Source organism: Pseudophryne corroboree, chromosome 1 (genome assembly GCF_028390025.1).
Source record: "Pseudophryne corroboree isolate aPseCor3 chromosome 1, aPseCor3.hap2, whole genome shotgun sequence".
NCBI lineage: Eukaryota > Metazoa > Chordata > Amphibia > Anura > Myobatrachidae > Pseudophryne > Pseudophryne corroboree.
In genome coordinates, this window is record NC_086444.1 from 559,402,305 (window position 1) to 559,546,483 (window position 144,179).

The window sequence follows — 144,179 nt, forward strand, 5'->3', positions numbered from 1 at the left end:
TCTGGTGCAGTTTTACATTTTGAATTCAAATATGTGATTAGAATTTTTACATCAGGTATAGTGTGTTTGTGACAGTTACTTTTCTTTTTTCAGATTTTAGTGTTCTTTATAGCCCGGCATACACACGCAGACGAACAGAAGCCTAAACAATGGCCTAAACGTGAATCTTATTCCAGGACAGAAAAAAAACAACGTGTTAAATACCCCTTTAGTGGATCCTGAAAAAGTTTATTTACCTCCACTGCATCTTAAACTAGGACTGATTGTAAAAGCAATTGATGAAAACTCTGCTGCATTTGAAATCTTATTTTCCAAAAGTATGTGATGCAAAACTGAAAAAAAAGGATTTTTGTATAGGGCCACAAATAAGATCAGTAATGGATGATGAAAATTTTCACGAACTGTTAAATCCACTCGAAGAAACAGCCTGGTTGTCATTCAGAAATATCTGTTCTTGTTTTCTTGGAAATTATAAAGTAGAAAATGATTAGGCTATAGAGAGTGATCTAATGAATTCATACAAAGCTATGGGGTGCAACATGTCTTTAAAACTTTACTTCTTGACTCCCACCTAGACTTCTTCCTATAAAATCTGTCAGTTATGAGCATGGTGAGCATTTCCATCAGCAGATTTCTACGATGAAAATGATATACCAAGGCAAATGGAGTTCTGGTATGCTGGCTGACTATTGCTGGACCATGAAGAGACATCCCAAAGGCAAAATATGCCCAAAAATCATCATCTACAACTTGTTAGGTCAGTCAGAATGAGGTGTATATTTATCACTTTTGCAAGTACTAATTTTATAAAGCTTTAAACGTATATAACACTAAAAAATTCTGCCTAATGGAAAGAATCTGAATGCATATTCGAATTCAGCATGAAAAATGCATTTAGATTCAGTTTATTTAGTTCTTGTGAAAAAAAAGCTTATTTTTGTAGACCAGTGTAATTTGTATTCTTATATTTCATTGCTGGAGGTGCATTATTCCCAAACTAACATAAGCAATCATTTTTTTGACAAAGAAACAGTTCAGTAGTTAATTTCCATTATAATAACTAGTGGCATAGCATACCCAAGTATCTAAGGGACCACACAACCCGCAAAGCTGCACAAAATATGGTTTGTCTATTTGAAACTTTATTTTAACTGTGGTCAAGAAGGAACAATAATGTATGTATTTTTGAACTTCAACATTTCAATACACTATGAACCTCGGATGACTCTTCACCTGTATCCTATAGTGCTCTAGCTTCCTGACCCATAATTGTTAAGTTTTAAGTAATCTTAATTGCAACTTGGACTGCTATTGCCCAAAATTTGAAATCTACCAGTAGTTAAAAAATCTGCTCTAAGGTCCAATTTAATTTTCAACTTGGGATGGCCTACTCCCCGATTATAAAATGGTTCCCCTGGCATGAAACCTTACAGATGGAGAAGCTGTCCCCTGGTCTCATTCTACACATTTAGACCTCTCCATCATTCAGTTTAACCTCATCTCTGAGTTAACAGACATCAGCTTTTCTTTTCCAGCACTATGCACAAGTACACTGTGGCAGGGACACTGAGTCTCATCGTAATTTTAACTATAACATACCTGGTCAAAAAGTTCCAGTACTGGTCAGGCAAAGCCTTTAACCAGGTCTGGAGAGTAACCCGCACCGAGATTTATGTATTATGTTGTGAATCTGTTGGAGTGCCTATAATTAATTCTCATTAAACCCTACTGTAGGGATTCATATGCATGCATGCAAGGTTCAAAGGCTCATAAAGGTGCTACCAACTGGTTTGAACAAGAATATGGAGTCAAATCCCCATAGGAGGGGGAAAAGAAAAAGAAACCAGATACATTTAAGGTGCACTCATCCAACTACTGAATCATTAATACAATTATTATTATGACACACATATATCCCCAATAATAGTATCAAGTAGGGGCTTGAATGCTCAGTGATCTTAATTACTATAGAGGTTTATTTAATTGTGTATTTATACGGGACTCAATTGTCCTTTATTGAAAATAGAGCGAAATATTAAAATTCATAAAATAAAGAATAAATAGAGGGTGACAGAAAGTAAACTAATGTGAATAAAGATTTAAAAACAAAGCTAATGTGTGTCTCCCTTCATATATTTTATTGTGTTTATTACAGTTGTGCACTTGCACACATATATTTGCGCAGCACTGTAACAGTGCTATACTTATATGAGACCTGCAGTTTTTGTATTCATTTGAGCCTGCTATGCTGTGATAGAGGGAGATATGCTGTCTCGCTAGAAAGTTGCAAACTGTTACATAAATTGTAACCAGATTATATTTAAGTAAGAATATGCAACACAAGATCTCCACTCCTGCCCCTTAGGCTGTGAATATGGTTACTTGTTTCTGATATTATGAATTAAGGAGTGAAACAAGGTTGCTGAATATGTAACCTTTGCCTGAAACTCTGAGATGTCATATGGTGCAGGAAATGCTGATATATTATTGTGTTAGAGGGGACTAATAGGGATAATTCCACTGACCTTTATTCACAGCTAACTATTGCAATTAAAGTGCTCTCTGACCTCAGTTACTATTGTTACTGATGCTCAGATACATGTACAAGGTAAATGGATTAAACTATATCCCATGTGATGTTAATACCATAGTGTTCCACACTGTTCATGTGAGATGGTATAACGTATGTATTTAAGCAGCAGTCATTACTGATGCTCTGCAAGAATTAAATTATGTCCATGCTGGGCATGTTAATAACATTTAAGTATTAGAGGTCATAATCAGATATGTTATAGATTATACATGTCCCAGAGGGTCATGCCCCAATTTGTCAGCAGACTGCAGTGTACATACAATGACGTTAAATATCCACTAAATACAGGGACAATCCAGTGCCTGGCATTGACACCTGTGGTCACACTTATTTATTATTAATATCAGCTCTCCCACAGCACTCAAATTAACAGTGTATGAATATATTTTCAAACTGATCTCTAACCCCTAAGATCTCTATTATCTATTAATAGTGTCAGCTATCCCACAGTATATAAAAGGAGCTTCAGGTATATAAATGTATTAGCAGACTCCTCTCTACTATATGCAGGTTTGGCTTCTATTGCCACACTATAGGTCTCATAGGTATACTATATATCATTAGCACAACATTAAACATGAATACTGAAACGGGAGCACATAGCTAAAGCTTAATTCATAATATCAGAAACAAGTAACCATATTCACAGCCTAAGGGGCAGGAGTGGAGATCTTGTGTTGCATATTCTTACTTAAATATAATCTGGTTACAATTTATGTAACAGTTTGCAACTTTCTAGCGAGACAGCATATCTCCCTCTATCACAGCATAGCAGGCTCAAATGAATACAAAAACTGCAGGTCTCATATAAGTATAGCACTGTTACAGTGCTGCGCAAATATATGTGTGCAAGTGCACAACTGTAATAAACACAATAAAATATATGAAGGGAGACACGCATTAGCTTTGTTTTTAAATCTTTATTCACATTAGTTTACTTTCTGTCACCCTCTATTTATTCTTTATTTTATGAATTTTAATATTTCGCTCTATTTTCAATAAAGGACAATTGAGTCCCGTATAAATACACAATTAAATAAACCTCTATAGTAATTAAGATCACTGAGCATTCAAGCCCCTACTTGATACTATTATTGGGGATATATGTGTGTCATAATAATAATTGTATTAATGATTCAGTAGTTGGATGAGTGCACCTTAAATGTATCTGGTTTCTTTTTCTTTTCCCCCTCCTATGGGGATTTGACTCTATAACATACCTGGTGTATACAGTATTTACATAGAGAACTGTAATTTTCCTTGCCTGGTACTCCTTACTCTTTTCTTTATCCCCTTCCACCTTGTTGTAAAACTTTAAAATAAATATTTATTGATATAAGCTTTTTTTTCTCATTCAAGCTACATTTAAAAATATATACTACAGGTTGAGTATCCCATATCCAAATATTCCGAAATAGGGACTTTTTTGAGTGAGAGTGATATAGTGAAACCTTTGTTTTTTGATGGCTCAATGTGTACAAACTTTGTTTAATACACAAAGTTATTAAAAATATTGTATTAAATGACCTTCAGGCTGTGTGTATAAGGTGTATATGAAACATAAATGAATTGTGTGAATGTACACACAAAGTTATGAAAAATATTGGCTAAAATTACCTTCAGGCTGTGTGTATACGGTGGGTCTGGGACTGAGGGTCGACAGCACAAAGGTCGACACACCTTATGTCGACGTCAATTGGTCGACACACCTTATGTCGACATGGACAAAAGGTCGACAGGAACAAGGTCGACATGAGTTTTTTATGTTTTTTTGGTGTCGTTTTCTTCGTAGTGTGACCGGGAACCCCAATTAGTGCACCGCTTCGCTCGCCATGCTTCGGGCATGGTGCCTTCGCTCCGCTGCCGCTTCGCTCGGCACACTTTACAGTTCCAATCGTAGTCCACGTGGATCGTTAAGTATGAAAAGGTTCAAAAAAAAAGAAAAAAATCGTGAAAAACTCATGTCGACCTTTTTCCATGTCGACCTTGTTCCTGTCGACCTTTTGTCCATGTCGACCTTTTGTCCATGTCGACTTAAGGTGTGTCGACCAATTGGCGTCGACCTAAGGTGTGTCGACCTTTGTGCTGTCGACCTGGAGTCCGGATACCGTATACGGTGTATATGTAACATAAATGCATTCTGTGCTTAGACTTAGGTCCCATCACCATGATATCTCATTATGGTATGCAATTATTCCAAAATACGGAAAAATCCCATATCCAAAATACCTCTGGTCCCAAGCATTTTGGATAAGGGATACTCAACCTGTACTAGCATTTGCCCACGGCTTTGCTCACAAGGATGTCTGTTATTGCTTAGCAGTACTAATTTTACAAAGACAGTAGTGCCATATAATATTGTGATGTATATTTTATATTGTATACATTGATCACAACATTTCTTCGGAAACAAACAATATTTGCAATTTTTCCTTCAGGGATTAACACAAAAAGAAGCTTGGGGCTATTAACTCGTGAGCAAGTCACGTAAAGTTGCTGATGGGAGAAGCAGCTGGTCCTGAGATCTACATCTGCAGCCCCGGGCATTTGCCCCGAGTGTCAATCGTCTGTTTTTTCCTTTACTGCTCCTCTCCCATCGACATCATACATACCTCAGTTTCTTTCTAGGTCACAACATGATGCCAAAACGGACAGACAAAAATTCTGAAATTGATTTTATATATATATATATATATATATAGATGAAGCTAACTTTTTGTTCAGCACTAACATTGCATTCCAGTGCAGCTGTTAAAAAAACAAGTATAACTGCCCCACTCCATAAAAGACAGGTGATGATCCTCCCGCATCTTTCTTCACTTTGTCTGCTACAGGCTAAAAAGTGGAGCATACAGTCGTCTGTGTTGCTACTGGCACTGCCAGTGTGTGTTGATACAATCCACTCACTGCATTTCTGTAAATCATGTTTACCAGGCTGTCAATAACCATGTTCTGCTAAAGAAACATCTCCAGCCTAGCATGGCAACCTGCTGCAAATTAGTGAAATAGAGCATAGTAGTCTTGTTTAGTTATGAATAAACACTACAGTTATTACATGTATAGTATGTTGGCTTTTAAATGCATTAACATCATTTTCATCTCTATGTAATTGTGTATTTTTATGAGGGAAAGATCAGTCAGCTGTCTTGTGTGAAGGTGCAACAATGACTGGGCTGGAGCAGAGCTGATGCTGGGTGTGTTATTACCAGAACAATGTCTGACTGAGGTGAATCTGGACAGTAAAAACTAGAGCATTTTATCTTTATTGGTCATGGAACATGGCCACCATAGGGAAATACATTATTGTCTCTGATTGATAGTCAGACATAGACAAATATAAAACACAGCTTTCACAAGTGTTTATGTATACATAAATTATATTTATAATTTAATACTAGGCAGTATATAGTAAAATATTCTTGTTTCTCTGCTCATAGCATATTTTTTCCCTGAAGACTTTTATTACGCCAATAAACTATGTAAGAAAAAAAAGCCAATCAGTTATAGGAAACATAAGGATGTACAGTAAGCAAGAACATGGGACTAGTGTTGTGGAATAGCAGAGATCCAGACTCCACAAGCCACTTGGCATTATTGAGATACATGGAAATTATAATTGTGGGTATTTATAGTAAGTATAAGCAAGTAAATCAAAACACATAATTATACAGTAAATCTTTGCAAAAGTGCAAAGTTACCTAAATTGTATTTTTTTATTTTTAGTTAATATTTTAATTATGTACATAAAAGATGTACATGAATACAAAGTAAAAAGCCACACAGCACTGGGGGAAAACAGGATTTTGGTACCGTATATACTTGAGTATAAGCCGACTTTTTCAGTACGTTTTTTTGTGCTGAAAAAGCCCCCTCGGCTTATACCCGAGTCAGTGGAAGGAGGGACACGGAGGGCACAGCGCGCGGCTCTCCTGTGTCCCTCCTGCGTCTCGTGTGTGTGTGTTAAATGAACTGCCCGTTCGTGAGCTCTGATTGGCTCACGAACCGGCACTTCATTTAATACACACACGCCGCCGGAGACGCAGGAGGGACAAAGGAGAGCCGCGCGCTGTGCCCTCCGTGTCCCTCCTTCAGAAGACAACGCGGGAGCGATGGAGGGTAAGTACCCTTCCTGGCACTGTGGGGCATATCTGGCAGCATGAGGGCACATCTGGCAGCATGAGGGCACATCTGGCACTGTGGGGCATATCTGGCAGCATGAGGGCACATCTGGCACTGGGGCATATCTGGCAGCATGAGGGCATATCTGGCACTGTGGGGCATATCTGGCAGCATGAGGGCATATCTGGCACTGTGGGGCATATCTGGCAGCATGAGGGCACATCTGGCAGCATGAGGGCATATCTGGCACATCTGGCACTGTGGGGCATATCTGGCAGCATGAGGGCATATCTGGCACTGTGGGGCATATCTGGCAGCATGAGGGCATATCTGGCACTGTGGGGCATATCTGGCAGCATGAGGGCATATCTGGCAGTATGAGGGCATATCTGGCACTGAGGGCTGTGTACGGCTAGACCTGCATTTCCCATCCTAGGCTTATACTCGAGTCAATGAGTTTTCCCAGGTTTTTGTAGTAAAATTAGGTGCCTCGGCTTATATTCGGGTCGACTTATACTCGAGTATATACGGTACTTACCGATAAATCCCTTTCTCAGGGGACACTGGAGTGCAGTACCATGGGGTGTAGATGGGGTGATCAGGTGAGCCGGCACTTTAAATTTTCAATGTGTGTGACTAGCTCCTCCCCCTCTATACCCCTCCCCAGACCAGTTAAAAAACTGTGCCTGAGGAGAGACGGCAATCCGAACAACAGAGGAGGAGGTAAGCAAAACAGCCAAGAGAATCCGTAAAACAGGAACCTCAAAAATACACAGATACACAGAACCAGACCAAAAAAACAATAATCAAAATAACAGTAACACAAGGAAACCTTGAAACCAGATCCCAAGAATACCCAGCCACCCGGAACTACAGGGGCAACCAGGGTTATAACCACACCGCCGGAATAGAGCAGTGCAGGGTGGGTGTCCAGCGTCCCTTATGGACTCAGAGAAAGGGATTTATCGGTAAGTACCAAAAATCCTGTTTTCTCCATCATCCATAGGGGATACTGGAGTGCAGTACCATGGGGACGTCCTAGAGCCTCCCAGGCAGGAGAGCGCTGAGAATTCTGGAAAACTGCACAGTCCAGGCATGACTCAAGGTCACCACCAAGAGACTGTGGAGTGTGACAAAAGGATGTCAGGCAACGCAAGATGCAGGATGACCCAGAGGCAACCGATACAGAGACCCAAGACAACTGGGATAAATATATTGTATGGGATACATATATATCGTACGAACAGCCCTGCCAGCGAACAAGACAGCATGTCGAGTCTGGCCAGGCAGATACTGAACCCAAGGTGGAGCCATCATGGTTACGCAAATACCAAAACCACAATCCGGCCCTTAAATACCCATTGACTGCAGGGGCTAACCAGACAGATTGCATCACTGTAATATCAATTGAGATCCGAAGGACTAAGGCGAAATGTTGAAGGCCAACAACGCCCTGATCAAGCAGCTGAATATCCGGTAGAAAGCGCCATAGAGAAGAGCAACAAACGAGTCTTTACTTTAAAGAAGTACAGTCAGAGACCTGCTGTGCACCTCAGGCAACATCTGCCATCCGATAGGATAGAAATGCATGCGGCCATAGATGCAGCTGAGTAGGTTATGTAAAATGAGGGATCTATCATGCTGAGCTATCAGAGTTCCCCGCATTCCATCACCACACCTTGAACAGCCAATCTGTGAAATGTAGGTGCCAGAACAAGCCCGAACGCAGAGGTAATATACCAGGGTCACTCGCGAGAAGGACCAGCAGATCTGGAGACCAAGACCTGCGAGGCTAGTCGTATATTGTTTACACTGCATGAGGAAAAAAAAGAAAGTGAGCAGAAAATCAGTTAACACCCAAGCGAACTGGAAAAACCACAGCGCAGACAAGGTCGCCCTCACTGGAGTAGAGAAAAAAATTAGGAGGACCTTAGCAAATTTTGTATAGAAAACCCCTTCCCACTAAGATAAGAGTTGTCTACTGCAAGGACTATGGTTGAGAAGACGTCCTGTGGATAAAAAACCAAAGGTGGCATAGCACAATATGGTGACTCCTTACTTTTATAAGTATGCTACAGTAGAAGAGTAGAGCATAATCCGTGTATTCTTAATCCTAAGAGTATGCAACAGTAGGAGTGCAGTTCTGATCTGACTGAAGGAACTCATTCTCAAAGGGAGAGACGATGTGACCCAGCGCTTTTAAGTAGTCCTGGGTTCGGTACCTCAATAGGCAGTGCAGAATTCTAAGGGAATACCTGCACTGGTCAGAAGAGATAAATTGGGTTATACAACCAGAACATGGTAAAAATCCGCAACTAAGGAAATGTGACCTGCTTGTAGGAAAAATCCAGTCCCTGTGAAAAGGGGATCCAAAAGGTAAATGGCAAGGGCTTTACGGGAAGTCCTATTGAAGGTCATCCAACACTTCCAGAAGGAAAAAACACTGGATGAGCCGAGGACTCAGCAAGAGAACCCTTACTCTCAAGGAGAGTATCCCATGGAGCCTACACGTTCAGACTTAGGGGTATATGCAATTGCGGTCGAATTCCCGAAATTGTCGAATTTCGGGACTTTTTCGACCCCAAAAAAAAATCGCCAATGCAATTCAGTACTTTCCGTCCAAAAAACGGACTTTCAAAATTCGACTTTTTGAAATTCGACTTTTGTCAAATTCGACTTTTCTGCAATGATACAAGTGCTGCAATTCGACCAAAGTATATTCAATTGAAGTTTGGAAATTCGACAACAGTGCTTTAAGACAGTAAATTCGACTTTTTCAATCCGCCACACTTTGGTGGGTGAAACTAATAAAAAAAATTTAAAACATGTTTTTTTTATTGATAATAGCATATCTATTTATATTAGAAGGGATTAGGTACTTGGTTTGTCTTTTTTGGAGGCACAAGTATTATTTATATATTTTTTAAAATAATATATATATATTTTTTTTAGATGGAATGGTAAAATTCAGAAAAAAAATGGCGTGGGGTCCCCCCTCCAAAGCCTAACCAGCCTCGGGCTCTTCGAGCTGGTCCTGGTTCTAAAAATGCGGGGGAAAAATGGACAGGGGATCCCCCGTATTTTTAAAACCAGCACCGGGCTTTGCGCCTGGTGCTGGTGCAAAAAATACGGGGGACAAAAAGAGTAGGGGTCCCCCGTATTTTTTACACCAGCATCGGGCTCCACTAGCTGGACAGATAATGCCACAGCCGGGGGTCACTTTTATACAGCGCCCTGCGGCCGTGGCATTAAATATCCAACTAGTCACCCCTGGCCGGGGTACCCTGGGGGAGTGGGGACCCCTTCAATCAAGGGGTCCCCCCCCAGCCACCCAAGGGCCAGGGGTGAAGCCCGAGGCTGTCCCCCTCATCCAAGGGCTGCGGATGGGAGGCTGATAGCCTTGTCAAAATTGAAAGAATATTGTTTTTTCCAGTAGTACTACAAGTCCCAGCAAGCCCGCCCCGCAAGCTGGTACTTGGAGAACCACAAGTACCAGCATGCGGGAGAAAAACGGGCCCGCTGGTACCTGTAGTACTACTGGGGAAAAATACCCAAATAAAAACAGGAGACACACACCGTGACAAGTACAACTTTATTACACACTGCCGACACACACATACTTACCTATGTTGACACGCCGACTGCCACAGTCTCCGACGATCCGAGGGTACCTGTGAAAAAAATTATACTCACCTGCCAGTGTCCAGAGATAAATCCACGTCCAGAGATAAAATCCTCGTACTTGGCCAAAAAAAAAACACGAACACCCGTACCATGCCGGACTGAAAGGGGTCCCATGTTGACACATGAGACCCCTTTCCACGAATGCAGACACCCCCATGACAGCTGCCACCGCTACCCGTAAAGTTCCCACCATTGAAAGTAATGGAGAGGCTTTGCGATGCGCTGTCTGAGGTCACACGCGCACAGCCAATCAGGTGAGCACCACGGAAGTAGCGCTTCCTGATTGGCTGAAGGGACCTCAGTGACAGGAGTCACGTGATGTCCCGGCATTCGGGGAAAGGGGTCCCATGTGTCAACTTGGGACCCCTTTCAGTCCGGTGGTACGCGTGTTCGTGTTTTTTTTTTTTGCCAAGTACGAGGATTATCTCTGGACGTGGATTTATCTCTGGACACTGGCAGGTGAGTATAATTTTTTTCACAGGTACCCTCGGATCGGCGGAGACTGTGGCAGTCGGCGTGTCAACATAGGTAAGTATGTGTGTGTCGGCAGTGTGTAATAAAGTTGTACTTGTCACGCTGTGTGTCTCCTGTTTTTATTTGGGTATTTTTTCCCCAGTAGTACAACAGGTACCAGCGGGCCCGTTTTTCTCCCGCATGCTGGTACTTGTGGTTCTCCAAGTACCAGCTTGCGGGGGAGGCTTGCTGGGACTTGTAGTACTATTGGAAAAAACAATATTCTGTCATTTTACTCAAGGCTATCAGCCTCCCATCCACAGCCCTTGGATGGGGGGGGACAGCCTCGGGCTTCACCCCTGGCCCTTGGGTGGCTGGGGGGGGGGACCCCTTGATTGAAGGGGTCCCCACTCCCCCAGGGTACCCCGCCCAGGGGTGACTAGTTGGATATTTAATGCCACGGCCGCAGGGCGCTGTATAAAAGTGACCCCCGTCTGTGGCATTATCTGTCCAGCTAGTGGAGCCCGATGCTGGTGTAAAAAATACGGGGGACCCCTACTCTTTTTGTCCCCCGTATTTTTTGCACCAGCACCAGGCGCAGAGCCCGGTGCTGGTTTTAAAAATACGGGGGATCCCCTGTCAATTTTCCCCCCGCATTTTTAGAACCAGGACCAGCTCGAAGAGCCCGAGGCTGGTTATGCTTTGGAGGGGGGACCCCACGCCATTTTTTTCCGGGCTTTTCCCGTTTTTTTAAATCGCGGCAAAATCCGGCAAATCGGCCGTTTTTCGCCCGCGGAACTGTCGAATCCGTTTTTCATTGAATATGGTGAATTCCGGAAGCCACCAGCCGGAATTCACCTGTCGAATTGTGTCGAATTAAAAAACGGCGATAATTTGCCGCGATTCGCCGCTAATTGCATATACCCCTAAAATGGAAACAGAAGCATTATTCAAATCTTTCTCTAGATTATGCCTAGAGTAATAGGCCATCCAGCTAAGGGACGATGCCAATAAGTTGAGTTCACTCCCTGAGCCGCGGGGCGTCAAGGGGAAAACATATTAAAAGCTGAAAGATGAATAGAGGACTAAAAACCGAGTTACTGAAGAAGAATCTGTCAGTAGGGAACAAGGAGGAAAAATCTAAAGACATTTAGGAAAATCCCCCTTCACCAGGTCCAAACTAGGATATAAACACTGAGGTCCAGAGGAGACTGTGACTGTAATACAGGACCCTATATCACGTGGTGTTACTAATGTTTTTTAAAAATGTTTTATTTTTTAACTGTAAACAATCGGTATGTTAGCTGAAAGCTTGACGTCCGAATTAGTGCCTTGAGGCCCAGGACTCTTTACTGTAACCTACCGGAATGATGATGCTGAGAGAAGCCAGGTATCTGAAAACTGAGTATCCTTGACTGTAAGCAATTGAGATATATACCCTATAAATGTGGAGTCCTTAATCCCAATCATGAAAAAGAGTGAGATGGGAGGTAATGTTATTTGCAGGAAAAAAACGACCGTGCCCACAACCTGATAGATATATACGTACAAACACATCTGCACATAAATATACTTATCCAGATGTTTGAAAAAGGGTGGTCCAGACAAACTTCCTTGCTGGACAGGAGACGGAATACTACCATGGCGTAGATTTCCATCCATAAATAGGGGAGAAGACTGGAAATCGGTAAATCGATAGCAGAGAGTTGTCAGACGTTTTTGTCAACATCCTCCATTCTCCCTATCCTGTAGGAATAGGAGGTATGCAGATACATACAGTATACACTGACTTATACAGGCATGTAATGTATATATTCAAAATAATTGGAAGACAATGGCAGGATATAAAATGACACAAAGTGTAAATTTCTCCCTTCCAGATACTCCTCAACCTTACCAGCAAACCTGCTTATGGGAATAAAAATAAAATAAATAAACTGCACTTCACAGCTTTCCGAGCTTCCGTTAGTGGGCGGCTCCGTTGTAAGGAGACGCTTGAAAAACTTGATGTGCTTAAGTGGAAAACTGCCGCCTTACACCTGTCAGTGATAGGTTGAGCTCCGGGAGTGTATCAGGAAGCTATAACCGCCTCTCAGGCGTCTATTTGTGCTGTGCAGAATCACAATTTTGCGAAAAAGTGGAACAAAAAGTGGAACATACCTTTAACTATCTTCTATACAAATTCCTGTCTAATCAGGTTCTGATGAGCTTCAATTACTTCCCTGTTCATTGTAGCTAAACTCAGCTGGACAGAGAAAACCGATTTGACCGTAGTCAAATGGACACTCCAACAGATGCCGGTATTGTAGGAATCTGTTGGAAATAAAGGTCATTATAGACAGTACCGACTGGAATACATCTTAGTGAATGTTCCCAGGTATTGCGCATGTTTGCAATAAGAATGATAGAATTTTATAAAACTCAAATCTGTGACTACATGTAGTCTGTATAGACGCATAGGATTTAAATGACATAGGGGATCATTCCGAGTTGATCGCTCGCTAGCAGTTTTTAGCAGCCGTGCAAACGCATTGTCGCCGCCCACCGGGGAGTGTATTTTCGCTTTTCAGAAGTGCGAATGCCTGTGCAGCAGAGCGCCTGAAAAAACATTTTGTGGAAAAACAAGACCAGCCCTGGACTTATTCTTCGTGTGCGTTGGAGGGTTGGCTTTTGACGTCACACACCCGCCTAGCCACGCCTGCATTTTTTTCTAACACTCCCAGAAAACGGTCAGTTGACACCCAGAAACGCCCCCTTCCTGTCAATCTTCTTGCGTTGTGCCGTGCGACTGAAAATTTCGCTAGAACCTGTGCAAAACCACAAAGGACTTTGTACCCGTACTTTGGGGGTCATTCCGAGTTGTTCGCTCGGTAAATTTTTTCGCATCGCAGCGATTTTCCGCTTAGTGCGCATGCGCAATGTCCGCACTGCGCCAAGTAAATTTGCTATGCAGTTAGGAATTTTACTCACGGTTTTTTCTTCGTTCTGGTGATCGTAATGTGATTGACAGGAAGTGGGTGTTTCTGGGCGGAAACTGGCCGTTTTATGGGTGTGTGCGAAAAAACGCTACCGTTTCTGGGAAAAACGCAGGACTGGCTGGAGAAACGGAGGAGTGTCTGGGCGAACGCTGGGTGTGTTTATGACGTCAAACCAGGAACGACAAGCACTGAACTGATCGCAGATGCCGAGTAAGTCTCGAGCTACTCAGAAACTGCACAGAGATGTCTTTTCGCTATATTGCGAATCTTTCGTTCGCAATTTTAAGAAGCTAAGATTCACTCCCAGTAGGCGGCGGCTTAGCGTGTGTAAAGCTGCTAAAAGCAGCTTGCGAGCGAACAACTCGGAATGAGGGCCTTTGCACGTGCGCATTGCGGTGCATACGCATGCGCAGAAATGCAGATGTTTAGCCTGATCGCTGCGAACAACTGCAGCTAGCGATCAACTCGGAATGACCCCCATAGTTCCACCGGTGGAAGTGTTTTACCAGGTTAATGCGTAGAATGGACAGAGTAACTTCTTCCATCACCTGTCCAAAATCCATTCAATAAATGCATTATACATACATACATCTCTCCGATAGAGGTGTATCAGATATTAAACTGATAAGAACATATACTAGACAAGAAAAACAAAAAGATTTTTCCCACGCACTCTGTGGGCTATTAGTAACAAGAACTGTATACTATATAATCATAGAAAATTTAGAGCTCTTCGTTACATATATTTTGCAAAAAATATGATAAGCCTTCAGGCCAGTTCACGGTGGCTCTATTGCTGGAGGTCCTTAATACTAAGCATAAGTCCAGGGCGTGGACCCCACAAAGTCGGCTCAGGCCCAACCACCCCAGGGCCCAGGTATACAGTTCTTGTTACTAATAGCTATCTATCTACATATCTACATCTATCCTTAGAATATACACTGCTCAAAAAAATAAAGGGAACACTAAAATAACACATCCTAGATCTGAATGAATGAAATATTCTTATTAAATACTTTGTTCTTTACATAGTTGAATGTGCTGACAACAAAATCACACAAAAATTATCAATGGAAATCAAATTTATTAAACCCATGGAGGTCTGGATTTGGAGTCACCCTCAAAACTAAAGTGGAAAAACACACTACATGCTGATCCAACTTTGATGGAATGTCCTTAAAACAAGTCAAAATGAGGCTCAGTAGTGTGTGTGGCCTCCACGTGCCTGTATGACCTCCCTACAACCCACACAAGTGGCTCAGGTAGTGCAGCTCATCCAGGATGGCACATCAATGCGAGCTGTGGCAAGAAGGTTTGCTGTGTCTGTCAGCGTAGTGTCCAGAGCATGGAGGCGCTACCAGGAGATAGGCCAGTACATCAGGAGACGTTGAGGAGGCCAACAACCCAGCAGCAGGACCGCTACCTCCGCCTTTGTGCAAGGAGGAACAGGAGGAGCACTGCCAGAGCCCTGCAAAATTACCTCCAGCAAGCCACAAATGTGCATGTGTCTACTCAAACGATCAGAAACAGACTCCATGAGGGTGGTATGAGAGCCCGACGTCCACAGGTGGGGGTTGTGCTTACAGCCAAACACCGTGCAGGACGTTTGGCATTTGCCAGAGAACACCAAGATTGGCAAATTCACAACTGGCGCCCTGTGCTCTTCACAGATGAAAGCAGGTTCTCACTAAGCACATGTGACAGAGTCTGGAGACGCCAAGGAGAACGTTCTGCTGCCTGCAACATCCTCCAGCATGACCATTTGGCAGTGGGTCAGTAATGGTGTGGGGTGGCATTTCTTTGGGGGACCGCACAGCCCTCCATGTGCTCGCCAGAGGTAGCCTTACTGCCATTAGGTACAGAGATGAGATCCTCAGACCCCTTGTGAGACCATATGCTGGTGCGGTTGGCCCTGGGTTCCTCCTAATGCAAGACAATGCTACACCTCATGTGGCTGGAGTGTGTCAGCAGTTCCTGCAAGATGAAGGCATTGATGCTATGGACTGGCCCGCCCATTCCCCAGACCTGAATCCAATTGAGCACATCTGGGACATCATGTCTCACTCCATCCACCAACGCTACGTTGCACCACAGACTGTCCAGGAGTTGGCGGATGCTTTAGTCCAGGTCTGAGAGGAGATCCCTCAGGAGACCATCCGCCACCTCATCAGGAGCATGCCCAGGCATTGTAGGGAGGTCATTCAGGCACGTGGAGGCCACACACACTACTGAGCCTCATTTTGACTTGTTTTAAGGACATTACATCAAAGTTGGATCAGCCTGTAGTGTGTTTTTCCACTTTAATTTTGAGGGGGACTCCAAATCCAGACCTCCATGGGTTAATAAATTTGATTTCCATTGATAATTTTTGTGTGATTTTGTTGTCAACACATTCAACTACGTAAAGAACAAAGTATTTAATAAGAATATTTAATTCATTCAGATCTAGGATGTGTTATTTTAGTGTTCCCTTTATTTTTTTGAGCAGTGTATATATCGGGGTGCCAGCTTCTTTAATGCAGCCCACAGTGTGGTAGCGAATGGTGCCATGGGACAGTTCACACATTTAATACATTTACTAATAAATTTATTACAGATGTAATTGATCCTGTCCCAACATGGGCAGGAAGTGAGAACCCAGGTCCCCAATCCTGACCTTATCTGGCCATGAAGTGATATTGTCCAGATCTGGACAGGAACCCAGGTCTCACATACTTAAATTCCTAGACAGTCAGATATAATGTGTAAAGTTCATGTGCCGCCGAAGCGCGCACACGTTGTCTGTGGAGGGGCTAGATTAGTGTCTTCTTTATTGAGCCTAGCTCCGCCCCCACCTGCATGGCGCCGAAATTTTAAAATGCTTTTGTGTAAATGGCGCGTCGTGAATGCTGTACTGCATGGCACCCCATTCCCGAGCACCATGCTGGAGGCCAGAATAATAGTTATCCACAAAGAGGGTAGAGACCCTCGAGATTGCGCTAGCTATCGGCCGATATCCCTTTTGAATCTGGACATTAAGCTCTATGCCAAAATTTTAGCTACCCATCTCAACGGTGTGCTCCCTGGCCTGATCCATTATGATCTGGTCGGTTTTATTCCTGGCCGTCAGGCCAGAGATAACACTAGAAGAGCGATAGACCTAATACAACGACTGAACTGCAGACACACCCCGTCTATTGTCCTTTCACTGGACGCTGAAAAGGCATTCGACCGCATATCGTGGCCCTTCTTGTTTCAGACCCTACAGGCGTTTGGGATATCGGCAGAATTATTGACGGGGGTCTCTGCTCTCTACTCCTCCCCTATAGCTAAGGTCCTCACTAACGGAGTGCTGTCCGCTCCCTTCCCATTATCCAACGGTACGAGGCAGGGTTGCCCTCTCTCCCCCCTAGTGTTTGCCATGGTCATAGAACCCCTGGCTGCTGTAATAAGGAACTTTGGTAGAATCCGGGGAGTGAGGGTGGGCTCGCAGGAGTTTAAGATCTCACTTTCTGCAGACAATGTACTGCTGTCCCTCACTCAGCCACGGTCTTCGCTCCCCGCCTTGTATCAGATTATAGAGGACTATGGTTCCCTATCGAGATATAAAATTTATTTTGTTAAATCTGAAGCTATGTTATTACATATTTCAGGAGATCTTAAACGTGATCTACAGTCCTCCTATGACCTTCGCTGGCAAACCAATAAGATCAAGTACTTAGGAGTCTATATCACATCTCACTATAGCTCCCTATATTCTGAAAACTTCCCACGCATGTTCGCTAAGATTAAATGTGACCTGGCGAGATGGAAGTCCCATATCATATCCTGGCTGGGTAGGATAGTTGCCCTCAAAATTACAGTCATGCCGCAACTTCTCTACATCTTTCAAACTTTACCTGTCAAGGTCCCAGAGAGGGTTCTTAGGGATGCCCAGACCTCATTTGTGAAGTTTGTATGGAACGATAAACCTCCAAGAATAGCTTTTGCAGTTCTTCGACTCCCTCGTTCTGCAGGTGGCCAGGGATTCCCGGACGTCAGGTTTTATTACCTGGCTAGCCACCTGAACCAAATAGTGGCTTCCATTGTACCCCGTGGCTCTATTGCCTGGGTGGACATGGCGGCTCTCTCCTTGGGGATCCGTTCATTGGCTTCGCCTTGGGGCTGGGAAAACCGTACCAGCTCACTCTGACGGACTCTTCTCCTTCTCTCAAATTCCATCTATCTATCTGGCATAACTCCCTCACGAAATATAAACTGTCCTCCCCCTGCGGGATAATCCTGCTTTTCCCACTGGGGTTTCAACCCTTCGCTTCACCCCTTGGGCTAGTGCGAGAGTTCATGTGGTACATGATCACTGGATGACGATAACCGATATCAAATGTAAGTTTTCCACTCTCTCCCCTCCCTTCTTTGAATATTTCCAGATCCGACACTTCCTATTCTCCCTATCTCAACCCGAAGTTCAGCGGGATCTTACCCCCTTTGAATCCCTTTGCACCACAAAACCTATATGTAGAGGTCTAATTTCGCGAATATACTCGGTTAGTTGGGGCTTCCTCGGGCCCGCAGACTCGCCATGAACGGGAGTGGGAGAGGGACCTGGGCCCCCCCGCCGGATGATGCCTGTTGGGAGGAGGCACGAGAGGGCATAGCTAAAAGCTCTATCTCAACTCGACTTAAGGAAACATCCTATAAACTGTATTACCGGTGGTATTACACCCCGGATAAATTGTCTAGGATGTTCCCTTCTGCCACCCCGGAGTGCTGGTGAGGATGTGGACATCGGGGAACCCTCCTCCATATTTGGTGGACCTGCCCCCGTATAGCTCACTTCTGGAATAAGGTGCTTGACTTATTAAAGTCCCTCTCTGGCCTTCCCCTCGCGTTGGACCCTTGGGTATTTTTTTTGGCGCGGCCGTACCCGGATCTTGACCCGCTTCTGAATAAGCTGTTTTCCCATATAGTGGTGGCAGCTAAATCCCGAAGTCTCCCGATGCCCCTACTGTTTCTGCGCTAAATAATTACATTTGGTTTGTCGCTAACATGGGAAGGATCACTTATTATCTGCATGACTGTCCACACAAATTTGAACTCGTATGGAGTCCCTGGTTGCTTAAGATGTCCCCCCCCTACTTGATACCCTAACTGCCCCCCTGTTCAGACCTTCTGAAACTGTTCGCCACGTTGCACCTGGCTCCTCCCTCCGGACACTTACCTACCGTTTCTAGCAGTCTCTCAGTGAATAGGTAGTAACTTTCTTACATGTACATTTGTACACTGTTATATTTATACACTGCATATTGATATGTTTGGTATAACTTTCAACTTATGGCTTAGTTCGGCCTGGTTTGGCTCGATTGTGTTTGCCCTTTTCTCCTTCTCCTCCCCTCCCCGTTTCCTCCTCTCCCTCTTCTGCTGCTCCCCTTCATTTTCTTCCCTGTCTGTCTGTCTGTCGTCGTCCCCTCCTGCTGTGTCTTCCCCCCCCCCACCACTTCTTATGTGTTGAATTTATTCTTGAAAAATCTTTAGGAGAACTTTTTGTACTATGTTGTACGCCTTATTGTATTTTGCGCACTTGATTGTTTCTCCTATTATAAATAAAGAGTTAAAAAAAAAAAAAGGCGCGTCGTGCTGTTTTAACTTAATGTTGGCTATCAGCCGTGTGTGCCGCATCTGTGCGCTGGTGCACCCAGAGGAGGGTACAATGCGCTGGAAACAGCCGCTCCGCCTGAGGTGGAGACCCTGGAGTGCATCCGCCATGCTCCCGTCCCGGCACTGGTTTATGCCAGTACCAGCCTTCCATATGCCTTGTATATCCTGTGCTGAGTGCGGGAGTGTGCTCTTTTAAATGGTTACACCTGCCTCCCTACTGTGATCGCCAGTGAAGACGGGATCAAAATCCGCTGTACTATTGCTCCTGCACTTAGTGTGTGGAAGGGACAGCTCCCGGAGTGCAGCATCAGTTTTGCTATGTAGCGGCGCGCAGTCCTCATAGATGCTGCGGATCTCTGACAAGGTGCAGTGCTGCCACAGTCTTCTGGCCGCTAGTAGTGAGAAAGAGAAACAGAAGCCTCTGTAGCGCCTTTTCTCCTCCTGTGTGCATACCAGGAGCTATTTGTACAGCCGCCATTTAACCCAGGCACCCCGCTAACCGGGACCCGGGCTATACATTACCATATGTAGCCTTCCGCCATGCTGCCGGTGGCGGCGGGCTGCTTGGGGCGTCATGTCAGCAGTAAACTGCTGGATGCAAGACACCCGGGAACGGATGTCCTTGCAGCTGGGAACTCTGGCTCCAAACCCTGCAGGGTGGGACAGAGTACCCCCGGCAGCTCCCATGTAGCAGGCTGGCAGGGGCAAACTGACAGACTGTTGCAGAGTTGTAAAAGTTATAAATTAAAATAAAAGAATATAAATATATCTCTGGAGCTCCAGAGGAAGTGACCGGCTCTCCCGGGCACATTTCTAAAACTGGTCTGGGGAGGGGTATAGAGGGGGAGGAGCCAGTCTCACACATTGAAAATTTAAAGTGTCGGCTCGCCTGATCACCCCATCTATACCCCATGTTACTGCACTCCAGCGTCCCCTATGGATGATAGAGAAATATACTGTACAACTTGCATGTCAGTAGTGTATATGCTTCCATCAGTAGTATAGCGAATTGCAAAACTGATGGGACAAGTAATGTTACATGGCATAAACTCAAACAATAAATATATAACCTTAGATTTCTTTTTATTCTTTTTTTTCTTTTTTTAGAAACGACTCAAGACTCCAGGTTTTCCCTCACTGACAGCTAAACCCATGTTCCTTGTAACAGCAATAGGAAGACAGCCTCGCTCACCATGCTGCACCATACCTCCAAAGCTATTACATTTTTTAAAGAATCAGTAAAGAAAGTAACTTGAAATTGTATTTTCACATTAAATTACATTAGCAGTACGATACAACAGGATTGGGGTATTTTCGAATATAAGATCCCTTCAATTGGGTTCTTCTTAATAAAACATAAAGGTGTCTCTTATTCTGGAGACAATAATTAACCAGTGGGATCTAAGGTCACTAATATCCCTTTTACTCTGGGCCTCTGACACAGTGTATTACCTGGGGTGACAGGTCTCAGTGTGAAAGGGCTTGACCCAGGTTGTGTGTCCCAGGTCCATGGGACAGGTTATTTCCTGGACAGACCCGGGTAAGCTGCAGTGCGAAAGATTGGACCCAGGTCCCACTAAAAGGAGCTGATTGGTGACACTGGCAGACTGCAGTCACCACCCATTTTTCATGACCTCATTTTTGTGTGGCAAAAAAAATGTCCAGTTCTCATGCCTCACACATTCTTCAGTGTGAAAAGGGTTGACTCTGGGATAACCCGGGTCCAGGGTGCAGTGCACAGACCTTTAACACGGGTTGACACCAAATTCAGTAGATGGGTCGAAGTTGGGGCTTCAGTGTGAATAGGGGGTATAAATTTGAAGTCACAGAAACTCAATGAAATAAAAACGAAAGGTTTGTGCCAGTTACGTGATAACCATTGGCCAATGCAATAGAATACTTTTGTCACAGTCAGAATAGCCTCAATCAAAGCTTATAAATAAGTAAAGTTTCAGTATAATGTCATGAGAGACTCCTCTATATGAAATTTGTGATGGAAAATATTCAAAGTTATATTGATAAATCCAAATCTTATTAGCCCAATGACACTTATTTTTTTTTTTAAACTTGTCCACTAGTGTAACTGAATGACCTCATCCCACTCATCCACTGGCCACATTCCATTCGGCTGTACATTGGATGGGGAATGTTTCCAGTCCCAGACTTTAAGAGGAACATCCCAATTCTTGCCATAATTGGCTTCCACATAATCTAGAGTCTCACATGGTACATGAACCTTTAGTCCTAAAAACTCTGTCCAGCAAAGTGTAAATTTCGGGAACAGATATCTGAAATGATATAATGAACAATGGATTACGTTCTCTCAATTTATATTTAGAGGACAATATACCAAACAAGCCTTCCTCTTCTGTAAAGTATGTAAAGAAGTGTAAATGTATTTATATTAATATACAGTAGAACATGTATCACTTATTGGGTTGTCTTCCTGCTGTAGACTTGTACTTCATGGGGAGAACTAAATTAAGTCTTCAAGCTGAAATGGAGTTTACAGATTGTATATGACTTACTATACAGTAAGATGAAGTTTTCTCTGTATCAATTACTGCTAAATATGGTCTCTTCTACAGGATAAAAGGCCAGATTTATTAAGTGATGGCTTTTGCATTTAATATTATTGCTGATAATCGGCAGCTTGCAAAAACCACCGTTTAGTAAATCTAGATCAAGTATCCCTTGATAAACCATAATCCCACAACCTCCAGGCTTGCATGGGTTAAACACACTAATGATTTCTAGTCAGATGCATATAGTAACTATGTACAGAGGGTTTGTGTACAAAGTGTGGTTTCCATCTATGAGGGGGTATTCAATTGGTGCCGGTTTTTCCGACAGTTGGAAAATTTTCACTGTTTTTAGGTCGAATATGGCCTATTCAATGAAAGTGACGTTTTCTCGACTGTTGAAAAAACCAGCACTGTCAAAAAACACGTGGATCGGCAAGTTAGTCGCTGATCCACATAGTTTTGTCAAAAACGCGTCTGTTTTCGACACTTTACCGCTGATGCAGATTTGACTTGTTATCAAGTCTAATCTGCATTGTCGGAATGCTGTCCGGAAACGGCTGGCATTGTATAGTGCAGTCTCGGATCCTCTCCGTCGGAGAGGATCCAACTTCAATTGAATACACCCCTATAAGTAAGCTCTTGCCCCTGTGCATAAGAAGCATATCCAGTCTTCCCAAATAAATACTTTTGTGTTCCTGTATAAACTGTTAGCCGCTTAGATAATAAGTATGCTGTGGCAAGCTGTGTGTGATAGGTGAGGAGAGAGCAGAATGCTTTTTTGCAAAGGTACTTTTACCAGTATTATCAACATTAAATATATCATTAAAAAACTACCTCATTATCTTCTTTTCAACTACAAAGCCGTATATTCTATATACACCATAGCAAGATTGTTTTTTGCTAAAGAGAAATTAAAAACATATATATATATATATATATATATATATTCATACTTAAATTTCTTGCCACTTTTGGCTTGTGTGCCCCCATTCCACATATAATCCTCTTCTTCATAGAAGAAAAATATGTCAAGCTTCACATCTTCTCTTCCAAGAAATGAAAGTTCCAAACTATCTTCCACCTGAAAGCCAAACAAAAAGTAACACAATAACTGTCAGGATCCATCACAGATCTGATCCCAAACTAGGGTATTATTCGAATTGTATGTTGGATCAATGTATATTGTTTATGGAAAATGTAATTTTTAAAACTGAACAGGGACATTTCAGACTTCCTATCTCTCTTCTGCTAGGATTGGAAAAAGTTAATGTTTATTATAGACCACAGTGGGGTCTATAATAAAGCTGGCCCTATCTTTCCCACCATCCCACTGAGGAGAAAAGACGTTCATAGGAGGTGTCAAACTCTTTTGAAAAGGAGCTGTTAGAACTCTCTCAAGGAGGCATCTGGTCAGAGAATCTTTCCTGACTAAAGGGGGGTACACACGTAGAGATGTGTGCTGAGCAATCTATCACAGACCGCTCAGCACATATCTCTCCCCCCCGCTCAGGACTCGGCGTGAGAGGGTTAGTTAAGTTGTAAAGAAAGACAATGTAGTGAAGTTTTTTTTTTTACTATTGCCAAGTGTACAGTTTTGCAGTGCAGATTCTGAATCCCAGGTATTATTGTAACCAGCAAAGACAATCATCTCTCCATCCAACATAAACAGGGTGTCACATGATTCTTCTGTGATAAGCAAAACCCCTTCATTTATTTCCACACAGTAACAGAATGTTGTTGTTACATTATGCATTTACGGCCTAATGAAGCAGGTTTAGGTTGCAAGATTTTATTCGGTTAGCCAAATAAAGTTTGCTTTAGGTTTTTGGATAGACAATTCATGTGAGATAAAAAGAAGACTATTCTTGAATTTGGTGATGGGACACTGAAAGACTGGATCCAAACTCAAACTAGTTTTCCTTTGGAAATTCTAATAGGCATCTTTAAAACATAATTTTTTTACTTTCTATTATGAAAACAAATTAACATTAGAAACAAATCTTACACCGAATTTACAAATAATACTACTGAATTTGTAAGCAAAACAAATGGTGAAAGAAATAGTTTTTCTACAAATCTTAAAATAAAACCGACTGTAAAATCTGATTATTAGGCAAAAAAGAGCTTTAGAAACTGCAAACTTTTTGAATTCCTTCACCTGGTCAAATCAGCGCGATAATAGCCACGCTGTACGGCAGCCCGGTTTCACACAAAAGTGTTCACTGCCCAATAGGGTAGTGAGTACTTTTGTGCGCATCTGACAATCGTCCGGGTGCAAGGTGCGAGATGGGGTGCAGTTGCCGGCATATTAAATACAGCAGCAACGGCAATTCACACCCTTTGCTGGCAATTTAATTCTCCTCTAGGTCTCTATAACTAATAATTCATTAGTTTAATTCATAGGTAACAATGTACCCTGCTAGCTGCTAACAAGTAAATAATAACATAGAAAGTTACAAATTATACTGACAAAAAAAAAAGATTTAATATATAATTAAATACATTATTATTTTAAGAAACCTGAAGCTTTAACCCTGCAGTCTACTGTAAGTTGTACTTTATATTCTCTTTTCCCTTTGCCAATTTTATTGCTGCAACAAATACCTGTAAAATATATGTACATTTGTTTATATATTTACCAACTATTTAGAGATCTGGAAAGAAAACATCTCAGTACAATGGTTTCACCTATTTGTAGCAACATTGTACGAGTACTGCTTCTCAACTCTATGGATATTAAGACAATAACATCTTCCTCTATACATGTTGGCAAACATTACATCTAAAACATATATAAATGTAACAGTGCTTAATTCAAATCCTTTTTCCGACAGAGATGCCAGTATCAGTGACAAAACATAGAAGCTGACATTACAACTATTACGTGACACTGCCATCTACTGGGAAACTTTAAGATAACCCTTGTGTAACAGCATCAACCATTTTTGCAGGGAAATAAGGATCTTCTTGAATAGAAATTAATGACTTGCCATCCATGTCACATTTATAGCAAACTGTACTTAATATTTATTTATTTCGGGAGTCACTGAAGTCTCGCAAATTTCATTCTTTCATAACTTAACCATTTCAGAGATCCCTTTGTGTGAAAACTGTGATGTACTGCATGTAACACAGAAAACCAGCTAGTAGTGTGTTTACCATGCAGGTCTAATTAAATGCCAAGATGCAGCCTTTTTGTATTTTAATAATTTCTTCAGGAAGCAGGTAGTCTCTCTCTCATGTGATTTCAAACTAAGAAATATTTATTTCAAGTCAATTAATTTATTCAAATTATGCTAATGGCATAGCAAAATTTATATCAAAGCGCTATAAGTGGAAGGGGAAGGGGAGGGGAGGGGGGAGGGGGAGATACCAGTATGTTTACAGCTCTTTTTTGAGTTGATAAGATGAGTGTCCGGATTTTTTAATGAGTGAATTTGGATTCCATATAATTGCCTTGTGGGATATCCTCAGCAGGTAGTAATGGGCTAAACTGTCCCTATCTGTACCTTGCTGTGTTGGTAATTTCTAGTTTCCGTGGCTGGTTTCCAAACTTCTGCCTCACAGTCTTCACGGCCGAGTTGCGGGTTTTTGCAGCACTTCCGGTCGCGGCAATGACGTACTTCCGGTCACACGGTCCAACGCGTTTCATGCCTCAGCACTTAGTCATGGATAAGGTGGATTGCATGAGATGCTCTATTTATTGGATTAGATCTAAAAAACTTTATTTATAAAACATTTAAAAAACGGAAATCCTTTGTTTATAAAACAGGAAGTGATGTCATATTTTGGTGGGAACCTCATGCTTTTTTCTTTTACTGGTATCATTGGGGGATTAATGTGTAAATAAGTTATGTGAAGTTAATATATGTTAAAATATTATAAAAATATATTTTAAAAAGAGGTTATCTTTATTTATATAGGATATCTTTATAAGAATCTGAGTACTTTACTCTAAAAAAGTTTTTAAATTTATATCTATATTGAGACCATTCGGTTGCAAGGTTTTTAAATGGTATATCCATTTTGTTTCATTCTTTAACAATTCTGCTACATTATTTCCACCTCTCCAATTTTTTTGAACTTTTTGTATACCCATAAATGAGAGGTTGGAAGCATCTTTGCTGTGATGTTCCAGATAATGTTGGGATACACTATGAGTCGTTAGTCCTTTCTTTATATTGTATAAGTGTTCTGAGATGCGAATGCTTAATTTTCTTTTTGTTTGGCCTACATATTGGTAGCCACATGGGCATTCAATCAGGTAAATCACTCCCTCGGAATGACAGGTTATTTGACTTTGAAGATCATATTCCTTATTCGTTATATTTGATTTAAATTTGGTTATCGGTTTCATTCCTTTCTTTTTTGTAATTTTGCAAGCATTGCACTGTAAACAATGGAAATAACCTTTTGATCCAGTTCGTGTTTTTTCTTCAGTTGGGGTCAAAACTTCTTGTTAGATCTTGTCTTAAATTTTTTGCTTTTCTATAAATTATTTTTGTTTTTTTCGGAAGAATTTTATTCAATTGGTCATCCAGGTTCAAAATGTGCCAATGTTTTTTCAGCATTTTTTCTATTAAATAGTGGTCACTGCTATATTGGGTTATAAATGACAATTGATGCTCTGATTTTATTTCTTTTTGTTTATATTGGAGCATTGTTTCTCTATTCATATCTTCTACTTTCATTATCTCTTGTTCCAATGTCTTTTCGTTATAACCCTTTTCTTTGAATTTTCTTTTTATTTCCTGTGCTTGTTTCTGAAAAATCCTTTTATCTGAGCAGTTTCTTCGTATTCGTCTGAATTGTCCTCCTGGGATATTCTGTAGCCATAAGTGATGATGATTACTTCTCGTGTCAAGGGCGGTGTTCCCGCTAACCTTTTTTATGTGTGTACATGTTTGTATGTTGTTATTCTGAATAGAAATTTCCAGATCTAGATATACTATACGTTCTTTACTGAAAGTTGAAATAAACTCCAACCCATATTCATTTCGGTTCATATATTCAAAGAAGTCCTTCAGTTGCGTATCTGATCCTTCCCATATGAAAAAAAGATCATCTATGTACCTATACCATTGTTTTAGATTTTTTGCATATGGGTTGTTATGCCATATTTTTTCTTCTTCCCAGCTTGCAACAAAAAGGTTTGCATAGCATGGTGCAAAAGATGTGCCCATAGCGGTGCCCTTGCTTTGGTTGTAGAAGTTCCCTTTATACCAAAAATAATTATGGTTAAGAATAAACTCTATTCCATCCATTATAAAGTTCGTTTGATCCGTTGGGATATCTGTCATTGTTGTTAGGAACTTTCTTGTTGCTGCACAGCCTTGCTCGTGATTAATGCATGTATATAAGGATCTTACGTCACTTGTACATAAGATGAACTCTTGTTTCCACTCGACTTCTTTTATCTTCGATAGTACATCCATGGTGTCCTTTAGGAAGCTTTTTTGCTTGCTTACAAGATCTTGTAAAAATGTATCGATGTATTTTGAAAAATTAGCCGTTAACGAATTAATGCCAGAAATGATTGGCCTTCCCGGAGGTTTGTTTTCACATTTGTGCAACTTTGGTAGCTGGTATATGGTCGGAATCTTTGGATACTTATTGTACAGAAAGTCAAATTCTTTTTGGTTTATGATTCCAATGTCTCTACCCTCCTCTAGTATCTCTAGCAGTTCTTTCTGAAATTTCTTAGTTGGATCCTCAGCCAATTTTTTGTACGTTTGTTCATCTGATAGGATATTTGACATCTCCTCCTCGTATTGTTCTTTATCCATTATTACTAGCCCTCCTCCTTTATCTGCCGGCTTAATTATTCGTGAGGAATCCTCTTTCAATTGTTTTAGAGCTTCTTTCTCTCCTTTAGTTAGATTATATCGTATCTTTCTTGTATCCGGTAGCTTCTCTATTTCTTCTTCCAAGAGTCTCTGAAAAGTATGTATATGGGCCCCTTTTATATGTGCTGGATAGAACGTTGACTTTGGTTTCAGTCCAGTATGTTTATATCCATTTTTCTCTTCCACCAACTCGTCACTATTTGCTGTTGAGAAAAATTTCTTTATGCACAGTTTTCTTATATATTTCTGAGTGTCCATATACAGATCGAATTTGTTCAATTTGGCATGGGGTGCAAATTTCAATCCTTTCCTTAGTAAAGATATTTGGTCTTCTGTTGATTTCTTTTTGCTCAGATTGTAAATGCCAGCTTCCTTGATATTTTCAATTCTTTCATTTTTCAAAACTTTTTTCTTCTTTCTCCCACCCCGGACACCCCTTCTCCTGGCGATTGTTCGTCCCTCTTTTTCTTTTTCGGTACCTCTGTCCAATCCGGTGGGTCTTCTTCTTCCCACATCTCGTCTAAAAAATCAGTGTCATACTCTTCCTCATTTTCAGTATCCAGTGTTCTTTTTCTCTGGATTCCTCTCAATCTTTCCGTTTTTTTGCTATTTTCTATTTTCTCCATTAGGGCTTGATGGTCGTTTTTTTCTTCCATCTCTGCTGCCTTTACTCCATTTCTAAAGGACTCTCTTATCATTTTGTAGGGGTTCCCTTTATTATATTCAAAAAATTTTGGATTGTATAATGGATATCTTTTATTACCCACTGTTGACGGTTTTTCCTTAATTAGTGGTTCTCGTTTATCATTGTTTCTGTTCCCATTATTTTGCCATTTATTGCTTTGCCATCTGTTGTTTCTTGCGGGATTTGCCTGACTGGATGTTCTAGGATTTCCAACATTCCTTCGTTCAGTTTTACTGATCGTTTTGTTTTCTTCCAGATCTCTATAGAACTTTCGTTGTTTTTGCTGAATAATTTCATCCTCTATTTTTTCCATTTTTTTAGATAGAGGATGAAATTATTCAGCAAAAACAACGAAAGTTCTATAGAGATCTGGAAGAAAACAAAACGATCAGTAAAACTGAACGAAGGAATGTTGGAAATCCTAGAACATCCAGTCAGGCAAATCCCGCAAGAAACAACAGATGGCAAAACAATAAATGGCAAAATAATGGGAACAGAAACAATGATAAACGAGAACCACTAATTAAGGAAAAACCGTCAACAGTGGGTAATAAAAGATATCCATTATACAATCCAAAAAATTTTGAATATAATAAAGGGAACCCCTACAAAATGATGAGAGTCCTTTAGAAATGGAGTAAAGGCAGCAGAGATGGAAGAAAAAAACGACCATCAAGCCCTAATGGAGAAAATAGAAAATAGCAAAAAAACGGAAAGATTGAGAGGAATCCAGAGAAAAAGAACACTGGATACTGAAAATGAGGAAGAGTATGACACTGATTTTTTAGACGAGATGTGGGAAGAACAAGAAGACCCACCGGATTGGACAGAGGTACCGAAAAAGAAAAAGAGGGACGAACAATCGCCAGGAGAAGGGGTGTCCGGGGTGGGAGAAAGAAGAAAAAAGTTTTGAAAAATGAAAGAATTGAAAATATCAAGGAAGCTGGCATTTACAATCTGAGCAAAAAGAAATTAACAGAAGACCAAATATCTTTACTAAGGAAAGGATTGAAATTTGCACCCCATGCCAAATTGAACAAATTCGATCTGTATATGGACACTCAGAAATATATAAGAAAACTGTGCATAAAGAAATTTTTCTCAACAGCAAATAGTGACGAGTTGGTGGAAGAGAAAAATGGATATAAACATACTGGACTGAAACCAAAGTCAACGTTCTATCCAGCACATATAAAAGGGGCCCATATACATACTTTTCAGAGACTCTTGGAAGAAGAAATAGAGAAGCTACCGGATACAAGAAAGATACGATATAATCTAACTAAAGGAGAGAAAGAAGCTCTAAAACAATTGAAAGAGGATTCCTCACGAATAATTAAGCCGGCAGATAAAGGAGGAGGGCTAGTAATAATGGATAAAGAACAATACGAGGAGATGTCAAATATCCTATCAGATGAACAAACGTACAAAAAATTGGCTGAGGATCCAACTAAGAAATTTCAGAAAGAACTGCTAGAGATACTAGAGGAGGGTAGAGACATTGGAATCATAAACCAAAAAGAATTTGACTTTCTGTACAATAAGTATCCAAAGATTCCGACAATATACCAGCTACCAAAGTTGCACAAATGTGAAAACAAACCTCCGGGAAGGCCAATAATTTCTGGCATTAATTCGTTAACGGCTAATTTTTCAAAATACATCGATACATTTTTACAAGATCTTGTAAGCAAGCAAAAAAGCTTCCTAAAGGACATCATGGATGTACTATCGAAGATAAAAGAAGTCGAGTGGAAACAAGAGTTCATCTTATGTACAAGTGACGTAAGATCCTTATATACATGCATTAATCACGAGCAAGGCTGTGCAGCAACAAGAAAGTTCCTAACAACAATGACAGATATCCCAACGGATCAAACGAACTTTATAATGGATGGAATAGAGTTTATTCTTAACCATAATTATTTTTGGTATAAAGGGAACTTCTACAACCAAAGCAAGGGCACCGCTATGGGCACATCTTTTGCACCATGCTATGCAAACCTTTTTGTTGCAAGCTGGGAAGAAGAAAAAATATGGCATAACAACCCATATGCAAAAAATCTAAAACAATGGTATAGGTACATAGATGATCTTTTTTTCATATGGGAAGGATCAGATACGCAACTGAAGGACTTCTTTGAATATATGAACCGAAATGAATATGGGTTGGAGTTTATTTCAACTTTCAGTAAAGAACGTATAGTATATCTAGATCTGGAAATTTCTATTCAGAATAACAACATACAAACATGTACACACATAAAAAAGGTTAGCGGGAACACCGCCCTTGACACGAGAAGTAATCATCATCACTTATGGCTACAGAATATCCCAGGAGGACAATTCAGACGAATACGAAGAAACTGCTCAGATAAAAGGATTTTTCAGAAACAAGCACAGGAAATAAAAAGAAAATTTAAAGAAAAGGGTTATAACGAAAAGACATTGGAACAAGAGATAATGAAAGTAGAAGATATGAATAGAGAAACAATGCTCCAATATAAACAAAAAGAAATAAAATCAGAGCATCAATTGTCATTTATAACCCAATATAGCAGTGACCACTATTTAATAGAAAAAATGCTGAAAAAACATTGGCACATTTTGAACCTGGATGACCAATTGAATAAAATTCTTCCGAAAAAACCAAAAATAATTTATAGAAAAGCAAAAAATTTAAGACAAGATCTAACAAGAAGTTTTGTCCCAACTGAAGAAAAAACACGAACTGGATCAAAAGGTTATTTCCATTGTTTACAGTGCAATGCTTGCAAAATTACAAAAAAGAAAGGAATGAAACCGATAACCAAATTTAAATCAAATATAACGAATAAGGAATATGATCTTCAAAGTCAAATAACCTGTCATTCCGAGGGAGTGATTTACCTGATTGAATGCCCATGTGGCTACCAATATGTAGGCCAAACAAAAAGAAAATTAAGCATTCGCATCTCAGAACACTTATACAATATAAAGAAAGGACTAACGACTCATAGTGTATCCCAACATTATCTGGAACATCACAGCAAAGATGCTTCCAACCTCTCATTTATGGGTATACAAAAAGTTCAAAAAAATTGGAGAGGTGGAAATAATGTAGCAGAATTGTTAAAGAATGAAACAAAATGGATATACCATTTAAAAACCTTGCAACCGAATGGTCTCAATATAGATATAAATTTAAAAACTTTTTTAGAGTAAAGTACTCAGATTCTTATAAAGATATCCTATATAAATAAAGATAACCTCTTTTTAAAATATATTTTTATAATATTTTAACATATATTAACTTCACATAACTTATTTACACATTAATCCCCCAATGATACCAGTAAAAGAAAAAAGCATGAGGTTCCCACCAAAATATGACATCACTTCCTGTTTTATAAACAAAGGATTTCCGTTTTTTAAATGTTTTATAAATAAAGTTTTTTAGATCTAATCCAATAAATAGAGCATCTCATGCAATCCACCTTATCCATGACTAAGTGCTGAGGCATGAAACGCGTTGGACCGTGTGACCGGAAGTACGTCATTGCCGCGACCGGAAGTGCTGCAAAAACCCGCAACTCGGCCGTGAAGACTGTGAGGCAGAAGTTTGGAAACCAGCCACGGGAACTAGAAATTACCAACACAGCAAGGTACAGATAGGGACAGTTTAGCCCATTACTACCTGCTGAGGATATCCCACAAGGCAATTATATGGAATCCAAATTCACTCATTAAAAAATCCGGACACTCATCAACTCAAAAAAGAGCTGTAAACATACTGGTATCTCCCCCTCCCCCCTCCCCTTCCCCTTCCACTTATAGCGCTTTGATATAACTTGTATTGTTTAATTTGGAATCAAAATCAAAGCAGCTTACATATACAGGCGCAGATCTGGGATTTTTTAAACCCCATAGCAAAATTTATGGTAAACGTCAGCTGCCAAAGGCAGTAATGTACTATATGCATCAGAAAACACACACAGTGGTCTTGCATAATGCACACACTGCTACAAAAAGCTGTTCGCAGCAGCTTTGTAATTGCAGTCCCTAGTATACCACCTTCTCCCTGCATTTGCGATGCGATCGCTTCTCAGATGGTCGCGATGTTCATCTCCGACGACAGGCTGAATAAGCCTAAGCTTTCTCAGCCTTGCCGTCACAGAGTGGCTTCCGAGGCCAAGGTAACTGCGTCTCACGACATAGTCCTTGGCCTCGCCACTCCCAGAAAACAGGGGCGGCGCCCCAATTTTCCCTAATGCCAGCCACCCCCGTCTCTCCCCACGAATGCCTCTGCCTGTCAATCAGGCCAAGGCGTTTGCATATCCGCGCCGCAATCACAGGACTCGTTCTGCACATGTGCAGAATGGGTCTTGTTCAGGACTCAAACATCTGGGATATGCGGTAAGGATCGCATCAGCAATCCTTACTGAATTAGCCCCTTAGATCCTAGCCATGAGCATAACAAACTAAAATGTGGATCAGTATAAATTGGAGGGTTCTGCGCACTGAGTGTCTTTATTCTATAGCTAGCCGGGGTGTGCTGCTCGTTCTGATGGGTGTTCCAACCCACCTATATGTAAATGGAGAAGCTTAGTGGATATACCACAATAGAACTGCGCTCAACCCCTAAGGTGTGTGTGTTTAGCTAACGAATGCACATCAGATGTAATAAAGGATAATGTATGAACAGACCCAAATTCGAGTTTGCACTTGGATATAGAAATCACAAAAATAACAATATGATGCGAATTAATTGTTGTGAGCCACTGTATTTATTGTATACTGGCCAATCTAAAGGTGTGCGGTTAATGCCCAGGGTGGGCGATATTGTCTCTTATAAAGTTCATGCAGGTTATAATACAGACTGCGGCGTCCCGCACATCTGCTGTTGAAAAGTCTTTAGGAAAAAAATAATAATAATAATAAATGCTGGTGTTGGTAACAAATCTTTAAAACCTTCACGATGCCCTGAGCTTACGGTGGTGGCATAAGTGGGGTAAAAAGGGGTCTCCAGACTGGTTCCCCTCTCTACCCCTGCTGCCCGTGGTGCGTCCTTGTTCAGACACTCCCCGGGTGCAGGTCGGTCAGAGAGGTGGACCTGTCTAGCGGCGGGGAAAGGATTCAGATGCCGCTCTGCAGAGCGGCTAGCGGCGCCTCTCCCACCGCTTACAGAGAACTCACCCGTCGCCCGCTCCAGCCGCACTCCATCACCGGCTTCCTTCGCTGTCTGGTATCCTAGCAGCGCTGCTGGCTTCCGGGTTGGTCCGGTCACGTGACCGGGTCTTTTCGACGTGGGAAAGAGTCTTCCTGATGAAGTTTTTGAATCTGTAGTGGTTCTTTCTTTGTAGTTCCTCCAACGCATTTCAACCTTTCGGTCTTCCTCTGGGAGTCTCCAGAGTGACCGGACCAACCCGGAAGCCAGCAGCGCTGCTAGGATACCAGACAGCGGAGGAAGCTGGTGACGGAGCGCGGCGTGCGGCTGGAGCGGGCGACAGGTGCGTTCTCTGTAAGCGGTGGGAGAGGCGCAGCTAGCCGCTCTGCAGAGCGGCATCTGAATCCTTTCCCCGCCGCTAGACAGGTCCAGTCTTTAGGAAAAAAATAATAATAATAAATGCTGGTGTTGGTAAAAAATCTTTAAAACCTTCACGATGCTCAGGGCATCGTGAAGGTTTTAAAGATTATTTACCAACACCAGCATTTATTATTATTATTTTTTTCCTAAAGACTTTTCAACAGCAGATGTGCAGGACGCCGCAGTCTGTATTATAACCTGCATGAACTTTATAAGAGACAATATCGCCCACCCTGGGCATTAACCGCACACCTTTAGATTGGCCAGTATACAATAAATACAGTGGCTCACAACAATTAATTTGCATCATATTGTTATTTTTGTGATTTCTATATCCAAGTGCAAACTCAAATTTGGGTCTGTTCATACATTATCCTTTATTACATCTGATGTGCATTCGTTAGCTAAACACACACACCTTAGGGGTTGAGCGCAGTTCTATTGTGGTATACCCACTAAGCTTCTCCATAAAATGTGGATCAGATGCAGTCAGTAAGATTAGATTAACGCACACATAACAATGAATGAGAACAAGGAGAAAATCTTAAGGGGTGTACTGACGGGAGAGATATGTGCTTAGCGATCTTAACACAGACCACTCAGCACAGCGCGATGTGCTAAGCGAGGGGACGGATGGACGGGGGGCCGCTCACTTCACACAGCGCTGAAGTGAGCGACCCGCTAGATTGAGCCTACATGCAGCTCAATCTAGCACCGGCGATAGCGATGCACGGGGCCGCGCATCGCTATCGCTGGGGGGCATACACACGACAGATCCATGCTTAAAATCTAAGCAATCTAGTCAGATTGCTTAGATTTTAAACACGGATCTCTCTGTGTGTACCCCCCTCTCTCTAAACAGCCCAGCACATATTATGACAAGAACATACTTGGAAAGAAAATGGTAGTATTTTCTTAGCTAATATGTTAAATAGAATGAGTCTATTTTATTTTTGGTATAGTTTTAAATATTGCTCTCATGAAAAAAATCTTACAGAAAAGGAAGTTACACAAGTATAAAGAACCTATATACTAAATATGTAGGAAAATCATTTTTACAGAAACGGAGACTTCTAGCAAATACAATACTGACCTTGCCAAATTTGTGCTTGAGTGGGAGCCCAGCCTTCTGAAATGCTGGGATTAGTTCAGGCTTGTAGTTCTGTATAAATATCCCCAAGTCCACATCTTTACTGTATGGAATAATGTTACACTGTCTATACCATCCTGAAAAATAAAAGCACAGTGTACTAAAAAAAAAAAAATAAGAGAAAAATGCTAGCTTAAATGAAATATAATACTGCTAAAATTTTTATAATGTTTAGATCCATCTTGATTCTATACATTAGTTGTGTCTGAGGCAGTTATAAAAGAAGTGATAAAGTAACAATATATACCTAAACAAGTACCACTGCTGATCCAGAAACTCACACCCAAAGCATCCAAAGTGGAAGCTGCCAACTCTAATAGTGCTTTCGATCTCTTTCGGAATTCAATCCCTTCAAGCGAAATGTCATCAGGATAGAGCTTGAGGGAAACAAAGAATTTAATGAAAAGAAACCTGGAAATGGTCCTATTTGTTTAAATTTAGCATCTGGCACATGAAAAGCCTCTGTATTATTTACATATATACATGAGGGGGAAAGAAAGTCTTCTATTCCTTTTTGATTTCCTGTTGAGCACAGTGGAACCCATATTATAATGCACCAAAGGGACACATATTAAGTAAACACTATAAGATATATTGATACTTTTTTGGCTAAAAACGTATATACTTTCAAATATCTTTGAGCATAAAAAAATGTACAGGTATATTTCTGAAAGTTAGAAGACCACTGTTGTATAATTTAGCATTTACTGATCAATGGTATGGAAGCTTCTAAAATCTGCTCCAAACCATGTACTGGAGTTTGACACCTCCACTAGAATGGTATTCATGTGACCGACGGTCACATGACCACCACCGACATCCCACCTCCTCACCATCCCGATGGTCGGCATGCCAACAGACCAACAGGGACTATTTCCACACGTGGGTGTCCACGACACCCATAGAGTGGGAATAGAACCCGTGCAGGTCGCCACCGAGCGCGCAAGGGGCTTGCTGCACTCGCCTCTCCCCGCCGGGATCCCGGCGTTGGTATGCTGACCGGCGGTCTCCTGACCGCCGGTCAGACATACTGCACCCCTCCACTAGTCTTGGCCAATACATTCATAGAATGAAAAGGATATTCTAGGATGTCACTTCAATGAGTAGACTCAACAGGAACCAATCACAACGCATTGTAAGATGTTAATAGAAGCAGCTCTATAAAACTTCGTTTACATTGAAGAATATCATATTGGCTAAAGTCCAACTAAACAGTTATAATTTAACAATGATCACAAAAGAAACCTGAAATTACATCCCAATCACAACCTACACTTGGAAGAGCTAGCTCACATTTTATGCAATATAATGGGCTTGCACTATTAAAAAAGTAGAATCTTGAAAAGGTGTATTTAATCCTTAAATTGTCCTTTATCCCCCTTCGTAACGGTCCTAAAATAAATATATTTCATAATGCTACTTAAGAAAAAAAAAAGTTATAAAGCTAACCAAAACAATTTTAAAAGTGTTGCAGAGGCCTAAACATTATACATTGAGCTATTGGCTTGCAGCCTCCAGAGTTAAAATAAGAATTTACTTACCGATAATTCTATTTCTCGGAGTCCGTAGTGGATGCTGGGGTTCCTGAAAGGACCATGGGGAATAGCGGCTCCGCAGGAGACAGGGCACAAAAAAGTAAAGCTTTACTAGGTCAGGTGGTGTGCACTGGCTCCTCCCCCTATGACCCTCCTCCAGACTCCAGTTAGGTACTGTGCCCGGACGAGCATACACAATAAGGGAGGCATTTTGAATCCCGGGTAAGACTCATACCAGCCACACCAATCACACCGTACAACTTGTGATCTAAACCCAGTTAACAGTATGACAACAGAAAGGGCCTCTTAAAGATGGCTCCTTAACAATAACCCGAATTAGTTAACAATAACTATGTACAAGTATTGCAGATAATCCGCACTTGGGATGGGCGCCCAGCATCCACTACGGACTCCGAGAAATAGAATTATCGGTAAGTAAATTCTTATTTTCTCTATCGTCCTAAGTGGATGCTGGGGTTCCTGAAAGGACCATGGGGATTATACCAAAGCTCCCAAACGGGCGGGAGAGTGCGGATGACTCTGCAGCACCGAATGAGAGAACTCCAGGTCCTCCTTTGCCAGGGTATCAAATTTGTAAAATTTTACAAACGTGTTCTCCCCCGACCACGTAGCTGCTCGGCAGAGTTGTAATGCCGAGACCCCTCGGGCAGCCGCCCAAGATGAGCCCACCTTCCTTGTGGAGTGGGCTTTTACAGTTTTAGGCTGTGGCAGGCCTGCCACAGAATGTGCAAGTTGAATTGTGTTACAAATCCAACGAGCAATCGACTGCTTAGAAGCAGGTGCGCCCAACTTGTTGGGTGCATACAATATAAACAGCGAGTCAGATTTTCTGACTCCAGCCGTCCTTGCAATGTATATTTTTAAGGCTCTGACAACGTCCAACAACTTGGAGTCCTCCAAGTCGCTAGTGGCCGCAGGCACCACAATAGGTTGGTTCAGATGAAATGCTGATACCACTTTAGGGAGAAAATGCGGACGAGTCCGCAGTTCTGCCCTATCCGAATGGAAGATTAGATAAGGACTTTTATAAGATAAAGCCGCCAATTCAGATACTCTCCTGGCAGAGGCCAGGGCTAGTAACATAGTCACTTTCAATGTGAGATATTTCAAATCCACCTTTTTCAATGGTTCAAACCAATGGGATTTGAGGAAATCTAAAACTACATTTAGATCCCACGGTGCCACCGGAGGCACCACAGGAGGCTGTATATGCAGTACTCCCTTGACAAAAGTCTGGACCTCAGGGACAGAGGCCAATTCTTTTTGGAAGAATATTGACAGGGCCGAAATTTGAACCTTAATGGATCCCAATTTGAGACCCATAGATAATCCTGATTGCAGGAAATGTAGGAAACGACCCAGTTGGAATTCCTCCGTCGGAACCCTCCGATCCTCGCACCACGCTACATATTTTCGCCAAATGCGGTGATAATGTTTCACGGTGACTTCCTTCCGTGCCTTAATCAAGGTAGGAATGACTTCTTCTGGAATGCCTTTCCCTTTTAGGATCTGGCGTTCAACCGCCATGCCGTCAAACGCAGCCGCGGTAAGTCTTGAAAAAGACAGGGACCCTGCTGTAGCAGGTCCCTTCTCAGAGGTAGAGGCCACGGTTCGTCCGTGAGCATCTCTTGAAGTTCCGGATACCAAGTCCTTCTCGGCCAATCCGGAACCACTAGTATTGTTCTTACTCTTCTTTGCCGTATGATCTTCAATACCTTTGGTATGAGCGGCAGAGGAGGAAACACATACACTGACTGGTACACCCAAGGAGTTACCAGTGCGTCCACAGCTATTGCCTGTGGATCTCTTGACCTGGCGCAATATTTGTCCAGTTTCTTGTTGAGGCGAGACGCCATCATGTCTACAATTGGTCTTTCCCAACGGTCTATTAACATGTTGAAGACTTCTGGATGTAGACCCCACTCTCCCGGATGAAGATCGTGTCTGCTGAGGAAGTCTGCTTCCCAGTTGTCCACGCCCGGGATGAACACTGCTGACAGTGCTATCACGTGATTCTCCGCCCAGCGAAGAATCTTGGCAGCTTCTGCCATTGCACTCCTGCTTCTTGTGCCGCCCTGCCTGTTTACATGGGCGACCGCCGTGATGTTGTCCGACTGAATCAACACCGGCTTTCCTTGCAGGAGAAGTTCCGCCTGGCTTAGAGCATTGTAGATTGCTCTTAGTTCCAGAATGTTTATGTGAAGAGACTTTTCCAGACTCGTCCATACTCCCTGGAAGTTTCTTCCTTGTGTGACTGCTCCCCAGCCTCTCAGGCTGGCGTCCGTGGTCACCAGGATCCAATCCTGAATGCCGAATCTGCGGCCTTCTAATAGGTGAGCCTTCTGCAACCACCACAGAAGTGACACCCTTGTCTTTGGTGACAGGGTTATTCGCAGGTGCATCTGCAGATGCGACCCTGACCATTTGTCCAACAGATCCCTTTGGAATATTCTTGCATGGAATCTGCCGAATGGAATTGCTTCGTAAGAAGCCACCATTTTTCCCAGGACTCTTGTGCATTGATGTACTGACACTTTTCCTGGTTTTAGGAGGTTCCTGACCAGATCGGATAACTCCTTGGCTTTTTCCTCTGGAAGGAAAACCTTTTTCTGAACCGTGTCCAGAATCATTCCTAGGAACAGCAGACGAGTTGTCGGGATTAAATGGGATTTTGGAATATTCAGAATCCACCCGTGTTGTCTTAGCACCTCTTGAGATAGTGCTAAAGCTGTCTCCAGCTGTTCTCTGGACCTTGCCCTTATTAGGAGATCGTCCAAGTATGGGATAACTAATACGCCTTTTCTTCGAAGAAGAATCATCATCTCGGCCATTACCTTGGTAAAGACCCGAGGCGCCGTGGACAATCCGAACGGCAGCGTCTGAAACTGATAGTGACAGTTTTGAACAATGAACCTGAGGTACCCTTGGTGTGCGGGGTAAATCGGAACGTGTAGATACGCATCCTTGATGTCCAAGGATACCATAAAGTCCCCTTCTTCCAGGTTCGCTATCACTGCTCTGAGTGACTCCATCTTGAACTTGAACTTTTTTATGTAGAGGTTCAAGGACTTCAGATTTAGAATAGGCCTTACCGAGCCATCCGGCTTCGGTACCACAAATAGAGTGGAATAATACCCCTTTCCTTGTTGTAATAGGGGTACTTTGACTATCACCTGCTGAGCGTACAGCTTGTGAATGGCTTCCAACACCCTCTCCCTTTCGGAAGAGACGGTTGGTAAGGCAGACTTCAGGAAACGATGAGGAGGATCCGTCTCTAATTCCAACCTGTACCCCTGAGATATTATCTGCAGGATCCAGGGGTCTACCTGCGAGTGAGCCCACTGCGCGCTGTAATTTTTGAGACGGCCCCCCACTGTCCCCGAGTCCGCTTGAGAGGCCCCAGCGTCATGCTGAGGTTTTTGCAGGAGCCGGGGAGGGCTTCTGTTCCTGGGAAGGAGCTGCCTGTTGGTGTCTCTTCCCTCTTCCTCTGCCTCGTGGCAGGTACGACAAGCCCTTTGCTCTCTTATTTTTGTAGGAGCGAAAAGGCTGCGGTTGAAAGGTCGGTGCCTTTCTCTGTTGGGGAGTGACTTGAGGTAAAAAAGTGGATTTCCCGGCAGTAGCCGTGGCCACCAAGTCTGATAGACCAACTCCAAATAACTCCTCCCCTTTATACGGCAAAACCTCCATGTGACGTTTTGAATCCGCATCGCCTGTCCACTGTCGTGTCCATAAGGCTCTTCTGGCTGAAATGGACATAGCACTCACCCGAGATGCCAGTGTGCAAATATCCCTCTGTGCATCACGCATATAGATAAATGCATCCTTTATTTGTTCTAACGACAGTAAAACATTGTCCCTATCTAGGGTATCAATATTTTCAATCAGGGATTCTGACCAAACTACTCCAGCACTGCACATCCAGGCAGTTGCTATAGCTGGTCGTAGTATAACACCTGCATGTGTGTATATATTCTTTTGAATAACTTCCATCTTTCTATCTGATGGATCCTTAAGTGCGGCCGTCTCAGGAGAGGGTAACGCCACTTGTTTGGATAAGCGTGTGAGCGCCTTGTCCACCTTAGGGGGTGTTTCCCAGCGCGCCCTAACCTCTGGCGGGAAAGGGTATAATGCCAATAACTTTTTTGAAATTATCAACTTTTTATCAGGAGCAACCCACGCTTCATCACACACGTCATTTAATTCTTCTGATTCAGGAAAAACTGTTTGTAGTTTTTTCACACCATACATAATACCCTGTTTTACGGTATCTGTAGTATCAGCTAAATGTAACGTCTCCTTCATTGCCAAAATCATATAACGTGTGGCCCTACTGGAAAATACGTTTGAATTTCTACCGTCGTCACTGGAATCAGTGCCCGTGTCTGGGTCTGTGTCGACCGACTGAGGCAAAGGGCGTTTTACAGCCCCTGACGGTGTTTGAGGCGCCTGGACAGGCATTAATTGATTGTCCGGCCGCCTCATGTCCTCAACTGACTGTTTAAGGGAAGATAAACCATCACGTAATTCCACAAATAAAGGCATCCATTCTGGTGTCGACCCCCTGGGGGGTGACATCTGCATATTTGGCAATTGCTCCGCCTCCACACCAATATCGTCCTCATACATGTCGACACCACGTACCGACACACACCGCAAACTCACAGGGAATGCTCTAATGAAGACAGGACCCACTAGCCCTTTTGGGGAGACAGAGGGAGAGTCTGCCAGCACACACCACAAAGCGCTATATATACAAGGGATATCCTTATATTAAGTGCTCCCTTATAGCTGCTTTAATATATATATATATATATAGCCATTAATGTGCCCCCCCTCTCTGTTTTACCCTGTTTCTGTAGTGCAGTGCAGGGGAGAGACCTGGGAGCCGTTCTGACCAGCGGAGCTGTGACAGAAAATGGCGCCGTGTGCTGAGGAGATAGGCCCCGCCCCTTTTTCGGCGGGTTCTTCTCCCGCTATTTTTCCAGTCAGGCAGGGGTTAAATATCTCCATATAGCCCCTATGGGCTATATGTGAGGTATTTTTAGCCTTGTATAAGGTTTATATTTGCCTCTCAGAGCGCCCCCCCCCAGCGCTCTGCACCCTCAGTGACTGCCCAGTGAAGTGTGCTGAGAGGAAAATGGCGCACAGCTGCAGTGCTGTGCGCTACCTTATGAAGACTGAGGAGTCTTCAGCCGCCGGTTTCCGGACCTCTTCACGCTTCAGCATCTGCAAGGGGGTCGGCGGCGCGGCTCCGGGACCGGACTCCACGGCTGGGCCTGTGTTCGATCCCTCTGGAGCTAATGGTGTCCAGTAGCCAAGCAGCAAATCCACTCTGCATGCAGGTGAGTTTACTACTTTCCCCCTAAGTCCCACGTTGCAGTGATCCTGTTGCCAGCAGGACTCACTGTAAAGAAAAAAACCTAAACTAAACTTTCTCTAAGCAGCTCTTTAGGAGAGCCACCTAGATTGCACCCTTCTCGTTCGGGCACAAAATCTAACTGGAGTCTGGAGGAGGGTCATAGGGGGAGGAGCCAGTGCACACCACCTGACCTAGTAAAGCTTTACTTTTTTGTGCCCTGTCTCCTGCGGAGCCGCTATTCCCCATGGTCCTTTCAGGAACCCCAGCATCCACTTAGGACGATAGAGAAAAATAGTCAGTGGAGATGAATGGAATTGAAGAGATGAAGGTTTTGAGTCACATTAAAGGCTGCTTATACAATGACAACAAGCTGCATGATAGTAGCATATTATTACACTTCACTTTCAACAAATCACTGTAAGAAATGGAATGCTACACAGAACAGTGCATACTACATGAATTATTCATATATTAATGTTTGTTCACATAATGCAATGATAGGTTTACCAAATATCCTAACTACAAGAAAGCAAAGAGAACTAACCTGGAAAAAGGTCCGAGCCTCTTTGTATCTGCACTCAAGAAACTTTGAGTGTAACATCTCCGCTAAAAATTGTGAAGGATCTTTTGGGATCTGTACTTTCAATCCATCAGCTGTAATATGGATCAGGTCAGCTCTAAAACAAATCCAAAACTGCATTTGATGTATAAGTATCCCAATATATTATATATAAGTATTCCAGGGCAGCCATGATTAATGTCAGACCATGGTACAAAGGTGAAAAGAGGAGGGTGAATGGGGTTGAAATGGTCACATCATTTTGGGGATGTGGCTGCCACCAATAGGCGGCATTAATGTGTCAGCCCTAACTATAATCATCTGGATCAGCAGAAACCAATCCCAGCAGTTTTCCTGGGGGTGGGGCGAATCAGCAGTGACGCTGGTGGCAGCTCCAATCCAGCAACCCCATATCATCCACCAGCCCCTAGAGAGAGGGGAGTGCCCTGTGCCAGGGGTGTGTGGCTACGTCATACACATCTCTCACCAAGACCCTGCGCATGGCTATGCCTCTGTAGATTTATTTTCCAAGATGGTCACGCTAACTTTGTTGAACATATAGCACATTTTTAATACTAGACATTAGTGTGGAATCTGAAGACCACATTTATACTACTGCATTATCATAATGGTTATTGTTACTGCATTATTAGTGCCTATTTAATCCAGATCCTGAAATATAAAGAAATGGCTACTATTGTACAGGTAATGTTTTCTGTGGCAATCATAAAAATATAAGTAGTTATGGTAGACTTACCGTCGATAACTCTATTTCTCTGAAATCCACAGGATAACATTTGGATATAAGGTAGCGTCAGCGGAATTGCACCAATCGATCAAAGCTTTCGGCCTCCCAGAATACAACAAGCCAGTCTCCTAAAGCCCCGGCTCAGGAAATTCAGTTATTTTCCAAAGCTCAAGGCAGGACCATCATAGTGAGCCCTAATCAGGCAAGAAGAACACATACACACACTTCCACACAAGAGGGAAGAGGTTAGTAAGTGTAAAGATCCTCAAATCAGGTGCGTCAGGGTGGGATCCTTGTGGATACTGTGGACTTCGGAGAAATAGAGTTATCGGCGGTAAGTCTACCGTAACCACTTATTTCTCCTGCAGGGTCCACAGATTATCCGCAGGATAACATTGGGATGTCCCAAAGCAATATTAGTGGAGGGGACGCTCCTGACTGGACAGGAAAATCCTTCGCCCGAATGCAGCATCCCGAGAGGCAAAGGTATCAAAGGCATAGGGGTATATGCAATTAGCGGCGAATCGCGGCAATTTTTCGCCCGTTTTTTAATTCAACACAATTCGACCGTCTAATTTCGGCAAGTGGGTGCCGAAATTGACCATATTCAATAAAAAACGGATTCGACAGTCCCGCTGACGAAAAACGGCCGATTTGACGGATTTTGTTCCGATTTTTAAAAAACGGGTAAAAACGGGAAAAAACACGAAAAAAATTGCGTGGGGTCCCCCCTCCAAAGCATAACCAGCCTCGGGCTCTTCGAGCTGGTCCTGGTTCTAAAAATCCGGGGGAAAAATGGACAGGGGATCTCCCATATTTTTAAAACCAGCACCGGGCTCTGCGCCTGGTGCTGGTGCAAAAAATACGGGGGACAAAAAGAGTAGGGGTCCCCCGTATTTTTTACACCAGCATCGGGCTCCACTAGCTGGACAGATAATGCCACAGCCGGGGGTCACTTTTATATAGCGCCCTGCGGCATTAAATATCCAACTAGTCACCCCTGGCTGGGGTACCCTGGGGGAGTGGGGACCCCTTCAATCAAGGGGTCCCAGCCACCCAAGGGCCAGGGGTGAAGCCCGAGGCTGTCCCCCCCCCATCCAAGGGCTGCGGATGGGGGGCTGATAGCCTTGAGAAAATGACAAGAATATTGTTTTTTCCTGTAGTACTACAAGTCTCAGCAAGCCTCCCCCGCAAGCTGGTAATAAAAACAGGAGACACACACCTTGAGAGTAAAACTTTTTTTCACACCTGCCGACACACACATACTTACCTATGTTGACCCGCCGACTGCCACGTCTCCTGATCAGACGATCCGGGGTACCTGTGAATAAAATTATACTCACCTCAATCCAGTGTCCAGATATAAATCCTCGTACTTGGCAAAACAAATAAACGAACACCCGGACCAGCGGACTGAAAGGGGTCCCATGTTTTCACATGGGACCCCTTTCCCCAAATGCCGGGACCCCACGTGACTCCTGTCACAGAGGTCCCTTCAGCCAATCAGGAAGCGCTACTTCGTTGCACTCACCTGATTGGCTGTATGCGCGTGAGCTCAGACAGCGCATCGCAAAGCCTCTCCATTACTTTCAATGGTGGGAACTTTGCCGTCAGCGGTGGGGTTACCCGCGGTCAGCCGCTGACCGCGGGTGACCTCACCGCTGACGCAAAGTTCCCACCATTGAGTATAATGGAGAGGCTTTGCCATGCGCTGTCTGACAGCTCAGACGTGCAGCCAATCAGCAGAGTGCCAGGACGTTGCGCTCGCTGATTGGCTTAAGAGACCTTTCTGTGACAGCAGTCACGGGGGGGGGGGGGGGGGGGGGAGGTCTCTGCATTCGGGGAAAGGGGTTCCATGTGTAAACATGGGTCCCCTTTCAGTCCGGCTTGGTCAGGTGTTCGTTTATTTGTTTTGCCAAGTACGAGGATTTATATCTGGACACTGGATTGAGGTGAGTATAATTTTATTCACAGGTACCCCGGATCGTCGGATCAGGAGACGTGGCAGTCGGTGGGTCAACATAGGTAAGTATGTGTGTGTCGGCAGGTGTGAAATAAAGTTTTACTCTCAAGGTGTGTGTCTCCTGTTTTTATTTGGGTATTTTTTTTCCAGTAGTACTACAGGTACCAGCGGGCCCGTTTTTCTCCCGCATGCTGGTACTTGTGGTTCTCTAAGTACCAGCTTGCGGGGGAGGCTTGCTGGGACTTATAGTACTACAGGAAAAACCAATATTCTTGTCATTTTCTCAAGGCTATCAGACCCCATCCGCAGCCCTTGGATGGGGGGGGGGGGGGACAGCCTCGGGCTTCACCCCTGGCCCTTGGGTGGCTGGGGGGGGGGACCCCTTGATTGAAGGGGTCCCCACTCCCCCAGGGTACCCCGGCCAGGGGTGACTAGTGGGATATTTCATGCCGCCGCCGCAGGGCGCTGTATAAAAGTGACCCCCGGCTGTGGCATTATCTGTCCAGCTAGTGGAGCCCGATGCTGGTGTAAAAAATACGGGGGACCCCTACTCTTTTTGTCCCCCGTATTTTTTGCACCAGCACCAGGCGCAGAGCCCGGTGCTGGTTTTAAAAATACGGGGGATCCCCTGTCCATTTTCCCCCCGGATTTTTAGAACCAGGACCGGCTCGAAGAGCCCGAGGCTGGTTATGCTTTGGAGGGGGGACCCCACGCCATTTTTTTCCGGGATTTTACCATTCCATCTAAAAAAAATAAAAATATTTTTAAAAATATATAAATAATACTTGTGCCTCCCAAAAAGACAAACCAAGTACCTAATCCCTTCTAATATAAATAGATATGCTATTACCAATAAAAAAAAAAACCCCAAAAAAACATGTTTTACATTTTTTTTATTAGATTCACCCACCAAAGTGTGGCGGATTGAAAATGACAAATTTACTGTCTAAAAGCACTGTTGTCGAATTTCCAAACTTCAATTGAATATACTTTTGTCGAATTGCCGCATTTGTACCATTGCAGAAAAGTCGAATTTGACAAATGTCGAATTTCAAAAAGTCAAATTTTGAAAGTCCGTTTTTTGGACGGAAAGTACTGAATTGCATTGTCGATTTTTTTTTTTTTGGCGAAAAAGTCCAGTTTTTCGACAATTTCGGGAATTCGACCGCAATTGCATATACCCCATAATGTCTTATGAATGTGTTAATGGAAACCCATGTGGCTGCCTTACATATCTTTCAGCTGAGGCACCATGTTGTGCTGCCCATGAAGGACCTACCTTACGAGTAGAGCGAGCAGAAACATTGGGGGTCATTCCGAGTTGATCGCTCGCTAGCAGTTTTTAGCAGACGTGCAAACGCTATGCCGCCGCCCACTGGGAGTGTATTTTAGCTTAGCAGAAGTGCGAACGGTTGTATCGCAGAGCGCCTGCAAAAAAATTTTGTGTAGTTTCAGAGTAGCTCAAAACCTACTCAGTGCTTGCGATCACTTCAGACTATTCAGTTCCGGATTTGACGTCACACACCCGCCCAGCCACGCCTGCGTTTTCCCTGGCACGCCTGCGTTTTCCCTGGCACGCCTGCATTTTTCCGAACACTGCCTGAAAACGATCAGTTGCCACCCAGAAATGCCCACTTCATGTCAATCACTCTGCGGCAACCAGTACGACTGAAATGCATCGCTAGACCCTGTGCAAAACTGCATCGTTCGTTGCGCCCGTACGTCACTCGTGCGCATTGCGCCGCATGCGCAGAACTGCCGTTTTTTTGCCTGATCGTTGCGCTGCCAACAAATGCAGCTAGCGATCAACTCGGAATAACCACCATTAGCTGGAATTGCGAGATCAGCTTGAGAGTATGCTTCTGAAATAGTCATCCGAAGCCACCTCGCCAGTGTCTGCTTGTCAGCAGGCCATCTTCTCTTGTGAAATCCGTAGAGAACGAAGAGAGTGTCTGTCTTTCTGATGGCACTGGTACGATTCACGTAGATCCTTAACGCATGGACTACATTCAATGATGCATCTCCCTCAGAGAAGTCCGGTCCCTGAAAAGCCAGAACAACAATCTCTTTATTAAGGTGTAATTTAGAGATCACCATAGGAAGTTAACCAGATCTACAGATGGAGCCTCCGTTTTCTTTGCCTGCCTAGTCGCAGGCATGCACTCCCAGCGTGACTAGGCGATCTGTCCGCCTAGTCACGCCGGGAGTGCACAGAGACGCTCACATTCAGAGCGTCTCTGTCCGGGCGCACGGATGGAGACAGTCTCCATACAAGTTAAAGGGGCGCATCTCAGTCAGGGCGTGTGCGCCGGTACAGACGGAGACGCTCACAGTGACTACGTGCGCCCAGGCGGGTGCGCCTAGTCACAGAAGAAGGCAAGATAACGGAGGCTCCATCTGTAGTTCGGAGAACTGCTCTATCGGGATGAAATATCAGAAAAGGAGGGCGACATGATAACGCCCCTAAATCTGAGACTCTTCTAGCTGAGGCAATTGCCAGTAGAAAGAAAACTTTTGCCGTCAACCATTTCAAATCCACTTTATTCAGTGGTTCAAATGGGGCAACTTGAAATGCCCTAAGGACTATTTGAAGATCCCAAGGGGCTGTCGGGGGAACGAAAGAAGGCTGAATGTGAAGCATTTCTTGAAAAAAGGTGCGAACATCCTGTAGGTTAGCAATTTTCCTTTTGGAACAACACAGTTAGTGCCGGCACTTGTACTTTTAAGGAATACACACGTAGACCTTTATCCATTGTTGCTTGAAGGAATGCTAGAACTCTTGAAACTCTGAAAGACCTTGGGTCATAATTTCTGGCAGCGCACCACTGAATATAAGCCGAGGATGGTTTCCTTGCCCTAAGCATTGTTTAAATTACGTATTGTGAAAATCCTTTTGCTTTCAGGATGGATGTCTCAAAAGCCACTCCGTCAAAGACAGCCAATCCAGGTGTTTGTAATGACAAGGACCCTGAGACAATAGATCTGGACATTGAGGCAGTAGAAATGGAATATCCCCGGACAGCCTCTGCAGATCTGTGTACCAATGTCTTCTTGGCCATGCCGGAGCTATTAGTAACATGGCGCCCTTTCCTTGTTTGATTTTCCAAATCACCCTGGGCAACAGGTAATTGGCCAGATGAAACACCCATCTCACTGACAGAGCATCCACGCAGATTGCTTTGGGATCCTTTGTCCTTGACCAGTATGCAGGAACTATGTTGTTCTGATGAGAAGTCATGAGGTTTACGGCAGGCCCCACTTGTCTACCAGAATCTGGAAGACTTCTGGGTGTAAGGCCCATTTGATAACATGAATGGCAAGTTGACTGAGAAAATCCACTTCCCAGTTTTGGACTCCCGGAACGAACACTGTGGACAAGGCAGGATGATGAAGTTCTGCCCACCTTAACGTGCGGCATACTTCCTGCATTGCCTTTTGGCTGCGAGTCCCTCCCTGATTATTGAGGTATGCTACTGCCGTCGCATTGTCCCAGCGAATCTGAACTGGTTTTCCTTGAAGTATGTAGTTTACCTGAGTGAATGCCATACATATGTCCCGAAGTTCCAATATATTTATTGGCAGGCAACTTCCTTTCTTGGTCCACTGCCCCTGGAAGCAACACTTTTCTGACACGGTTACCCAGCCCTGAAGATTGGCGTCCGTTGTCAGAATTTCCCACTCTCAGATCCAAAAGGGTCGCCCTTTGTCCAGATGGGATGTCTGCAGCCACCATGCTAATGACCTCCGTACTTCCTGAGGAAGGACCAAAGTCTGGGTTTTTATCGTCTGATACAGTCCATTCCATCAGAAAAGCATCAGACGTGGAAGGGGCCTTGAGTGGAATTAAGCATATTCCCCCATGTCGAATGTTGATTCCATAGATCCTATCACTCGCATTGCTGCATGAATGGATACTCTTCGACTGTGTAGTAGCTCCTGAATCCTTGTCTGTATTATGGATATTTTGTTCAGAGGTAGATAAACTCTGAAGCCTGGAATCCAATACAGCCCCCAGGTACGTCATGTGTTGTGACGGAACCAGGGAAGACTTCACTCAATTTAAGAGCCTACTTGAAAACCATCTCTTTTCCTATCCGTTACATCATTGACATATGTTGAAGGCAGAGGTAATGCAGATTTACGCACTATCCCTCATACGCATCTACTTTGGGAGCAACCTCCCTATTCAAACAATCCCCAGCCTGCAGAGAATACTTCTTACTGGGTGTGACCCAAGCCTCTTGCCTGATTTCCGTCTGCCGCTCTGACTCCGGAAATTCAGTCCTGACTGTTTTGGGACGTGTAAACACAGGTGCCTTGAATTTTAACAAAAGGCTCTGCTATCTCCTCTAAGGATAGAATGGCTTTCATAGCATTAACTAGCTCAGATATACCTACCAAGCTGGAACCTGCGTCCTCATCTCTGTATGCAGACCCAGAATGTGAGGATCATCTCCGAAGTGTCCCCTTCCAAAACATGTGTAGACTGTGAAGATGTTACATGTCTGTGTGATTTAATTACCACAGGCCTTTCAGCCTGTTTTTGTTGAAAGGCTGCAGTTTCCTGAACTGGATGTGTCATAATCCAGGGGGAATGTTGCATGTAAGTGTTAATGGGGAAACCTATACCTGGTACTGGAGCTGGCACTATTCGCTCAGCTATATTAGATAATGTTTGTGCAAATGATGCCCATGAAGGTTCTGCCTGAACCTGAGCCTGCCTTGGCATGTTAAGGAGGCTTTGATGGAAGCTACAACACTTTGTACATAACCCATTTTGAACCAGATCTTCAGAGGTTAACCCTGCTTTGCATGACAACCATGATATCAAAGTAGGTACAGCTGTGGAGAGTGTATCCTCCTTACCCATGCCTCTCTTTGACATGATAAACAAATCACACAGCTGACTGGTGTTAACAAGACAATTTGTGACTGAAATCACTTTAATGCTTGCTAAAGTGATATACAATCCGCCCCCTCCCTGCTTTGCACCAGCATTGAGGATTAGATATATGAGAAAGCAAAAATGACAGAAACACAGTATAAGTCAGCAGCCACACTAGCAATCAGTTACATTGTTATACATTAGTATACATTGGTAATATGAGCACATATTCAACTACAGATACATTTCAGGTATGTAGAAAAAAAAACATATTACTGCATTACCTTATATAGGACTTTTAATGTATTCAGTCGCAAAGTTGAAAGAAACAGCAGTAAACGTTTACAAGACTCATATGCAACAGGCACTTATACAACTACTCATACCCCAATAGTAGGCAGAGACTCAATGCTGTATCACCTGCCTCAGGAGAGCGGGATACAGGGAGACTTAACCCCACTTCCAGGATCAATCAATACGCTAGCAAATGCTGAGTGGATCCAGATGCTAATAGTGAACACAGACGCCCAAGTGAACACATCAGTTGTAGTGAACAGACGCACCAGTGAACACAGCCGCCTAAGCTGCGACTGGGTTAGTTAGTAACTAGCGTCTCAGACGAAAGCAGGAAATCAGTTCATGACAGAAGATTCAGAGGAAACTGGTCATGAACCGGGAGGAGGGGCGACCAGGGGAGCGTCTTACTCCCCAATGCTGACATCAACCCCAGGGATCGCGGTCTCATACTAACCCCTGGAGCCTATGATCCCTGAGGCCTAGCGCTGGTGCACCCGAGGTGGCACCCGCGTCAGCGACTATTCTGTAGTCTCCATCCCGAAAACAGTGCTGCCGTGTCTCTCGTCTCCCTTGCTAAGCGGAACCAACGCCTTACCTCCTCCCCGTGTTCCGGCCACAGCCTGGTAACGTCTGCTGGACTTGCTAGTACATACTACACAGACGCCCGCCGAACGCCGAAACAGCACTGTACAAGTGGGTAAGCGTTGTCGCGACCCGGCGGGGAGCTGTTGGAGCGACTCTTTCTAAGGTATGTATAAGACGCTTTTTAGAAAGATCGCTCAAAAAGAATAAGACTATAAAAATAAAATACTAAAAAGCTTATGGCTGCTAAAAACCAGCAGCCCACTGACCATGGTCCGGCTCCTGCAGCACCAAACAAAAAACTGAATTGCCTGAGCCAGGAGGCAGGGATATAGGAGACTGGCCCGTTGCATTCTGGGAGGCCGAAAGCTTTGATCGACTGGTGCCATTCCGCTGACGCTACCTTATATCCCAATGTTATCCTGTGGATAATCTGTGGACCCTGCAGGAGAAATATAGAATATATATTTTATATATATATATATATATATATATATATATATATATATATATATATATATATATATATATATATATATATATATATATATATATATATATATAAATGCGAAAGCCCTCACTCACTCACTAATTCTCTTACTTCCCGATATGTTAGGAAGATAAAATGTAACATAGGTATTCTCCATGTGGGAGATAGGAAAACTATGTAATTAGAATTTTAATAAACCTCCTCTAAGGGTATGAACGGGGGTTGATAGAATGACGTCATTACCAATGCTTGGCTTGCGTAGCGTGAACGATAACGCCCAAACAGACCAAAATTTGGATTGCATCTCCAGTGGGTAGAATTTAATAAACTACAAAAATGGTCCTGTGACTTTTTACCGTCTCTCTCACTCACTGACTGACTGACTGACTCATCACTAGTTCTCTTACTTCCCGATATGATAGGAAGATGAAATTTAACATAGGTATTCATAGGTCACTTTTTACCGTATCTGCTACGGGTGCTCCTCGGGTAATGCCAATAACCATGGATTAATATTTACTTACATTAAGACGTCTCAAATTTACAGCTCTATAGATTTACCAGATTTTTAACACTCAATTATATTTACAACCGTGAAAATCAGAAACTCGAGTGCGAAGAACGGGTAGAACAGCTAGTCTGGCTATAAAAACTGGTTCACACCATAAATTAAAATTAATATAGAATGTTTCTTTAATTTAAAGCATGTTTTGGTTATCATTTACATAATATTCTTACAGTGTGGGGTATATGTATTAAATGGCATTATGGGAGAGAAGTGGCGCTGATGTGCGGGGCAATGTATGAACGGTCAGTGCGGGTATAATACATATACCCCTGTATTTCATTTGATAATGGAAGCAGCAAAGCAAGGAAAAAATAGGTGGGATTTTATTTATCATCATTCCCTATGGTTAACTAAGAAAAATACAGGTTGAGAATCCCTTATCCATAATTCAAAATAACACATTTTTGGTTCCCCTACTGAGATAATGACACAAATATATATGTATTAGATTATTTATCTATATAATATATCTATAGATACACATAATATATATGTCATTATCTCAGTAGGGGACCCAAAAATGTGGTATTTTGAATTTTGAATGAGGGATATGCAACCTGTATTGGCATTTAATATTGTCCTTGGTTAATTTGTAGTTCTACATAGTTACGCCCCATCATCACATTCTGTGATCTGTCAGTCTGTGTGTTTGCGTTACTGGCAGCCATACTCTGCACCTTCCAGGGAGAATTTGAAAATTAAATAATGATTTGTTGAAGAACAGCTAAAAAAAAAAAAATCACATGCATTTTTTAACAATTATTCAACTCGTTAATAAAAAGAAATAAAAAGAAAACTTCTCTCTGGGATTGTGACTTTAACCTTACACATGTTGCAAAATTAAAAATATATATTTTAGAGAATAAATTCAATACTCTTAATTCCTAACTGTATAAAAGACAAGCATTTTTAAAAAGTTAACTAGTTTATACACAGCCAAATACATACAGAATATTGAATCTGTAACATGGATATTACCTATTGTAGGCTCCAGAATGACGACCAAATTGAAGTTTCCGAAAAGCTACAAACTTTCTATCCATATTTCTCTTTAGCAGTAAAGGACCGTGCCAGAGATAGTTGCCACTCCTTTCATAAAACACTACTAAATGAATTGTGTGAGCAGCCATTTTGAATAAATAATGAAGAGGTATTTCTGTGCTTGAAAGGTCATCCATTCCTTCCAGACGGGGATCTTTCCCTTCATATTTCTGCCACTGAAATCCCATTTTCTCTACAGCTCGAAAAACATTCCCCTGAAAGTAGCACAGAGATATATAAAATACAGATTTTTTTTTGTTTTTAAGTGCAATTGTCATAGATGACAGTGTCAATGGAACAACTTCAAACAACAAAATGAGATTTTACTCACCGGTAAATCTATTTCTCGTAGTCCGTAGTGGATGCTGGGACTCCGTAAGGACCATGGGGATCAGCGGCTCCGCAGGAGACTGGGCACAACTAAAGAAAGCTTTAGGACTACCTGGTGTGCACTGGCTCCTCCCACCAAGACCCCCCTCCAGACCTCAGTTAGGATACTGTGCCCGGAAGAGCTGACACAATAAGGTAGGATTTTGAATCCCAGGTAAGACTCATACCAGCCACACCAATCACACCGCATAACTCGTGATACTATACCCAGTTAACAGTATGAAATATAACTGAGCCTCTCAACAGATGGCTCAACAATAACCCTTTAGTTAGGCAATAACTATAAACAAGTATTGCAGACAATCCGCACTTGGGATGGGCGCCCAGCAACCACTACGGACTACGAGAAATAGATTTACCGGTGAGTAAAATCTTATTTTCTCTGACGTCCTAAGTGGATGCTGGGACTCCGTAAGGACCATGGGGATTATAACAAAGCTCCCAAACGGGCGGGAGAGTGCGGATGACTCTGCAGCACCGAATGAGCAAACTCTAGGTCCTCCTCAGCCAGGGTATCAAACTTGTAGACTCTTACAAAAATGTTTTAACCCGACCAAGTAACAGCTCGGCAAAGTTGTAAAGCCGAGACCCCTCGGGCAGCCGCCCAAGAAGAGCCCACTTTTCTCGTGGAATGGGCTTTTACAGAATTAGGGTGCGGCAGTCCAGCCGCAGAATGTGCAAGTTGAATCGTGCTACAGATCCAGCGAGCAATCGTCTGCTTAGAAGCAGGAGCACCCAGCTTGTTGGGTGCATACAGGAGAAATAGCGAGTCAGTTTTCCTGACTCCAGCTGTCCTGGAAACATATACTTTTCAGGGCCCTGACTACATCCAGTAACTTGGAATCCTCCAAGTCCCAAGTAGCCGCAGGCACCACAATAGGTTGGTTCACATTAAAACAAATATACCACCTTAGGAAGGAATTGGGAACGAGTCCTCAATTCCGCCTTATCCATATAAAATACAGATAAGGGCTTTTGTATGACAAAGCCGCCAATTCCGATACACGCCTGGCCGACGCCAAGGCCCACAGAATGACCACTTTCCACGTGAGGTATTATAGCTCCACGGATTTAAGTGGCTCAACCCAATGCGACTTCAGGAAATCCAACACCACGTTGAGATCCCACGGTGCCGCTGGAGGCACAAACGGGGGCTGACTATGCAGCACTCCCTTAACAAAAGTCTGAACTTCAGGCAGTGAAGCCAGTTCAATTTTTGGAAGAAAATCGATAGAGCCGAAATCTGGACCTTAATGGAACCCAATTTTAGGCCCATAGTCACCTCTGACTGTAGGAAGTGCAAAAATCGACCTAGCTGAAATTTCTCCTTTGGGGCTTTCCTGGCCTCACAGTACGCAACATATTTCCGCCATATGCGGTGATAATGGTTTGCGTTCACTTCTTTCCTAGCTTCAAATAGCGTAGGGATAACTTCCTCCGGAATTCCCTTTTCCTTCAGGATCCGGCGTTCAACCGCCATGCCGTCAACGCAGCCGCGGTACGTCTTGGAACAGACAGGCCCCCTGCTGCAGCAGGTCCTGTCTGAGCGGCAGAGGCCATGGGTCCTCTGAGATCATTTCTTGGAGTTCTGGTTACCAAGCTCTTCTTGGCCAGCCCGGAAAAATTTGTATAGTTCTTACTCCTCTCCTTCTTATTATTCTCATTACCCTGGGTAAGAGAGGCAGAGAAGGGAACACATACACCGACTGGTACACCCACGGTGTTACCAGAGCGTCCACAGCTATCGCCTGAGGGTCCTTGACCTGGCGCAATATCTTTGTAACTTTTAGTTGAGGCGGGACGCCATCATGTCCACCTGTGGCCTTTCCCAACGGTGTACAATCATTTGGAAGACTTCTGGATGAAGTCCCCACTCTCCCGGGTGGAGGTTTCTTAGTTGTCCACTCCGGGAATGAACACTGCTGACAGTGCTAACACATGATTTTCCGCCCATCGGAGAATCCTTGTGGCTTCTGCCATCGCCATCCTGCTTCTTGTGCCGCCCTGTCGGTTTACATGAGCGACCGCCGTGATGTTGTCTGACTGGATCAGCACCGGCCGGTGTTGAAGCAGGGGTCTAGCCTGACTTAGGGCATTGTAAATGGCCCTCAGTTCCAGAATATTTATGTGTAGGGAAGTCTCCTGACTTTTCCATAGCCTTGGAACTTCCTTCCCTGTGTGACTGCCCCCCAGCCTCAAAGGCTGGCATCCGTGGTCACCAGGACCCAGTCCTGTATGCCGAATCTGTGGCCCCCTAGAAGATGAGCACTCTGCAGCCACCACAACAGCGACACCCTGACCCTTGGAGACAGGGTTATCCGCCGATGCATCTGAAGATGCGACCCGGACCACTTGTCCAACAGATCCCACTGGAAAATCCTTGCATGGGACCTGGCGAATGGAATTTCTTCGTAAGAAGCTACCATCTTTCCCAGGGCTCGCGTGCATTGATGCACCGACACCTGTATACATAATAGGAGGTCTCTGTCTAGAGACAACAACTCCTTGGACTTCTCCTCCGGGAGAAACCCTTTTTATCCTGTTCTGTGTCCAGAACCATACCCAGGAACAGTAGACGCGTCGTAGGAACCAGCTGCGACTTTGGAATATTCAGAATCCAGCCGTGCTGTTGTGGCACTTCCCGAGATAGTGCTACTCCGACGAACAACTGCTCCCTGGACCTCGCCTTTATAAGGAGATCGTCCAAGTACGGGATAATTATTTCGGCCATTACCTTGGTAAATACCTCGGTGCCGGGGACAGACCAACGGCAACGTCTGGAATTGGTAATGACAATCCTGTACCACAATATTGAGGTACTCCTGGTGAAGAGGGTAAATAGGGACATGCAGGTAATCATCCTTGATGTCCAGTGATACCATGAAATTCTCCAGGCTTGCAATAATCGCCCTGAGCGATTCCATTTTGAACTTGAACCTTCGTATATAAGTGTTCAAGGCTTTCAATTTTAGAATGGGTCTCACCGAACCGTCTGGTTTCGGTACCACAACATTTTGGAATAGTAACCCCGGCCTTGTTGAAGGAGGGGTACCTTGCTTTCACCTGCTGGAAGTACCGCTTGTGAATTGCCGCCAGTACTACCTTTCTCCGAGGGCAGCCGGCAAGGCTGATGTGAGGTAACGGCGAGGGGGAGTCGCCTCGAACTCCAGCCTGTATCCCTGTGATACTATTTGCAGAACCTAGAGATCCACCTGTGGGCAAGCTCACTGGTCCCTGAAGTTCCCGAGACGCGCCCCTACCGCACCTGTCTCCGCCTGTGGAGCCCCAGCGTCATGCGGTGGACTCAGAGGAAGCGGGGGAAGATTTTTGATCCTGGGAACTGGCTGCTGGTGCAGCTTTTTTCCTTCTTCCCTTGTCTCTGTGCAGAAAGGAAGCGCCTGTGACCCGTTTGCTTTTCTGAAGCCGAAAGGACTGTACCTGAAAATACGGTGCTTTCTTAGGCTGTGAGGAAACCTGAGGTAAAAAAATTTCTTCCCAGCTGTTGCTGTGGATACGAGGTCCCAGAGACCATCCCCAAACAATTCCTCACCCTTATAAGGCAGAATCTCCATGTGCCTTTTACAGGCAGCATCACCTGTCCACTGCCGGGTTTCTAATACCCTCCTGGCAGAATGGACATTGCATTAATTCTGGATGCCAGCCGGCAAATATCCCTCTGTGCATCCTTTATATATAAGACAACGTCTTAAATATGCTCAATGTTAGCAAAATATTATCCCTGTCTTAGAGTATTAATATTATCTGACAGGGTATCAGACCACGCTGCAGCAGCCCTATTTATGCTGAGGCAATTGCAGGTCTCAGTATATAACCTGAGTGTGTAAATACAGACTTCAGGATCGCCTCCTGCTTTTTATCAGCAGGTTCCTTCAAGGTGGCCGTATCCTAAGATGGCAGTGCCACCTTTTAACAAACGTGTGAGCGCCTTATCCACCCTAAGGGATATCTCCCAACGTGACCTATCCTCTGGCGGGAAAGGGTACGCCATCAGTAACTTTTTAGAAATTACCAGTTTCTTATCGGGGGAAACCACGCTTCTTTACACACTTCATTCATTCATCTGATGGGGGAACAAAACACTGGCTGCTTTTTCTCCCCAAAAATAAAACCCCTTTTATGTGGTACTTGGGTTCATGTCAGAAAATGCGTAACACATTTTTCATTGCCGAGATCATGTAACGGATGTTCCTAGTGGACTGTGTATATGTCTCAACCTCGTCGCCACTGGAGTCAGACTCCGTGTCAACATCTGTGTCTGCCATCTGAGGTAACGGGCGTTTTTTGAGCCCCTGATGGCCTTTGAGACGCTTGGGCAGGCGCGGGCTGAGAAGCCGGCTGTCCCAGAGCTGTTACGTCATCCAGTTGACACTGTCGGTTAATACCTTCCACTTATCAATCCACTCTGGTGTCGGCCCCACTGGGGGCGACATCCCATTTATCGGCCTCTGCTCCGCCTCCACGTAACCTTCCTCATCCAACATGTCGACACAGCCGTACCGACACACCGCACACACACAGGGAATGCTCTGACTGAGGACAGGACCCCACAAAGTCCTTTGGGGAGACAGAGAGAGAGTATGCCAGCACACACCAGAGCGCTATATAATGCAGGGATTAACACTATAACTGAGTGATTTTTCCCCAAATAGCTGCTTGTATACATATATTGCGCCTAAATTTAGTGCCCCCCCTCTCTTTTTAACCCTTTGAGCCTGAAAACTACAGGGGAGAGCCTGGGGAGCTGTCTTCCAGCTGCACTGTGAAGAGAAAATGGCGCCAGTGTGCTGAGGGAGAAGCCCCGCCCCTTTTTCAACTGACTTTCTCCCGCTTTTTCTGGAATACTGGCAGGGGTAATTTTACATCTATATAGCCTCTAGGACTATATATGATGTAGATTTGCCAGCCAAGGTGTCATATATTGCCCTCAGGGCGCCCCCCCCCAGCGCCCTGCACCCATCAGTGACCGGAGTGTGAGGTGTACATGAGGAGCAATGGCGTACAGCTGCAGTGCTGTGCGCTACCTTGGTGAAGACCGAAGTCTTCTGCCGCAGATTTTCCGGACTCTTCATGCTTATGGCTCTGTAAGGGGGACGGCGGCGCGGCTCCGGGAACGAACACCAAGGTCGGGTCCTGCGGTCGATCCCTCTGGAGCTAATGGTGTCCAGTAGCCTAAGAAGCCCAAACTACCACCTGTTAGGTAGGTTCGCTTCTTCTCCCCTTAGTCCCTTGCTGCAGTGAGTCTGTTGCCAGCAGATCTCACTGTGAAATAAAAAAAAAACCTAAATATACTTTCTTTCTAGGAGCTCAGGAGAGCCCCTAGTGTGCATCCAGCTCAGCCGGGCACAAGAATCTAACTGAGGTCTGGAGGGGGGTCTTGGTGGGAGGAGCCAGTGCACACCAGGTAGTCCTAAAGCTTTCTTTAGTTGTGCCCAGTCTCCTGCGGAGCCGCTGATCCCCATGGTCCTTACGGAGTCCCAGCATCCACTTAGGACGTCAGGGAAATACTAATGTAAAATGGTAATGTAAACTTCAGACTGTCGACATTCAATATGTCCACAATGACATGATGTCAATATGAAATGTGGACATAGGAGGTTATTCAGGTTTGTTAGTAAACCAAAAAAAATCACACTAATGGGCAAAACCATGTGCACTGCAGGAGGGACAGATGCAGAGAGAGTTAGATTTGGGTGAGTTATATTGTTTATGTGCATGGCAAACCTACTTTATTTTTACACTGCAATTTAGATTTCAGATTGAACACACCCCACCCAAACCTAAATCTCTCTGCACGTTACATCGGCACCAATTCGTCATGTTTGTGGGGATTCGGTATGAAATCCTGACTGTCAGGATTCCCGTGGTCGAAATACAGACGCCGGAATCCCGACCTCGAGCGCAGTGTGTCCCCTCACGGGCTTGCAGTGCAGCACGCTTCGGGCACGGTGGTGACATCTATTCCCCCTTGGGGGGTGGCTTGATCCGAAAATAGGACAGGGAAATCCAGGGCGGAGGACCAGACGAACGGTGAGGGAATTGCTGCAGTAGCCGTGGAAATACAAACCCCCATGCTCTTAAGTACTGCCGCAAGACAGTTATCACCTACCTCTGGTAATTATTGCCCATTGTTGGACTCTCTGTGTGGATACCTATATGCTGCTACATTTGTTTTATTGTATGTGATTTTATATTAAAATCTTTTAAACTGTGCTTCACTATATGTACTTTATCTTTCTTTTTGCTGGATATTATTCCATTGAAACCATTTGTGAGGACCTACATCGCAGTGGGTCCATGACGGAATTGTATTTTTTGCAAATATAGCTGGGTAGATAATGAAGGTCCTCAGTAGTCCTCAGCAGTCAAGGGCCAACGCGTTTCAGACCTCCTTGGGTCCTTTATCAAGGCTATCATTTTCCCTTTTTTAACTACTTTTATCACGTCTCAACACATTGAAAGTTTTTTACCATTGAATGTTTTTCACGTACTGTCTGTTTTATATTAAACTATCCAATCAGAAACACTCCAGCGCCAGGTGGTTTATAATTACCTATTCTCAAAAAAGTAATGTAACCCACCAGCTCCAATTTTGATGAAATCTTTCACATATGCTCCTCCAATCCAGCTAGGAAGCAATCCCAAATTTAAATTTAATATAACTGAGTTTTTTGTTGTAAGGATTTAAAGTTAGACAAAGAACGGTAAAAATTGTTGCTTGGGTGAGAAACTGGGTTCAACTTTTTTCCTATAATTTTTTTTTTATAAACATTCCTCTCAAAGATAATATAAAGCAGAAATATTGTCCACTGCTGCTTCTTTTCATGAAGAATCCCGAAAAAAAAAATATATATATTATTTTAATGTGGGAAATAGTTACTGTAAACAAATAAATAAATACAACTTACTTTGTGGTCCCATATCTTATCCAGAAGTCCAAATGTGGTGACATCTCTGTGCTTGCAGAAATACTGACATTCAGAAGGTCTCGTGTCTGGTGAGCTTCTCAACTGTTCCAAGTCTTTAGCCAGTAGTTCTAAAACCACGGAGTCCATTAGAAACACTGGCACATTGTGATTGGAAATCACACTTAAAAAATTCTTAACCACTCGCTGTATAGGAGAAATGAAAAAGCAGTGTAGTAGGTTTGAACTATATAAAATGGTTCTTTAACCATTCTGCATATTCTCACTAATTTACATTTATAACCATATTTTTGTTATTTATTTTAACGTCTCAATTACACCATCCCAGCAGATGTTATATGCTCTCCAATGAATGGATAGACCAGGCCTAGCCAACCTGTGGCTCTCCAGCTATTGTGAAACTACATATCCCAGCGGGATATGGTCATTAGGTCGACTGCACTTAGGTCGACATATATTAGGTTGACCACTATTGGTCGACATGTATTAGGTCGACATGGTCAGTGGGTCGACATGGAAAAAGGTTGACATGAGTTTTTCACATTTTTTCTCATATTTTGAATTGTTTCATACTTAAGATCCACGTGGACTACAATTGGGAACGGTAACCTGTGCCGAGCGCAGTGGTAGTGGAGTGAGGCACCTTGCCCGGAGCATGGCGTGCGAACATGGTGCACTAATTGGGGTTCCCTTTCACTTTATGAAGAAAACGACACCAAAAAAGTAAAAAAAACTCATGTCGACCTAGTGACTGTACAAGTATATCTGCTTTACCTCATTGTCCTCTCATTTGATTCCTTTTTCTCAATTCTGTTTTGCTTACCCCCTTCCTTTTTTAAAATCAGTATAGTATTATTAATAACTATGCTAGATAATTCTTAAAATGTAATTAACTAATATCTGAAATAGTAGTAGAATTTAAATTAATCTCTCGTGCTACATGTTATTTACCTCAGTTTTCCAAGTGATTCATTAATTATAAAAAGTTTCAGCAGCCATGAGTGTAAAACTGTTAGCCTAAAAGTAAATTGGCTTAATAAGCCCAATAAGTGTACGATAGCCCTGTCACAATTCAGAAAGCTAAATGCACAGTCTTCTATCTAGAGAACTATTACCCACCATTTACAGGAAAGCAGTTCTCCCAATGGCCCATTCTCAACGTAAGGTGTTTTCCATTATGCACCGACTACCCATCACAGCACATTTATTTATCAGTATTCTTTGATTGATTTTTTTTAAAGTGGGACTTTCTCTAAATGGCCCAAAAACTTGTGTACTATACTCAAGATATTTAACTTGTAGGATACCTGTGGTGATATGTAATAGGGTGTGAGAATCAGGTTGTGAGAGATTTTTTTTTTTTTTTTTAAGTGGTGATATTTTACATGGCAAAACCAGGTTGATTTTGTCACTTTAAAAAAAACAGGAAAACCCTCTCAAAATCTGTGATTCTCACACCCTATTAACATTCCCCCTGGAGATCTAAATATAGGGTAGCCAGAGAATATACACAATACCCCATCCCTCACAATATTTACACCTAAAAGGATCTAATTTATGCCAGCGCTTCACTAAACCCACAAAAATCTCAGACATCAGGATCATTCCCACTTCATGGGAATGAGATCCTGCAGCTACCTCAGTCTAGATGGACCAGGGAGATGACCCCCACCACCACCGCAGCTACCTCAGTCCAGATGGACCAAGGAGATGACCCCACCACCACCGCAGCTACCTCAGTCCAGATGGACCAGGGAGATGACCCCCACCGCCACCCTAATTGCAGGACTAAACCTGCAGAACAGAACATGTGTCAGTACTTACCCCACCTGCTTCCACAGACCAAAAACCTCAAAACATGACTTGTAGGGAAAGCTTGAGAATTGCAGTTGAGAACCACTGGTGTAGATGACTCAAACTTATGTAACCGCTCATATGTCAATGAAATTGGCCAAGTCATGTCTGACTTTTTGATCTCAACGTCACTGAAAATGTTTAATAGGCAACAATCTGGGAGGCATAAGATCACTATTGGAAGCAGCTAATCGATATCTGTGCCACATATGATTCAATTAAGTAATAGTGGAACGGTTTGCTGTTTTTATGCGGTACTTTATAATCAAAAACTACTGCAACCGTCCTCATTTATCTTTAAAGCAATTTCAATTTACTAAAGCGTTTAGCAGAGTGGGCTGGACCTTCATGTAAAAACATGAGCTATCATAGGCTTCAGTGGTAGCTTTCTAAAAGGGAATCTAGAATTATATCACAATTCTTAAGCACACGTTTTCTTCCACAGCTTATCGCCAGTTCTTTTTCAGATATCGTTATGTGATCCCGGCGTACGGGATGCTGGCTGTTAGTATACCGACAGCGGTATCCCGTTCGCCAGAATGCTGACAGCAGGGCGAGCGCTAGGAAGCCCCTTGCTGGCTTGTTGTGGACACCCACAGAGGGAGAATCACCTACCTAGTCGGTATTCCGGCAGGGGGGATTGTTCCCCTGTTGGTATAATGGCGGCGGTATTGTAACTGCATACTCTTTTTCAGAGTGTAAAAGAGCACAATTGGATTGAATATACAAAACATATGTAAAGGCATAGCAATTGGACTGTTTCTATAAAGGAGGCTGTCATCCTAGTAACCACATGGACTAATATTTGTGCATAATCTAGATTGCTGCAGAGATGTACAGGGCAACGACCAAGATTACAAATCTGAACCACGATCAATATATCATCTTCACCTTCATGGTTAACTGGTACAGTTGTGCTAGGGTAAAATTGCCAGCTTAATGAGCTGTTGGAAACGTGACATTTTCCTAGACAGACCAAACATACCCACAAACTGGATAGGATCAGAAGAACAATCTCATAAATGGTTAATAATCTACACAGTTTGTAATTCCACAAGCTTGTATTACTATCTGCAATGCAAGTCAGATAACCAAATTCTACTGTGGGGCACGGAATGCGAGGGACATCAAATGAATTTGGGATCATCCTGGACTGGAAATAGCAAAGTACTTAAGATTTGGCAAAAGTTACTAAAAGGGGGAACGGTTTATCAAGAAGCAAAGGCACAACTATGGTACATACAGATGGGATCTCCTACATGCTGCAGTCACGTTAAACAGCCCTTCCAGTCACACCATGCCGTGGAGTGACTCTGTAGCGCTGAGTGTTTTTATGTGTGACTTTTTCAGTTTAAACGTATCTAAGTCGCATTGCTGTGCGAATAGGATGCACAAGCAGCTTGTGTCGATTAAAATGATATGCATACGAAACAGTACATAACAGTGTTTCCCTGAAAATCACTGTAACTTAGCATTGCATATGCAGATACAGCCACAGTCACATACAGAATATAGGCATGCCACGTGTTATTTTAATCAGCAGAGTCTGCTTGTGTGTCCTAGTCACACAGCGATGCAAATTCATTTTTGGGGAAAAAGACGCCAGACCTTCGAGTTGCCCGGTAGCTGTTGGCTGATTCACGCCAGGCATCTCATGCTGCATGATGTATTGAGGCTAGATGTATGAGGACACATCTTTATGGTCATACTCTTATTTTTCTATCTCTGATACTAAGAAAAGACTCTTCATATGAACCAGGAGTAGCAATAACAATACAGTAGTGCAGATCAGAGGAGAAACAAGATCAATCTATCCAGCAACTTGAAATAATGAAAACGCTAATGAGAAATTTGAGGACACAGGTGGTGAGAACTACGGGGGTAATTCAGAGTTGATCGTAGATGTGCTAAGTTTAGTACATCTACGATCATTTACTCTGACATGCGGGGGGGACGCCCAGCACGGGAATAGTCCGTCCGCGCATGTCAGCCCCCCCCCCCCCCCTCCACCCCCACCCTACCCCCCCACAAATACAAAAGCATCCTGGGTCACAGCTGCTGAATGTGACGTCACGCAGCAGCCACGGCCTGCCCCCCACACCCCCAAAATGGCGGCCAAACGCCGCTGGCCCGCCCCCTCCTGCCCAGCGAACGCCTTTGCCTGTCAATCAGGCAGAGGTGATCACTAGGCTGGGATGCTGATAGCATCTCTGGCATGCACATGCGCACTACGGTGCATGCGCAGTTCAGACCTGATCGCCCGCTATGCAAAAACGCACAGCAGCGATCAGGTCTGAATTTGCCCCAATGACACTCTCGCAGGTGTCAGGGTTAAAAAATAAAATAAAAAAAATGCTCTCTTGGTAGCAAGCATAGCAAAGTGAGGGGAAAAAAATCAGCCCAGTTGTTGAGGGGTTAAGTAGAAAGGTGGAGCTGAATCCCACTAGTTATGGATCTGAATGTTTAAAATCACGCACCGCCTTTCAAAAGCACCTTAGTGTGCATACAGTACATGTATCCAGTATCCAATAGTAAAAATAGTAGTGCTTGGCACATCAGGCCACGTCCTTTATAGACTGGTTTGGATTCAGTGCAGTTACAGCTGCAGCTCTCACAATACAAAAACATCAATGACACTAATACCGCTTTCAGACCAGAAATGCAGGGTCTTACCCGGGAATACGGTCCCGGGATCATGCAGGAACATTCCCGGGTAAGACTCCTTGCATACCGCAGTCAGTAGCCCGGCATATTGCCGGGTTGCTGACGTCAGCGGTGACGCGGCAGGGGCGGCGCTAGAGATTACATGATCTCCAAGCGCCACCTATACATAGAGTGAACGGGAGCCGGGGCACATTGACCCGGCTCCCGTTCACACCGCACAGTGAGCCGGGTTGAACGCGGGTTCAACCCTGCTCAAGAGCAGGGTTGAAATACCGGGTCACTGGACCCGGTATTGCAGCCCGGTACCCTTTCATACCGCACATGAACACGGGTTATGCGCGTTCATGTGCCAATAACCCGTGTTCAGAGGTGCTGGTGTGAAAGGGGTATTATAATGCAATACAGAGATCCAACTAAAACTTAATCTAGACTTTTACATTTACAAACCACTTCATTACAAAATCTTGTAATGTACACTTACCCAATGTGTATTGTCTTGTGCAGACAACCCTCCTTTCAGCTTAGAGAAGGCAGGTCCACTCTAAATAAAACAGATAGTAAGAATAAGGGAGTGTACAGGCAAGGCAATAACATTTGATTCATTTCTCTCCTGCAACAATTATACATTGTTATCATAGGCAAGTGTTATATTTTTATTTACCGTATTTTTCAGACCATAAGACGCGCCGGACCATAAGACGCACCTAGTTTTTAGAGTAAGTAAACTGGAAAAAAAAGAGCCAGCATACACAGACAGACAGACACAGACACACACACACACACACACACACACACACACACACACACAGAGCCAGCATACACATATCAGAGCCAGCATACACAGACACACACACACACACACACACACACACATATATATTGTAGACAGTACCAGTGGTTCCCCGCGTCCAGGCTCTCAGCTAACGCTTGCCCCGGGTGCACTCCTGAGGACCAAGGAGGTGTGGGGTAGATGCCGGGCTCTGCTGCTGGGCTCTGAGATGCGCCGCGCTCTGCTGATGACGGCGCAGCAGCAGCATCCAGGACCCGCCGGTTCCCCCATGTCCAGGCACTCAGCTAACACTGCCTGCAGGGAAACTCCTGAGGAGGGAGGAGGTGTGGGGGAGCGGGGGGGGAGTCACATGATGCCGGGCTCTGCTGCTGGGCTCTGAGATGTGCCGCGCTCTGCTGATGACGGCTCAGCAGCAGCAGCAGCATCCAGGACCCGCCGCTACACGCGAACTCCATCTGCATCTGCTCTTATTCGCTCCATAAGACGCACATACTTTTTCCCCCACATTTTTGGGGAGAAAAAGTGCGTCTTATGGTCCGAAAAATACGGTACTTTCAAAAACTTAAAGTAAACAGACTCCCCTCCAAAAAATAAACTACTCCTCTTAATTATACTACACCGTGGGGCAGATGTATTAACCTGGAGAAGGCATAAGGAAGTGATAAACCAGTGATATGTGCACGGTGATAAAGGCACCAGCCAATCAGCTCCAATATGTAAATTAACAGTTAGGATCTGATTGGCTGGTGCCTTTATCACCTTGCACATATCACTGGTTTATCACTTCCTTATGCCTTCTCCAGGTTAATACATCTGCCCCCATATGTACTATTATAAAATGCTTCAACTCTAATGTTCAACTCTAACATGTATTCCCTTTATACTGTATATTTATAGAATCCTCTGACCTCCAAATCAATGATGCAGCATGACTGGATCACACATCCGCACTATGGGGCTGATTTAGAGGTGGACGTTAATGGCACAGCCGCAACAAAAAGTAAGAAATCACATGTACATAAGTATTCACAGCCTTTGCCATGAAGCTCAAAATTTAGCTCAGGTGCATCCTGTTTTCACTGATCATCCTTAAGATGTTCCTACAGCTTAATTGGAGTCCACATGTGGTAAATTCAGTTGATTGGACATGATTTGGGAAGGCACACACCTGTCTATATAAAGGTCCCACACTTGACAGTGCATGTCTAAGCAAAAACCAAGCATGAAATCAAAGGAAGTGTCTGTACACCCCAGAGACAGGATTGTCTCGAGGCACAAATCTGGGGAAGGGTACAGAAAAATATCTGCTGCTTTGAAGGTCCCAATGAGCACAGTGGCCTCCATCAGCCGTAAATGGAAGAAGTTTGGAATCAACAGGACTCTTCCTAGAGCTGGCCAGCCGTCTAAACTGAACGATCGGGGAAGAAGGGCCCTAGGCAGGGAGGTGACCAAGTACCCAATGGTCACTCTGTCCGAGCTACAGCATTCCTCTGTGGAGAGAGGAGAACCTTCCAGAAGGACAACCATCTCTACAGCAATCCACCAATCAGGCATATATGGTAGAATGGCCAGACGGAAGCCACTCCTCAGGAAATAGCACATGGCAGCCCACCTGGAGTTTGCCAAATTACACCTGAAGGGCTCTCCGACCATGAGAAACAAAATTCTCTGGTCTGATGAGACAAAGATTGAACTCTTTAGCGTGAATGTTTGGGGGAAACCAGGCACCGCTCATCACCAGGCCAATATCATCCCTACAGTGAAGCATGGTGGTGGCAGCATCATGCTGTGGGGATGTCTTTCAGCAGCAGGAACTGGGAGACTAGTCAGGATAGAGGGAACGATGAATGCTGCAATGTACAGAAACAATCTGGATGAAAACCTGCTCCAGAGCGCTCTTGACTTCAGGACGCATCTGTACTTTTTACAATACCAACACAGGAATATGCATTTCCAGCAAGTAATGGATCCTGACAGTGTATGGCTGCAAAGCATTCTGATTTATTCTTTAAAAATTTACATTAGCTCAACTTCAGTACATGGAGCTGATATTTCCAGATTCCCTGTTCTAGGTCACCTGTTACCTGTCAGATGAGCAAGCTCAACTATGAAAACAGGTACAAAAAACAAACAAACAAAAAAACAGCCCATAAAACAAATACATATAAGTTCTGGTAAATAGTACCTTTGCAGATATATAGTATCGATAGTAGAATAGCTGAAAAAGAAGAAACAAGGAACTTGCAGCTGTTAGTACAGCCAGTAACACGTTTTTGTTGATTCGCTGCATCATTCTCGACATATTTTAACCCAATTACAGGTCATATCACCCTTTGCCATCTTTCTCTGGCTACGCAGAGAATGCTGCCAATCTGCAAATATATAGGAATAAAATCAACTGTCAAATTAAGTACAATTAATGCTAATCCCGTTCATAATAATCTGAAGACTCAAAGTAAAACAAATAGAAAAAAACACAAACCGTTAGGTCTCACAGAGGTTACATAAAAACAAGACCGTTAGGTGTGTGTTATAAATGAAAGTAAATGGGACTAAACAAAAGTTTACTTAATAAGGCACGGATTCGGTCACGGCATGCATTCAGTACAGCCTATATGTGCCATTAAATTTAGTTTGCAGACGTTGTTCCAGAAAATCCATAACTGCTTGAAAGGGCAGCAGATATTGTGACTGAAAAGGTAACATCAGTGTCTTGCCCATAAAACCATTGGACAGCTGCATGTGCTCCTCTGTGAATGGGCGCATTGCCACCTGGAAGATACCCTACCAGTCCAGAAAGCACTATTATTATTATTTATATATAAATATATATGTATATCCTCATTTTTCTTGCTCTCCATAGAGGTGCACAGGAAAAGGAAGGTTGCCAATACTCCCTGTAATGAGTGGACACTGCAGCAGCACATTACTGAGAGGCTGAGCAGAACTGACACCCTGGAACACATCCTGTATACAGAGCATGACAGGCAGGTACAGTGGACATATACCTTACTGTACATAACACTGCAAGGAGACATGTAGCAGCACTAATCCTTTGCTCATAAGTTCAGGACAGCGGGTCCTGAAACAATATGTATAACATGTATGCTTATAAGACACCTATGCATGTATACCACCTCTACACCGACCTTATTACTGAGCCACCCTCTTACGATGATCCTGCATACCACCCGGAAGCGTTACCCGGACCCTATGGTACTGTGATTCTCCCTCCGAGCCACAACATAGTGCAAAATATATACACTACAGTCGCTGCCGTAAAGCAAAGTAGTGCAAAGCTTAGGGGGTGTCGTCATCTGCTGAGGGTCACTGATGCGAGAGCTGTGCCGGGTTGCTAGGTAACACACAGCCCGTCATTCTCGTCATCGTACTATGTTTAACCTGCGGCGGCCTCTAGCTGTGTGTGCGCGCGCATAGTTCCTCCCGTGTCACAGGAGTCAGAGTCTCGCAGTAGCCAATCCAGATGCCTCTATGAGCTGCGTTACATGCTGCAGCGTTTGCTAGAAGACGAGTTACTGGCTGTCACGGAAAGACGGGGATAAAAGTAATGGCCCTCATTCCGAGTCGTTCGCTCGGTAATTTTCATCGCATCGCAGTGAAATTCCGCTTAGTACGCATGCGCAATAATCGCACTGCGACTGCGCCATGTAATTTTACAATGAAGATAGTATTTTTACTCACGGCTTTTTCCTCGCTCCGGCGATCGTAGTGTGATTGACAGGAAATGGGTGTTACTGGGCGGAAACACGGCGTTTTCGGGGCGTGTGGATAAAAACGCTACCGTTTCCGGAAAAAACGCAGGAGTGGCCGGAGAAACGGGGGAGTGTCTGGGCGAACGCAGGGTGTGTTTATGACGTCAAACCAGGAACGACAAGCACTGAACTGATCGCAGATGCCGAGTAAGTCTGAAGCTACTCTGAAACTGCTAAGTAGTTTGTAATCGCAATATACAATATTGCGAATACATCGGTCGCAATTTTAAGAAGCTAAGATACACTCCCAGTAGGCGTGGGCTTAGCCTGAGCAACTCTGCTAAATTCGCCTTGCGAGCGATCAACTCGGAATGAGGGCCAATATACAGTAGTATACAAAATACACAGTATTTTACCCACCCAGTGTTTGCTACAAGTGTTCAAGTTAGCATTACATGGAGGAGAAGGCGAAGTAGGGCAGTCACTCTGCCACTGCGGTCACATAGCACACCTGAAGGTGGGAGGACTCGGAGAAGCTTTGTAGATTGACATCAGGAGTCCGGAATCCGGAGGAATATAATTTGAATATGTAGCTGAAGCATATTTTTATGTCTCATATATATATATATATATATATATATATATATATATATATATATATATATATATATATATATATATGCAAATTTGGAACGCACACACCTTCAATCGTTTTGTCAGGGTGCTCGGTCCAATGTTAACATCCAAACGTTGTGACCAAGATCCACAAAAACCAGCACACCTTATGTAGCAATAAACAATTTACTTCAGTAAATTGTTTATTGCTACATAAGGTGTGCTGGTTTTTGTGGATCTTGGTCACAACGTTTGTATATATATATATATATATATATATATATATATTTCTCTATCGTCCTAGTGGATGCTGGGGTTCCTGAAAGGACCATGGGGAATAGCGGCTCCGCAGGAGACAGGGCACAAAAAGTAAAGCTTTAGGATCAGGTGGTGTGCACTGGCTCCTCCCCCTATGACCCTCCTCCAAGCCTCAGTTAGGTTTTTGTGCCCGGCCGAGAAGGGTGCAATCTAGGTGGCTCTCCTAAAGAGCTGCTTAGAAAAGTTTAGCTTAGGTTTTTTATTTTACAGTGAGTCCTGCTGGCAACAGGATCACTGCATCGAGGGACTTAGGGGAGAAGAAGTGAACTCACCTGCGTGCAGGATGGATTGGCTTCTTTGGCTACTGGACATTAGCTCCAGAGGGACGATCACAGGTACAGCCTGGATGGTCACCGGAGCCTCGCCGCCGGCCCCCTTGCAGATGCTGAAAAGAGAAGAAGGTCCAGAATCGGCGGCAGAAGACTCCTCAGTCTTCTTAAGGTAGCGCACAGCACTGCAGCTGTGCGCCATTGCTCTCAGCACACTTCACACGGCAGTCACTGAGGGTGCAGGGCGCTGGGTGGGGGCGCCCTGGGCAGCAATGAAAATCCTTTTTTTGGCAAAAAAATACCTCACATATAGCCTCCGGGGCTATATGGAGATATTTAACCCCTGCCAGAATCCATTTTTAAGCGGGAGACGAGCCCGCCGAAAAGGGGGCGGGGCCTATCTCCTCAGCACACAGCGCCATTTCCTCACACAGTTCCGCTGGTCAGGAAGGCTCCCCGGCTCTCCCCTGCACTGCACTACAGAAACACGGTTAAATCAAGAGAGGGGGGGCAAAATTTGGCGAAATTGTGATTTTATAAAAGCAGCTATAAGGGAGCACTTATTATAAGGCTATCCCTGTAAAATATAGCGCTTTGGTGTGTGCTGGCAAACTCTCCCTCTGTCTCCCCAAGGGGCTAGTGGGGTCCTGTCCTCTATCAGAGCATTCCCTGTGTGTGTGTGCTATATGTCGGTACGTGTGTGTCGACATGTATGAGGACGATGTTGGTGAGGAGGCGGAGCAAATTGCCTGTAATGGTGATGTCACTCTCTAGGGAGTCGACACCGGAATGGATGGCTTATTTATGGAATTACGTGATAATGTCAACACGCTGCAAGGTCGGTTGGCGACATGAGACGGCTGGCAAACAAATTGGTACCTGTCCAGGCGTCTCAAATACCGTCAGGGGCGTTAAAACGTCCTTTTACCTCAGTCGGTCGACAGACACAGACACGGACACTGATTTCAGTGTCGACGGTGAAGAAACAAACGTATTTCCCTTTAGGGCCACACGTTACTTGTTAAGGGCAATGAAGGAGGTGTTACATATTTCTGATACTACAAGTACCACAAAAGAGGGTATTATGTGGGATGTAAAAAAACTACCTGTAGTTTTTCCTGAATCAGATAAATTAAATGAAGTGTGTGATGATGCGTGGGTTCCCCCCGATAGAAAATTATTGGCGGTATACCCTTTCCCGCCAGAAGTTAGGGCGCGGTGGGAAACACCCCTTAGGGTGGATAAGGCGCTCACACGCTTATCAAAACAAGTGGCGGTACCGTCTATAGATAGGGCCGTCCTCAAGGAGCCAGCTGACAGGAGGCTGGAAAATATCATAAAAAGTATATACACACATACTGGTGTTATACTGCGACCAGCGATCGCCTCAGCCTGGATGTGCAGAGCTGGGGTGGCTTGGTCGGATTCCCTGACTAAAAATATTGATACCCTTGACAGGGACAGTATTTTATTGACTATAGAGCATTTAAAGGATGCATTTCTATATATACGAGATGCACAGAGGGATATTTGCACTCTGGCATCAAGAGTAAGTGCGATGTCCATATCTGCCAGAAGATGTTTATGGACACGACAGTGGTCAGGTGATGCAGATTCCAAACGGCACAAAGGTGTATTGCCGTATAATGGAAGAGGAGTTATTTGGGGTCGGTCCATCGGACCTGGTGGCCACGGCAACTGCTGGAAAATCCACCGTTTTTACCCTAAGTCACATCTCTGCAGAAAAAGACACCGTCTTTTCAGCCTCAGTCCTTTCGTCCCTATAAGAGTCATATCTGCCCAGGGATAGAGGAAAGGGAAGAAGACTGCAGCAGGCAGCCCATTCCCAGGAACAGAAGCCTTCCACCGCTTCTGCCAAGCTCTCAGCATGACGCTGGGACCGTACAGGACCCCTGGATCCTACAAGTAGTATCCCAGGGGTACAGATTGGAATGTCGAGACATTTCCCCCTCGCAGGCTCCTGAAGTCTGCTTTACCAAGGTCTCCCTCCGACAAGGAGGCAGTATGGGAAACAATTCACAAGCTGTATTCCCAGCAGGTGATAATCAAATTACCCCTCCTACAACAAGGAAAGGGGTATTATTCCACACTATATTGTGGTACTGAAGCCAGAAGGCTAGGTGAGACCTATTTTAAATCAAAAAAATTTGAACACTTACAAAGGTTCAAATCAAGATGGAGTCACTCAGAGCAGTGATAACGAACCAGGAAGAAGGGGACTATATAGTGTCCCGGGACATCAGGGATGCTTACCTCCATGTCCCAAATTTGCCCTTCTCACTAAGGGTACTTCAGGTTCGTGGTACAGAACTGTCACTATCAGTTTCAGACGCTGCCGTTTGGATTGTCTACGGCACCCCGGGTCTTTACCAAGGTAATGGCCGAAATGATGATTCTTCTTCGAAGAAAAGGCGTCTTAATTATCCCTTACTTGGACGATCTCCTGATAAGGGCAAAGTCCAGGGAACAGTTGGAGGTCGGAGTAGCACTATCTCGGATACTGCTACAACAGCACGGGTGGATTCTAAATATTCCAAAATCGCAGCTGATCCCGACGACACGTCTGCTGTGCCTAGGGATGATTCTGGACACAGTCCAGAAAAAGGTGTTTCTCCCGGAAGAGAAAGCCAGGGAGTTATCCGAGCTAGTCAGGAACCTCCTAAAACCAGGAAAAGTGTCAGTGCATCATTGCACAAGGGTCCTGGTAAAAATGGTGGCTTCCTACGAAGCAATTCCATTCGGCAGATTTCACGCAAGAACTTTTCAGTGGGATCTGCTGGACAAATGGTCCGGATCGCATCTTCAGATGCATCAGCGGATAACCCTATATCCAAGGACAAGGGTGTCTCTCCTGTGGTGGTTACAGAGTGCTCATCTTCTAGAGGGCCGTAGATTCGGCATTCAGGATTGGATGCTGGTGACCACGGAGGCCAGCCCGAGAGGCTGGGGAGCAGTCACACAAGGAAAAAATTTCCAGGGAGTGTGATCAAGTCTGGAGACTTTTCTCCACATAAATATACTGGAGCTAAGGGTAATTTTATAATGCTCTAAGCTTAGCAAGACCTCTGCTTCAAGGTCAGCCGGTATTGATCCAGTGGGAAAAACATCACGGCAGTCGCCCACGTAAACAGACAGGGCGGCACAAGAAGCAGGAGGGCAATGGCAAAAACTGCAAGGACTTTTCGCTGGGCGGAAAATCATGTGATAGCACTGTCAGCAGTGTTTCATTCCGGGAATGGAAACTGGGAAGCAGACTTCCTCAGCAGGCACGACCTCCACCCGGGAGAGTGGAAACTTCATCGGGAAGTTTTTCCACATGATTGTGAACCGTTGGGAAATACCAAAGGTGGACATGATGGCGTCCCGTCTGAACAAAAAAACGGGACAGGTATTGCGCCAGGTCAAGAGACCCTCAGGCAATAGCTGTGGACGTTCTGGTAACACCGTGGGTGTACCAGTCGGTGTATGTGTTCCCTCCTCTGCTTCTCATACCTAAGGTACTGAGAATTATAAGACGTAGAGGAGTAAGAACTATACTCATGGCTCCGGATTGGCCAAGAAGGACTTGGTACCCGGAACTTCAAGAGATGCTCACAGAGGACTTATGGCCTCTGCCGCTGAGAAGGGACTTGCTTCAGCAAGTACCATGTCTGTTCCAAGACTTACCGCAGCTGCGTTTGACGGCATGGCGGTGGAACGCCGGATCCTAAGGGAAAAAGGCATTCCGGAAGAGGTCATTCCTACCCTGGTCAAAGCCAGGAAGGAGGTGACCGCACAACATTATCACCACATGTGGCGAAAATATGTTGCGTGGTGTGAGGCCAGGAAGGCCCCACGAAGAAATTTCAACTCGGTCGATTCCTGCATTTCCTGCAAACAGGAGTGTCTATGGGCCTCAAATTGGGGTCCATTAAGGTTCAAATTTCGGCCCTGTCGATTTTCTTCCAGAAAGAATTGGCTTCAGTTCCTGAAGTCCAGAAGTTTGTCAAGGGAGTATTGCATATACAAACCCCTTTTTGTGCCTTCAGTGGCACTGTGGGATCTCAACGTAGTTCTGGGATTCCTCAAATCACATTGGTTTAAAACCAGTCAAATCTGTGGATTTGAAGCATCTCACATGAAAAGTGACCATGCTCTTGGCCCTGGCCTGGGCCAGGCGAGTGTCAAATTGGTGGTTTTTTTCTCAAAAAAGCCCATATCTGTTTGTCCATTCGGACAGGGCAGAGCTGCGGACTCGTCCCCAGTTCTCTCCCTAAGGTGGTGTCAGTGTTTCACCTGAACCAGCTTATTGTGGTGCCTTGCGCCTACTAGGGACTTGGAGGACTCCAAGTGGCTAGATGTTGTCAGGGCCCTGAAAATATAGGTTCCAGGACGGCTGGAGTCAGGAAAACTGACTTGCTGTTATCCTGTATGCACCCAACAAACTGGGTGCTCTTGCTTCTAAGCAGACTATTGCTGGTTGGATGTGTAGTACAGTTCAGCTTGCACATTCTGTGGCAGGCCTGCCACAGCCAAAATATGTAAATGCCCATTCCACAAGGAAGGTGGGCTCATCTTGGGCGGCTGCCCGAGGGGTCTCGGCTTTACAACTTTGCCGAGCGGCTACTTAGTCAGGGGCAAACACGTTTGTAAAATCCTACAAATTTGATACCCTGGCTAAGGAGGACCTGGAGTTCTCTCATTCGGTGCTGCAGAGTCATCCGCACTCTCCCGCCCGTTTGGGAGCTTTGGTATAATCCCCATGGTCCTTTCAGGAACCCCAGCATCCACTAGGACGATAGAGAAAATAAGAATTTACTTACCGATAATTCTATTTCTCGGAGTCCGTAGTGGATGCTGGGCGCCCATCCCAAGTGCGGATTATCTGCAATACTTGTACATAGTTACAAAAATCGGGTTATTATTGTTGTGAGCCATCTTTTCAGAGGCTCCGCTGTTATCATACTGTTAACTGGGTTCAGATCACAGGTTGTACAGTGTGATTGGTGTGGCTGGTATGAGTCTTACCCGGGATTCAAAATCCTTCCTTATTGTGTACGCTCGTCCGGGCACAGTATCCTAACTGAGGCTTGGAGGAGGGTCATAGGGGGAGGAGCCAGTGCACACCACCTGATCCTAAAGCTTTACTTTTTGTGCCCTGTCTCCTGCGGAGCCGCTATTCCCCATGGTCCTTTCAGGAACCCCAGCATCCACTACGGACTCCGAGAAATAGAATTATCGGTAAGTAAATTCTTATTATATATATATATATTTCTATTGTGTATATTTAAGTATTTAATGTTGGCCTAAATAAATTGAAAATGCATGGGCAGCCAACAGTAGCTACAGCCATAAAATATCACCTGTGCCCATAGGCTGCAGTGACTACATGCCCTGCAGAAGGGTTCAGGATGGTATTCCGGCGGTCGGGCTCCCGGCGACCAGCATACCGGCACCGGGAGCCCGACCGCCGGCTTACCGACAGTGTGGCGAGCGCAAATGAGCCCCTTGCGGGCTCGCTGCGCTCGCCACGCTACGGTGGCGCACGTTATTCTCCCTCCAGGGGGGTCGTGGACCCCCACGAGGGAGAATAAGTGTTGGTATGCCTGCTGTCGGGATCCCGGCGCCGATATACTGTGCGCCGGGATCCCGTCAGTCGGCATACTGAAGACCACCCCTGCAGAAGCTCTGTGTGCATACTAGGCAGTGTGCTATCACTATGGGGTCTATGTACTAAGGGCCTTATTCAGGATTGTTAGCAAACCAAAAAAGTAAGCAACTGGGCAAAACATGTTGCACTACAGTTGGAGCAGATGTAACGTGTACAGAGAGCAGGGACGGTTCTTGCTCTTGTGGCGCCCCGGGCAAAGTATAGGGGCGTGGCTTCAAATGGGGGCATGGTTAGTTACGCCCCCATTTGTGCCCCCTGTAGCGCCGCTGAAATAAAAATTAAAAAAAGTATACTTACTATCCCCGTTCCTGATCCAGACTGCTGCAGACCTCCTCTGCCGGCGTCGCTCTTCTCCTCTCCTCGATCTATGGGAGAGACGTTATTAGGTCTCTCCCATAGAACATCATAGACACTAGAGGTCAATTATGACCCCTAGTGTCTGTGCCATTATGCTGTGCGGTGCGCGATGACGTCATCGCGCACCGCACAACAAAGGTCATCTCCATGAAGGGAAACTAGACGCTACGCGTCTGGTTCCCTTCAAAGCGGGGGGCACAGTGGCGGATCTTGCCATGGTGCGGCGCCCTCCGGAAGGCGGCGCCCCGGGCAAAAGTCCTGCTTGCCCGTGGCAAGATCCGCTACTGACAGAGAGTTAGATTTGGGTAGGGTGTGTTCAAACTGAAATCTTAAGGATGGACACAACCTCCCAACTGGGCACACACACAAAAGGCTGGAAAATGCTCAGTTTGGCGAGGCCACGCCCTATGATCGAGGCCACGCCAATTTCCGTATCGCCACGCGATAGTCCCGCTTCCGTGGAAGCTAAAGTTGGGTATGGATGGAGAGGCCAACTTACCATCGACCCGCATTGTTGCCAACCAATATCAGACGAGACCATGGGGATCATTCCGAGTTGTTCGCTCGGTAAAAATCTTCGCATCGCAGCGATTTTCCGCTTAATGCGCATGCGCAATGTCCGCACTGCGACTGCGCCAAGTAAATTTGCTATGCACTTAGGAATTTTACTCACGGCTTTTTCATCGTTCTGGCGATCGTAATGTGATTGACAGGAAATGGGTGTTACTGGGCGGAAACAGGCCGTTTTATGGGCGTGTGGGAAAAAATAAGATTTTACTTACCGATAAATCTATTTCTCGTAGTCCGTAGTGGATGCTGGGGACTCCGTCAGGACCATGGGGATTAGCGGCTCCGCAGGAGACAGGGCACAAAAATAAAGCTTTAGGATCAGGTGGTGTGCACTGGCTCCTCCCCCTATGACCCTCCTCCAAGCCTCAGTTAGGATACTGTGCCCGGACGAGCGTACACAATAAGGAAGGATTTTGAATCCCGGGTAAGACTCATACCAGCCACACCAATCACACCGTACAACTTGTGATCTGAACCCAGTTAACAGTATGACAACGTAGGAGCCTCTGAACAGACGGCTCACAACAAGAACAACCCGATTTTTTTGTAACAATAACTATGTACAAGTATTGCAGACAATCCGCACTTGGGATGGGCGCCCAGCATCCACTACGGACTACGAGAAATAGATTTATCGGTAAGTAAAATCTTATTTTCTCTAACGTCCTAGTGGATGCTGGGGACTCCGTCAGGACCATGGGGATCATACCAAAGCTCCCAAACGGGCGGGAGAGTGCGTATGACTCTGCAGCACCGAATGAGAGAACTCCAGGTCCTCTTTAGCCAGGGTATCAAATTTGTAGAATTTTACAAACGTGTTCTCCCCCGACCACGTAGCTGCTCGGCAGAGTTGTAATGCCGAGACCCCTCGGGCAGCCGCCCAGGATGAGCCCACCTTCCTTGTGGAATGGGCCTTGACAGATTTAGGCTGTGGCAGGCCTGCCACAGAATGTGCAAGTTGAATTGTGCTACAAATCCAACGAGCAATCGTCTGCTTAGAAGCAGGAGCACCCAGCTTGTTGGGTGCATATAGTATAAACAGCGAGTCAGATTTTCTGACTCCAGCCGTCCTTGAAATATATATTTTCAATGCCCTGACAACGTCCAGCAACTTGGAATCCTCCAAATCGCTAGTAGCCGCAGGCACCACAATAGGCTGGTTCAGGTGAAACGCTGACACCACCTTAGGCAGAAAATGAGGACGCGTCCGCAGTTCTGCCCTGTCCGAATGGAAAATCAGATATGGGCTTTTATACGATAAAGCCGCCAATTCTGACACTCTCCTGGCTGAAGCCAGGGCCAGTAGCATGGTTACTTTCCATGTAAGATATTTCAAATCCGCCGATTTGAGTGGCTCAAACCAATGGGATTTGAGAAAATCCAAAACTACATTAAGGTCCCACGGAGCCACTGGGGGCACAACCGGGGGCTGTATATGTAGTACTCCTTTTACAAAAGTCTGGACTTCAGGAACTGAAGCCAATTCTTTCTGGAAGAAAATCGACAGGGCCGAAATTTGAACCTTAATGGACCCCAACTTGAGGCCCATAGACAATCCTGTTTGCAGGAAATGTAGGAATCGACCCAATTGAAATTCCTCCGTGGGGGCCTTCCTGGCCTCACACCACGCAACATATTTTCTCCAAATGCGGTGATAATGTTGTGCAGTCACCTCCTTCCTGGCTTTAACCAGTGTAGGAATGACCTCTTCTGGAATGCCTTTTTCCCTTAGAATTCGGCGTTCAACCGCCACGCCGTCAAACGCAGCCGCGGTAAGTCTTGGAATAGACACGGTCCCTGCTGAATCAGGTCCCGTCTTAGAGGTAGAGGCCACGGATTTTCCGTGAGCATCTCCTGAAGTTCCGGGTACCAAGTTCTTCTTGGCCAATCCGGAGCCACGAGTATCGTTCTTACTCCCTTTTGCCGTATAATTCTCAGTACTTTGGGTATGAGAGGCAGAGGAGGAAACACATACACTGACTGGAACACCCACGGTGTTACCAGAGCGTCCACAGCTATTGCCTGAGGGTCTCTTGACCTGGCGCAATACCTGTCCAGTTTTTTGTTGAGGCGAGACGCCATCATATCCACCTTTGGTTTTTCCCAACGGTTCACAATCATGTGGAAGACTTCTGGATGAAGTCCCCACTCTCCCGGGTGTAGATCGTGTCTGCTGAGGAAGTCTGCTTCCCAGTTGTCCACTCCCGGAATGAACACTGCTGACAGTGCTATCACATGATCTTCCGCCCAGCGAAGAATCCTTGCAGCTTCTGCCATTGCTCTCCTGCTTCTTGTGCCGCCCTGTCTGTTTACGTGGGCGACTGCCGTGATGTTGTCCGACTGGATCAACACCGGCTGACCCTGAAGCAGGGGTTTTGCCAGGCTTAGAGCATTGTCTCTTAGCTCCAGTATATTTATGTGAAGAGACATCTCCAGGCTTGACCATACTCCCTGGAAGTTTCTTCCCTGTGTGACCGCTCCCCAGCCTCTCAGACTGGCATCCATGGTCACCAGGACCCAGTCCTGTATGCCGAATCTGCGGCCTTCTAACAGATGAGCACTCTGCAACCACCACAGAAGAGACACCCTTGTCCGTGGCGATAAGGTTATCCGCTGATGCATCTGCAGATGCGATCCGGACCATTTGTCCAGCAGATCCCACTGAAAAGTTCGTGCGTGGAATCTGCCGAATGGGATTGCTTCGTAAGAAGCCACCATCTTTCCCAGGACTCTTGTGCATTGATGCACAGACACTTTTCCTGGTTTTAGGAGGTTCCTGACAAGTTCGGATAACTCCTTGGCTTTCTCCTCCGGAAGAAACACCTTTTTCTGAACCGTGTCCAGAATCATTCCCAGGAACAGCAGACGTGTTGTCGGGGTCAACTGAGATTTTGGAAAATTCAGGATCCACCCGTGTTGTTGCAGCACTACTTGGGTTAGTGCTACTCCGTCCTCCAGCTGTTCTCTGGACCTTGCCCTTATCAGGAGATCGTCCAAGTAAGGGATAATTAATACGCCTCTTCTTCGCAGAAGAATCATCATTTCGGCCATTACCTTGGTAAAGACCCGAGGTGCCGTGGACAATCCAAACGGCAGCGTCTGAAACTGATAATGACAGTTTTGCACCACGAACCTGAGGTACCCTTGATGTGAAGGGCAAATTGGGACATGCAGGTAAGCATCTTTTATGTCCAGGGACACCATAAAGTCCCCTTCTTCCAGATTCGCTATCACTGCTCTGAGTGATTCCATCTTGAACTTGAATTTTTGTATGTACAGGTTCAAAGATTTCAGATTTAGAATAGGTCTTACCGAGCCGTCCGGCTTCGGTACCACAAATAGCGTGGAGTAATACCCCTTTTCCTGTTGTAGGAAGGGTACCTTGACTATCACCTGCTGAGAAAACAGCTTGTGAATGGCTTCCAATACCGTCGCCCTGTCTGAGGGAGACGTTGGCAAAGCAGACTTTAGGAACCGGCGAGGGGGAGACTTCTCGAATTCCAACCTGTAACCCTGAGATACTACCTGCAGGATCCAGGGGTCCACCTGTGAGCAAGCCCACTGCGCGCTGAAATTCTTGAGTCGACCCCCCACCGTTCCTGAGTCCGCTTGTAAAGCCCCAGCGTCATGCTGAGGGCTTTGCAGAACCCGCGGAGGGCTTCTGTTCCTGGGAAGGAGCTGCTTGCTGCCCTCTCTTACCCTTTCCTCTGCCTCGGGGCAGATATGACTGTCCTTTTGCCCGCTTCTTATAGGACCGAAAGGACTGCGGCTGAAAAGACGGTGTCTTTTTCTGTTGGGAGGGGGTCTGAGGTAAAAAGGTGGATTTCCTGGCAGTTGCCGTGGCCACCAAATCCGATAGACCGACGCCAAATAATTCCTCCCCTTTATACGGCAATACTTCCATATGCCGTTTGGAATCCGCATCACCTGACCACTGTCGTGTCCATAAACTTCTTCTGGCAGATATGGACATCGCACTTACTCTCGATGACAGAGTGCAAATATCCCTCTGAGCATCTCGCATATAAAGAAAAGCATCCTTTAATTGCTCTAAAGTCTGTAAAATACTGTCCCTATCCAGGGTATCAATATTTTCAGTCAGGGAATCCGACCAGACCACCCCAGCACTGCACATCCAGGCTGAGGCGATGGCTGGTCGCAGTATAACACCAGTATGTGTGTATATACTTTTTAGGGTAGTTTCCAGCCTCCTATCAGCTGGATCCTTGAGGGCGGCCGTATCAGGAGACGGTAACGCCACTTGTTTTGATAAGCGTGTGAGCGCCTTATCCACCTTAGGGGGTGTTTCCCAGCGCGCCCTAACCTCTGGCGGGAAAGGGTATAATGCCAATAACTTTTTTGAAATTAGCACTTTTCTATCTGGGTTAACCCACGCTTCATCACATACATCATTCAATTTCTCTGATTCAGGAAAAACTACAGGTAGTTTTTTCACCCCCCACATAATACCCCTTTTTGTGGTACTTGTAGTATCAGAGATATGCAAAGCCTCCTTCATTGCCGTGATCATATAACGTGTGGCCCTACTGGAAAATACGTTTGTTTCTTCACCGTCGACACTAGATTCAGTGTCCGTGTCTGGGTCTGTGTCGACCGACTGAGGTAAAGGGCGTTTTACAGCCCCTGACGGTGTCTGAGACGCCTGGGCAGGTACTAACTGGTTTTCCGGCCGTCTCATGTCGTCAACTGATTTTTGTAATGTGCTGACATTATCACGTAATTCCATAAACAAAGCCATCCATTCCGGTGTCGACTCCCTGGGGGGTGACATCACCATTACCGGCAATTGCTCTGCCTCCACACCAACATCGTCCTCATACATGTCGACACACACGTACCGACACACAGCAGACACACAGGGAATGCTCTATTGAAGACAGGACCCCACTAGCCCTTTGGGGAGACAGAGGGAGAGTTTGCCAGCACACACCCAAGCGCTATAATATATATGGGAACAACCCTATATAAGTGTTGTATCCTTATAGCAGCTTAAATATAGTAATATCGCCAAAAAAAGTGCCCCCCCCCTCTCTGTTTTACCCTGTTTCTGTAGTGCAGTGCAGGGGAGAGTCCTGGGAGCCTTCCTCACAGCGGAGCTGAGCAGGAAAATGGCGCTGTGTGCTGAGGAGAATAAGCCCCGCCCCCTATTTCGTCGGGCTCTTCTCCGGAGTTTGTGAGATCTGGCAGGGGTTAAATACATCCATATAGCCTCAAGGGCTATATGTGATGTATTTTTTAGCCATAAAAAGGTATTATACATTGCTGCCCAGGGCGCCCCCCCAGCGCCCTGCACCCTCCGTGACCGCTGTGTGAAGTGTGCTGACAACAATGGCGCACAGCTGCAGTGCTGTGCGCTACCTCAGGAAGACTGAAAAGTCTTCTGCCGCCTGCTTCTGGACCTCTTCCATCTTCGGCATCTGCAAGGGGGGTCGGCGGCGCGGCTCCGGGACCGGACTCCATGGCTGGGCCTGTGTTCGATCCCTCTGGAGCTAATGGTGTCCAGTAGCCTAAGAAGCCAATCCATCCTGCACGCAGGTGAGTTGACTTCTCTCCCCTAAGTCCCTCGATGCAGTGAGCCTGTTGCCAGCAGAACTCACTGAAAATAAAAAACCTAAAAACTTTTTCTAAGCAGCTCTTTAGGAGAGCCACCTAGATTGCACCCTGCTCGGACGGGCACAAAAACCTAACTGAGGCTTGGAGGAGGGTCATAGGGGGAGGAGCCAGTGCACACCACCTGATCCTAAAGCTTTATTTTTGTGCCCTGTCTCCTGCGGAGCCGCTAATCCCCATGGTCCTGACGGAGTCCCCAGCATCCACTAGGACGTTAGAGAAAACGCTACCGTTTCCTGAAAAAACGCTGGAGTGGCCGGAGAAACGGGGGAGTGTCTGGGCGAACGCTGGGTGTGTTTGTGACGTCAAACCAGGAACGACAAGCACTGAACTGATCGCAGATGCCGAGTAAGTTTGAAGCTACTCAGAAACTGCTACGAGGTGTGTAATCGCAATATTGCGAATACATCGTTCGCAATTTTAAGATGCTAAGATTCACTCCCAGTAGGCGGCGGCTTAGCATGAGCAAATCTGCTAAAATTCACTTGCGAGCGAACAACCCGGAATGACCCCCCATGTACATTGGACGTTAGGCTGAAGTTAGCTTCTTATGTGGCCAGCTTCTTATTCACTTCTTATTCAAGCTTCAACTTCTTATTCAAGCTCCAGCTTCTTATTCAGATCATTCAGTTTTGCAAGGGTTAATGAGTCTCGGGCAACAAATTTGACACCTGAAATCAACAGAGGAGGGTCCCTTTCATATGACCCACATGTACTTTGCCTTGCCCAACGCTAGTTTGGGCATGAAATTCGCTGGCAAAGTGGGCATATACACCATAAATTACCATTTTGAATAAGTAGTAGTTTTGAATAAGTAGCTGTAGTTTTGCAAGGGTTAACGAGTCTTGGGCAACAAATTTGACACTTGAAATCAACAAAGGGTGGTCAATTGCATATGACCCACATGTATTTTTGCCTTGTCCAACACTGGTTTGGCCTGTAAATACGCTGGCAAAGTGGGTACCTAAACACCATAATTTTCTATTATGAATAAGTAGCTGCAGTTTTGCAAGGGTTACCGAGTCTCGGGCAACATATTCGACACCTGAAATCAACAGAGTGGGATCACTTGCATATGAACCACATGTATTTTTCTTTGCCCAACACTGGTTTGGGCATGGAATATGCTGGCAAAGTGGGCACCTTAACATCATAATTTTCTATTATGAATAAGTAACTGTATTTTTACAATGGTTAACGAGTCTTTGGCAACAAATTTGACACCTGAAATCAACAGAGAGGGGTCAATTGCATATGTCCCGCATGTATTCTGCCTTGCCCAATGCTGGTTTGGGCATGAAATACACTGGCAAAGTGGGCACATACACCATATTATGATTTACTATTTTGAATAAGTAGCTTCAGTTTTGCAAGGGTTAACAAGTCTGGGGCAACAAATTTGAATCCTAAAATCAACAGAGCTGTGCGGCCACATCCCCTTGCTAGGAAGCCATCCTCCTTTTTCCCAGAGCTGCACCATGTGCCACAGGGCTCAGGGAATCCCCTGCCCTGGGCATTTGTGGGGCATGCCTCCAAAGTCCGAACGAGACTGTGCAGGTATGCTTCCAATCCTTGTGAGCTGACTACTTAAGGCATTCTGAGTAAAGCTGGCATTCAATTCTCTAGGTTACAGAGTTGCTAGTATTATCAAGTGCTGCTTCCGCCCATAAATTAAGCAACAAACCGCATACCTCCCAACTTTTGATCCTTGCAGGTCGGGACGCTTGTGCGCATCCAAAGAAAGGTGCGTGGCCTCGGGTGGGAGGGGCGGTCATGGCTGAGTGGGCATGGCCGCCCGCCGAGGACCCGTTTTCAGTCATTTTGGGGGCATGCCCAGCGCTCCCTGAGCAGCTGGGAAGCCCCCGGTTCACTCGCCGCACTGAATAGATGGGACGTCTCCTGCTTTTTCTGCAGTCGGGAGTGGATGTGGGCCTACGTCTAGACTCCATAAAAGTCCATATTTTGGCCTTGTCTATTTTCTGTCAGAAACAATTGACTTCTCTTCCTGAGGTCCAGACGTTCTTGAAAGGAGTTTTGCAAATCCAACCTCCCTTTGTGCCTCCCACGGCACCTTGGGATCTCAATTTGGTGCTGCAGTTCCTCCAATCGGACTAGTTTGAACCGTTACAGGAGGTTGACGTAAAGTGCCTTACGTGGAAGACCGTCACACTGTTGGCCTTGGCTTCAGCAAGACGTGTGTCAGAGTTGGGGGCGTTGTCTTACAAGAGCCCCTACCTAATTTTCCATGAGGACAGAGCTGAACTCAGGACTCGTCAGCAATTTCTTCCTAAGGTGGTGTCCGCGTTTCACATAAACCAACCTATTGTGGTTCCGGTTGTCACCTCTGCTACTTCAAAGTCCTTGGATGTTGTGAGGGCTTTGAAAGTGTATGTAAAGAGGACAGCTCGTCACAGGAAATCGGACTCACTGTTCGTTCTTTATGATCCCAATAAAACTGGGTGTCCTGCTTCAAAGCAGTCTATTGCCTGCTGGATCAGGCTCACTATCCAGCATGCTTATTCCACGGCAGGCTTGCCTTTTCCAAAATCTGTACAGGCCCACTCTACTATGTCGATGGGTTCTTCTTGGGCGGCTGCCCGGAGTGTCTTGGCTTTACAGCTCAGCCGAGCAGCTACTTGGTCAGGTTTGAACACGTTTACTAAGGTCTTAGTGACTTGTCCTCTATCGTCAATCTGGTGGATGCCATTATTCTTAGATATGTATCTGTTCTATTGGAATCTGGAACTTATCAATTAACAGTTTACTCCCTTCCCTACATGACCCATCCAACTGCCTTTATCCTCATCTTCAGCTACATCAAGATCTTCTTCATCAGGTACCATGTCTACACCCATTTCTCTGACGTCCTAGTGGATGCTGGGAACTCCGTAAGGACCATGGGGAATAGCGGCTCCGCAGGAGTCTGGGCACATCTAAAGAAAGCTTTAGGATCACCTGGTGTGCATTGGCTCCTCCCCCTATGACCCTCCTCCAAGCCTCAGTTAGATTTCTGTGCCCGACGAGAAGGGTGCACACTAGGGGCTCTCCTGAGCTCTTTGTGAAAGTTTTAGTTTAGGTTTATTATTTTCAGTGAGACCTGCTGGCAACAGGCTCACTGCATCGAGGGACTAAGGGGAGAAGAAGCGAACTCACCTGCGTGCAGAGTGGATTGGGCTTCTTGGCTACTGGACATTAGCTCCAGAGGGACGATCACAGGTTCAGCCTGGATGGGTCCCGGAGCCGCGCCGCCGGCCCCCTTACAGAGCCAGAAGAGCGAAGAGGTCCGGAAAATCGGCGGCAGAAGACGATCCTGTCTTCAGATAAGGTAGCGCACAGCACCGCAGCTGTGCGCCATTGCTCTCAGCACACTTCACACTCCGGTCACTGAGGGTGCAGGGCGCTGGGGGGGCAGCGCCCTGAGACGCAATAAATCGATAAAAACCTTATATGGCTAAAATAAATGCATCACATATAACTCCTGGGCTATATGGATGCATTTAACCCCTGCCAAAACATACAGAAAAACGGATGATAAGGACGCCGAGAAAGGGGCGGAGCCTATCTCCTCAGCACACTGGCGCCATTTTCCCTCACAGCTCAGTTGGAGGGAAGCTCCCTGGCTCTCCCCTGCAGTCACTACACTACAGAAAGGGGTTAAAAAAGAGAGGGGGGCACAAATTAGGCGCAGTATAAACAATACAGCAGCTATAAAGGGAAAAACACTTATATAAGGTTATCCCTGTATATATATAGCGCTCTGGTCTGTGCTGGCAAACTCTCCCTCTGTCTCCCCAAAGGGCTAGTGGGTCCTGTCCTCTATCAGAGCATTCCCTGTGTGTTTGCTGTGTGTCGGTACGTTTGTGTCGACATGTATGAGGAGAAAAATGATGTGGAGACGGAGTAGAGTGTCTGTAATAGTGTTGTCACCCCCTAGGGGGTCGACACCTGAGTGGATGTACTGTTAAAATTGCGTGACAGTGTCAGCTTTGTATAAAAGACAGTGGTTGACATGGGACAGCCGGCTACTCAGCTTGTGCATGTCCAAGACGTCTCATACAGGGGCTCTAAAGCGCCCGTTACCTCAGATACAGACGCCGACACGGATACTGACTCCTGTGTCGACGGTGAAGAGACAACCGTGATTTCCAATAGGGCCACACATTGCATGATTGAGGCAATGGAAAATGTTTACACTTTTCTGATAATATGAATACCACCAAAAAAGGGGTATTATGTTTGGTGAGGAAAAACTTCCTGTAGTTTTCCTGAATCTGAAAAATAAAATGAGGTGTGTGATGATGCGTGGGTTTCCCCCCGATAACAATTGATAATTTCTAAAAAGTTATTGGCAGTATACCTTTTCCCGCCAGAGGTTAGGGTGCGTTGGGAAACACCCCCTACAGGGGATAAGGCGCTCACACGCTTGTAAGAACAAGGGCTCTACCCTCTCTTGAGATGGCCGCCCTTAAGGATCCTGCTGATAAAAAGCAGGAGGGTATCCTAAAATGTATTTACACACATACTGGTGTTATACTGCGACCAGCAATCGCCTCAGCCTGGATGTGCAGTGCTGGGTTGGCGTGGTCGGATTCCCTGACTGGAAATATTGATATCCTAGATAAGGACAGTATATTATTGCCTATAGAGCAATTAAAAGATGCATTTCTATATATGCATGATGCACAGCGGAATATTTGCCGACTGGCATCAAGTATAAGTGCGTTGTATTCTACCAGTAAAGTGGTCAGGGATTCCAAACGGCATTTGGAAGTATTGCCTAAAAAAAGGGGATGTACCCTAGGTCGCCTCTCAAAATAAGACGCCGTATTATCAGGCGCAGTCCTGGTTGGCAAGCGGACAAAAGGGTTCTTCTTTTCTGCTCGTGACAGAGGGAGAGGAAAATGGCTGCAGAGATCAGCCAGTTCCCAGGAACAGAAACCCTTTTCCGCCTCTGCCAAGCCCTCAGTATGACGCTAGGGCTTTACAAGTTCAGGCACGGTGGGGGCCCGTTCTCAATGAATTTCAGTGCGCAGTGGGCTCACTCGCAAGTAGACCCCTGGATCCTTCAGGTAATATTTCAGGGGTACAAATTGGAATTCGAGACGTATTCCCCTCGCCGTTTCCAAAAGTCTGTTTTACCGACGTCTCCCGCTGACAGGGAGGCAGTTTTGGAAGCCATTCACAAGCTGTATTCCCAGCAGGTGATAATTAAGGTACCCCTCCTGCAACAGGGAACGGGGTATTATTCCACACTATTGTGGTACCGAAGCCAGACGGCTCGGTGAGATCGATTTTAAAATCTAAAATCTTTGAACACTTACATACAGAGGTTCAAATTCTAAATTGAGTCACTCAGAGCAGTGATTGCAAACCTGGAAGAAGGGGACTACATGATGTCTCGGGACATCAAGGATGCTTACCTTCATGTCAAAATTTACCCTTCTCACCAAGGGTATCTCAGGTTATGGTACAGAACTGTCACTATCAGTTCAGACGCTGCCGTAGGGATGGTCCACGGCACCCCGGGTCTTTACTGAGGTAATGACCGAAATGATGATATTCCTTCGAAGGAAGGGAATTTTAGTTATCCTTTACTTGGACGATTCCCTGATAAGGGTAAGATCCAGGGAACAGTTGGAGATCGGTGTAGCACTATCTCAGGTAGTGTTGCGGCAGCACGATTGGATTCTCAATATTCCAAAATCGCAGCTGGTTCCGACGACTTGTCTTCTGTTCCTAGGGATGATCCTGGACACAGTCCAGAAAGAAGGTGTTTCTCCCGGAGGAGAAAGCCAGGGAGTTATCCGAGCTAGTCAGGAACCTCCTAAAACCGAACCAAGTCTCAGTGCATCAATGCACAAGGGTTCTGGGTAAAAATGGTCGCTTCCTACGAAGCAATCCCATTCGGCAGATTCCACGCAAGACTTTCCAGTGGAACCTACTGGACAAATGGTCCGGGTCGCATCTTCAGATGCATCAGCGGATAACCCTGTCACCAGGGACAAGGGTATCCCTCCTGTGGTGGTTGCAGAGTGCTCATCTTCTAGAGGGCCGCAGATTCGGCATTCGGGACTGGGTCCTGGTGACCACGGATGCCAGCCTGCGAGGCTGGGGAGCAGTCACACAGGGAAGGAATATCCAGGGCTTATGGTCAAGCCTGGAGACATCACTTCACATAAATATCCTGAAGCTAAGGGCCATTTACAATGCTCTAAGCTTAGCAAGACCTCTGCTTCAAGGTCAGCCGGTGTTGATCCAGTTGGACAACGTTACGGCAGTCACCCACGTAAACAGGGTGCCACAAGAAGCAGGAGGGCAATGGCAGAAGCTGTAAGGATTCTTCGCTGGGCGAAAAACCATGTGATAGCACTGTCAGCAGTTTTCATTCCGGGAGTGGACAACTGGGAAGCAGATTTCCTCAGCACGACCTCCACCCGGGAGAGTAGGGACTTCACCCAGAAGTCTTCCACATGATTATAAACCGTTGGGAAAAACTCGACAGGTATTGCGCCAGGTCAAGGGACCCTCAGGCAATAGCTGTAGATGCTCTGGTAACACCGTGGGTGTACCAATCAGTGTATGGGTTCCCTCCTCTGCCTCTCATACCCAAGGTACTGAGATTGATAAGATGGAGAGGAGTAAGCACTATATTAGTGGCTCCGGATTGGCCAAGAAGGACTTGGTTACCGGAACTTCAAGAGATGCTCACGGAGGATCCGTGGCCTCTACCTCTAAGAAGGGACCTGCTCCAGCAAGGACCTTGTCTGTTCCAAGACTTACCGCGGCTGCGTTGACGGCATGGCGGTTGAACGCCGGATCCTGAAGGAAAAAGGCATTCCGGATGAAGTCATCCCTATCCTGATAAAAGCCAGGAAGGATGTAACCGCAAAACATTATTACCGCATTTGGCGAAAATATGTTGCGTGGTGCGAGGCCAGTAAGGCTCGACGGAGGAAATTCAACTGGGTCGATTCCTACATTTCCTGCAAACAGGAGTATCTATGGGCCTGAAATTGGGGTCCATTAAGGTTCAAATTTCGGCTCTGTCAATTTTCTTCCAAAAAAGAACTAGCTTCAGTCCCTGAAGTTCAGACATTTGTTAAAGGGGTACTGCATATACAGCCTCCTTTTGTGCCTTCAGTGGCACTTTGGGATCTCCAGGTGGTTTTTGGGTTCCAAAAGTCACATTGGTTTGACCCACTTAAATCTGTGGAGTTAAAATATCTCACAGAAAAAGTGGTCATGCTGTTGGCTCTGGCCTGGGCCAGGCGCGTGTCAGAATTGGTGGCTTTATCCTGTAAAAGCCCTTATCTGATTTTCCATTCGGACAGGGCGGAATTGAGGACTCGTCCTCAGTTTCTCCCTAAGGTGGTTTCAGCGTTCACCTGAACCAAACCTGTTGTGGTGCCTGCGGCTACTAGGGACTTGGAGGACTCCAAGTTGCTAGACGTTGTCAGGACCCGGAAACTATATGTGTCCAGGACGGCTGGAGTCAGGAAATCTGACTCGCTGTTTATCCTGTATGCACCTAACTAGCTGGGTGCTCCTGCTTCTAAGCAGACGATTGCTCGTTGGATTTGTAGTACAATTCAGCTTGCACATTCTGTGGCAGGCCTGCCACAGCCAAAAATCTGTAAATGCCCACTCCACAAGGAAGGTGGGCTCATCTTGGGCAGCTGCCCGAGGGGTCTCGGCTTTACAACTTTGCCGAGCAATTACTTGGTCAGGAGCAAATACGTTTGTAAAATTCTACAAATTTGATACCCTGGCTGAGGAGGACCGGGAGTTCTCTCATTGGGTGCTGCAGAGTCATCCGCACTCTCCCGCCCGTTTGGGAGCTTTGGTATAATCTCCATGGTCCTTACGGAGTTCCCAGCATCCACACTAGGACGTCAGAGAAAATAAGAATTTACTTACCGATAATTCTATTTCTCGTAGTCCGTAGTGGATGCTGGGCGCCCATCCCAAGTGCGGATTGTCTGCAATACTGGTACATAATTATTGTTACCAAAAAAATTCGGGTTATTGCTGTAGTGAGCCATCTTTTCTAGAGGCTCCTCTATTATCATGCTGTTAACTGGGTTCAGATCACAAGTTATACGGTGTGATTGGTGTGGCTGGTATGAGTCTTACCCGGGATTCAAAATCCTTCCTTATTGTGTACGCTCGTCCGGGCACAGTATCCTAACTGAGGCTTGGAGGAGGGTCATAGGGGGAGGAGCCAGTGCACACCAGGTGATCCTAAAGCTTTCTTTAGATGTGCCCAGACTCCTGCGGAGCCGCTATTCCCCATGGTCCTTACGGAGTTCCCAGCATCCACTACGAACTACGAGAAATAGAATTATCGGTAAGTAAATTCTTATTATTTGAGTTGGTTGGCTTTGATGACTTGGTTCTTGAAACCAAGATATTGTGAGCCAAGGGGCTTTCCACTCTATAATCTATAAAATGTATGTTATAAACTTTAGTGTTCTCCAGAATTGCCTACTTATAAATTCTCCTCTCCAGGAAAAAACTGAAAGGAGATGCAGCAGACTACTTCAGGACTCGTGTAATTAAGCCCCATTCACATCAAGATAAAATGTTGTGAACTGGGGGTCATTGGGTATGAGAGTTGATTTAAAATGACATCATTTTAACGACATTTCTTACATATGTACCCACAGTTCCCGGTATTATCTCTCGATCCTGCTCACTTCATAGGGAAGTAGACTTGATGCAGGAGATCTACTCACTAATCTGGGGGTGTGGGTGACTACCTGAAGACTCTCCAGCACCATCATGCGAGTATGTGTCTGATATGTGCTATCAGTTGTTTAAAATCTAAAACAAAACACAATAATGAAACTGCCACTTCAATGTTTTTGAATTTTGTTTTACCGTTTTCTTTTGCAACTGCTTATATATCCATCTGTCCAAGTACTAAGTACAGTTTGGATGTTCCCAAGGTCATCACAACTGTGGAAAATAAATCATAATGTTGATGCTAAAATAAATTAATGATATTTTAAAATCCATGAATTTATTGAATTAGTTACCAGTCCATCAAAATGACTGTAAATTGTTGTGCCTGTGAAAAGTCCTGTTTGAGCGTTCACACGGGTCGCTTTTCATTTATTTTCAGCTTAGGGAGCTGTGAGCAGTAATGTCAGTGCCTGTGGCTGTGCAGTTGTGTTACTTCATTGGGCACCGGGCCGATTCAGACCTGTTCACACAGGTCCAAATTTGGCCCCGTCCCCAATGGTGGGGGCCTGCGCATGCGCATAGGTGCTAATGCGCATGTGCAGGCCCCCGCTGCGTGCGCCTTTGGCAACATTTTCATTTCCCGGGGCGCTAGCTGCCTGATTGACAGACAGGGCGTGTTCCAGGGTAGAGACCCGGCGTTTCCTGGCGTGCCCATAGAAACGCTGAGCCCGTCCCAGGGAATGCAGACGTTTCCCTGCCTGTTCGGGGCAGGTGGATGATGTCGCATGATGTCAGCGCCCCCTCCGATTTCAAACAAATACGTCCAGCCGTCGAGTGAGTCCTGGCTCACGCAGCGGCTGCAAGCGCCGGAGCCAGGAGGCAAAATCCTTCGATGGTAAGTAATAATCGAAGGATTTCTCCTCTGTGCGGGCACAAGCGAACGGATGTGTATGCTGACACATCCGTTCGCAGTCCTGCACAGGCGCTTGGGCGCCGAGGGATGCGTGCATTCGGAGGGGCCGCGTTAACCTGCTTGCTATGCTCCGAACATACGCAGCCTAGCGAGCAGGTCTGAATTACCCCCACCATGTAGTGTCCACCAGCATGTAAAACACAAATTCCCACCATAAAAGTTAGGAGCAGCATTAGCCTGATAGATAGATAGATAGATAGATAGATAGATAGATAGATAGATAGATAGATAGATAGATAGATAGATAGATAGATATGCAGTACTGCATTGAAAAAATCTGCACCGCTCTCCACTGTCTTTCTGCCCCTACTACTCCACTCTCTACGAATTACCTCTCTACTTCAACCCCTCTCCTCTCTCTCTCACCCCAATCCCTATCTGCCCCCAATCCTTCTCTTTCCAGTTCCTATCTGCCCCAACCCTGCCACACTCTCTTTCTCACCCAGTTCCGATCTGAGGAGGAGCAGACTTGTGGGGCCTGCACACGTAGCGATTTTTACCTATTTTCTAAGCAATCTGACTAGCATGTGTGCTGAGCGATCTGTGCTTAAGTGCGTTGCTCAGCATGGGGCTGAAGTCGCCCCATATGTAGGCTGCTTTAGAATTTTATTATATAGGACAATGATGGCTTGGAATGCTATTGCCATGTTTCAGGAAAATTATTGGGGCAATTCCATTGTTTTCATTGAACAATTACTTTTACCTAAAATGTTATATAACTAAAATGCAATACAAAACCTTTACCCATTTGGAATGTAGTCAAAATGTGACAATGACAAATTTAACATTCAATATGTCAACAGTTATGATGCCGACATTATTAAAAATTTCAACATGCGATATGTTGACAATCTCAGAACATTAGGGTTAGACTGCTGGCCACACATTAGGGTAACGCTGCAGGGTGGAAGGTTAGGGTTTAGCTGCGAGGGGATGTTAGGATTAGGCTGCAGGGGGTAGGGTAAAATTGAAAGGGGGTGGGGTTATGGATAGGGAAGAAAATCATGGAGGATCAGAGAACTGCAGCAGAAGTCACAGTCACATGACCATCGTGTCCTGTAAGCTGTGGTAGAGTTGCTACAGCCACCACTGGGCCACCAAGAATGATATGTAGACATTTTAATTTGTCAACATTTCATCACTGTCTACATGGAATGTTGACATGGTCAATGTTTACACTATGACCATGTCGATATGATGAATGTCAACATAATGACTGTCGACAAATATCTCAAACACATATTTAAATGATAGAAAGAAAGAAAAGGAAAACATTCTTACCAAATTTCAAGAAGATTGGTGGATCTATTGGTAACTGGCTCTGGGCAGAAAGGTCCACTGCAGATAGACTCAACTGTTGTTGTAAGTAGAGAATTTAAATGACATACAACCAAATCCTCTTCACTTCCATATGCGTCCTACACCGTTCGGCCTTGAAATCTATTTAGGTGCTTTAACCATTCAATTTTTCCTTTAATCCAATCTTTCCTCTGAAAATGCTGATGGACCTTCAGTAATGTATTGATGCTTGAATCCTGTGTTTTTAGACCATCTAATTTATTTAAGATCCAATCATATTTCCATATTGCCATGTGAGTTATAAAAAGCAAATTGTCAACGGTTCATGTGTTGCATAGGATAATAGTCTTTCTAAGTTTCCCTTTCCCGGACCATGCGGGACAGTTTGCTTGAGACACTTGTTTTGAAGATTTTGGTGTTGGTGGCTGGTAGTTTACCTACTTTTTTTCTTTTCTGCCACTTTTCTAACTGGGTAAGATGTTCCTGCTGTGATCTATCACTGATATTTTTCAGTCTCAAATTTTTGTACAGATTTGAAAAACTTCAAACCAATTTCTCTCATTCTTCCCTGCAAAAACTCATACATACACTGTAGAAAATCTCCTGGCCTTCAATAAAGTCTATCATTTAAAATCGCCTACTTCGTAGTTTTGAACCAATTTTCAACTGTTGCATTAGTGTTACAAGTTTTAAGAAGACTTAGATTTTTTTAACATTATTCCGCTCCACATTGGGATTGTGGCAACATATTACTGAAGCAGGGTTATTAATGTTGGACAGTATAGCACATTATCAGCTGCTGTTGCACTATCATTATCACCTATTTTTGTTTTTGTTTGTGTGAACATTTTAGAAAATTTCTTTGAAAATGGTGAACCCCTCTTGATATACCATTCTTCATTTGGTTTATTATCCAAATCTTCATTTGTCCCAGTCTCTGTAATGTTTTCCATCCCTTAAATTTTCTGAATGTTTATGGCTTCCTACAATTCTGCAATGTGTGTTTTGCATGCATTGGTTTCTTTCTGCACTCAGAAAACATACGTCATCCGTAATAGTTGAATCTCAATTTCACCAAGACTATCTGCATTTTGTAGTAATGCAAATAAGTAAAGGAAAAATAGTTTTGTGGATTTGCTTGCCTTCAATTTTGACAGCTTGATGCTCATAAGTTTCATCATATGTGGAGCACCTATATGAAGAATTGTAAAATTACACAATGGGGGTCATTCCGAGTTGATCGCTAGCTGCCGTTGTTCGCAACGCAGCGATCAGGCTAAAAATCGGCATTTCTGTGCATGCGTATGCACCGCAATGCACTGGCGCATCGTACGGGTACATTGAGCATCGTGGGTTTGCACAGGGTCTAAGGAAGATTCCAGTCGCACGGCCGAACGCAGGAAGATTGACATGAAGTGGGCGTTTCTGGGTGGCAACTGACAGTTTTCAGGGAGTGCTTAGAAAAACGCAGGCGTGGCTGGAAAAACGCAGGCATGGCTGGGCGAACCCTGGGCGGGTGTGTGACGTCAAAAGCCGCCCCTCCGTCATTAGATTCAACGCACACGAAGAGTAACTACAGGGCTGGTCTTGTTTTGCACAAAAAGATTTTGCAGGCGCTCTGCTGCACAAGCGTTCGCACTTCTGCAAAGAGAAAATACACTCACCGGTGGGCGGCGACAATGCGTTTGCTCGGCTGCTAAAAACTGCTAGCGAGCGATCAACTCGGAACGATCCCCAATATTTTTCCTTCGCAAACGAGGATACATTTCTTTAAATAGTTCATTATGTTGTTTTGATTGAAAGTCTGTGTTGATGCATGGATTAGAGCCCAGCTAAAATCTATTTCAACCTTTTATGGACTAACCTTTCTCTTGCATACTTTACGACATAAAACAGGATAGCCAATGCAGAATAGTTGGTGTGCTTTGATTTAAAGACAGCATTTCTGCAAAAGGGATGGTGGATCTTGTTTCACTGGTCAAAGAAATACAGAGTGCGTAGTACAGAATTTTGTTTTGAATGTCTTTTGGCTTCATTACTACAGACAGGGCCAGATTAACAATGGGGCGGATGGAGCTACAGCTCCAGGCCTCCACATAAAAATAGGCCCATGATCATGGCAGCATGATGATGACCAGCCATCAGCTGGACACATAGTTGGCCATAAATCATATCTCTTAAGATTCTATTTCTATTTTTCCCACAAAATGATGCAATTTTACTCTTTTTACATAATTAGGGAGACAATGGGGCTTATATTGTAGGGAAGTACATGCCCATATGGCTCCTGCAACACCCACACAGCACTTGTCACACCTTCACGATTCTCACACACCCCGACTCTCACAATAGGCCCTTGATTATCTTTAGCTCCAGGCCCATGTGGCCCTTAATCTGGCCCTGACTACAGAGACAGTTGCATCTAGGTACAGAAAACATTGCCCTGCTGCTTGCAAATCTTTCAACATATGCAACTGTGATTCTGAATACATATGGAGAACAAATGAGCTCATGCCTATGTGCTGTATGTAAGCATGCTTTGTGGCAACTGTATTTAATTATTTTTCATCAAGTTTTTTTTGGATTAACATACAATTCCAGTATTCATTTGTGTCAAGACTATTTTCAAGGTTGTTTTCACTTGATATTTTCTTAAGAACATTAATTGATTTAATTTCATCCTTGTTTCCTGCAATTAGCTGTTCCGTGTCAGCATTAGCCAGCTTCTTGGTGTGCAATAGCATTGGTCTCATTTCTCTTAGTTTATCCCTCCCTTCCCTTCACGTGTGCCTTTTGAATGTTTGGGTGCACTTATGATTTATTGAGCCATTAACCTCTACGGACATAAACACTTGACAATGCTTTTTACTTGGTTTTCGGGGTGGTGTAATATTGTACAATGTCCCCTAACACGCCAGTACACACAGTGCCTTTTTCTGGAACCAGCTTGTCTCATGCGATTGTATTTGAAAGTTACAATACAGAACTTAATTTTCTTTATTTTATTGCATTTTGTCTCACTCCAACCACTTTTAAGGACACGATAACCTGTCCTGTTTTCTGGTTTTATTTGGTTCCATTCCTCAGTTGATAGAGAAATTGTGAAATTAGATGGACATGTTTCATTCATGAATTCCTTCATATATGATCTGCTTTAATCATGGACTGAATTGTGTCTTTTTTTTTTTTAATATTAGGTAGCAGTGATTTTTCTTGATAAATCGCACTATTTATATTGCTGCATTCCTCTTGCAATGCAATGATTCTGTTATGTTTTGCTCATTTTCTAAGGACACACTTCTGTTATTAGTATTACTGGAACATTATCAACTTCATCAGCTAAAGATAATCTTGTTACATCAAATGGAATTTCATCACAAGAGGAAAAATCTAAGGTAAACTGTAAGGCTTTAGTACGCAGTTTTCGACGGTCTTCTTTCCAAATTTGGTGAAGCCACTTTTGAATTATATTATTTGCAGATAGCAAACATGCAATTTCCTCCCCATACAGAATTTTCTCTGCTATAACTTTTCTGATTTAAATTAAATTGCTTTTTTTTTTTAAATAGTTCAACTATCTTTTTTTTTTTCTGTTGCTTTTGGATCAGGAAACAGTCTCAAAGACATTGTGCAGTTTGAAAAATGCTAAGTGCAAAGGTATGGCCATTTACAGGAAATAAAACCACATGTATGTGTAGGAATTATGATTAAAAAGTGAACCTCTAATAATAAAGTAATCACCTTAAATACCATCCAGTCTTGAGACAGTGAACTCTGCAAATGCCTGTAAGCTGAGGGCTGCACTACTCCTGCTATAAGATTCACCCAGTAGTGCTGTAAATTACTGATGCTGGGGAGGGTCAGTCAAGTCAGATGACCTCACCTTAAAGCAACAGTCTAAATCAGAGGTTCTCAAACTCGGTCCTCAGGACCCCACACAGTGCATGTTTTGCAGGTAACCCAGCAAGTGCACAGGTGTATTAATTACTCACTGACACATTTTAAAAGATCCACAGGTGGAGCTAATTATTTCACTTGTGATTTTGTGAGGAGACCTGCAAAACATGCACTGTGTGGGGTCCTGAGGACCGAGTTTGAGAACCTGTGGTCTAAATCACAGGTTCTCAAACTCGGTCCTCAGGACCCCACACAGTGCATGTTTTGCAGGTCTCCTCACAGAATCGCAAGTGAAATAATTAGCTCCACCTGTGGACCTTTTAAAATGTGTCTGTGAGTAATTAATACACCTGTGCACTTGCTGGGTTACCTGCAAAACATGCACTGTGTGGGGTCCTGAGGACCGAGTTTCAGAACCCCTGGTCTAAATTATCAACTTTCAGTTATATATACTGTAGGCTTACCAGGCTTTAAACCAGGACACTCATAAATTACACAGGTTCTGTGGCTGTCTGATTTCAAGCCTGAATTTCACTTTGTTTCAATCAGCCACAGAACCTGTATAATTCATGTGTGTCACTGTTTAAAGGGATAGTATGTTAAACCTATCTATATATAATTTATTTAATTTATTAAAAGTTTCTTACATAGTGCACTAAGGGTCTTATTCAAGTCCGGTTGTAATTTTGCTAAATCGCAGATTGCTCAGTTATGGACTGTATGCACATGTGTTGTGAATCTATTGCTTGTGTGCAACCTGTGATTTGAATTTCATTCTGACGGGATGTGATCGCAGATTGATTGAGAGATGATGGGCGTTTATGTGTGTTTGCAGGGAGTGGTTGAAGAAATGCAGGAGTGTTCAGCACATGCATCTGACGTCAGCTGCAATTGCTGTGACTTAAAACATGGTGTCCAGTGCGACTGCATATGCAACTTTCTGAGTGGCCCGGTGTCAACCAAAATTGTCAAAGGTACTTATTATTTGTGACGCAACTGCGAACGCTTTGGTGGGTGGATTGTCCTGTGCTGGACATAATTTTTACATGCTGTGTGCTGAATGGGGAGAGAGGCAGCTGCAAAGGCAGTCAGCGTCCTTTCCCTGACTGATGTGAGCCCCTTGTAGCGGTCATGGGCGCACCCCTTCCCCCGCCCCCATTCCCCTCCCTATGCAGAGTGTTCGGCCACTATGGTTGCTACCAGAGGAGGCTGCTGACCCTGGGCTGCAGCGCCGACCAAGTATTCCAGGGGGTGATCACAGAACACATATATACATGCATGTTATCATGCATGTAATATATGTGCTGGATCGATCCCCAGCGATCCACAGCGCTGCCCGGGAATCAGCATAACCTATTAAGTGTTAATCCTGCCCCCTCGCCAATAAAAGTCCAGGGGGTGGGCTTAACACTACACTGGCTTATGCTGATTCCCATGCGCTGCAAGGCACCCGATGCAAGCTCTGGTGATCCCCAGCAGATCAATCCAGCACATATATTACATGCATGGTGCTCTGTGATCCCTCCCCCCCTGCACTCCTTGGTCGGCGCAGCAGCCAGCTGCCTCTGGTTGCTACTATTTTCACATGAGGAGGGACTGGACACACTCTCCTGTGTTGGCCACTCCCCCTCTCATACCCAAGCCCGGCAGAGCTGTCGGTGCCCCTAGGGATAGAAAGTATGTAAAAACACAAACTCTTTTCGCAACATTAGTTAGGTTTGTTAAAAAAAACAAATACAAAAAAAAAAATCACTAATATCGCTCTTATACCAAAATCCCATGTTGAGGTGTGGATTATTAGATAGACAGTGTCTAGATAGACAGTCAAAAGGTCTACCCCAAAAGGTCAAAATGCAATAGGTTAACAGGGTCAAAAGGTCGTCAGGGTAAAAACATTGACATGCAAAAGGTCAACAGGGTCAAAAGGTCACTATGAAAAAGTTATTTTTTTGGTGTCAAAGTTGACAACTGTCAACATGGACCCCAATTAGTGTAAAGCCTACCCTTGCATGGCTTGATAAACCCGGTATTCTTCGGGCACACTGTTGGAATCTCACTCTATACCCACATGGATCATAAAGTAAGAACAAGTTGGTTAAAAAACCATGAAAAACACATGTTGACCCTTTCCTGTGTCGACCTTTTTATTGTCAACCTTTTGCTTGTGTTTAACTTTTGTCAATGTTGACAAACTATGTGACCTTTTTGATGTGTGGACCTATGGCCTGTCGACCAGTAGTGGTTGACTTATTGACACTGTCGACCATTGACCGGATACCGGTAGGATATATGCCCACTTTGCCAGTGTATTTCATGCCCAAACCAGCATTGGGAAAGGCAAAATACATGTGGGTCATATGCAATTGACCCCACTCTGTTGATTTCAGGTGTCAAATTTGTTGCCCAAGACTCGTTAACCCTTGCAAAAATACAGCTACTTATTCATAATAGATAATTATTGTTTTAAGGTGCCCCTTTGCCAGCGTATTTCATGCCCAATTCAGTGATGGGCAAGGCAAAATACATGTGGGTCATATGCAAGTGATCCCCCTCTGTTGATTGTAGGATTCAGATTTGTTTCCCGAGACTCTTTAACCCTTGCAAAACTGAAGCTACTTAATCAAAATAGTAATTCATAATATGGTGTTTGTGCCCACTTTGCCAGTGTATTTCATGCCCAAACCAGCATTGGGAAAGGCAAAATACATGTGGGTCATATGCAAGTGACCCCACTCTGTTGATTTCAGGTGTCAAATTAATTTGTTGCCCGAGACTCGTTAACCCTTGTGAAACTACAGCTACTGATTCAAAATAGTCAATTATAGTGTATGTGCCCACTTTGCCAGCGCATTTCATGCCCAAACCAGTGTTGGCCAAGGCAAAATACAAGCGGGTCACATGCAATTGACCACCCTCTGTTGATTTCAATGGTCAAATTTGTTGCCCAAGGCTCGTTAACCCTTGCAAAACTACAGCTACTTATTCAAAATGGTAATTTTGGTGTACATGCCAATTTTGCCAGCGTATTTCATGGCAAAACCAGCGTTGTGCAAGGAAAAGTACATGTGGGGCATATGAAAGGGACCCTTCTCTGTTGATTTCAGGTGTCAAAATTGTTGCCCAAGGCTCAATGACCCTTGCAAAACTGAATGATCTGTATAAGAAGCTGGAGCTCGAATAAGAAGTGAACAAGAGGCTTCCTGCTCCGCCTCTGAGATGTGAGGTTGCACTCCAGAACTGCTCTGAACCGCTCTAAATAGCATTTCAAAGCTGTTTTACAGCCTCCAATACGGCCTCGGGAACCCCCGTAACACCCCCCAGAGATCCTACCTCGCATGGAGAGATATTTTTCTCCCTTGATGCCCGGAAAAAACAAACAGAAGTCCCAGCAAGGTGGCCAAAAATCCAAGATGGCACCAGACACTGCAGGCATTGCTGATGAGGCTGAATCTGCTGCTTCCTCTCCTCACCAGACACCTCAGGTGAGCAGAAACACCACTAACCATTCCCCAAATAGAGTTATTCCTTCCCCAGACACACCAGTTACATATGGGGATATGATAGTGGCAATCAGAGAGGCTATAGGTCCCTTGCTGCAACAACAAACAGCCAGCATTACAGAGCAGTTGAACCAACTAACACAGAAAGTGAAAGTAAATGAACAGAGAGTGGGAGAGTTATTCTCAGATATGGCAGCACTCAAGGTGATCCATGTTAAACAGAACCGCATTCAATCTCAAATTTTAAACAAATTAGATGACCTTGAGAACAGATTGAGGAGACAAAATTTGAGGGTAGTGGGGCTCCCCGAAACTCTTATAGGACTGGCATTGCTGGACTTTCTCAAAAATTCACTTCCCAGCTTATTGCAAATTACGGACTCCTGCTCCGACCTCGTAATAGAATGAGCACACAGAGTGGGACCGCTACGCACCCACCCTGGAGCAAGACCACGTGTAGTTCTTTTTAGATGCCTGAACTTCCTGCATAAGGAGGCGTTCTGGAGAGCATCGAGAAAATGTTGTGATCTTGTTTGGGAAGGGAACAAGATATTTCTGTTCCAAGATTTCTCTGCTGAACTGTCTAAAGCACGCAAAGATTTCTCACCGCTGTGCTCGCAGCTAGTTCAAAGGAGAAGAAAGTTTGCTCTATTATACTCTGCTCGCCTCCGGATATTTGATGGGAACAGTTACGTCGACTTTACTAATGTTGACGATGCTTCTACCTACCTAGAGGAAGAAGATGCTCGCCTATCACGTAATACAGACCCAAGCTGAATTTTGATTGCTCACATGCAGTAATATGTTTTCCCTTTTTCATATTTTTTTGCAGCTATGCATTCCTACACTGTTAACAGCTCTTTCTTGCTGTCGCTGTCAACGGTATTACACTTATCCCTCAAAGATATATGCTGCTATATAATATGATTAGTTAGTAATGTGTTTATTTGTGCTCACTAGATGCATATTTATGTTCGGTTTCTTCATACAAGTTATACTTTTGTTTTTATTGCTGCTCAAGGATCTTCTTTAAAGTTATTCTAGACATACCTTTATTACTGAATAACAATGTTTAGATTTTGGGCGTTAGTGGCTAGGAGCAAGTCTCCAATGATGATTATTATTATTATTATTATTATTATTATTCATCTTTCTTCTTCTTCTTCTTCTCTATATATTATGCTGATGCTCCTGTTTTTGACATTTGTATTTTTCTCGTGTGATATAGAATGGCTTGTTGGAAGATGGAATCCTGGAATATAGGAGGTGTTAACTCCCCCCAGAAACGCAAGAAAATTATCATTTAATGCTAATAAAATGAAATTAGATATGCTTCTCCTTCAAGAAACACATTTGATATCATCAGAAATATTAAAACTAAACACTTTGAGATGGAAGGTGTTAGCATCTGCCCCGTTTAATTCAAAGGCAAGAGGGGTGGTTATTTTGGTTAAACAGCACTTAGATATAGAGTTAATCTCCTTTAACGCTGATCCGGATGGTCGCATTCTTATATGTAAAGTTTTAATGGGCAAATTCAAGTTGACTCTTTGTAATATATACGCCCCTAACATATATTCCAGGTCCTTCTTCCAGACATTATTAACCAAACTTTTACCGAAAGTGGACACCCCACTGATTATTTGTGAGGACTTTAATTTGATCTCGTCTACCCAGTTAGATAAACAAAGGCCTTCAGTAGGAGACGTAAACCCCCGAAAATAGGGGTGCCTTATTTCTCCAAACGACTACAACTACTAGATATTTGGAGGTTACACAACCCTACACAAAAGGAATTCTGCCTATCTGCGGCGACTGGTCTGATGTCCTGAATTGACTATGTCTTATGTTCTCATACCTTGATCAATAAAATACCTAATATGCAAATGGAACCTATTAGCCTCTCAGACCACGCACTGATTTGGTTTGAAGTACATACAAATATTGAACAAAGCCCTTTTAGATTGTGGAAATTTCCCACGGCTCTTTCTAATTCACAAAAATTTGAGAAAAATTCGAAGATGCCTGGCAGTCGTATAGATTAAACAACCTTCCCTTCGCATCAGATAATCCTGTATTATTGTGGCAGACGTCCAAGGCCGTACTCCGAGGTAGCATTATTTCTTATGTGTCATCAGCTAGGAAATCTCTGAGGGATGATCATGTCAAGGCCCAACAAGCTTTGACAGATGCGTTTCAAACATGTAAATCCCACCCTAATTCAACTACTAAGTGTCACGATCCGGGTATCTGGACGCCATTATTTACCTTTCAGGTGTCTCCTAAGGTTGTCCCAGCGTCCTAAGCCCGGTTCCCTCCTATGTGGCTAGCATCCATACGTCATGTCTCATCTCTGCTGATCCGTGGATATTGCCTTTCTAATGCCCGGGCGACTGGCATGGCGTCACCTGCCAGCGGGGCCTCGGGCATCATCTCCATATTCTCAACGCATTACAAGGTATGTGGCACTCCTCACCTACTGCGGCCGCGGCCGTCCAAGCTGAAGGTTTGAGACGCAAGTCGGCGTTCTCTGTGTTCACCGCCGCCATTACAGAGGAATCTCCATGTGGTGTTACAAACAAGGTTTCCCTCCACTGGCCAGTATGGGCGCAGCCATCTTAGTTTCAGTCACATGATCCTGACCTCCAATCCATAGCTCCGCTGGAGTCTGCCTAATTGGTCATCCAATCCCGGTATACCTAAGGGTATAAAGGGACTGAGCCTGCACTAGGAAATCGTCAGTGCTTTGGTTGTCAAACCCTGTTTCCAGTCTCTCTCTCTCCTGTGGTTGTTTTGTTCCAGGTTTCCAGCTCCTGTCTCCAGCTACCACTAAGAGACCCGCACCAGCTTACCACCTTGCGGTGCAGCCTGACTCTGCAGTCTTCTATGACTACTCCAGCTTCCAGCTACAGATCCATCTGCTTCCAGCGGTCAGCTTCCAGCAGTGATCAACTGCCTTAAAGTGCCGGTGCTTCTCCAGCGGATACCTACATATCATCGGTACCCGCAAACCATCGGTACCCGTATATCATCATTTCCCATATCTTCGCTCCCTAGCTTCATTCTACTACCTGGCTGGTTCCATCCAGCATCCACTCCATGTTTTCAACACCTGGCTGGTTCCATCCAGCATCCACAGCAGTCACCTCAACTACAGTGTTACCAGCTTCCAGTGATACATCTGCTGGTGTGTTCCTTGGCTACTCTCACTACTACGGACGGGTCTGGTAAGGACATTCCATCTCTGGGACATTAAGAACTGTACCTTATCCTACCAGTACCCTGTGGCTCTTGCCAAGCTTATAGTGATCCAGGAACTGTTTCATTTTAACTACTGCATATCTCTATTCATTTACCACTGCTGTGAATACATGGAGTTCTGTTAATAAACTTTTATTGACTTTTAAATCCTGGTTGTCATGGTCACGCCTTCGGGCAATCTTCCTACACCGTACTTACATGTCTAGGGGTCTGATTAAACCTCCCAAGTTTAGTTTCACCTCAGCCCCTACAACTGAGGCTTCCTCCCGTCAGCTCAGGCCCTCAGTTGTGACAGTAAGCACTGACCATATGAATCCAGCCGGAGATCAGGATTCAAGCGGCCAGGCCGATGCAAGAACTGGCAGCCAGACTCGAACATCAGGAGGCTGCACAAGGCCACATTATCTGCTGTCTCCAGGATCTCTCTACTCGGCTGGATGGGATCCAAACGACTCTCCGTGGATCGGGGCGTCCGGTGCGTCCACCACAGTGACACCAGTTGTGACCCCACCCACCTTACCCATTTCTGCTCCACGTCTTCATCTGCCAACGCCAGCTAAATTTGATGGATCTCCAAGATCTTGCAGGGGATTTCTCAATCAATGTGAAATTCATTTTGAGCTACAACCTGGCAGTTTCCCTAGTGATCGCACTAAAATTGCTTATATTATTTCCCTCCTTAGTGGCTCAGCCCTTGATTGGGCATCACCTTTATGGGAGAAATCCGATACCCTGTTGTCCTCATATACTGACTTTGTAACGACATTCAGGCGCATCTTCGACGAGCCAGGCCGTGTAACTTCAGCTTCTTCTGAGATTCTCCGTTTACGCCAGGGAACACGTACTGTGGGACAGTACCTAATACAGTTCAAGATCCTGGCATCCGAACTGGCATGGAACGACGAAGCCCTGTATGCTGCATTCTGGCATGGTTTATCTGAACGCATCAAGGACGAATTAGCTACCAGAGACTTGCCCTCTAAGTTGGATGAGCTAATATCTCTTTGTACAAAAGTTGATCTACGGTTCAGAGAAAGAGCAACTGAGCAGGGAAGGTCATCTATCCCAAAACCTTCTGCTCCTCCTCCTCGTCAACAGTCTCCATCCAAAGATGAGCCCATGCAAATTGGTCGTTCCCGTCTATCTCCAGCTGAGCGCCGAAGACGTCTTTCTGAGTCCCTATGTCTTTATTGTGCAGCTCTGTCTCATGCAATCAATGCCTGTCCCAAACGTCCGGGAAACTTCAAGTCCTAGCCCGCCAAGGAGAGGGCCGGCTAGGAGTAATGCTCTCCTCTCCATCTCCTCATGATTGTAATCTCCCAGTCTCGCTTCAAATTGCTCAACGTTATAAGAACGTCATTGCCCTCCTAGATTCCGGAGCAGCTGGGAATTTCATAACTGAAGCATATGTTAAACGGTGGTCCCTACCCACTGAGAGACTTCCCTCGTCCATTTCTTTGACTGCCGTGGATGGCAGTAAGATTTTTGACGCAGTTATTTCTTTAAGAACTCTACCAGTCCGTCTGAGAGTTGGAGTTCTCCATTCAGAATTTATTCTTTCCTAGTGATTCCAAGAGCCACACATCCAGTGGTTTTGGGCCTTCCATGGCTTCGTCTCCATAACCCATCGATTGACTGGACGACTACTCAAATCCTGGCATGGGGTCCTTCCTGTACTGAGACCTGTTTTTCCAAAGTGCTTCCTGTTTGTTCTTCCTCCTCCAAGTCGTTGGATGTTCCACCTCCTCCGTATCAAGATTACGTGTTCAGTAAAGCTTCTGCTGATATCCTTCCTCCTCATAGGGAATGGGACTGTCCAATCGATCTCATCCCAGGGAAGGTTCCACCTCGAGGCCGAACCTATCCGTTGTCTTTACCAGAAACGCATTCTATGGAAGAATATATTAAGGAGAATCTGGCAAGGGTTTCATTCGACCTTCTTCCTCCCCAGCTGGCGCAGGTTTCTTCTTCGTTAAGAAGAAAGACGGTGGCGTGCGGCCATGCATCGACTACAGAGGCTTGAACGACATCACCGTCAAGAACCGATATCCTTTAGCCTTGATTACAGAACTCTTCGATAGAGTCAGTGGAGCAACCATCTTCACGAAATTAGATTTGAAGGGTGCCTACAACCTCATCCGGATCCGAGAGGGTGACGAGTGGAAGACCGCCTTTAACACCCGTGATGGACATTATGAGTACCTCGTCATGCCTTTCGGATTAAGTAACGCTCCAGCTGTCTTCCAGCATTTCGTGAACGAGATCTTCAGAGACATCTTATATCGTCATGTCGTGGTTTATCTAGACGATATACTTATCTTTGCCAATAATCTGGAGGAACATCGTTTCTGGGTAAAGGAAGTTCTGTCCCGTCTCCGTGTCAATCATCTCTATTGCAAATTGGAGAAGTGTGTTTTTGAAGTCAAATCCATTCCGTTTCTAGCCTACATTGTGTCCGGTTCCGGACTAGAAATGAATCCTGAGAAATTACAAGCAATCCAGAATTGGCAGATACCTTTAACCCTCAAAGGGGTCCAGAGGTTTTTAGGATTCGCCAATTATTACAGAAAGTTTATACGAGACTTTTCCACCATTGTGGCGCCTATCACTGCGTTAACCAAGAAGGGTGCTACTCCGTCCAAGTGGTCTGAAGAAGCTATGCAAGCCTTTCATCTGTTAAAGCAACGATTCATCTCTGCTCCGGTTTTGAAACAGCCCGACATTAACTCTCCTTTCATACTGGAGGTGGATGCCTCTTCCGTTGGAGTAGGGGCGGTACTTTCTCAGAGAACTAAAGATGGTCATCTACATCCTTGCAGCTTCTTCTCCCGGAAGTTTTCTCCAGCTGAGCGCAACTATGCCATTGGCGATCAGGAGTTGCTGGCAATCAAACTCGCTCTGGAAGAGTGGAGATACCTGCTGGAGGGAGTTTCTCATTCGATCACAAGAATCTTTTGTACTTGAAAGGCGCACAATGTCTTAATCCTCGCCAGGCCAGATGGGCACTTTTCTTTTCCAGGTTCGACTTTAAACTCCAGTTCTGTCCGGGCTCTCAGAATCGCAAGGCCGATGCCCTTTCCCGCTCTTGGGAGCAAGAAAATGAGTCGGAGTCTTCTGACAAGCATCCTATTATTAATCTGTTGGCATTCTCCACGGTAAGGATGGACTCTACGCCCCCACCAGGGAAAAGTTTTGTGAAGCCGGTGTTAAGGAAGAAGCTCATGCATTGGGCACATACTTCCCGTTTTGCCGGACATACAGGCATTCAGAAAACCCTTGAGTTTATCTAGGTCTTATTGGTGGCCAACTCTGAAGAAGGACGTCATGGAGTTTATTGCTTCTTGCCCAAAGTGTGCCCAACACAAAGTCTCCCGCCAGTCGCCTGTGGGGCAACTGGTTCCATTATCTGTTCCCCGTCGACCGTGGACCCATTTGTCGATGGACTTTGTTACAGACCTGCCTATGTGCAACAAATTTAATACCATCTGGGTAGTGGTTGACCGGTTTACCAAGATGGCACATTTCATTCCTCTCACCGGTCTTCCGTCAGCTTCCAAGTTGGCTCAAGTATTCATTCAAGAGATCTTCCGATTTCACGGTCTTCCCGAGGAAATCATCTCCGATAGAGGAGTACAATTTGTAGCCAAATTTTGGCGAAGTTTGTGTCAAGCCCTCCAAGTCAAATTAAAGTTCTCTACAGCTTACCATCCTCAGACCAATGGTCAAACTGGGAGGGTGAATCAGGACTTGGAGGCCTTCCTCCGTATATATGTGTCTTCCTCTCAAGATAACTGGGTTCAACTCCTTCCCTGGGCCGAGTTCAGCCATAACAACCAATATTATTCCTCATCTTCTTCAACACCATTCTTTATCAACTATGGATTCCACCCTAAAGTTCCAGAATTCCAGCCGCTTCCAGCGACTTCTGTACCAGCAGTTGATATCACCTTGCGCCAGTTTTCAAATAACTGGAAAAATGTCCGAGCGGCTCTGCTCAAAGCATCATTCAGATACAAGAAGTTTGCAGATAAGAAGCGTAGGGCAGTTCCTGCTCTCAAGGTGGGTGATCGTGTGTGGTTGTCTACGAAGAATTTGAGATTAAGAGTTCCAAGCATGAAGTTTGCACCTCGTTACATTGGCCCTTTTCAAATTGAACAAGTTATCAATCCTGTTGCTTACAAACTCCAGTTACCCCCATTCTTGAAAATTCCTAGGACATTCCATGTTTCCCTTCTGAAACCGCTGATTCTGAATCGATTCCATTCTGCATTCACGTTTCCGCTATGGTCAGCTACAGTATCTTATTGATTGGAAGGGCTATGGTCCTGAGGAACGCTCTTGGACCAATGCTTCAGATGTCCATGCTCCTACTTTGGTCCGGAATTTCCACTCCAGATTTCCTCAGAAGCCTAAGAAGTGTCCTGGGGCCACTCCTAAAGGGGGGGGGGGGGGGGGGGGGGGGTGCTGTCACGATCCGGGTATCTGGACGCCATTATTTACCTTTCAGGTGTCTCCTAAGGTTGTCCCAGCGTCCTAGGCCCGGTTCCCTCCTATGTGGCTAGCATCCATACGTCATGTCTCATCTCTACTGATCCGTGGATATTGCCTTTCTAATGCCCGGGCGACTGGCATGGCGTCACCTGCCAGCGGGGCCTCGGGCATCATCTCCATATTCTCAATGCATTACAAGGTATGTGGCACTCCTCACCTACTGCGGCCGCGGCCGTCCGAGCTGAAGGTTTGAGACGCAAGTCGGCGTTCTCTGTGTTCACCGCCGCCATTACAGAGGAATCTCCATGTGGTGTTACAAACAAGGTTTCCCTCCACTGGCCAGTATGGGCGCAGCCATCTTAGTTTCAGTCACATGATCCTGACCTCCAATCCATAGCTCCGCTAGAGTCTGCCTAATTGGTCATCCAATCCCGGTATACCTAAGGGTATAAAGGGACTGAGCCTGCACTAGGAAATCGTCAGTGCTTTGGTTGTCAAACCCTGTTTCTCTGACGTCCTAGTGGATGCTGGGACTCCGTCAGGACCATGGGGAATAGCGGCTCCGCAGGAGACAGGGCACAAAATTTAAAAGTTTGACCACTAGGTGGTGTGTACTGGCTCCTCCCCCTATGACCCTCCTCCAAGCCTCAGTTAGGTTTTTGTGCCCGTCCGAGCAGGGTGCAATCTAGGTGGCTCTCCTAAAGAGCTGCTTAGAAAAAGTTTGTTAGGTTTTTTATTTTCAGTGAGTCCTGCTGGCAAAAGGCTCACTGCAACGAGGGACTTAGGGGAGAAGAAGTGAACTCACCTGCGTGCAGGATGGATTTGCTTCTTAGGCTACTGGACACTAGCTCCAGCGGGACGATCACAGGTACAGCCTGGATGGGTCACCGGAGCCGCGCCGCCGACCCCCTTGCAGATGCCGAATAGAGAAGAGGTCCAGAAACCGGCGGCAGAAGACGTCTCAGTCTTCATGAGGTAGCGCACAGCACTGCAGCTGTGCGCCATTGCTCTCCGCACACTTCACACCAGCGGTCACTGAGGGTGCAGGACGCTGGGGGGGGCGCCCTGGGCAGCAATGTAATATACCTATTCTGGCTAAAATATATCACATATAGCCCCTGGGGCTATATGGATGTATTTAACCCCTGCCAGGTTCCAAAAAAACCGGGAGAAGAAGCCCGCCGAAAAGGGGGCGGGGCCTATTCTCCTCAGCACACAGCGCCATTTTCCTGCCCAGCTCCGCTGCGAGGAAGGCTCCCAGGACTCTCCCCTGCACTGCACTACAGAAACAGGGTAAAAACAGAGAGGGGGGGCACTTATTGGCGATATTTATAATATTTGAGCTGCTATAAAGGGAACACACTTATTAAGGTTGTCCCTATATATATTTATAGCGCTTGGGTGTGTGCTGGCAAACTCTCCCTCTGTCTCCCCACAGGGCTAGTGGGGTCCTGTCTTCTATCAGAGCATTCCCTGTGTGTCGGTACGTGTGTGTCGACATGTATGAGGACGATGTTGGCGTGGAGGCGGAGCAATTGCCTGTAATGGTGATGTCACCCCCTAGGGAGTCGACACCAGAATGGATGGCTTTGTTTATGGAATTACGGGATAGTGTCAGCACGCTACAAAAGTCGGTTGACGACATGAGACAGCCGGCAAACCAGTTAGTACCTGTCCAGGCGTCTCAGACACCGTCAGGGGCTGTAAAACGCCCTTTACCTCAGTCGGTCGACACAAACCCAGACACTGACACTGAATCCAGTGTCGACGGTGAAGAAACAAACGTATTTTCCAGTAGGGCCACACGTTATATGATCACGGCAATGAAGGAGGCTTTGCATATCTCTGATACTGCAAGTACCACAAAAAGGGGTATTATGTGGGGTGTGAAAAAACTACCGATAGTTTTTCCTGAATCAGAGGAACTGAATGAAGTGTGTGATGAAGCGTGGGTTACCCCAGATAGAAAACTGCTAATTTCAAAGAAGTTATTGGCATTATACCCTTTCCCGCCAGAGGTTAGGGTGCGCTGGGAAACACCTCCTAGGGTGGATAAGGCGCTCACACGCTTATCAAAGCAAGTGGCGTTACCGTCTCCTGATACGGCCGCCCTCAAGGATCCAGCTGATAGGAGGCTGCAGAATACATTAAAAAGTATATACACACATACGGGTGTTATACTGAGACCAGCAATCGCCTCAGCCTGGATGTGCAGTGCTGGCGTGGCTTGGTCGGAGTCACTGTCTGAAAATATTGATACCCTGGATAGGGACAGTATTTTACTGACTATAGAGCAGTTAAAGGATGCATTTCTTTATATGCGAGATGCACAGAGAGATATTTGCACTCTGGCATCAAGAGTAAGTGCGATGTCCATATCTGCCAGAAGAAGTTTATGGACGCGCCAGTGGTCAGGTGATGCGGATTCCAAACGACATATGGAAGTATTGCCGTATAAGGGGGAGGAATTATTTGGGGTCGGTCTATCGGATCTGGTGGCCACGGCAACGGGCGGAAAATCCACCTTTTTACCCCAGGTCACCTCCCAGCAGAAAAAGCCGCAGTCCTTTCGTTCCTATAAGAACAAACGAGCAAAAGGACATTCCTATTTGCCCCGAGGCAAAGGAAAGGGTAAGAGACTGCAACAAGCAGCTCCTTCCCAGGAGCAGAAGCCCTCCCCGGCTTCTACAAAGGCGTCAGCATGACGCTGGGACCTTACAAGCAGACTCAGGGGCGGTGGGGGGTCGCCTCAAACATTTCAGCGCACAGTGGGCTCACTCGCAGGTGGACCCCTGGATCCTGCAGGTAGTATCTCAGGGTTACAGGTTGGAATTCGAGAAGTCCCCTCCTCGCCGTTTCCTAAAGTCTGCTTTGCCAACGTCTCCCTCCGACAGGGCGACGGTATTGGAGGCCATTCACAAGCTGTATTCTCAGCAGGTGATAGTCAAGGTACCCCTCCTACAACAGGGACAGGGGTATTACTCCACGCTATTTGTGGTACCGAAGCCGGACGGCTCGGTAAGACCGATTCTAAAGAGAAGGCGTCTTAATTATCTCTTACTTGGACGATCTCCTGATAAGGGCAAGATCCAGAGAACAGCTGGAGGTCGGAGTAGCACTAACCCAAGTAGTGCTCCAACAACACGGGTGGATTCTGAATTTTCCAAAATCCCAACTGATCCCGACGACACGTCTGTTGTTCCTAGGGATGATTCTGGACACTGTTCAGAAAAAGGTATTTCTTCCGGAGGAGAAAGCCAGGGAGTTATCCGATCTAGTCAGGAACCTCCTAAAACCAGGAAAAGTATCTGTGCATCAATGCACAAGAGTCCTGGGAAAAATGGTAGCTTCTTACGAAGCGATTCCATTCGGCAGATTCCATGCACGAACTTTTCAGTGGGATCTGCTGGACAAATGGTCCGGATCGCATCTGCAGATGCATCAGCGGATAAAATTGTCCACAAGGACAAGAGTGTCTCTGCTATGGTGGTTGCAGAGTGCTCATCTGTTAGAGGGCCGCAGATTCGGCATACAGAACTGGGTCCTAGTGACCACGGATGCCAGCCTGAGAGGCTGGGGAGCGGTCACACAGGGAAGAAACTTCCAGGGCGTGTGGTCAAGCCTGGAGACGTCTCTTCACATAAATATACTGGAGCTAAGAGCAATCTACAATGCTCTAAGCCTGGCAAAACCTCTGCTTCAGGGTCAGCCGGTGTTGATTCAGTTGGACAACATCACGGCAGTCGCCCACGTAAACAGACAGGGCGGCACAAGAAGCAGGAGGGCAATGGCAGAAGCTGCAAGGATTCTCCGCTGGGCAGAAAATCATGTGTTAGCACTGTCAGCTGTGTTCATCCCGGGAGTGGACAACTGGGAAGCAGACTTCCTCAGCAGACACGATCTGCACCCGGGAGAGTGGGGACTTCATCCAGAAGTCTTCCACATGATTGTGGTCCATTGGGAGAGACCAATAGTGGACATGATGGCGTCCCGCCTCAACAAAAAACTGGACAGGTATTGCGCCAGGTCAAGAGACCCTCAGGCAATAGCTGTAGACGCTCTGGTAACACCATGGGTGTACCAGTCAGTGTATGTGTTTCCTCCTCTGCCTCTCATACCAAAAGTACTGAGAATTATACGGCAAAGGGGAGTAAGAACGATACTCGTGGCTCCGGATTGGCCAAGAAGAACTTGATACCCGGAACTTCAGGAGATGCTCACGGAAGATCCGTGGCCTCTACCTCTAAGACGGGACCTGCTTCAGCAGGGACCGTGTCTATTCCAAGACTTACCGCGGCTGCGTTTGACGGCATGGCGGTTGAACGCCGAATCCTAAGGGAAAAAGGCATTCCGGAAGAGGTCATCCCTACCCTGGTAAAAGCCAGGAAGGAGGTGACTGCACAACATTATCACCGCATTTGGAGAAAATATGTTGCGTGGTGTGAGGCCAGGAAGGCCCCGACGGAGGAATTTCAACTGGGTCGATTCCTACATTTCCTGCAAACAGGATTGTCTATGGGCCTCAAATTAGGGTCCATTAAGGTTCAAATTTCGGCCCTGTCGATTTTCTTCCAGAAAGAATTGGCTTCAGTTCCTGAAGTCCAGACTTTTGTAAAAGGAGTACTACATATACAGCCCCCGGTTGTGCCCCCAGTGGCACCGTGGGATCTTAATGTAGTTTTGAATTTTCTCAAATCCCATTGGTTTGAGCCACTCAAATCGGTGGATTTGAAATATCTTACATGGAAAGTAACCATGCTACTGGCCCTGGCTTCAGCCAGGAGAGTGTCAGAATTGGCGGCTTTATCGTATAAAAGCCCATATCTGATTTTCCATTCGGACAGGGCAGAACTGCGGACGCGTCCTCACTTTCTGCCTAAGGTGGTTTCAGCGTTTCACCTGAACCAGCCTATTGTGGTGCCTGCGGCTACTAGCGATTTGGAGGATTCCAAGTTGCTGGACGTTGTCAGAGCATTGAAAATATATATTTCAAGGACGGCTGGAGTCAGAAAATCTGACTCGCTGTTTATACTGTATGCACCCAACAAGCTGGGTGCTCCTGCTTCTAAGCAGACGATTGCTCGTTGGATTTGTAGCACAATTCAACTTGCACATTCTGTGGCAGGCCTGCCACAGCCTAAATCTGTCAAGGCCCATTCCACAAGGAAGGTGGGCTCATCTTGGGCGGCTGCCCGAGGGGTCTCGGCATTACAACTCTGCCGAGCAGCTACGTGGTCAGGGGAGAACACGTTTGTAAAATTCTACAAATTTGATACCCTGGCTAAGGAGGACCTGGAGTTCTCTCATTCGGTGCTGCAGAGTCATCCGCACTCTCCCGCCCGTTTGGGAGCTTTGGTATAATCCCCATGGTCCTGACGGAGTCCCAGCATCCACTAGGACGTCAGAGAAAATAAGATTTTACTTACCGATAAATCTATTTCTCGTAGTCCGTAGTGGATGCTGGGCGCCCATCCCAAGTGCGGATTGTCTGCAATTCTTGTACATAGTTATTGTTACAAAAAAATCGGGTTGTTATTGTTGTGAGCCGTCTGTTCAGAGGCTCCTACGTTTGTCATACTGTTAACTGGGTTCAGATCACAAGTTGTACGGTGTGATTGGTGTGGCTGGTATGAGTCTTACCCGGGATTCAAAATCCTTCCTTATTGTGTACGCTCGTCCGGGCACAGTATCCTAACTGAGGCTTGGAGGAGGGTCATAGGGGGAGGAGCCAGTACACACCACCTAGTGGTCAAACTTTTAAATTTTGTGCCCTGTCTCCTGCGGAGCCGCTATTCCCCATGGTCCTGACGGAGTCCCAGCATCCACTACGGACTACGAGAAATAGATTTATCGGTAAGTAAAATCTTATTTTCCAGTCTCTCTCTCTCCTGTGGTTGTTTTGTTCCAGGTTTCCAGCTCCTGTCTCCAGCTACCACTAAGTGACCCGCACCAGCTTACCACCTTGCGGTGCAGCCTGACTCTGCAGTCTTCTATGACTACTCCAGCTTCCAGCTACAAATCCATCTGCTTCCAGCGGTCAGCTTCCAGCAGTGATCAACTACCTTAAAGTGCCGGTGCTTCTCCAGCGGATACCTACATACCATCGGTACCCGCAAACCATCGGTACCCGTATATCATCATTTCCCATATCTTCGCTCCCTAGCTTCATTCTACTACCTGGCTGGTTCCATCCAGCATCCACTCCATGTTTTCAACACCTGGGTGGTTCCATCCAGCATCCACAGCAGTCACCTCAACTACAGTGTTACCAGCTTCCAGTGATACATCTGCTGGTGTGTTCCTTGGCTACTCTCACTACTACGGACGGGTCTGGTAAGGACATTCCATCTCTGGGACATTAAGAACTGTACCTTATCCTACCAGTACCCTGTGGCTCTTGCCAAGCTTATAGTGATCCAGGAACTGTTTCATTTTAACTACTGCATATCTCTATTCATTTACCACTGCTGTGAATACATGGAGTTCTGTTAATAAACTTTTATTGACTTTTAAATCCTGGTTGTCATGGTCACGCCTTCGGGCAATCTTCCTACACCGTACTTACATGTCTAGGGGTCTGATTAAACCTCCCAAGTTTAGTTTCACCTCAGCCCCTACAACTGAGGCTTCCTCCCGTCAGCTCAGGCCCTCAGTTGTGACACTAAGAAAATATATTTTGAAGCTAAATCACATTATGATGGCATGTTTATTAAGATGGAAGAATGTTTTTCCTTTAAAAAAGACCATAGAGCCTACAAATATGGCAACAGAAGTGGTAAACTTTTATCTACCATTTTAAAAGGACAAAAACCTCCGATGGTGGTTAGACCATTAGCTAAGCCTGATGGTACCTTCACAACTACCAATGCGCAGATAGCTCATATTATGACTAAATTCTACGCCTCATTGTACTCACAACCGCCCGCCTCTCCTGCAGCAGAAGTTGCAAGGTTCTGGGAAGACTTACCTATCCCTCGAATCCCGGAACAATTAGTAGAATCCCTTATAGGCTCTATCACTGAGGAAGAAGTATCTTGTGCTATTAAACGTTTAAAAAATGGCAAGGCACCAGGCCCTGACGGGTATACTGCAGAATATTTAAGATATTAGCACCCTGAATTGTCCCTCAATTAACGCTATAACTCACTTTTGACATTAGAAAAGGTCCCGGATCATTTTAATTCAGCCACTATAAACATCATCCCCAAACAAGGTAGAGATCTGGCAGATCCGGGCTCCTATCGCCCAATATCACTTTTGAATGCCAATTATAAAATGCTTACTAAAATTTTTGCAGAAAGGGTAAAATATATCCTCCCGCTTATAATTCATAAAGATCAGACGGGGTTTATAATTGGCCGGAACTCGACAGTAAACATCCAAAGAGTATTGGCAGCTACATTTCAGATGCACAGAACTCTAACAAGAAGACACCACAAGCTATCCTTGCCCTAGATGCTGAAAAGGCATTTGATAGAATACATTGAGACTATCTGTATCTATCGCTTCGGAAATTTGGTTTCCCTGATAGATTCGTTAATATTCTGAACCTGTTATATTCTTAATCAAATTCTAAGATTCTATGTAATGGCTATCTTTCTGACTCTTTTCAAATTTATACGGGGACGAGATACGGATGTCCACTCTCACCGTTACTCTTTGCAGTAGCCCTAGAACCACTTGCAATAGCCGTCAGACAATCACCCCTATATCAAGGAATCATGGTAGGAGGAGTAGACTTGCGTCTTTCTCTATTCGCTGATGACATGTTATTGTTTATGTCACTCCCCAATTATTCTTTACCCATTATCTTAGATATTATAACACAGTTCGGCTCTTTTTCTGGATATAAAATAAACCAGAAATGATATAATAAATAAATCAGAAATGTTCTGGATATAAAATAAACCAGAAATGATATAATAAATAAATCAGAAATGTTGCAGTTGGCCACCGACACATCATATGACATGTCATCAGCATTACTCAAGGAAATTAAAGTAGTGAAATCCAAATTTAAATATTTAGGAATTAATTTTCCGAGCCATTTATCTCACCTATACGCATATAATTTCTCTTACGTCCTAGAGGATGCTGGGGACTCCGTAAGGACCATGGGGGTATAGACGGGCTCCTCAGGAGACATGGGCACTCTAAAGACTTTAGAAGGTGTGTGCACTGGCTCCTCCCTCTATGCCCCTCCTCCAGACCTCAGTTAGATCCTGTGCCCAGAGGAGACTGGGTGCACTGCAAGGGAGCTCTCCTGAGTTTCTCTGAAAAATACTTTTTGTTAGGTTTTTTATTTTCAGGGAGCACTGCTGGCAACAGGCTCCCTGCATCGTGGCACTGAGGGGAGAGAAGCAGACCTACTTGAATGATAGGCTCTGCTTCTTAGGCTACTGGACACCATTAGCTCCAAAGGGTTAGAACGCAGGTCTCACCCTCGCCGTTCGTCCCGGAGCCGCGCCGCCGTCCTCCTCACAGAGCCGGAAGATAGAAGCCGGGTGAGTATTAAGAAGAAAAGAAGACTTCACAGGCGGCAGAAGACTTCAGATCTTCACTGAGGTAACGCGCAGCGGTAACGCGCAGCGGTAACGCTGCGCGCCATTGCTCCAACACAGACACACACAGCGGGCACTGTAAGGGTGCAGGGCGGGCGCCCTAGGCAGCAATACAAAACCTCTAGGGACACTGGCATATAAAGTAGATACTGCGGAGGCAGTATATTAATAAACCTTAGCCAGTATAAATAATTTGAACGGGACCGAAGCCCGCCGGTGAGGGGGCGGTGCTTGGTCCTCCAGCACTAACCAGCGCCATTTTCTCCACAGCACACTGCAGAGAAGCTGGCTCACCGGACTCTCCCCTGCTGAACAGGGTAACAGAGGGCAAAAAAGAGGGGGGGGGGGGCACATTTCATTGGCGCAGTGAGTGTATTTATATATTTATATAAAAGCGCTGTACTAACTGGGATTTCATCCCAGTGTCCGGTGGCGCTGGGTGTGTGCTGGCATACTCTCTCTCTCTTATTGGGGGACTGTCTCCATATAGATATATCCCTGAGTGTGTGGGAGTGTCGGTACGTGTGTGTCGGCATGTCTGAAGCGGAAGGCTCATCTAAGGAGGAGGTGGAGCAGATGATTGTGGTGTCTCCGTCGGCAACGCCGACACCTGATTGGTTAGATATGTGGAATGTTTTAAATACAAATGTGGCTTTATTACATAAGAGATTGGACAAAGCAGAGTCCAGGGATAAAACAGGAAGTCAATCAATGGCTTTGACTGTGTCACAGGGCCCTTCAGGGTCTCAAAAACGTCCCCTGTCCCAAGTAGCAGACACTGATACCGACACGGATTCTGACTCCAGTGTCGACTACGATGATGCGAGGTTACACCCAAGGGTGGCCAAAAGTATTAATTATATGATTATTGCAATAAAAGATGTTTTACATATCACAGATGACCCCTCTGTCCCTGACACGAGGGTATGCATGTTTAAGGAAAAGAAACCTGAGGTAACCTTTCCCCCATCTCATGAGCTGAACGCGTTATTTGAAAAAGCTTGGGAAACTCCAGACAAAAAACTGCAGATTCCCAAGAGGATTCTTATGGCGTATCCTTTCCCTGCACAGGACAGGATACGGTGGGAATCCTCGCCCAGGGTGGACAAGGCTTTAACGCGCTTAACCAAGAAGGTGGCGCTACCGTCTCCAGACACGGTGGCCCTCAAGGATCCTGCTGATCGCAGACAGGAAACTACCTTAAAATCAATTTATTCACATACGGGTGCTTTGCTCAGACCGGCAATAGCATCGGCTTGGGTTTGTAGTGTGGTAGCAGCTTGTACAGATACCTTGTCAGCTGACATTGATACCCTAGATAGGGATACCATTTTATTGACCTTAGGTCACATTAAAGACGCAGTCTTATATATGAGAGACGCTCAGAGAGACGTTGGGCTACTAGGTTCAAGAGCCAACGCCATGGCGATTTCTGCTAGGCGAGCCCTGTGGACCCGCCAATGGACGGGTGATGCCGACTCAAAGAGGCATATGGAAGTTTTGCCTTATAAGGGTGAGGTGTTATTTGGGGAAGGTCTCGCGGCCCTGGTTTCCACAGCTACCGCGGGTAAATCTACCTTTTTTGCCTTATGTTCCCCCACAGCAAAAGAAAACACCACAATATCAGATGCAGTCCTTTCGGTCGCATAAATCCAGAAGAGGTCGCGGCTCTTCCTTCCTCGCCAGAGGTAAGGGTAAAGGGAAAAGAATTCCTGCCACGGCTAGTTCCCAGGAGCAGAAGTCCTCCCCGAATTCTACTAAATCCACCGCATGACGCTGGGGCTCCACTGAGGGAGTCCGCGCCGGTGGGGGCACGTCTTCGACTCTTCAGCGACGTCTGGGTTCAGTCAGACGTGGATCCTTGGGCGATGGAAATTGTATCCCAGGGCTACAAGCTGGAATTCGAAGAGGTGCCTCCGCGCCGATTTTTCAAATCGGCTTTACCAGCTTCTCCCCCAGAAAAGGAGATAGTTTTAGCTGCAATTCAAAAGCTGTGTCAACAGCAAGTGATTGTCAAGGTTCCCTTCGTTCAACAGGGGAAGGGGTACTATTCAACCCTGTTTGTGATTCCGAAACCGGATGGCTCGGTCAGACCCATTCTAAATCTAAAATCCCTAAACCTGTACTTGCAAAAGTTCAAATTCAATGCAATCTCTCCGGGCAGTTATCTCCAGCCTGGAAGGGGGGGATTTTATGGTGTCACTGGACATAAAGGATGCATACCTTCATGTCCCCATATATCTCCCTCATCAGGCGTACCTGAGATTCGCTGTACAGGGCTGTCATCAGTTTCAGACGTTGCCGTTTGGGCTTTCCACGGCCCCGAGGATTTTCACCAAGGTGATAGCGGAAATGATGGTGCTCCTGCGCAGGCAGGGAGTCACAATTATCCCATACTTGGACGATCTCCTGATAAAAGTGAGATCGAGAGATCAGTTGCTGAAAAGCGTGTCGCTCTCCCTGAGAGTGCTCCAGCAGCATGGCTGGATTCTAAATCTACCAAAGTCACAGTTGGTTCCAACGACTCGGCTAGGCATGATTCTGTACATAGAACAAAAGAGGGTTTTTCTCCCGATGGAAAAAGCCCAGGAACTCCAGAACATGGTCAGAGACCTGTTAAAACCGAACAGAGTGTCAGTTCATCAATGCACTCGAGTAATGGGAAAAATGGTGGCGACCTATGAGGCGATCCCCTTCGGCAGGTTTCATGCGAGGACGTTTCAGTGGGACCTTCTGGACAAGTGGTCGGGGTCCCATCTTCAGATTCATCAGAAAATAAGCCTGTCCCCCAGGGCCAGGGTGTCTCTCCTGTGGTGGCTGCAGAGTGCTCACCTTCTAGAGGGTCGCAGGTTCGGCATTCAAGACTGGGTTCTGGTGACCACGGACACGAGCCTCCGAGGATGGGGAGCAGTCACACAAGGAAGAAATTTTCAGGGACTATGGTCGAGCCAGGAGGCTTGTCTACACATCAACATTCTAGAATTAAGGGCCATATACAACGGCCTACGACAAGCGGAGAATCTTCTTTGCGACCTACCGGTTCTGATTCAATCAGACAACGTCACAGCCGTGGCTCATGTAAACCGCCAAGGCGGGACAAGGAGCAGAGTGGCAATGGCGGAAGCCACCAGGATTCTTCGCTGGGCGGAAAATAACGTAAGCGCTCTGTCAGCAGTCTTCATTCTGGGAGTGGACAACTGGGAAGCAGATTTCCTCAGCAGACACGATCTCCATCCAGGAGAGTGGGGACTTCATCAAGAAGTTTTTGCAGACATAACAAGTCTTTGGGGACTTCCTCAAATAGATATGATGGCGTCACGCCTCAACAAGAAGATTCGGAGGTATTGTGCCAGGTCAAGGGACCCTCAGGCAGTAGCGGTAGACGCCCTGGTGACACCGTGGGTGTTTCAGTTGGTCTATGTGTTCTCTCCTCTTCCTCTCAAAAATATTGAGAATCATAAGACGAAAAAGAGATTGGACAATACTCATTGTTCCAGATTGGCCTCGAAGGGCCTGGTATTCAGATCTTCAGGAGATGCTCACAGAAGATCCATGGCCTCTTCCTCTCAGGGAGGACCTGTTGCAGCAGGGGCCCTGCGTATTCCAAGACTTACCGCGGTTACGTTTGACGGCATGGCGGTTGAACACCGAATCCTAGCTGGGAAAGGTATTCCGGAGGAAGTCATCCCTACTCTGATAAAGGCTAGGAAGGAGGTGACGGTGAAACATTATCACCGTATCTGGAGGAAGTATGTCTCTTGGTGTGAAGCCAAGAATGCTCCTACGGAAGATTTCCACTTGGGCCGTTTTCTCCACTTTCTACAGACAGGAGTGGATATGGGCCTGAAGTTAGGCTCCATTAAGGTACAGATTTCGGCCCTATCTATATTCTTTCAGAAGGAATTGGTTTCTCTCCCAGAAGTCCAGACTTTTGTAAAGGAAGTGCTGCACATCCAGCCTCCTTTTGTGCCCCCAGTGGCACCTTGGGACCTTAACGTGGTGTTACAGTTCCTAAAATCTCACTGGTTTGAGCCTCTTCAAACAGTTGAATTAAAATTTCTCACTTGGAAGGTGGTCATGTTGTTGGCCTTGGCATCTGCAAGGCGGGTGTCCGAATTGGCGGCTTTGTCTCACAAAAGCCCCTATCTGATTTTCCATGTGGATAGAGCAGAGTTGAGGACGCGTCGTCAATTTTTGCCTAAGGTGGTTTCGTCGTTTCATATGAGCCAACCTATTGTGGTGCCGGTGGCTACGGGAGACTTGGAGGATTCCAAGTCCCTGGATGTAGTCAGGTCCTTAAAAATTTTACGTAGCCAGGACGGCTCGGATTAGGAAAACAGAGGCACTGTTTGTCCTGTATGCAGCCAACAAGGTTGGCGCTCCTGCTTCTAAGCAGACTATTGCTCGCTGGATCTGTAACACGATTCAGCAGGCTCATTCTATGGCTGCATTGCAGTTACTAAATTCGGTAAAAGCCCATTCCACTAGGAAGGTGGGCTCTTCTTGGGCGGCTGCCCGAGGCATCTCGGCGTTACAGCTTAGCCGAGCAGCTACTTGGTTGGATTCAAACACCTTTGCAAAATTCTACAAGTTTGATACCCTGGCTGATGAGGACCTCATGTTTGCTCAATCGGTGCTGCAGAGTCATCCGCACTCTCCCGCCCGGTTTGGAGCTTTGGTATAATCCCCATGGTCCTTACGGAGTCCCCAGCATCCTCTAGGACGTAAGAGAAAATAAGATTTTAAACCTACCGGTAAATCTTTTTCTCCTAGTCCGTAGAGGATGCTGGGCGCCCGTCCCAGTGCGGACATATTTCTGCAAGGCTTGTATATAGTTGTTGCTTACATAAGGGTTATGTTACAATTAAGATCAGTCTATGGCTGATGCTGTTTTATTCATACTGTTAACTGGTTGCGTATATTCCAGGTTATACAGTGTGGATGGTGTGGGCTGGTATGAATCTTGCCCTTAGATTAACAAAAATCCTTTCTTCGCACTGTCCGTCTCCTCTGGGCACAGTTTCTCTAACTGAGGTCTGGAGGAGGGGCATAGAGGGAGGTGCCAGTGCACACCCATTCTAAAGTCTTTAGAGTGCCCATGTCTCCTGCGGAGCCCGTCTATACCCCCATGGTCCTTACGGAGTCCCCAGCATCCTCTACGGTCTAGGAGAAAAAGATTTACCGGTAGGTTTAAAATCTTATTTTTACTCCACTGATAAACTCAATTATCACTTTATTATAGAGATGTGCACTTGAAATTTTTCGGGTTTTGTGTTTTGGTTTTGGGTTCGGTTCCGCGGCCGTGTTTTGGGTTCGACCGCGTTTTGGCAAAACCTCACCGAATATTTTTTGTCGGATTCGGGTGTGTTTTGGATTCGGGTGTTTTTTTCAAAAAACCCTAAAAAACAGCTTAAATCATAGAATTTGGGGGTCATTTTGATCCCAAAGTATTATTAACCTCAAAAACCATAATTTCCACTCATTTTCAGTCTATTCTGAACACCTCACACCTCACAATATTATTTTTAGTCCTAAAATTTGCACCGAGGTCGCTGGATGACCAAGCTAAGCGACCCTAGTGGCCGACACAAACACCTGGCCCATCTAGGAGTGGCACTGCAGTGTCACGCAGGATGGCCCTTCAAAAAAATACTCCCCAAACAGCACATGACGCAAAGAAAAATGAAAGAAAAAAGAGGTGCAAGATGGAATTGTCCTTGGGCCCTCCCACCCACCCTTATGTTGTATAAACAGGGCATGCACACTTTAACCAACCCATCATTTCAGTGACAGGGTCTGCCACACGACTGTGACTGAAATGACGGGTTGGTTTGGACCCCCACCAAAAAAGAAGCAATTAATCTCTCCTTGCACAAACTGGCTCTACAGAGGCAAGATGTCCACCTCATCATCATCCTCCGATATATCAACGTGTACATCCCCCTCCTCACAGATTATCAATTCGTCCCCACTGGAATCCACCATCTCAGCTCCCTGTGTACTTTGTGGAGGCAATTGCTGCTGGTCAATGTCTCCACGGAGGAATTGATTATAATTCATTTTAATGAACATCATCTTCTCCACATTTTCTGGAAGTAACCTCATACGCCGATTGCTGACAAGGTGAGCGGCGGCACTAAACACTCTTTCGGAGTACACACTTGTGGGAGGGCAACTTAGGTAGAATAAAGCCAGTTTGTGCAAGGGCCTCCAAATTGCCTCTTTTTCCTGCCAGTATAAGTACGGACTGTCTGACGTGCCTACTTGGATGCGGTCACTCATATAATCCTCCACCATTCTTTCAATGGGGAGAGAATCATATGCAGTGCCAGTAGATGACATGTCCGTAATCGTTGGCAGGTCCTTCAGTCCGGACCAGATGTCAGCATCAGCAGTCGCTCCAGACTGCCCTGCATCACCGCCAGCGGGTGGGCTCGGAATTCTGAGCCTTTTCCTCGCACCCCCAGTTGCGGGAGAATGTGAAGGAGGAGATGTTGACAGGTCGCGTTCCGCTTGACTTGACAATTTTCTCACCAGCAGGTCTTTGAACCCCAGCAGACTTGTGTGTGCCGGAAAGAGAGATCCAAGGTAGGTTTTAAATCTAGGATCGAGCACGGTGGCCAAAATGTAGTGCTCTGATTTCAACAGATTGACCACCCGTGAATCCTTGTTAAGCGAATTAAGGGCTCCATCCACAAGTCCCACATGCCTAGCGGAATCGCTCTGTGTTAGCTCCTCCTTCAATGTCTCCAGCTTCTTCTGCAAAAGCCTGATGAGGGGAATGACCTGACTCAGGCTGGCAGTGTCTGAACTGACTTCACGTGTGGCAAGTTCAAAGGGCAGCAGAACCTTGCACAACGTTGAAATCATTCTCCACTGCGCTTGAGACAGGTGCATTCCACCTCCTATATCGTGCTCAATTGTATAGGCTTGAATGGCCTTTTGCTGCTCCTCCAACCTCTGAAGCATATATAGGGTTGAATTCCACCTCGTTACCACTTCTTGCTTCAGATGATGGCAGGGCAGGTTCAGGCGTTTTTGGTGGTGCTCCAGTCTTCTGTACGTGGTGCCTGTACGCCGAAAGTGTCCCGCAATTCTTCTGGCCACCGACAGCATCTCTTGCACGCCCCTCTCGTTTTTTAAATAATTCTGCACCACCAAATTCAAGGTATGTGCAAAACATGGGACGTGCTGGAATTTGCCCATATTTAATGCACACACAATATTGCTGGCGTTGTCCGATGCCACAAATCCACAGGAGAGTCCAATTGGGGTAAGCCATTCCGCGATGATCTTCCTCAGTTGCCGTAAGAGGTTTTCAGCTGTGTGCGTATTCTGGAAACCGGTGATACAAAGCGTAGCCTGCCTAGGAAAGAGTTGGCGTTTGCGAGATGCTGCTACTGGTGCCACCGCTGCTGTTCTTGCGGCGGGAGTCCATACATCTACCCAGTGGGCTGTCACAGTCATATAGTCCTGACCCTGCCCTGCTCCACTTGTCCACATGTCCGTGGTTAAGTGGACATTGGGTACAACTGCATTTTTTAGGACACTGGTGAGTCTTTTTCTGACATCCGTGTACATTCTCGGTATCGCCTGCTTAGAGAAGTGGAACCTAGATGGTATTTGGTAACGGGGGGCACACTACCTCAAGAAATTGTCTAGTTCCCTGTGAACTAACGGCGGATACCGGACGCACGTCTAACACCAACATAGTTGTCAAGGCCTCAGTTATCCGCTTTGCAACAGGATGACTGCTGTGATATTTCATCTTCCTCGCAAAGGACTGTTGGACAGTCAATTGCTTGGTGGAAGTAGTAAAAGTGGGCTTACGACTTCCCCTCTGGGATGACCATCGACTCCCAGCAGCAACAACAGCAGCGCCAGCAGCAGTAGGCGTTACACGCAAGGATGCATCGGAGGAATCCCAGGCAGGAGAGGACTCGTCAGAATTGCCAGTGACATGGCCTGCAGGACTATTGGCATTCCTGGGGAAGGAGGAAATTGACACTGAGGGAGTTGGTGGGGTGGTTTGCGTGAGCTTGGTTACAAGAGGAAGGGATTTACTGGTCAGTGGACTGCTTCCGCTGTCGCCCAAAGTTTTTGAACTTGTCACTGACTTATTATGAATGCGCTGCAGGTGACGTATAAGGGAGGATGTTCCGAGGTGGTTAACGTCCTTACCCCTACTTATTACAGCTTGACAAAGGCAACACACGGCTTGACAAATGTTGTCCGCATTTCTGTTGAAATACTTCCACACCGAAGAGCTGATTTTTTTGGTATTTTCACCAGGCATGTCAATGGCCATATTCCTCCCACGGACAACAGGTGTCTCCCCGGGTGCCTGACTTAAACAAACCACCTCACCATCAGAATCCTCCTTGTCAATTTTCTCCCCAGCGCCAGCAACACCCATATCCTCCTCATCCTGGTGTACTTCAACACTGACATCTTCAATCTGACTATCAGGAACTGGACTGCGGGTGCTCCTTCCAGCACTTGCAGGGGGCGTGCAAATGGTGGAAGGCGCATGCTCTTCACGTCCAGTGTTGGGAAGGTCAGGCATCGCAACCGACACAACTGGACTCTCCTTGTGGATTTGGGATTTCGAAGAACGCACAGTTCTTTGCTGTGCTTTTGCCAGCTTGAGTCTTTTCATTTTTCTAGCGAGAGGCTGAGTGCTTCCATCCTCATGTGAAGCTGAACCACTAGCCATGAACATAGGCCAGGGCCTCAGCCGTTCCTTGCCACTCCGTGTGGTAAATGGCATATTGGCAAGTTTACGCTTCTCCTCCGACAATTTTATTTTAGATTTTTGAGTCCTTTTTTTACTGATATTTGGTGTTTTGGATTTTACATGCTCTGTACTATGACATTGGGCATCGGCCTCGGCAGACGACGTTGCTAGCATTTCATCGTCTCGGCCATGACTAGTGGCAGCAGCTTCAGCACGAGGTGGAAGTCGATCTTGATCTTTCCCTATTTTTGGAACCTCAACATTTTTGTTCTCCATATTTTAATAGGCACAACTAAAAGGCACCTCAGGTAAACAATGGAGATGGATGGATACTAGTATACTTATGGATGGACGAGCGACTGCCGACACAGAGGTAGCTACAGCCGTGGACTACCGTACTGTGTCTGCTGCTAATATAGACTGGATGATAATGAGATAAAATTAAAAAAAATATATATATATATATATCACACTAGTACTGCAGCCGGACAGGTATATATATATTATGTAATGACGGACCTGCTGGACACTGTCTGTCAGCACTGCAGACTCCTAAAGTAAGCTACTAGTATCAAGAAGATAGAAAAAAAAAAACCACGGGTAGGTGGTATACAATTATGGATGGACGAGCGACTGCCGACACAGAGGTAGCTACAGCCGTGGACTACCGTACTGTGTCTGCTGCTAATATAGACTGGATGATAATGAGATAAAAATAAAATATATATATATATCACACTAGTACTGCAGCCGGACAGGTATATATTATGTAATGACGGACCTGCTGGACACTGTCTGTCAGACTCAGCACTGCAGACTCCTAAAGTAAGCTACTAGTATCAAGAAGATAGAAAAGAAAAAAAAACACGGGTAGGTGGTATACAATTATGGATGGACGAGCGACTGCCGACACAGAGGTAGCTACAGCCGTGGACTACCGTACTGTGTCTGCTGCTAATATAGACTGGATGATAATGAGATAAAATTAAAATATATATATATCACACTAGTACTGCAGCCGGACAGGTATATATTATGTAATGACGGACCTGCTGGACACTGTCTGCAGAATGCGTTTATAAAAACACCACACGACGAGTGTTTAACTTTTTCAGGCAGACAATCACAATATACTGGTGGTCAGCAGACAATCACAATACTGGTGGTCAGTGGTCACTGGTCAGTCACACTGGCAGTGGCACTCTGGCAGCAAAAGTGTGCACTGTACTTAAAATATGTACTCCTGCTATAACTGCTCCCCAGTCTCCCCCACAATTAAGCTGTGTGAGCAGTGAGCACTCAGCACAGTCAGATAATGATATACAGCAGTGGTTCCCAAACTGTGTGCCGTGGCTCCCTGGGGTGCCTCAGGACACTTACAGGGGTGCCTCGAGTTGGTGGTCCAGAACCAATTCAAAATCTGCATGGTCAATGTAAAAAGCAAAACCAGTGTTAATGGCTGCCAATCATAAAATATATTGACAATCAGAAGCAAATCTGGTCCCTCACCACATAAGGATGACATATAAAGACCAATTTACTTAATTTAATATTTTTTTCTACATTTTTCATTAAGAAACTATTGGCTTAGGGGTGCCGTGAAAAAAATTCTGATACTCTAGGGTGCCGTGATTCAAAAAAGTTTGGGAACCACTGATATACAGTATTACATATGATGCAGCACACTGGGCTGAGCACAGATATGGTATGTGACTGTGTCACACTGTGTATCGTTTTTTTTCAGGCAGAGAACGGATTAATTAAACTGGTGGTCACTGGTCACACTATCAGCAGCAAGTAGTACTCCTCCTAATAATATGCTCCCCAAAATTTGTGTCTCTCTCTAGTACTCTAGTCTAAACGGAGAGGACGCCAGCCACGTCCTCTCCCTATCAATCTCAATGCACGTGTGAAAATGGCGGCGACGCGCGGCTCCTTATATAGAATCCGAGTCTCGCGATAGAATCCGAGCCTCGCGAGAATCCGACAGCGGGATGATGACGTTCGGGCGCGCTCGGGTTAACCGAGCAAGGCGGGAAGATCCGAGTCGCTCGGCCCCGTGTAAAAAAACCTGAAGTTCGGGCGGGTTCGGATTCCGAGGAACCGAACCCGCTCATCACTACTTTATTAGAGAGTTGGAATGCATTACCTTTGTCCCTAATGGGAAGGATAGCAGTATTAAAGTCTGTCATTTTTCCGAAGCTATTTTATACGATGCAGATGCTCCCAATTTCTATCTCTACCCGGGATATTAAAAAATTATACAGAGAATTTCAAAAATTCATTTTTAAAAATGGACGCCCTAGAATTTCCAGAGCCAAATTACACGTTGCGCTCGGATGGCGGTCTTGGACTTCCAGACCTACTGAAATTCACATATTCTATATTTTTCCGTTATATTGCAGATTGGAAAGGGATACCTACTCTGTGTATGCCTTAGATTGTGCTACTTGTGCCCCGTTCTCCCCAGGTGCCTTGCTACATATACCGAAAAAGCTTCTCCCACCTTCTGTACTTAATAATATTTTCTTTAGAGACACCTACCATACTTGGTGGGCCCTTAAACTGTTCAAGAGAAACCCTTGCCGCACTGACGTGATCCCGTTTTGGGGCAACCCTTTGTTTAAACCAGGGCTAGAAAATCTAACTTACCTTAGACTGAAGACAAAGGGCATCAGAAACACTGCTGACGTTTTTGACCCTGTAGGCAAGATTCTTTCTTTTTCTGATTTGCAAACGAAATATAATCTAAGTAATCAACATTTCTTTTCATACCTTCAGATTAGGCACTACATGGAGTCACTTCCTAATGCCTTATCTTCACCTGAAGAAGACGATGTTCTGATGTCTTTGTTGTCTTTCATTAAACAAATTAAATATAAAACTAAATACCTTTATCAAGATTTAGTCAAATTGAACTCCCCCAACTGTGGACTCATGTCACTGCGTTATGGAAGAATGATGTTCCTTCCTTAAATAATGAACCGATCTTCTGTAAAAACCATGAGACTGCATTGAAAGCACTTCATCCTATTTCTCTAACGTCCTAGTGGATGCTGGGAACTCCGAAAGGACCATGGGGAATAGCGGGCTCCGAAGGAGGCTGGGCACTCTAGAAAGATTTAGGACTACCTGGTGTGCACTGGCTCCTCCCACTATGACCCTCCTCCAAGCCTCAGTTAGATTTTGTGCCCGGCCGAGGTTGGATGCACACTAGGGGCTCTCCTGAGCTCTTAGAAGAAAGATAGTCTTAGGTTTATTATTTTCAGTGAGACCTGCTGGCAACAGGCTCACTGCAGCGAGGGACTAAGGGGAGAAGAAGCGAACTCGCCTGCTTGCAGCCGGATTGGGCTTCTTAGGCTACTGGACACCATTAGCTCCAGAGGGATCGACCGCAGGCCCAGCCTTGATGTTCGGTCCCGGAGCCGCGCCGCTGTCCCCCTTACAGAGCCAGAAGCAAGAAGATGGTCCGGAAAATCGGCGGCATGAAGACATCAGTCTTCACCAAGGTAGCGCACAGCACTGCAGCTGTGCGCCATTGCTCCTCTCACACTTCACACTCCGGTCACTGAGGGTGCAGGGCGCTGGGGGGGGGGCGCCCTGAGGCAGCAATAAAAACACCTTGGCTGGCAAAAATACCTCAATATATAGCCCCAGGGGCTATATATGAGGTAAATACCCCTGCCAGATTCCATAAAAAAGCGGGAGAATAGGCTGCGGAAAAGGGGCGGAGCTATCTCCCTCAGCACACTGGGCGCCATTTTCCCCTCACAGTTCCGCTGGAAGGAAGCTCCCTGGCTCTCCCCTGCAGACTACTCTACAGAAAAGGGTAAAAAAGAGAGAGGGGGGGCATTTAATTTGGCGCAGTATATAGTATATATTAAAAAGCAGCTATAAGGGACATAACTCAGTTAGTCCCTGCCTTATATAGCGCTCTGGTGTGTGCTGGCATACTCTCACTCTGTCCCCCCAAAGGGCTTTTGTGGGTCCTGTCCTCTATATTGAGCATTCCCTGTGTGTGTGGAGTGTGTCGGTACGGCTGTGTCGACATGTTTGATGAGGATAATGAGGTGGAGGCGGAGCAGGTGCCTTTAGAAGGGATGTCACCCCCTGGGGGGCAGACACCTGAGTGGATGTGCTTATGGAAAGAAATGAGTGCACGTATAGACTCATTACATAAGAAATTTGACGACATGCCGACTGCGGGACAGCCGAGTTCTCAGCTCGTGCCTGTCCAGGTGTCTCAAAAGTCATCAGGGGCTCTGAAACGCCCGCTATCTCAGATGGCACAAGTAGATGTCGACACGGATACTGACACCAGTGTCGACGACGAGGAGTCAAATTTAATGCCCATTAAGGCCATTCACTGCATGATTGAGGCAATGAAAGAGGTGTTAAATATCTCTGATTTACATCCAGGTACCACAAAAAAGGGTATTATGTTTGGGGAGAAAAAACTACCTGTAGTTTCTCTATCGTCCTAGTGGATGCTGGGGTTCCTGAAAGGACCATGGGGAATAGCGGCTCCGCAGGAGACAGGGCACAAAAAGTAAAGCTTTTCCAGATCAGGTGGTGTGCACTGGCTCCTCCCCCTATGACCCTCCTCCAGACTCCAGTTAGATTTTTGTGCCCGGCCGAGAAGGGTGCAATCTAGGTGGCTCTCCTAAAGAGCTGCTTAGAGAAAGTTTAGCTTAGGTTTTTTATTTTACAGTGAGTCCTGCTGGCAACAGGATCACTGCAACGAGGGACTGAGGGGAGAAGAAGTGAACTCACCTGCGTGCAGGATGGATTGGCTTCTTGGCTACTGGACATTAGCTCCAGAGGGACGATCACAGGTACAGCCTGGATGGTCACCGGAGCCGCGCCGCCGGCCCCCTTGCAGATGCTGAAGTTAGAAGAGGTCCAGAATCGGCGGCTGAAGACTCTGACAGTCTTCTAAAGGTAGCGCACAGCACTGCAGCTGTGCGCCATTTTCCTCTCAGCACACTTCACACGCTGTCACTGAGGGTGCAGGGCGCTGGGGGGGGGGGCGCCCTGGGAGGCAAATGTAAACCTATATACTGGCTAAAAATACCTCACATATAGCCCCCAGAGGCTATATGGAGATATTTAACCCCTGCCAAACTTCACTAAAGAGCGGGAGACGAGCCCGCCGTAAAAGGGGCGGGGCCTATCTCCTCAGCACACAGCGCCATTTTTTCTCTCACAGAAAGGCTGGAGAGAAGGCTCCCAGGCTCTCCCCTGCACTGCACTACAGAAACAGGGTTTAAACAGAGAGGGGGGGCACAAATTGGCGATATAAATATATATTAGGGAGAAACACTTATATAAGGTTGTCCCTATGTAATTATAGCGTTTTTTGGTGTGTGCTGGCAAACTCTCCCTCTGTCTCTCCAAAGGGCTAGTGGGGTCCTGTCCTCTGTCAGAGCATTCCAGGTGTGTGTGCTGTGTGTCGGTACGTGTGTGTCGACATGTATGAGGACGATGCTGGAGGAGGCGGAGAAATTGCCTGTAATGGTGATGTCACTCTCTAGGGAGTCGACACCGGAATGGATGGCTTATTTAGAGAATTACGTGAGAATGTCAACACGCTGCAAGGTCGGTTGACGACATGAGACGGCCGACAAACAATTAGTAACGGTCCAGGCGTCTCAGAAACACCGTCAGGGTTTTTTTATAAAAAACGCCCATTTACCTCAGTCGGTCGACACAGACACAGACACGGACACTGAATCCAGTGTCGACGGTGAATAAACAAACGTATTCCTCATTAGGGCCACACGTTAAGGGCAATGAAGGAGCTGTTACATATTTCTGATACTACAAGTACCACAAAAAAGGGTATTATGTGGAAGTGAAAAAACTACCTGTAGTTTTTCCTGAATCAGATAAAATAAAATGAAGTGTGTGATGATGCGTGGGTTTACCCCGATAGCAAATATTGGCGTTATACCCTTTCCCGCCAGAAGTTAGGGCGCGTTGGGAAACACCCCTTAGGGTGGAAAAGGCGCTCACACGCTTATCAAGTGGCGTTACCGTCTCCAGATACGGCCGCCCTCAAGGAGCCAGCTGATAGGCAGCTGGAAAAATATCCTAAAAAGTATATACACACATACGGTGGTTATACTGCGACCAGCGATCGCCATCAGCCTGGAGATGCAGTGCTGGGTTGGCTTGGTCGAATTCCCTGACTAAAAATATTTTATTGATATAGAGCATTTAATAGGATGCATTCTATATATATGTATGCGAGATGCACAGAGGGATATTTGCACTCTGGCATCAAGATAAGTGCGTTTTCCATATCTCCCGGAAGATGTCATGGACACGACAGTGGTCAGGTGATACAGATCCCATACGGCACGTGGAAGTATTGCCGTATAAAGGGAAGGAGTTATTTGGGGTCGGTCCATCGGACCTGGGGGCCACGGCTACAGCTGGGAAATCCAACCTTTTTACCCCAAGTTACATCTCAGCAGAAAAAGACACTGTCTTTTCAGCCTCAATCCTTCCGTTCCCATGTGGGCAAGCGGGCAAAAGGCCAGTCATATCTGCCCAGACATAGAGGAAAGGGAAGTAGACTGCAGCAGGCAGCCCCTTCCCAGGAAAAGAAGCCCTCCACCAGTGGGGGGGTAGTCTCAAGAGTCTCAGCGCGCAGTGGGATCACTCGCAAGTTGACCCCTAGATCGTACAAGTATTATCCCAGGGGTACAGATTGGAGAGTCGAGACATTTTTTCCTCGCAGGTTCCTGAAGCCTGCTTTACCAACGGCTTCCTCCGACAGGGAGGCAGTATTGAAAAAAATTCACAAGCTGTATTTCCAGCAGGTGATAATCAAAGTACCCCTCCTACAACAAGGAAAAGGGTATTTGTCTTCCACACTATATTGTGGTACTGAAGCCAGACGGCTTGGTGAGACATAGTCTAAATCTGAAATCTTTGAACACTTACATAAAAAGGTTCAAATCAAGATGGAGTCACTCAAAGCAGTGATAGAGAACCGGAAAAAAGGGGACTATATGGTGTCCCTGGACATCAAGGATTACCTCCATGTCCAAATTTGCCCTTCTCAACAAGGGTACCTCTGGTTCGTGATACAGAACTGTCAATATCAGTTTCAGACGCTGCCGTTGAATTATCCACGGCACCCCGGGCCTTTACCAAGGTAATGGCCGAAAAGATGATTCTTAAAAGAAGAAAGGCATCTTAATTATCCCTTACTTGGACGATATCCTGAAAGGGGCAAGTTTCCAGAGAACAGTTGGAGGTCGGAAAAGAACTATCTAAAGTAGTTCTACGACAGCACGAGTGGATTCTAAATATTCCAAAAATCGCAGCTGTTTTCCGATGATACGTCTGCTGTTCCTAGGAATGATTCTGGGCATAGTCCAGAAAGAGGTATTTCTCCTGGAGGGGAAAGCCAGGGAGTTATCCGACCTAGTCAGAAACCTCCTAAAACCAGGCCAAGTATCAGTGCATCAATGCACAGGAGTCCTGGGAAAAATGGTGGCTTCTTACGAAGCGATTCCATTCGGCAGATCTCACGCAAAAACTTTTCAGGGGGATTTGCTGGACGAATGGTCCGGATCGCATCTTCAGATGCATCAGCGGATAACCCTGTCTCCAAGGACAAGGGTGTCTCTTCTGTGGGGGCTGCAGAGTGCTCATCTTCTAGAGGGCAGCACATTCAGCATTCAGGACTGTGTTCTGGTGACCACGGATGCCAGCCTGAGAGGCTGGGGAACAGTCACACAAGGAAGAAATTTCCAAGGAAGTGTGGTCAAGTCTGGAGATTTCTCTCCACATGAATATACTGGAGCTAAGGGCAATTTACGATGCTCTGAGCCTAGGAAGACCTCTGCTTCAAAGTCAACCGGTGCTGATCCAGTAGGACATCATCATGGCAGTCGCCCACGTAAACAGACGGGGCGGCACAAGAAGCAGGAGGGCAATGACAGCAAGGATTCTTCGCTGGGCGAAAGATCATGTGATAACACTGTCAGCAGTGTTCATTCCGGGAGTGGACAACTAGGAAGATTTCCTCAGCATAAATGAATTCCACCCGGAAAAGTGGGAACTTCATCTGGAAGTTTCCACATGTTTGTAAACCGTTGGGAAAGACCAAAGGTGGTTATGATGGCGTCCCACATGAAGCGCCAGGTCTAGAGACCCTCATGCAATAGCTGGGACGCTCTGGTAACACCGTGGGTGTACCAGTCGGTGTATGTGTTCCCTCCTCTGCCTTTCATACCCAGTGTATGGAGAATGATAGGAAGGAGAGGAGTAAGAACTATACTCGTGGTTCCGGTTTGGGCCAAGAAGAACTTGGTACCCGGAACTTCAAGAGATACTAGAAAGGATCTTGATTCAGCAAGAATCATGTCTGTTCCATGACTTACCGCAGCTGCGTTGACGCCAGGGCGGGTGAACGCCGGATCCTAAGGGAAAAAGGCATTCCGGAAGAGGTCATCCCTACCCTGGTCAGAGCCAGGAAGGAGGTGACCGCACAACATTATCACCGCTTAGGTGAAAATATGTTCCATGGTGTGAGGCCAGGAAGGCTCCACGGAAGAATTTCAACTAGGTTAATTCCTACATTCCTGCAAGCAGGAGTGTATATGGGTCTCAAATTGGGGTCCATTAAGGTTCAAATTTCGACCGGTCGATTTTCTTCCAGAAAGAAATTGGCTTCAGTTCCTGAAGTCCAGAAGTTGTTAAGGGAGTACTGCATATACAACCCCTTTTTGATGTCTCCAGTGGCACTGGGCGATCTCAACGTAGTTTGGGATTCCTAAAATCACATTGTTTTAAACAACTCAAATCTGTGGATTTGATATATCTCACATGGAAAGTGACCATGCTGTTGGTCCTGGCCTCGGCCAGGCGAGTGTCAGAATTGGCGGCTTTATCTCACAAAGCCATATCTGATTGTCCATTCGGACAGAGCAAAGCTGTGGACTCGTCCCCAGTTTCTCCCTAAGGTGGTGTCAGCGTTTCACCTGAACCAGCTTATTGTGGTGCCTGCGGCTACTAGGGACTTGGAGGACTCCAAGTTGCTGGATGTTGTCAGGGCCCTGAAAATATAGTTTCCAGGTCGGCTGGAGTCAGGAAATCTGACTTGCTGTTTATCCTGTATGCACCCAACAAGCTGGGTGCTCCTGCTTCTAAGCAGACTATTGCTCGTTGGATTTGTAGTACAATTCAGCTTGCACATTCTGTGGCAGGCTTGCCACAGCAAAAAATATGTAAATGCCCATTCCACAAGGAAGGTGGGCTCATCTTGGGCGGCTGCCCGAGGGGTCTCGGCATTACAACTCTGCCGAGCAGCTACGTGGTCGGGGGAGAACACGTTTGTAAAATTTTACAAATTTGATACCCTGGCAAAAGAGGACCTGGAGTTCTCTCATTCGGTGCTGCAGAGTCATCCGCACTCTCCCGCCCGTTTGGGAGCTTTGGTATAATCCCCATGGTCCTTTCAGGAACCCCAGCATCCACTAGGACGATAGAGAAAATAAGAATTTACTTACCGATAATTCTATTTCTCGGAGTCCGTAGTGGATGCTGGGCGCCCATCCCAAGTGCGGATTATTCTGCAATACTTGTACATAGTTATTGTTACAAAAATCGGGTTATTGTTGTAGGAAGCCGTCTTTCAGAGGCTCCTTTTGTTATCATACTGTTAACTGGGTTTAGATCACAAGTTGTACGGTGTGATTGGTGTGGCTGGTATGAGTCTTACCCGGGATTCAAAATCCTCCCTTATTGTGTACGCTCGTCCGGGCACGGTACCTAACTGGAGTCTGGAGGAGGGTCATAGGGGGAGGAGCCAGTGCACACCACCTGATCTGGAAAAGCTTTACTTTTTGTGCCCTGTCTCCTGCGGAGCCGCTATTCCCCATGGTCCTTTCAGGAACCCCAGCATCCACTACGGACTCCGAGAAATAGAATTATCGGTAAGTAAATTCTTATTTTTTCCCCCGTCAGATGAATTAAATGAAGTGTGTGAAGAAGCGTGGGCTTCCCCTGATAAGAAATTGGTAATTCCTAAGAAGGTACTAATGGCGTTCCCTTTCCCGCCAGAGGATAGGTTACGTTGGGAAACACCTCCTAGAGTGGATAAAGCGCTCACACGTTTGTCTAAAAAGGTGGCACTACCGTCTCAGGATACGGCCGCCCTTAAGGAACCTGCTGATAGAAAGCAGGAGGCGATCCTGAAGTCTGTATATACACACTCAGGCATTATACTTAGACCAGCTATTGCGTCAGCATGGATGTGCAGTGCTGCCGCTGCGTGGTCGGATAAACTGTCAGAAAATATTGACACACTAGACAGAGACACGATTCTGCTAACAATTGACCATATCAAAGACTCAGTCTTATATATGAGAGATGCACAGAGGGAAGTCTGCCGGCTGGCATCTAAAATAAGTGCATTGTCCATCTCTGCTAGGAGATCCCTGGACATCAAGGATGCTTACCTGCATGTCCCCATTTACCATCCTCACCAGGAGTACCTCAGATTTGTGGTACAGGATTGCCATTACCAATTCCAGACGCTGCCGTTTGGACTCTCCACGGCACCGAGGGTATTTACCAAGGTTATGGCGGAAATGATGATACTCCTTCGAAAAAAGGGAGTTTTAATTATCCCATACTTGGACGATCTCCTAATAAAGGCACGATCCAAGGAACAGTTGTTAGTGGGAGTAGCACTATCTCAGGAAGTGCTGCGCCAGCACGGCTGGATTCTGAATATCCCAAAGTCACAGCTGGTCCCGACGACACGTCTAATGTTCCTGGGAATGATTCTGGACACAGTCCAGAAAAAAGTGTTTCTCCCGGAGGAGAAAGCCAGGGAGTTGTCTTCTCTAGTCAGAGACCTCCTAAAACCAAAACAGGTATCGGTGCATCACTGCACGCGGGTCCTGGGAAAGATGGTAGCTTCTTACGAAGCAATTCCATTCGGCAGGTTCCATGCCAGGATTTTTCAGTGGGACCTGTTGGACAAGTGGTCCGGATCGCATCTTCAGATGCATCGCTTGATAACCCCTGTCCCCAAGAACCAGGGTGTCTCTTCTGTGGTGGCTGCAGAGTGCTCATCTTTTGGAGGGCCGCAGATTCGGCATACAGGACTGGGTCCTAGTGACCACGGATGCCAGCCTACGAGGCTGGGGGGCAGTCACAAAGGGAAGAAACTTCCAAGGACTATGGTCAAGTCAGGAGACTTCCCTTCACATAAATATTCTGGAACTAAGGGCCATTTACAATGCCCTAAGTCAAGCAAAATCCCTGCTCCTACACCAGCCGGTGCTGATCCAGTCAGACAACATCACGGCAGTCGCCCATGTGAATCGACAGGGCGGCACAAGAAGCAGGATGGCAATGGCAGAAGCCACAAGGATTCTCCGATGGGCGGAAAATCATGTACTAGCACTGTCAGCAGTGTTCATCCCGGGAGTGGACAACTGGGAAGCAGACTTTCTCAGCAGGCACGACCTCCACCCGGGAGAGTGGGGACTTCATCCAGAAGTCTTCCAAATGATTGTAAATCAGTGGGGTCGTCCACAGGTGGACATGATGGTGTCCCGCCTAAACAAAAAACTAGAGAGGTATTGCGCCAGGTCAAGAGACCCTCAGGCGATAGCTGTGGACGCTCTAGTGACACCGTGGGTGTACCAGTCAGTTTATGTGTTCCCTCCTCTACCTCTCATACCAAAGGTATTGAGAATAATAAGAAAGCGAGGTGTAAACACAATTCTCGTGGTTCCGGATTGGCCAAGAAGAGCGTGGTACCCGGAACTTCAAGAGATGATCTCAGAGGACCCGTGGTCTCTGCCGCTCAGACAAGACCTGCTACAGCAGGGGCCCTGTCTGTTCCAAGACTTACCGCGGCTGCGTTTGACGGCATGGCGGTTGAACGCCGGATCCTGAAGGAAAAGGGCATTCCGGAGGAAGTCATTCCTACGCTTATTAAAGCTAGAAAAGAGGTTACAGCAAATCATTATCACCGCATATGGCGGAAGTATGTTGCATGGTGTGAGGCCGAAAAGGCCCCAACAGAGGAATTTCAACTAGGTCGATTTCTGCATTTCCTGCAAGCAGGAGTTAATATGGGCCTAAAACTAGGCTCCATTAAAGTACAGATCTCGGCTCTGTCGATTTTCTTTCAAAAAGAACTAGCTTCAGTACCTGAAGTTCAGACATTTGTGAAAGGAGTGCTGCATATTCAGCCCCCATTTGTGCCTCCTGTGGCACCTTGGGATCTCAACGTGATGTTGAGTTTCTTAAAATCACATTGGTTTGAGCCACTAAAAACCGTGGATCTGAAATATCTCACGTGGAAAGTGGTCATGTTATTGGCTTTGGCTTCAGCCAGGCGTGTGTCAGAATTGGCGGCTTTATCATGTAAAAGCCCTTATCTGATTTTCCATATGGATAGGGCAGAATTGAGGACTCGTCCCCAATTTCTCCCAAAGGTGGTGTCAGCGTTTCACCTGAACCAGCCTATTGTGGTGCCTGCGGCTACTAGGGACTTGGAGGACTCCAAGTTGCTAGACGTTGTCAGGGCCCTGAAAATATATGTTTCCAGGACGGCTGGAGTCAGAAAATCTGACTCGCTGTTTATCCTGTATGCACCCAACAAGCTGGGTGCTCCTGCTTCTAAGCAGACTATTGCTCGCTGGATTTGTAGTACAATTCAGCTTGCTCATTCTGTGGCAGGCCTGCCACAGCCAAAATCTGTAAATGCCCATTCCACTAGGAAGGTGGGCTCATCTTGGGCGGCTGCCCGAGGGGTCTCGGCTTTACAACTTTGCCGAGCAGCTACTTGGTCAGGGGCAAACACGTTTGCAAAATTCTACAAATTTGATACCCTGGCTGAGGAGGACCTGGAGTTCTCTCATTCGGTGCTGCAGAGTCATCCGCACTCTCCCGCCCGTTTGGGAGCTTTGGTATAATCCCCATGGTCCTTTCGGAGTTCCCAGCATCCACTAGGACGTTAGAGAAAATAAGAATTTACTCACCGGTAATTCTATTTCTCGTAGTCCGTAGTGGATGCTGGGCGCCCATCCCAAGTGCGGTTTATCTGCAATACTTGTACATAGTTATTGTTAACTAAATCGGGTTATTGTTGAGCCATCTGTTGAGAGGCTCAGTTGTTTCATACTGTTAACTGGGATTCATATCACGAGTTGTACGGTGTGATTGGTGTGGCTGGTATGAGTCTTACCCGGGATTCAAAATCCTTCCTTATTGTGTACGCTCGTCCGGGCACAGTGTCCTAACTGAGGCTTGGAGGAGGGTCATAGTGGGAGGAGCCAGTGCACACCAGGTAGTCATAAATCTTTCTAGAGTGCCCAGCCTCCTTCGGAGCCCGCTATTCCCCATGGTCCTTTCGGAGTTCCCAGCATCCACTACGGACTACGAGAAATAGAATTACCGGTGAGTAAATTCTTATTTTTTTTACAAGAAACCCATATAAAATTAATTCATAGAGCATACATTTCGCAGGCTCAGCGCAAACACTTTGTACCCGCCGAAACAGGGCAATGCCCTAAGTGCAAGGCCTCATCGGCTACCTTTTTTCATAATGTATGGTCTTGTGGAACAATTAAAAAGTTTTGGAACAAGATTATTTCATATATTAATACCACATTTAGTTTAAAAGTGTCATTAGATCCTGCAGCATTGTTGTTTGCTAATTTCAAAAACTGGACTCTAGGTGCTGAGTCCTTTCTTAATTGTACTGGTCACTGTTGCCAAAAAAGTAATATTGACACAGTGGATACACCGTTCACCACCCAGATTAGATATGGTCCACTGCATGCTTCTTAAAACCATGTATTTAGACAGATACTCCACGCTCCCTAATGTTGAAAAAGGTATTACAGGTTGAGTATTCCATATCCAAATATTCCGAAATACGGAATATTCCGAAATACGGACTTTTTTTAGCGAGAGTGAGATAGTGAAATCTTTGTTTCTCTAACGTCCTAGTGGATGCTGGGAACTCCGTAAGGACCATGGGGAATAGACGGGCTCCGCAGGAGACATGGGCACATTAAGAAAGAATTTAGATTCTGGTGTGCTCTGGCTCCTCCCTCTATGTCCCTCCTCCAGACCTCAGTTTGAATCTGTGCCCGGACGAGCTGGGTGCTGTTCAGTGAGCTCTCCTGAGCTTGCTGTAAGAAAGTATTTTGTTAGGTTTTTTATTTTCAGGGAGCTCTGCTGGCAACAGACTCCCTGCATCGTGGGACAGAGGGGACAGAAGCAGCCCTACTCTCTGAAGCTAGGTCCTGCTTCTTAGGCTACTGGACACCATTAGCTCCAGAGGGATCGTACACAGGATCTCACCCTCGTCGTCCGATCCCAGAGCCGCGCCACCGTCCCCCTCGCAGAGCCGGAAGACAGAAGACAGAAGCCGGGTGAGTATGAGAAGCAAGAAGACTTTGAAATCGGCGGCAGAAGACTCCATTCTACACATGAGGTAACGCACAGCACTGCAGCTGTGCGCCATTGCTCCAAACACACCTCACATACTCCGGTCACTGTAAGGGTGCAGGGCGCAGGGGGGGGGCGCCCTGGGCAGCATATGGACCTCTTTTGGCAAAAGTACACATATATACAGTTGGGCACTGTATATATGTATGAGCCCCCGCCAAGAAAAGGTATATTTAAGCGGGACAGAAGCCCGCCGTCGAGGGGGCGGGGCTTCTTCCTCAGCACTCACCTGCGCCATTTTTTCTCCACAGCTCCGCTGAGAGGAAGCTCCCCAGGCTCTCCCCTGCAGGTACATGGTAGAAGAGGGTAAAAAGAGAGGAGGGGCACATAATTAGGCGCAAAAATCTATATAACAGCAGCTACTGGGTTAACATTAAGTTACTGTAGTCAATGAAAAAATTAATTTACTGCGCTTGTTAAATAAATGAGCTGCTTTCTTGGAGAATGGTTTTATAATAAAGAATGGAAAGCGCTATAGAGAGTAAGTAATTATATATGAAAAATAAAAAGAATAAAATGTTAACAAAAATATGCGGTGCCTGTAAATGAAATTTTTTTGTTAGATAGAGAATGTTTACACTCCTTTGAGTGAATATGTAATGGAGTAGCCAGCACAATGAGTTTGAATAACCTGGTTTACATGTGATTATCCTACCTTTCCCTGCGCTACGATGTTCATGAGCCGCTGCGGCTCTGATGTATGTTGCCGTGCGGCGGCCGGTGAGGCTGGCGGCTCTGATGTTTCTTGCCGTACGGCGGCCGGCGGGGCTGGCAGCGTTTCAAGTCCCGCTGCGTCCAGCGGGGCTGTGCGCTGCTGTAGTCTCTCTCCTGGCTCCAGGTGCAGCCGTTGTTTCCTGCTCGTGCTGTGGCCGTTAGCAAGGCCGTGCTGAAAGCTTCCTCCTTGTTAAAAAAGGGACTCTCCAACGCGTTTCATGCAATAAAATGCACTTTTTCGAGGAGTAGAAATGAATTAAATGTCTTTATTAAATTAGATTTTTTATATTAAAAATACCGGTACTTCCGGCCAGAAATGACATCACTTTTTTTTGGTGGGAACCATATGTTCCGTTTAGCACTTATATAGAAAATTTAAAAGTGAAAATAAAATCTCTATTTAAATAAAATGTTAAAACATTATATCAGGTACCGCACGAATGAGATTATTGTATCTTTATTCTCTAGTTTATTTTATAAGAACAGAAATAATTTTAAATTACTATATACGAAGCGTTAATAAATTAATTTTATTTGTAAGTTTATTATTGGTCTTAATAGTTTTCATGCTGTTATTTTCGAAGAAATGGATTTAGTTCAATTTCTACATTCAGGCCTTTTGGAGTCATAGTTTTTAGGTCAAAGATCCATTTTGTTTCTGCCATTTTTAGTTCCTCTGAAATGTTTCCACCTCTCCAATTAGGTTGAATTTTTTTAATCACCATAAATTTTGTTCCTGTAGGATTTTTATTGTGGACTTCTGAATAATGTTTTGAAACGTTATGTGTAATCAGTCCTTTTTTGATGTTATTAATATGTTCTGCAAATCTAACCTTTGCTTTTCTTTTTGTTTGTCCCACGTATTGAAGTTTGCATGGACATTGTAGGAGGTAGATAACTCCTTCTGTATCGCAGCTTAGCACTTGATTAATATAATATGATTTTCCTGTTGCTGTGGATGAGAAGTTGGTGATGTTTTTCGTTGTTCTATTGCTTATACCGCATGCTTTACAATTTAAACATTGTCTGTATCCTTTATTAGTGAGATCATGGTCTTTTTTTCCTTGCTGATGTAAGTGGCTTTTTACAATTGTTTGTTTGATGGATTTAGCTCGTCGATAAATGATCTTGGGTTGTTCTGGTATTATGTGTTTGAGTGTCTCATCTAATTGTAGGATGTGCCAATGTTTGCGTATCATCTTCTCCACCGCTGTTGTATTGCTGCTGTATTGAGTGATAAATGGCAGTTCAAAGGAATTTTCTTTTTTATCTTTATATTTGATCAGTTCTTTTCTGTCCGTTTGTTTCAACTTATCAATGTGTTTTTGAATCTCAAAGTCCGAGTATCCTTTTTCTACGAAGTTCTTTTTCATATGTTCACTTTGTTCTAGAAAGATGTTATCATCCGTGCAATTTCTTCGTAGTCGTTGTAGTTGTCCTCCAGGAATATTTCTGATCCATTGTCTGTGATGATTACTATGAGTGGGTAGTGTGTTATTGCCATTGACCTCTTTAAAATGTGTTTTGGTCTTAATTTTTTGATGTTCAATGAAGATTTCCAAATCTAGGAAAATGACTTGTTCCTTGCTGGTGGTTGTGGTGAATTCCAAATTTAATGAATTACTATTGATGTACGTAATGAATTGTTGTAGTTTTTCTTCTGGTCCGTCCCAGATGAACAGCACATCATCTATATAACGATACCATCCAATTAGATTTTTTGAAAAAATATTTTCTGTCCAGATGGTATCGTCCTCCCATTTTGACATGAAGAGATTGGCATAACTTGGGGCTAAAGGCGTGCCCATGGCTGTTCCGCATTTTTGAAGGTAGAATTTGTCGTTGTACCAGAAATAGTTATGTTTTAATATGAATTCAATGTTTGCCATAATGAAATTGATTTGTTGGTTGGGAATTGTGGTTTGGGTGGAAAGATAATGTCTGGTGTGCATGCATCCTGCTTTGTGTTCGATGCAGGTGTATAGTGATTTTACATCCGCAGTTCCTAAGGTGTATGATGTTTTCCATGTAACATTTTTCAAAATTTGAAAAATATTAATGGTGTCCTTGAGGTAACTTTTTTTGTTGAGTCACCAAATTTTGTAAAAAATGATCTGTATATTTGGATAAATTTGATGTGATGGAATTTATGCCAGAAATGATGGGTCGTCCAGGTGGATTTGTGAGATGTTTATGGATTTTTGGCAAGAAATAAAACGTAGGAATTTTTGGGTTTGGTTGTATAAGGTATTCAAATTCTTTTTTGTTGATAATGCCTATTTCTAGGCCTTCTTCAAGATGTTCTTGCAGCTCTCTCGTGAATTCTTGTGTAGGATCTTGCTTTAAAATAATGTACGTTTCTAGATCCCCTAATAGGCGTTCTGCTTCTGCTTCATACATGTCTCTTTGCATTATGACGATCCCTCCGCCTTTATCTGCGGGCTTGATGACTATCGTTTCATCCTTTTTTAGTTCCATCAAGGCTGTATTTTCTT

The 144,179-nt window shown here is 45.3% G+C and overlaps 1 protein-coding gene and 1 non-coding gene across 3 annotated transcripts; both read right to left on the minus strand.

The window, feature by feature from the left end:
• Positions 1–14,297: 14,297 nt before the first annotated feature.
• Positions 14,298–14,487, minus strand: LOC134960944 (U2 spliceosomal RNA). Its single transcript, XR_010187832.1, has one exon. It is a non-coding gene; the product is annotated as a U2 spliceosomal RNA (small nuclear RNA).
• A 6,221-nt stretch (positions 14,488–20,708) lies between these two features.
• On the minus strand, positions 20,709–69,330 carry FKTN (fukutin). Of its 2 annotated transcripts, none has more exons than XM_063914145.1 (10): positions 69,187–69,330; positions 68,109–68,295; positions 65,615–65,674; positions 60,598–60,801; positions 53,219–53,496; positions 42,693–42,825; positions 35,481–35,610; positions 35,177–35,310; positions 22,940–23,067; positions 20,709–21,749 (listed from the first exon to the last, which is right to left on the minus strand). In XM_063914145.1, exons 2-10 carry the CDS (start codon positions 68,223–68,225, stop codon positions 21,536–21,538), a joined length of 1,398 nt encoding a protein of 465 aa, XP_063770215.1. In that variant the 5' UTR covers positions 68,226–68,295; positions 69,187–69,330; the 3' UTR covers positions 20,709–21,535. The 2 variants fall into 2 exon arrangements, with proteins under 2 accessions (XP_063770215.1, XP_063770214.1); XM_063914144.1 differs by lacking the exon at positions 69,187–69,330 and adding an exon at positions 69,073–69,180.
• Positions 69,331–144,179: the final 74,849 nt, after the last annotated feature.

Coding starts and splice junctions, on each gene's coding strand:
- FKTN (XM_063914145.1), bottom strand. CDS start 68,225: ATGTCGAGAATGATGCAGCGAATCAACAAAAACGTGTTACTGGCTGTA. Junction 35,611..42,692: donor AGGCTCGGACCTTTTTCCAG/GTTAGTTCTCTT, acceptor GTTTCCCTCAAG/CTCTATCCTGATGACATTTC. Junction 35,311..35,480: donor CAGCAGTGGTACTTGTTTAG/GTATATATTGTT, acceptor TTTATTTTTCAG/GATGGTATAGACAGTGTAAC.